The sequence below is a fragment of the Notamacropus eugenii genome, chromosome 3, assembly GCF_028372415.1.
Source record: "Notamacropus eugenii isolate mMacEug1 chromosome 3, mMacEug1.pri_v2, whole genome shotgun sequence".
NCBI lineage: Eukaryota > Metazoa > Chordata > Mammalia > Diprotodontia > Macropodidae > Notamacropus > Notamacropus eugenii.
Window position 1 is genome coordinate 264461442 of NC_092874.1, and position 144179 is coordinate 264605620.

General features: G+C 35.4%; 1 long non-coding RNA gene across 1 annotated transcript; it reads left to right on the top strand.

Annotated features, from left to right (window-relative positions):
- The first annotated feature begins 3461 nt into the window (after positions 1 to 3461).
- On the top strand, positions 3462 to 107489 carry LOC140534442 (uncharacterized). Its single transcript, XR_011977306.1, has 3 exons — positions 3462 to 3796; positions 3951 to 4059; positions 104879 to 107489. It is a non-coding gene; the product is annotated as an uncharacterized lncRNA (long non-coding RNA).
- Positions 107490 to 144179: the final 36690 nt, after the last annotated feature.

The window sequence follows — 144179 nt, forward strand, 5'->3', positions numbered from 1 at the left end:
AACATGATTATGGAATTGATTGGGGTGGTATAAAAGGGAAAAATTAAGGAGTATTGAGAAAGGATTCTTGAAGAAGGTTGAGAGATGAAGGAAACCAGAGAGTCTAGGAGATAGGGCAGAGTTCAAGACATGGAGTTAATGGAGTGCTCTTTGTAAGAAAACATGAGGTAAACAATGTGATTGGATCACATTGAGGGAAGCAGAGTGAAGGAAGACTAGAAAAGTGGGAAAAGATTATGAAGGAATTGAGATATGAGATGATTTTTTATTTGAATAGAAGGAATAGGTATCTGCTAATATTTATGGAATAGAAGGAGTGTCATAGGAAGGTCTGTACTTTCAGAAGATAAATTGACATTTGAGTAGAAGACCGATAGAAACAGTGAGAGAAATAAAACAAGGACACCAGCAAGTAGATTCTTAGAATAACCCGGAGTGAAATTGTGAGCTTCAATCAACCTTGTGGTCCAACACTAGTTGGACAAGAGAAGGCATAGATGAGGGATGCTATAAAGGTAGAAAAGATGGTACTTAACAAGTAACTGCCTATGGGAACTAAGAGAGTAACAAGTAAAGAATGACATCTTGGTTTCAATTCAGTGTGATTTAGAGAATGGTGGTACTCTCAATAATAATAGAAAATTTAGAAAGTTTGGAAGTTTTGTGGAAAAAGATAAGGGTTTCTTTTATGGACAATTGGAGTTTGCATCCAGTTCTAGATATCCAATAGGAAAATACATATGCTAAATTGGAGGTTAGAAAATAATTTGAAAGTGCAGAAGTAGATGTAAAAGTAGTCTGTGTAGGGATGGAAATTGAAACCATGAGAGCTGATCAGATAACCAAATTAAATAATATACAGAAGAGAAGGGGACTCAGGAAAGAATCCTGGAGATACACATTTTTATTGGTCATAAAATGTATGAAAATGTTACAGAAGATACAGAGAAACAGTGGTCAAAAAGGTAGAAAGAGAACCAGTGGAGAATATGATCATAAAAATTTAGAAAAGACTATGAAGGAACTTGTGGTGTTTGAAGGTGTCAAAGTGCTCAAATATGTAAAAAAAAAAATTAAAAAAATTAAGATTAAGAAAAGATCATTATACTGGTCAATTGAGATAACATAATTAATTTTGAAAAAAGTACTTTCACTTGAATTTGAATTATGATGGTGGAAGCCAGACTATAACGAGTAAAGAAGATTATGAGCAGAAACTAAGTAGAGGCGACCATTATAGAATGGCATTTTAAAGAATTTGGTTACAAAAGAGATCAAATGAGAGGTTGCTTTTTATTTTTTCCTTTTGAAGAAGACAATGTTCTAGAAGGCATCTGAGTAGTGAGATGGATACTGGCTGCTTCCATATTGCCCACAGTCATGCACCATACCCTTGCCTCCCCCATACTCAAAAAAAAAAAAAAAGTGTGCTGGGTGAAAGGTGGAGCTCTCTCAAATGGCTTAATTTTTTTTTTTTTTTGGAGGTGGGGATGTGAGGAATGATTCTTACCTAACAATATTAGAGAGAGAAGTTATGTTGAGAGGAGAAGACAAAGCAATGGAAATTTCTATATTGGGAGCTCGGAATAACCTAGAAAACCTGAAGACAGGTGATTATGGAGAGAATGATAGACAGAAAGACCGTTAAAACTCCAGAAACACCAGAGCTGCACCTTAGGGAAACTTCATTAGGACTTTATTTAGAGAAAAAAAATGATAACCATTGAACTTAAACTTGTTAGCTCTGGTTTTATTGCTTATGCTTTCTATGCTTGAGCTTGTTTCCCCTTGACCTTAACGTATATTTGTAGGAGAATTTATCCCAGATTCTTTTGGAGGGATACTTTTTAAAAAAATATAATTATTTCTGTTTGGTGATTTGAAAATCAATGAAGAGTATACTGGATGGAGACACTTGTGGGTACTATAAAACATTACTAATCTCTCAGGTTTATCCCTAGAACTCTACAGGATAAGTAATTTGCCGAGCTCTGACGACCCAATAGACCAGACACAAAGGAGTCAGGAGAGAAGGCTGAGAGATGCACAGAGAAATACCATGTATAATAGAGATGCATGAACACATCACTGCTACCAAAAGTTTTAGAAATATCATCCTCAAGAAGCTCAAATCTGTTAATCCATGCAGATTTTGTAAAGAAATGGTCCAAGTTATCCAGCAGAAATATATCAGATTATAAAAATGATAGTGTTTTCTACAAAGAAAGACAGGCAATTAGCCGGAATAATAAACCATAATATTTCTTTTTTCTGAAACTATCAGGTAAAAATTCCCATACTACAAATAAAAAACCTGAAAATACTCTTGATAAATCTTGTATTCTCACCTGAGGAAAAAAAAAGAAACTAAAAGAGGCACCACAGATAGAACTGCTGCTCACAATCACCTAGGGAAAATATTGATTTATAAAATTCAAGATTTTTATATTTTACTCAATCTTGCCATAGAGAATATGCATGGCTTCCAAGTTATGTGGAGGGAAAAGTTCTCAAAATGTAGAAACATTATGTAAGAAATTGTTAAAAACCACACACATATGAGAACACAATAAAGTATGTAATATTCTGCTTGTCCAGTCTGCTATTAGAACTGTTTTGATGACAATTTTAATGAGCATTTAGAAGGTGAAGTAATATCCCAACACTTATATTCAATCATTATAATGAATTATTTTATGCATCCATGAAACAGGTCATTAAATAGCAATCCCAAAATAATTATAATAGAATGACAATCTGTCCTAGGTTGTTTCCCTCCAAACTTCATCAAGTAGAAGGAGAAAACTATGACGCTAAAAATAATTGTAAAAATTAACTATAACTTGCGTTGTCATCTCGTTTTTCAATATTCAAGGACCTCCTAATAACATAATTCCATTTGTACCTCACAACATGATTGTGAGGTACAAAAGACAGTTATTGTCTTCATTTCTCATAAGGGGAATCTGAGACTCAGAGAGATTAAGTAGCACAGCTTGCTTGTTTTCTGTTTCTATGTATAGTGTTATTTCTCTGCCCCTTTATTGTGGATATTCTTTACACACACACACACACACACACACACACACATATCCTTCATATAATATATGCAGATTGTATCCTTAACGTGATGTATAATATTATACATATGCATACATACATAATTATTTTCATTTCTTTTAGATGCTGTTTTAGTTAATAGAAAATAAACAACTTAACTTACTTTATTTTCACATTTCTGTTTCCAGTTCAATCCATCACTTTATAACAGCTTTTCTATATGTCTTGGGATAATGTGTGACAGGTATGAGCTGTTGGAAAAAGTCTAAATTATAGATTTTATTTTTGTAGCCTCCTCAATTAGTTATATTTATTCAGTTTTCCAGCATTTTTCCTACCAAATTTACATTTTATCTGTTTAATTATCATCACATAATCATCCTCTTCTTCTTCCTCTTCTTTCTTCTTTTTGCCCTCTCAATTTTGACCATGCTTAAAGTTCAGTGCGATTTATGGGCTTGATGCCACTGATAACCACTAGAGGAGCTTTGACTAGATCTATTTCCAACCTGGGCTGTTTTCCAACCTGGGCTGTTTTCCACCTTCTTAGTTAGGTTGATGACCCCCTGCTCCTGGGAGGTGACAGCTTTGGTGCTATATTTAGTGCAAACACCCAATTGTTTTACTTGTGCTACACAGCTCAGAATTGCTACATACAAGAGATCCACCAGCCTCCATGTCCCTAGTAACTGGCATTGTGGTTTGGCTTGTCCTTTGTTTTCAACGAGGATTACAGGTATGTGCTAACACATCCAGGACACCTATTGTTGCTACTAGGTAATAGGGAAAGAAAACATAAATCCTTTTAAGCAATGATAAAAGAAAGTGGGTATTCTCTATATTGTTTTTTAATATTGAAATTTATTTTCTCTCTATTACCCTACCACCAGTCATAGGGTGAAGGAGATAAATAGTACAGCAAACAAAGTACAGGACCTGGAGGATGGAAGACCCAGGTTCAAATCCACTATCAGACACGTACCAGGAATTTGACCCTGGGTAAGGCACTTATCTTCTTTGAGCCTCAGTTTCTTTGTAAAATGCAGATAATAATTTCAACTATTGTTCAGTGTTATTGTGAGGATCAAATGAAGGTATATTTTTAAAATGCTTTGTAAACCATAAAACATTATATAAATGTTAGCTATTGTTTTTAAAACTAACTGTTCTTATATTTAAAAATTTGCACTGAGGCACTGTGAGGAAGGTATATTTAAATATAAAACTAGGTAATTACCTTCAAGCCTTTTAAAGGAGTGAATGCATTCTTCTGATGGAAGAGGGCAAAGGTAATTGAAAACTGAGTAATGTTCATTTTACACCATACCTGTGGACATAAAAAATCAAAAGTCCTACCAGAACAGGAAAAGAAAAGAATTATGGATGTAGAGGCCTTTAAGATAAGTGGTACTGTGTGACATTGGTTAAGTCCCCTGACCTCTCTATGTTGCTGTAAATTACAGATAACATAACTTTTACCCACCCACCTACCTCCTTAGAGTTTTATGATCAGCATGACAGAATTAAAAAAAAAAAACACTAAAGTTTTCAATTCCAAAGGGAAAAAAACACATTTTAAAAATAAATCTTTTTGACAAGTATTTTATTATAAATTAGCTTCATAAATCACCACTTTTGAAGTTAACAGTTTATTCTCTTTAAGCAAGCCAGTCAGTCAGTCACCTACACTTTGTTAAGCATTGAATGCCAGGCTCCACTCTAAGCAGGGAATGCCATTTCAGGTAACAAAAGGAAGGTCAATGAAGAAAAAATTCCCAAACATTAGTAGACATGAACATTTCAATATATACAAAATAAGAAAAATTTTAAATTTTATTTTACATTAAATACATTAGTTATACCACTCTACTTATATCTGTGCCCCTTTCTAAGCTTCCTTCTACTCTAATTTTGCATTTTAAAACATTTAGTTGGAATTTCTTCTTGTTTTTGTTTTGTTTTTGCTACTCGTCATTCTTCTTTCTCTCTTTGTTCATTTTCTTCTTCTTGTTCTTTCTTTTCTTATCATCCCTTTTCCTCATTTCTCTCAAAACCCACCCAAAATAAGTCATTCCTAGTTACAGTAAGTAAAATCAAGCAAAACTAATGAACACATCACCTATGACTTAGTAATATAATTCATTCTACACATGACAGTTCATTTCAGCAAAGATGCACACTTCATTAGCAGTCTTTTAAAGTCATGATTAGTAACCTCATTGAACAGAGTTCTGAAGTCCTTCAAAGATTTCTGTTGTGTTTTTTTTTTTTTATGTTGTGGTAGAAGAATAAATTATTCTCTTGGTTTTTCTCACTTCATGCTGAATTAGTTTATACAAGTCTTCCCTGGTTGGATGCTAAATTCAAGTCTTGTAAGAAGTATTATACTTATAAGAATTTTAATTCCCTGGAGTAAGTATTCTGAAAATATCATTGCTTTTGATTTATAGTGGAATTTTAGAGAAACTTTCCTTTTGGAGAAAGGGGTTTCATTCTGAATGTAACAACCACACCCTTATTTTGGGATGTATTCCCTAAATCTCTACACATATACACACACAAATATACACACTCACATATACACACACACACAGTTATAAAGATTATGTGTATGTATGTACATAAAGGGAGAGTGTTAATTTCCCAGTTTTCCATACAATTACTATTATGTGATGGAGAAAGGGAGGGAATAAGCATGTATATAAGCATCTACTAGGTGTGAGACATTGTGCTAAGCACTTTATAAATATTACATTTATAAATATTACATCCCATATGTAGTAGATAAAATTATTTTTCCAGTTACAGATAAAAAAAAAAAAACTGAGGTTAAATGACTTGGCCAGTTTCGCACAGATAATAACTGTGTGAGGCTAGATTTGAACTCATTTCTTCCTGTCTCCATGCCTCATTCTTCATCTACCATGTTACCTAGATGGTAAGGTCACTAACCTCCAATTGCCTGATCCTGTTGGTTTATGACTAGGCATTGTGCCACATATTTCATCTTCCTCCCCTGCACATACATTATGGCCAATATGGATGGCTAGCTCTTCCCTGAAGTCAGTTTCTCATTTCCTGCCTCTAAGCTCTTGTACATCCCTTTCCTCCAGCACCTAATTTTAGTAAATCTTACTTTTCTGAACTTCATATTTCCCTCAAGGTTTTGTTTCAGTCCTGCTTCTTCAGAGAATCCTTCCATGATCTACTGCAGATACTAGTATCAGCTCCTTAGATTGTCTTCTATTTACTTTTCATCATAGGATGCAAAAGCTAGATGAGACCTCGGAAACAATCTAGAGCTATTTTCTGCTTTTATAAATAAGGAAACTAAGTCTGGAGAGAGTGGTATGTGAACCTAGATGTTCTGATTCCAGAGTCTATCCATGGTTTCCTCCTATCACGTTACACTTTCCAAGTAACAAAGACATTACTTCAGAGACAGATTCTTCTTTTTTTCTTTTGCCTAGAACTTGGCACAGTTCTAAATCCTTTCACTTAGTTGGATACAGGTATGCACTCAGAGATGGATTTACTTGTTTTCTCATCCTGCTTGACTTTTAACCATATTCTTGGTAAATTTTCAGTAGAGAAATTTACATGGTGTTGGCATTTAATGAGTGTTGTTGAATCAATGAGCATAATTAGGCTTCTCCTGCCAGCCTACAACATAGTTGGGACATGATTGTTGTCATCTCCAAAGTATTGTAGAAAGCTGAGTTGTTGTTAGAATCCCCAAACATCTTTATATTGTTTCAAATGCTGGCCTCAATGATATGGGAGCCTTTCACATGTTCTAAGTATTTAAATCACATCACAGCAAATCCATAGGGGAAGGCATTCACGAATGGAAATACAAATGAGCCATTTAGGGGAGACAGTGCATGTACAACTAATATATTTTTTTAAAAAGATCAATAAAATGCAGCTGGAGGAATAAAAGAAACTCTTGAAATATATCTCTGGAAATTATTTTTCTCTGAGCCTAACTTTAATCCCTATTAAAATTATGTTATTAGTGTAAATTTGTATTGGAAGTAAGTTTTTTTTTTTAAAAGGGAAAGCAATATTAAAGCTGGATAGCTCTTTACTAACTATTGTTGTTTTTCTGTTTCGGCTCTGTCTGATTCTTTGTGAACTCATTTCAGGTTTTCTTGGCAAAAATACTGGAATGGTTTAGTCATTTATTTCTCTAGCTCATTATATAGAGGCTGACTGAGACAAACAGACATAAGTGACTTGCCCAGGATCGCACAGCTAGTAAGTGTCTGAGGTTGTATTTGAGCTCAAGCCTTCCTGACTCCAAGATCTGACACTCTAGTATTTTTTATGGACATCTTTCAAAAGGATGCTAATGAGAAAAACAAATAAAGAAACAAAACATGTTGACCATACCTAAATTCTTCTAGGATATCACTTAATAGCATGAGGATACAAGGGAGTAGGATCTCAGGCTGCAGTTAAGGAAAGCCTCAGGGTTATCTTATTGTAAACTCTCTACTACTTCTAAGGTCAAATCCATACCACATGCAAAAGAAGTTGTCACCTTCATGTCACAGATCCTCTATTTTCCTCTGCTAGTCTCCTTTCTTGAGTATGATAAAGACCCACAGATCAAATTATAATGTGAAATAAACAATTGATTGGACACTACAAATAAGCTATCCAGTACCTTAATTTTAAATACAGGGAACAAGACTGCTAAGAATATTAATATGGTTTTGCCTAGTGATTAAGAGCAACTAACTTATTATTCTTGAAATCAAGATGACATGAGTTCAAATCCCAATTAAAATTCCTAATAGGTTTGGATTCTCAGCAAGTTATATGACCTCCCAAATCTTAGTTTCTTCTTTTGAAAAATGAGGAAATCCTTAAAATTGGTTGTTTATCATTCGGCATATTTAGTACATAAAATTGGAGTTAAGATATGGGTTGCATTTTCACTGTCATTCTTCTGAAATCATGGTTCATGGTTGAGCTGAGCAGAGTTCTGACTATGTTTTACCTATGAATATTTATTACAACGGCAGCTATGTTGTACTGAAATGCTGAGCCTAGAATCAGAAAGACTCATTTTCTTAAGGTTAAATTTGACCTCAGAGACTAGCTGTGTGACCCTGGGCAAGTCACTTAACACTGACTACCTCAGTTCCTCACCTATAATAATGATCTGGAGAAGGAAATGTCAAACCACACTGGTATATTTGCGAAGAGGTTTCGAAGAAAAACTCAAATATGGTTAAAAAGACTCAGATATGTCTGAAAATGAATGAATAACAAAAATTGTTACAATAATTCTGTTTTAATTTTTTCTTTAGATAAATAAGCAAAGGGGGGAGAAAATAAATGATTATTAGTCATTTTAATTTAAAAGAAATGTTAAATGAATGAATAAAGGAATAAAAAAAAAAGAAGAAATATATAGAGCCATTACTCACCTCCAACTGTGGTCCAAGCATTGGCAGTATAACACAAGAGTTAAGTATCTATGCAATATAGACTTTTATGGAACACTTCCTATGTACATTTTCTTACGGTTTACTGTGATCACTTTAATAGTAAGCTTATGAGTTTCAAGGGTCAATTGCTCTGCAGCAGGCCAGGTTACTCTCCCTCTTTGGAGTAATTTGGCGTGATATAGGAGTTTCAAATCTCACTAAACTAAATCAAATGACTTCCTGAAGGAAACACAGACTTTGACCCATACTTTGAGAATATTATGTTAAAATAACAATATATAAGGTTAGCTCAAATTTGGGAACTTTTTGGCGATTTAGTGCGTTCTTTATTTTTTGCAGAAATATTACCACTAGAAAGATGAAAGTTTCAATGACCATATGCATTGTAGAGTGACTTTTTAGTACCTTTCATAACTTAAATGTATATTACATATATTTAAATAAATACGGAAGTGTACATAAATATACATCTCAACACATGCATATATAAAACATTTTTGTTATATCATTTGTGTCTAACAACAACCCTGTGAGTTAGGAAGAACAGGTATTTCAACCTTGATTAAAGAAATGGAAAATAAATTTCAGCTAAGGGAGTCAACTTCCTCAAAATCACAAGATATGAAGCTACAGGAACCTTTAATATTTTTATATTACAGTATATTTTCAAATAAAGAAAGTAAGGCCCAAAGAGAGGTTGTAAATGTTGGAGTTAAAATATACACCTATGTCTTTTGACTACTATTCTTGTGTTTCCTTTGCATCTTCACACTTTCCTTTCCCAGAGCTTTCCTCCATATTGCCATATGGGTCCTCTTTAAAGTTATATTCTTTTTACTGTAGCCTCTGTGGCAGTGGTTGCTATTTGTCTATCAATGACGCTTAACTTTATGAATTTTTGGATACCAGGCAACCTGTCACCAGCTCCTTCTCACATTAGAGGTAAGAAGCTGAAAAGGGTGGTATTCTGCCAAAATACTCTCTCTTTCTCCCTCTCCCTCTTCCTCCTCCTCCCTCCCTCCCTCTTTCCCTCCTTCTCTCTCTGTCTGTCTGTCTGTCTCTCTCCCTCTCTCTCTCTGTCTGTCTGTCTCTCTGTCTCCAAAATTTGAATAACTGGGAAATAACGTATTTGGAAGATCACAAGTTTTTGGTACAATTTTCATCTTAATCTAACAAGTAGGAATATTCACAAGGGGAAAAAGTGGATGTGGCAATCTATGATTTATCCCACTTTAACAACTTTACCTTTATGAAAAACAGCCTTGTAGATCTTCTGGATCATTTTTGAATCATATTTTCAATTTCTCTTCTGTAATATTTTTTCAAGCAGACTTTATTATCTTTTTCATGTTGCTGACTTTTGGTATATGCATGTAAAGTCATCCACAAACATACAGACACAAAATGCATAGTTTAAATTTATATACAGGCAGATATAGATAAAAATATAGACATGAATAAGATAGAGATTTAGATATTGAAGTAACATAGGCTGGTATGAATATATACTAAGATTTAAATGTAAATTTAGAGGCAAAACATGAGAGACAGGTGAAGTTATAGACATAGACATGTACAGACACAGATATATAGACGGAAGTAGAATAAGTCAGATAAGATACATAATATAAATACATAGATGTATAGAGAGAGATGGACATATAGACAGATAGCTACTGACAAAATTAAGTATAGGTATAAACATTTACATATTCCTTCACACATACAATTATATCACATGCTGTCAGTTTAAACTCATCTCCTTCTAACTCCAAAGACAGCCTTAATCCATGTCACACAGTCTCACTTTCTCGATTTATTATTAGAGTCTTTTAGAACGTCTTAGAACATCAGGACACTAGAGTTGGAGGAGACTTCAGAAAAGTCCAGATCCAACCCAGAAGTGGACAAGAAAATATTTTATATACCTGACAAGTCATCCATTGCTTTCTTGAAGACTCATGATTTTCCCAAGCTATCCCCTTCATTTCCAGATTACTCTAAAACCTTAAATCTAAATGTGCCTATTTCAGGCTTTTAATCATTTCTTCAATTCTGCCCCACTCAGTGGAGGAGCTAGGTGGCATACTGAATAGAGTACTGGCATTGCAGTCAGGGAGACCAGAATTCAAAACAAGACCCATGAACTTAACTTCTTTTTACCTCAGTTTCTTCAACTGTAGGGCAGCAATAATAATAACACCCAGCTCAATGAACTTTTGTGAGGATCAAATGAAATGATATTTGTAAAGCACTTAGCAGAATGGCTGGCACATAGTAGGTGCTGAATAAGTGCTTAATCCTTTCTGCATCTCTTCAACTGCCCATGTTAAATCTCTAGGTTTATTGTAATCAAATTATTTTTTTAAATACCCGCAACTTGTGGAAATAAAACTTATGCTAAGTACCATAAGGAAGGAATATTTGCCTTCCTACACAGTTACATGCTTCTGAAATCTAAATACAAGCCAAATGATGTCAACTTGGCAGTGGATGTCAACATTCTTTTCAACAATAATTTTTAGTGCAGATCTTATTCAGTGACACATAAGAAAATGAACAATTCAAAAGAAAGACAGGGAATTATGACTTATTTTGCAAGGGGGATATTTCAATTACAGTACAGTTACCTACACTCAGACAAGTTTCTTAGATGACCCCTAAAACAATGGCTAGGAAAAATCATCAACATGGAAGTCAAGAGATTAATGAGTTCTGACATATAGGACATCAGGTCTCATTTGGTATTCCCACTTGGTTATGAGCATCCTTCAAGATCACAGTGAAATTTACAAAATTGCCTTCAGTAGAGTAAGTGTGGAAATCATGTCATACTCCAAAATCGAAAAAAAGAAAGAAAATATTCTTTTCAGTTTTCCCCTTCTGGTTTAATATGCCAAATGTTTTGCAAAATTTGAATATTTCCCTACAGCTATGTATTTCTATTTTTTTTGAGAAATATTTTCTGAAATACTGGCTGGCTTTCAATTAGCCTCTGTTCCACAACATATGCCCTTTGTATGCACAGGAAATACTTTAAAAAATACATTTTTGGGAATGTCAATAAATATTCATTGGCAGTTAAAAGCATTGAGATTTAGTTAATTATTATTAGATTTAAGAAAGCATTGTGCTAACAAGGAAAGAACTGTGAAATCAAATACTCTTCTATTTATTGCAACTTTTCAAACTAATGCCTATAATAGAAGGGTTTTAATATAAGTTTAATGGTTTTTACATGAACTAAACTCCATAAGATACATAAAAGTCTAAAGATATAATGGAAATGTTTCCTCACTTTTTTTTATTTTTTTTATTTTTTAATGTTTAACAATCACTGCCATACAATTGTGATTTTATCCCCCCCACCTACCCCTCACTCCCCCCCTCCCTCCCCACGACTGCATACAATTCTGTATAGATTCTACATATACTTTCCTATTGAGTATATTTTCACTATAGTCATGCTATGTAGTCAGACTAAGATAAATGAAGGAAATCGTATAACAAATCAGAGCATGATACACAAACACATACACATACACAAACATGATCTGTTACATTATGTGAGTGACTTCCACATTTTTCTCTCTGAGTGTGGAAGGCATTTTGCCTTGAGATCCACCATTGGGATTTTTTTTTTTTTTGTAAGAAGTTCTTGTGTTATTACAAAAATCTAAGTCTACCAAAAAAAACTCTCACACACTGTGGTCGTTGCTGTGCATAAAGTTCTCCTGGTTCTGCTCCTTTCACTCAGCATCAGGTCATATAAGTCCTTCCAGGCCTCTCTGAAGTCTTCTTGTTCATCATTTCTTATGGCACAATAGTACTCCATTACATTCATATACCATAATTTATTCAGCCATTCCCCAATTGATGGACATCCCCTTGACTTCCAGTTTTTGGCAACTACATAGAGTGCTGCTATAAATATTTTTGTACATGTGGGACCCTTTCCCATTTTTATGATCTCTTGGGGATATAGTCCTAGTAGCGATATTGCTGGGTCAAAGGGTATGCACATTTTTGTAGCCCTTTGGGCATAGTTCCAAATTGCTCTCCAGAATGGTTGGATGCGCTCGTAGCTCCACCAACAATGAATTAGTGTTCCAACTCTCCGACATCCTCTCCAGCATTTATCATTTTCTTGTTCTGTCATGTTTGCCAATCTTATAGGTGTGATGTGGTACCTCAGAGTTGTTTTGATTTGCATCTCTCTAACCAATAGTGATTTAGAGCATTTTTTCATATGATTATAGATAGCTTTAATTTCTTCCTCTGAAAATTGCCTGTTCATATCCTTTGACCATTTATCAATTGGGGAATGACTTGTATGATTGTACATTTGGGTCAGTTCTCTATATATTCTAGAAATGAGGCCTTTATCCCCGAGCTTAGCTGTAAAAATTCTTTCCCAATATACTACATCCCTCCGGATTTTGGTTGCATTGGGTTTGGTTGTGCAAAAACTTCTCAGTTTAATGTAATCAAAGTTATCCATTTTGCATTTCATAATGCTTTCTATCTCTCCTTTAGTAAAGAATTCTTCCCTTCTCCATAGATCTGATAAATACACTATTCCTTGCTTCTCCAGTTTATTCATGGTATCAATCTTTATACCTAAATCATGTACCCATTTGGACTTTATTCTTGTGTACGGTGTCAGGTATGGGTCTATGCCTAATTTCCGCCACACTGTTATCCAGTTTTCCCAACAATTTTTGTCAAACAATGAGTTCTTATTCCAGAAGCTGGGGTCATTGGGTTTATCAAACAGAAGGTTGCTATATTCCTTGCCTACTGCATCTTGAGTGCCAAGTCTATTCCACTTGTGTACCTCTCTGTTTCTTAGCCAATACCAAGTGGTTTTGATAATTGCTGCTTTAAAGTACAGTTTGAGGTCTGGTAGCACTAGGCCACCTTCCCAAGCATTTCTTTTCATTAGTCCCTTTGATATTCTGGACCTTTTGTTTTTCCAAATGAATTTTGATATTATTTTGTCCAGCTCTAGAAAGTAATTGTCTGATAGTTTAATTGGTATGGCACTAAATAAGTATATTAATTTGGGTAGAATTGTCATTTTTATTATATTAGCCCGGCCTACCCAAGAGCAACTAATGTTTTTCCACTTACTTAAATCTGAGTTTATTTGTGCAAAAAGTGTCTTGTAATTGTGTTCATATGATCCCTGGGTTTGTTTTGGCAGGTAGACTCCTAAGTATTTTATACTGTCTACCCTAGCTTTAAATGGGATTTCTCTTTCTATCTCTTGCTGTTGGACTTGGTTGCTAATATATAGGAACGCAGAAGATTTGTGTGGGTTTATTTTGTAACCTGCAACTTTGCCAAAGTTGTTTATTAATTCAAGTAATTTTTTACTTGAATCTCTGGGATTCTATAGGTAAATCATCATATCATCTGCAAAGAGTGATAACCTAGTTTCTTCTTTGGCTATTCTTATTCCTTGAATATCTTTATCTTGTCTAATTGCTAGAGCTAATATTTCTAGTACCGTATTAAATAATAGTGGTGATAATGGACAACCTTGTTTCACCCCTGATCTTATTGGGAATGCATCTAGCTTATCCCCACTGCATATAATGCTTGCTGAAGGTTTTAGATAGATACTGCTTATTATTTTATGGAAAGTTTCCTTTATTCATACGTTCTCCAATGTTTTTAGTAGGAATGGATGTTGTATTTTGTCAAAAGCTTTTTCTGCATCTATTGAGATAATCATGTGGTTTTTGTTAGTTTTCTTGTTGATGTGATCGAAAACGCTAATAGTTTTCCTAATATTGAACCAGCCCTGTAGTCCTGGTATGAATCCTACGCGATCATAATGTATTAATCTTGTGATAAGATGCTGTATTTGTTTTGCTAAAATCTTATTTAAAATTTTTGCATCTATATTCATTAGGGAAATTGGTCTATAATTTTCTTTCTCTGTTTTGTCTCTTCCTGGTTTGGGTATCAAAACCATATTTCTATCATAGAAAGAATTTGGGAGGACTCCTTCTTCCCCGATTTTCAAAAATAGTGTATGTAGTATTGGAATTAACTGTTCTTTAAATGTTTGATAGAATACACTTGTGAATCCATCTGGCCCTGGAGATTTTTTCCTAGGGAGTTCATTGATGGCTTGTTCAATTTCTTTTTCTGAGATGGGGTTGTTTAAGTAATCAACTTCCTCTTCTGTTAATCTGGGCAATTTGTATATTTTAAAATATTCATCCATCTCATTTAGATTATCGAATTTGTGGGCATAAAGTTGGGCAAAGTAGTTTCTAATTAATATTTTAATTTCCTCCTCATTGGAGGTGAGTTCACCCCTTTCATTTTTAATATTAGTAATTTGGTTTTCTTCTTTCTTTTTTTTAATCAGATTGACCAAAAGTTTATCAACTTTATTAGTTTTTTCATAAAACCAACTATTGGTTTTATTTATTAATTCAATAGTTTTCTTAATTTCAATTTTATTAATCTCTCCTTTGGTTTTCAGTATTTCTAATTTGGTATTTACTTGGGGATTTTCAATTTGTTCTTTTTCTAGCCTTTTCAACTGCAAGCCCAAGTCATTGATCTCCTCTTTCTCTATTTTATTTATGTAAGCATTCAAAGATATAAAACTTCCCCTAATAACTGCTTTTGCAGTATCCCATAAGTTTTGGTATGTTGTCTCACTATTGTCATTCTCTTGAATGAAATTGTTGATTGTTTCTATGATTTCTTCTTTAACCCAACCCTTCTTTAGAATTAGATTATTTAGTTTCCAATTGATTTTTGGTTTCTCTTTCCATGGCCTTTCATTACATGTAATTTTTAATGCATAATGATCTGAAAAGGATGCATTGATTATCTCTACCTTTCTGCACTGGATTGTGAGATTTTTATGTTTTAGTACATGGTCAATTTTTGTAAGTGTTCCATGTACCGCTGAGAAAAAGGTCTATTCCTTTCTATTCCCATTTAATTTTCTCCAAAGATCTATCATATCTACCTTATCCAGAGTTTTATTTACCTCCTTAACCTCTTTCTTGTTTATTTTGAAGTTGGATTTATCGAGTTCAGAGAGGGGGAGGTTGAGGTCCCCCACTAGTATAGTTTTGCTATCAATTTCTTCCTTCAACTCCCCCAACCTCTCCTCTAAGAATCTGGATGCTATACCACTTGGAGCATACATGTTTAGTAATGATATTGCTTCATTGTCTATGGTGCCTTTTAGCAGGATATAGTTTCCATCCTTATCCCTTTTGATTAGATCTATTTCTGCTTTTGCTTTGTCTGAGATTAGGATTGCTACTCCTGCCTTTCTTACATGAGCTGAAGCACAATATATTCTGCTCCATCCTTTGACGTTTATCCTATGTGTATCCCCCCATTTCAAATGTGTTTCTTGTAAGCAGGATATTGTTCGATTATGGCTTTTAATCCATTCTGCTATCCGTCTCCGTTTTATGGGAGAGTTCATTCCATTCACATTCACAGTTATGATTACAATCTGTGTATTTCCCTCCATCCTCTTTCCCACCATTTTTGCTTTTAGCTCTTCCGTCTCCCTTCCCCTCCTCAATAGTATTCACTTTTCTCCCCCTCCTCCTGCAGCCTTCCCCTCCTTCTTTTAGCCCCCCTCCCTTTTACTCCCCTTTACTCTTATTGCTTCTTTCCTCCCTTTTAGTCACCCTCCCCTTTCTTCTCCCTTCCCCTCTTTCTACCTATAGAGCTAGTTAGGATTATCTACTTAAGATTATTGTTCCCTCCTTTGAACAAATCAGATGAGAGTACCTCTCAAACAATGCTCATCTCCCTCCCCTCCTTCCCTCTACTATAGTTTTGTACTTCTTTCTGTGATATAATTTGCCATTTTCTGCTTCCCCCTTTCCACACTTCCTATTACATTCCCTTCTCATACTTAAATCATATTTTTGACATGACATCATTTACTTTATGCCCGTTCCCTCTACATATATCCCTTTTATCATAATAGCTGCACAGTTCTCAAGATTAACAGGTATCATCTTCCCTTATAGGGAGGTAAACAGTTTGCCCTAATTGAGTAGCAAGTTTTTGTTTTTGTTTTTTCCCCTCTGTTTACCTTTTTATGATTCTCTGGAGACCTGCATTTGAAGATCAAATTGTCTATTGAGTTCTGGTGTTTTGGTCAGGAAGCTCTGGAAATCCCTTATTTCGTTGAATGACTTTCTCCTTGCCTGAAATGTTATGCTGAACTTTGCTGGGTAGTTGATCCTTGGTTGAAGTCCCAACTCCTTTGCCTTATGGAATATTGGGTTCCAGTTCTTTCGATCTTTTAATGCAGACGCTGCAAGGTCCTGTGTGATCCTGACTGTGTGTCCTTGATATTTGAATTGTTTCTTTCTGGCTGCTTGTAGTATTTTCTCCTTCACTTGACAGCTCTGGAATTTGGCAACGATATTTCTTCGGGTTTTGAGTTTGGGATCTCTTTTGGGAGGGGAACGGTGGATTCTTTCGATGACTATTTTGCCCTCTGAGTCTAGTACTTCTGGGCAGTTTTCCTTGATGATTTCCTGGAAGATGTTGTCCAGACTCTTTTCTTCACCATGGGTTTCTGGCAGGCCAATAATTCTTAAATTTTCTCTCCTGGATCTATTTTCCATTTCAGTTATTTTTCCAATTAAATATTTTACATTTTCTTCTATCTTTTCATTCTTTAGATTTTGTTTGACTGATTCTTGTTGCCTCATTGAGTCATTAGTTTCTACTTGCCCAATCCTAATCTTCATCGTATTGTTTTCTTCCGTTATCTTTTGCATTTCCTTTTCCATCTGACCAATTTTTCCCTTTAAAGAGCTATTTTCTCCATTTAATTTTTGTATTTCTTTTTCCATTCGACCAATTTTCCCTGTTAGGTTTTGGGTTTCCTTTTCCATCTGTTCAATTTTCCCAATTAGGTTTTGGGTTTCCTTTTCCGTTTGATTAACTCTTCCTTTTAGGGAGTTATTCTCTCTAGTTAGTTTTTGAACTTCCTTTTCTATTTCTTCAATTTTCCTTTTCAGAGTGATGTTCTCATCAGTGAATTCTTTTTTTATAATTTTAAAATCATTGGCCAGTTTTTCTTTTATATCCTTCTTCAGACGTTCCAGGTAATCTAGTTTTGCTTGCGAGAAATTCATAGTCCCATCTAAGGTTTCAAATGGAAGTACAGTCTCAGCTCTGACCTCTTTGGTGTTTGTGTTTTGGTCCTTATCCCCATAGAAAGATTCTATGGTTTTTTCACTTTTCATCTGCTTTTTCCAATTCATGATGTTGGCTGAGTGTTGTAGCTTTTGGTTCTTTCAGTCAGAAGATACAGATCTTTTAAGTTGGGCTGCTCTGTGTCTAGGCTGAAAGCAGGCTTTTGTTGTTGTTGTTGTTGTTGTTGTTTCCCAGATCAACCCTGGGGTTAGCTTGTTAGGTGTGTGGGAGGAGTGGTCTGGTCTCAGGAGATCTCCTCAGCTGACGAGGCAAAGGCAAGGTCAGGGGATGGTGATCTCAGCTTCCCTATTGTCTTCCCTTTTCCCCTGGAGGGCTGGGGTATGCCTAGAAGTTAATGCATGTTCCCGCCCCTCCTGGGGCTTGTCTCCCGGCTCTGAGGCTTGCCTGGGTCTCAGTGCTAATTTTCTCTGCCCTGGGTGGTCTGTCCCTCCAGATTGCCTCCACCACAGTAGGAAGAATCCCCCCTTGCCACTTTTCCAACCTCTTGTGTTGTGAGACCACCCGCCCCCTTCTCCTGTTCCCGCTGATCCAGGATTAATCTGGGGAAGAATTTTATGGTTCCCTCACGGTCATCAGGGGGGAGGAGAGAGCACTTACTGATCACTCCACCATCCCAACTCCTGGAAGTTCAAGTAGCTGACCCAGCGAAGTCCAGTCTTCAGGCTGAAGGTTTTAAGGGCTGCTGCGCTGATATCTGGCGCTCAGCGGCTCTCATTGGCTCGGCCTGGCTTATCTCCTGCTCCGCTGGTCTCGCCCGCCACTCTTGGGCCCCTCAGGTCCCCTCCGCCCTGTCGCGCCGACCGCGCTGCGCTGTGCGCCAGGGTCTTATCTCCGTGGAACAGATCCCTCCCGTGGACCCTCCAGTCCAACCTGGGCTCCGAATCCGTCAAAGTCCGTCACCCACTGGATTCTATACCTCCAAAGTCTGGTCAGACTCTCCCCCCAGAGATATCCAGAGGAGTTTTTCCAGGAGCTTGGGTGAGTCGTTGCTTTCACTTCGCCATCTTGGCTCCACCCCTGTCCTCACTCTTTTTTAAGGTGAAGTAGGATTGACTTCTTGTGCCAAGATGGCTGAGCGAAGAAGAAAACACTCTGAAACCCTCCCAAATTCTCCTCTAAACAACTAAGAAACAGCTTTAGAATTGATCTGAGAGCAGGGAAGCAGGTGACCAGTACTGCAGGAAATATCTGTGTCACTAATTTGATAGGGGGGAAAAGTACAGCAGCAACAGCCAACCTCACCACAGGGGGCCTGCAGCAAAGCTACAAATTTGGAGAAATCCACCAATGAGGCCCTAACCCTACAGCAAACCAGCAGATCCATAGGCCAGTGAGCAATTTGTGCCACACAGCGGGGCGCCACTCCAGCAACCTAAACCCAGCACAAGTACAAGCAATATGACCCCATTGCTTACTAGTAGTGAAGCTCAGTACTGAGTTTGCTAACAGTGAGACATCACCCTTAAGGCTAACCAGCAGAGGACCATGTTTCTATTGCAAATCAATAGCAGGACTCCACTCCTGGGACAAATGAGTAACAAGATCCCTCCTCTAGGACCAGTTACTATAACGACTTTTTTTTTTTTTTTTACCATAGACATCCAGCAGAAAGGCCACACTCCTAGGCAGCCTAGCAGCTATACCCCACACCCAGACAAGGAAAACAGAGAGGCACCACACCCCCATTCAAGCCGGAAGCCTACTATACAGAGAAAACAAGTAGCTGGGCATGAAACTCAGTGAAATCAAGGAGTAAGACTCAGAGTCCAAGTTAAAAAAAAAAAAGCTTAAGATAGTGCAGGAATGGAACCCAGCTTTCATATAAAACAAAACACTCAGTCACAAGAAAAGGCAAAAAAATGAATAAAGTTTTTAAGACAATGACTTGACTATAAAAAGTTACTATGGTGAAAGGGAAGATCAAAAGTATAAACTCAAGGACAATAGTGTCAAAATGGTTACACATGAGGCCTCAAAGAAAAATGTAACTTGATTTCAGACCCAAAAATAATTCCTGCCCCACAGCCCATAAAATACCTATAAAAATTACTCTAAACATATTCTAGAGCAGCAGAAGCCACAAAATGACAAAGTGAAAGAGATTTCCAGCCAAAGGTAGCCTGGAAGGCCAAGAGGGAAGGTCTATCACACTGGGAGGGACGCAGAGCACAGCACAGCCTTGGTCGTGCTGTGGCAGGGACAGGGCTGGAATGGGCTTCAAGGTGCCACTGTGAGGAGCTGCGATTCCCAGATTTCTCAACCCACAAATGCCAAAGGCAGCTTCAAAGGTCAGTGAGAAAGCTCTTTTAACTGTGTGAGAAGGGAGCAGCGTCCTCCTGCCCTAGCCTTGGCCTCAGGCATCAGCAGCTTCCATTGTTGGAGCACTGGCCTGAAGACCTTGGGGGAATTGTGCTGCTGATTTGGATCTCAGCCCTGAGTGGTGACCCTGGGGTGAGGAGGAGGAGAGCTGGCTAGCATGGTGGAGCTGATGGAGGCTCTGAAGAGGGAATTCTACTGTCAAATCCTGGGCAGAAAATAATGTTTATAGTTGCTCCCAGACCAGAGTGCAGGTCAGGAGAGGAAGAAACTTCTCTCCCTTGATTGTGCCACATTGGAGGAACTGAGAACTTACAGGTCCCCAAAGTATACCTTCTTCTGAGCAAAGAACTCCAAAGTCAAGGAGCTAGCTGGGAAAATGTCTCAAAAAAGGAAAAAGAATAAGACAATAGAAGGTTGTTTTTTTGAAGAGTAGGTATTTTCTTCCATCCTTTTGGGTGAGGAAGAACAATGCTTAACATCAGAGGAAGACTTAAAAGTCAAAATTTTTACATCAAAAACCTACAAAAAAAATTTGCAATGGTCTCAGGCCATGGAAGAGCTCAAAAAGGATTTTGAAAACCAAGTGAGAGAGGTAGAGGAAAAATTGGGAAGAGAAAAGGGAGAGATGCAAGAAAATCATGGAAAGTGAAGCAACAGCTTGCTCTAAGAGACATAAAAGAAAGGCTGAAGAAATAAATACTTTAAAAATATACTAACCCAAATGGCAAAAGAGACCCAAAAAACCAATGAAGAGAAGAATGATTTAAAGAGCAGAATTAGCCAAATGGAAAAGCATGTCCCAAAACTCACTGAAGAAAATAGTTCTTTAAAAATTAGAATGGAGCAGATCAAGCTAATGACTTTATGAGAAACTAAGAAATTGCCAAACAAAAGCAAAAGAATGAAAAAAATAGAAGATAATGTGAAGTATCTCATTGGAAAAACAACTGACCTGGAAAACAGATCCAGGAGAGAAAATGTAAAAATTATGGGACTACCTGAAAGCCATGATCAAAGAAAAAAGAGCCTAGACATCATCATTCATTAAATTATCCAGGAAAACTGCCCTGATATTCTGGAATCAGAGGGTAAAATAAATATTGAAAAAATTCATCAATAACCTCCTGAAAGAGATCTGAAAAGAAAAACTCCTAGGAATATATTGTAACCAAATTCCAGAGTTCCCAGGTCAAGGAGAAAATATTGCAAGCGGCCAGAAGAAACAATTCAAGTATTGTGGAAATACAATCAGGATAACACAGGATCTGGCAGCTTCTACATTAAGGGATTGAAGGACTTGGAGCATGATATTTCATAAGTCAAAGGAGTTAGGATTAAAACCAAGAATCACCTACCCAGCAAAACTGAGTATAATACTTCAAGGGAAAAAATGGTCATTTGATGATATAGAGGACTTTCAAGCATTCTTGATGAAAAGATCAGAGTTGAAAAGAAAATTTGACTTTCAAACACAAGAATCAAGAGAAACATGAAAAGTTAAATAGAAAAGAGAAATCATAAGGGATTTACGAAAGTTGAACTGTTTACATTCCTACATGGAAAGATAATAATTGTAACTCCTGAAACTGTTCTCAGTATTTGAGTAGCTGGAGGGATTACACAAATACACACACACACACATACACACAGAGGACACAGAGTGAATTGAATAGAAAGGGATGATATCTAAAATTAGAATTAAGGGGTGAGAGAGGAATATAGTGGAAGGAGAAAGGGAGAAATGGAATGCGGAAAATTATCTTTCATAAAAATGCAATGAAAAGCTTTTTCAATATAGGGGAAATGGAGGAGGTAAGAGGAAAAACGTGAAGCTTACTCTCATTATATTTGGTTTAAGGAGGGAATAACATGCACACTTAATTTGATATGAAAATCTATCTTACTCTACAGGAAAGTAGAGGAGAAGAGGATAAATGATGTGTGCAGGGGAGAGATAGAAGGGAGGACAAAAGAGAGCAGAGGAGCAACTAAAAGTAAACACTTTGGGGGAGGGATAAGTTCAAAGGAGAGAATAGAATAAATGGGGGGCAAGATAGGATGGAAGGAAATATAGTTAGTCTTTCACGACATGACTATTATGGAAGTCTTTAGCAAAACTACACATATACAGCTTCTATTGAATTGCTTGCCTTCTCACTGGGGATGAGAAGGGGAGGAAAGGAGAGAAGTTGGAACTCAAAGTTTTAGGAACAAATGTTGAGAATTGTTTTTTGCATGTAACTGGGAAATAAGAAATGCAGGTATTGGGTGTAGAAATCGATCTTGTCCTTCAAGAAAAGAGAGAAATTGGAGATAAGTGAAAGGGGGAATGTGATAGAAGGGAAGGTAGATTGGGGGAAGGAGTAATGAGAATGCATGGTGTTTTGGAGTGGGGGGAGGGGAGAGATGAGGAGAAAATTTGGAACGCAAAATTTTGTGGAAATGAATGTGAAAACTAAAAGTAAATAAATAAATTGAAAAAAATAAAAGTGGAACTGAAAATGTCAGAATCAATGAATCTATGGACATCATGATACAGTAAAGCAAAATAAAAAAACATAATAATAAAGAAAAAAATGAAATAGCTCATTGGTAATAACTGACATAGAAAATAGATCCAGAAGAAATAACTGCAGAACATTGGACTACCAGAAATACATGATAAAAAAAATCCTGGACAACATCTTTCGTGAAATTGTCAAAGAAAACTGCCCCAATATATAAGGAACCACAGGGAAAAATAGAAATTGAAAGAATTCATCCATGACTGCCTGAAAGAGATCCCCAAATAAAACCTCCGATTAACATCATGGCAAAATCCCAGAACTTCCAGATCAAGGAGAAATTATTGCAAACAGTCAAAAAGAAATAATTTAAGTATCAAGAGGCTATAGTTGGGATTATATAGGATTTGGCAGCTTCTACATTAAAGAAATAGAGGGCTTGAGATATGAAATATTTCAAGATGAAGGAGATTGGATCATGTATCAGTAAGCACCTCGACATACACAGGAGGGCCTGCTGTCATAGGTTCTTTGATCTACCTTTCTAAAAGGAAAGACAACTTTTAAGGGGTTAGCAAACACTATACTCAGCAATGAAAATACAAGTACAAAAGAAATGAAACATTCCCTACTGTCAAAAGCTTTCATTCTAATGGGAAACAGAAAATACATTTATGTATATATAAATGCATGCACACGTTTGTATACACACTTATGTTTATATGCATTTTGCATGCACATATACACACATATATAGTGTAAGTACATAGTGAATAAATACACAAAAAGCAAATAGGAAGATATCTGATACTTTAGATTAAAATAATAAAACATTTTAAAACAGTAGATCCTTAATCCACCCCATAAAATTTGTACTGTCTCTGAAATTGGTGGGTTTCTCTTTTATTAGAGGTCCTCCAACAAATATTGAATGAAAACGTGTTGTAGAAAGGTTTCTTTTTCAGGTGTGGATTGGAAAAAAAGATGGCCACCTAGATAATTTCCAACCAAGAAATTTTTGATTTTGTGAAATTTTCCTTACTACATTTCAACCACTCAGATCTGAAAATTCAATAATCAGAGAAATCAATTTATATTGATAATTTAAGAGGAGAACATCAAATGATATTTCCAAGTAACGTGTATCATTGTAATTTATGCCTTTTAGGAGATATTTCCTCATACTTGTTGTTTAATCTACTTGATACCTTCAATAATGTAGTTAGAAGGGTGAAAATCAAGACTCAGGCACTCTAGGTCCTAAACATCCTTTTAATAAAATCATATACATAATTGCTTATCTTCTCCACATGTGCATTTGGTTCTGCTACTGAGATCTTTTTGCAGAGATAGGGTAGTACCAGACTTCTGAGGAATGACTTGCAGGCTTAGAAGGGGTGTGTGTGTGTGTGTGTGTGTGTGTGTGTGTGTGTGTGTGTGTGTGTGTGTGTGTGTGTGTGTAGGGGTGTGATTCATATTCCTGAGATCTAAAACAAATTTAATAATAAACTGCACTATCAGGAATAATTATACACAAGTCAAAATCATAGAATATTTGCCCCAAAGTATTGTTTGGAATTTAAACTAGTCCTCAGGCAAGTTTAACTGGCTATGTGGACATTCGCAGGGAAGATCAATCATGAGTTTGTTAGCGCTGCCTCTACCTTGGGAGTAATATTTCTAAAGACAGTGCAAAGGATCACTTTTGAACTATTACTTCATTATGTTAAATACCAGCCATGTTTACTTTCAACATTATGTATTCATGTCACCTTTTCCTATCTTTTGTATTATATGTGTATGCTTCTTTTGACCTTGGCTTAAACATATTCCATTCTCCTTTAATCTTTTTAGTGTTTCCTGTAATTTTCAAGTGATCTAGGATTAAAAAGTGTTTTTAAGTTTATTAATCTCAGGCCTTATTCAATGAGTTTTGTATTATTAAAATTGCTAAGCCAAATCATCACATTTAACACTTAAAAAGATATATATTATTTTCAAATCTCTCATTTTCAGAGCAAATTATATTAATAGCATTTAATATCCTGAATATCTAAAGAGTTTGCTTCAATGGTTGCAATTTTGATCTTTCCTTTTTAATTCTCCTTTTAAAATTATGAATGTAATATTGAGCATTCAAGTGACTAATAAGCTTGATTTGTAATAAATTACATTGAAATAAATCAATTCAAAGCATTAGATATATCATTTTGAATGATTCTAAATCTCCAAAACCATTCTTTATCCCTTTCACTTATGTATATATTCCTCTGCTGTATTAATGTGTACTTTGATCTCTTGGATGTGCTTTTTAATTTCTTTATTGCTTCATAAAGTTACTTATTTCCAGATCCTTCATATTCCTCATTACTGAAGTCTTGGTGCAATTTTCATTATATGAATATATGTTAAGAAGAGAAAGCCGTATGATGTTTCATCAATGAAGGTGGCAGAGTAGAAAGATACACAAACGCAGTCTTTTCCCACATAGCTCATGAAATACTTGTAGAGAGGGATTCTAAACAAATTTTGGAGCAGCAGAAGTGGAGAACAACAGAGTGGAAGAGATTTCCAGCTCAAGGTGACCTGAAAGACCCACGGGAAACATCTGTTGCACTGGTTGCAGAATGTAACGTGGAGCCCAGCCCAGCCTTGGCCATGTGGCATGGCTAGCTCTGGGACGAGGACACCTCAGGAGGTAGAATCCCCAGTTGCAGCAGCAGCAGATTTGAAGATCCCTCAACCTACAGGCACCAAAGGTCAGTGACAGGGTTTTTTCAGCTGGCAGGGAAAGAAGAAGGGCCTTCCCATAGCTCTGGCCTCAGGCAGTGGCCACAGAGGCCACATTGGGCAGGCGGCAGCAGTTCCCACCTCAGCCCCTAGAGTAGCCCTTATCCGTTGTTGGATAGTAAAACTCCTGGGGGCACTGAGGAACTAATTATTACCTTGGCCTTATGTAGAGGCCCTGAGGGAGCTGGTCTTTGTCTCACACTGAATGGCAGCCCTGCCCCCATATTTTGACTGAATTCCAGCCCCCCCAGTGCTGACTTGCCAGAACTGGAGGCCAGGTGGCTGTGGAGAGGAAACTGCTAAGATTCTGAGCACAAAAATCTCTACCTACTCCCAGACCAGTATACACGCTTGATTGTGCCATTTTGGAGGAACTGAGATCTTACAGGTCCCCAGAGCATAAAATACCCTACTCTTGACAAAGGACCCAAAAGCCAAGTAACTGGTTGGGAAAATGCCCAAAAAAGGGACAAAAAATAAGACCATAGAAGGTTATTTTTTTGGTGAGCAGATATCTCCTCCCATCCTTTTGGATGAGGAAGAACAATGCTTACCATCAGAGAAAGATATAAAAGCCAAGGCTTCTGTATCCCATACATCCAAAATAAATATTCAACGGGCTCAGGCCATGGAAGAGCTCAAAAAGAATTCTGAAAATCAAGTTAGAGAGGTGGAGGAAATACTGGGAAGAGAAATGAGAGAGATGCAAGAAAAGCATGAAAAGCAGGTCAACACCTTGCTAAAGGAGACCCCAAAAAATGCTGAAGAAAATAATACCTTTAAAAATAGGCTAACTCAGTTGGCAGAAGAGGTTCAAAAAGCCAACAAGGAGAAGAATACTTTAAAAAACAGAATTAGCCAAATGGAAAAGGAGGTTCAAAAGCTCTCTGAAGAAAATAACTCTTTCAAAATTAGAATGGAACAGATGGAGGCTAATGACTTTATGAGAAACCAAGAAATCACAAAACAAAACCAAAAGAATGAAAAAATGGAAGATAATGTGAAGTATCTCATTGGAAAAACAACTGACCTGGAAAATAGATCCAGGAGAGACAATTTAAAAATTGTGGGACTACCTGAAAGCCATGATCAAAAACAGAGCCTACACATCATCTTTCATGAAATTCTCAAGGAAAACTGCCCTGGTATTCTAGAACCAGAGGGCAAAATAAGTATTGAAAGAATCCACTGATGATTTTTCATCAGTTCAGATTTTAGGTCAGCTCCTTACATGAGAATTTCCTCTAATTGATCAATCAATCAGTCAGTCAACAGTTATTGATTAAATGTCTCCAATATGCCTGGCACTTTGCAAGGCTCTGAGATTTCACAGAAAGAAAATAAAAGCTTTATCTCCATGCAGTTTATATTCTATCTTTTCCAACGCTCAGGAAAACCCTATGTCCAATGATTCATAGGCCCTCCTAGGATCTTGGCTGAGATGCAGAATGGTTGATTGCCCAGGGAATTTAAGTGCCAGATGCAGGACTCGTACCCACATCTTTCCATCTCCAAGCCCAGTGTTCCCTTTACCATACAATATCACCTCTCTTGATGTACCACAATTGAGTTAACTATTCCCTTATGTTATTTTACATCTCAGTTCTTTCCAGGTTTTTATGATTATAAGTAATGACGCATTGAAAAATTTTGAACAGGCACATCTTTAAAGAAATGTTTCACAATTATAGTGACTCCCTATTTTTAGAATATAGAACCTCAACAAAATAAGGATTCTTTATTAGAATGTTGTCCAGAGACATGAGGCCTTTCTGAAATAAGGAAGCATAGTTCTCAAAACAAAGCCAGCTTAGATGAGTGAGCAGAATACACCAATAAAACACCCCATTTTCTGTTTCACAGAAGATAATTTTTGACCTTCCACAGCCACTCATATGCACATGATGAAATGTACACTAAATTATCAGGGGAATTTTTGGCTCTGACCTTGTGCATATGTTTGAATTGTAAACTTGGCTTTATAGAATAGACCTGATGTGTACTGAATGGGCCTAATTAGTACAGAAGTTACAAATTTCAGATATACATTTCTGCAATGATTACTACTGGGGGAGTGATATTTCATGCCATAATTCTTTTTTCTTTCTTCATGTTTGGCGAGAAAAAAGTGTCAGCTTGATAAATGATAGTTACTTAATTGTATCATTGAATTGGTTTGTTTTCAAGGAATTCACTTACAGAAACTTTCCAGAGTCTTTCATCTCTGAGGGGCGTGAGCATGTGTATGTGTGGATGTGCATGTGTATCTCTGTGTGTGTGAGTGTGTATACATGTGTGCAGTCTGGGTAAGGAAAGAAATGGAGGGACTTGGCAATAAATCCATTTGCTCATAAATCTGTTAACAATTTTCTACATTTTCACTTGCATTTGTTTAAGAAGTTACTATGATGTTATCTTATGTTTTTCTAAGCTGTTCTGTGAGATACTGACATTGACAGCAGGTCAGTGGCTTAAGAGAATTCTATTGCTATTATGAAATCATATTTGATACTGAATTCCTAAATTCCACATGTCATGACTACACTGAGTGAATCATCTCCTTGCAAGGAGGCTTTAAGAAATTTTCCTATGCAAACTAATACCTACAAAGAGCTCCATTTCATTTATTAATTATAGTATTTTTTTACTATTTAGATCACTTTATATGAACAATTGATTTAGTCTAATTATATATCCTTTACTTGAGAATACATCAACTAAATATTTTTTTAAGTCATTGGTTGTCCCATATAAGAGAGACAGAATGATATGGTAGAAAGAGTTAAAACTGAGGTCAGAAAGACATGGCTTCAAGTCTTTTAAGTATCTTTTACCTTGGGTAAGTCTAGTCTCTTAGCCTTTCAGCACTTGAGATGATGCTTTAAAAAATTGTAGCAGTTAAAAGTTCAAACGCCTAAAGCCACATATTGGAAATCACCCACACAGGGAGCTGTAAAGTTCTATATAAAATGTGTTCTCTCATATTTACGATTGCAGGGGATAAGAAAGTCTACAGAGATCTTTAGAAGATTTAAGGTAGATTTTCTGTTTGTTTTTCTTTTATCAATACAAGCATTATAAAAATATTGTCAAATCATGGGTTTACAAGTAGGGTGTCAACCTTAATTTCCTGGTTACTGTTGTTTGATCTTCATTTTCAAAGAGGACCAATAACATCCTGGATGACATCTTCAGTTGTCTATGAATTGAATTACAGTGAGATAAAATTATAAAAAAAAAATCAGCCTTACTCTCTCTTCCTGAGTCATGAAAGTCCTGTAGAAGGACAAAAGATAAGACAATGCCAATGAGCCAGGATGCAGTGGATGACTTTAGGGTTTTCAATGCCTGACCAAGCTCTAAGCACTCCATAGCAACTGCTTCAGCTGCCTTCATAGCCATTGGACCAAATTGTTTCCATTCAACCCTTTTGCTCAATAAAGTCTTCATATTCTTGAAGTAGACATCCCCCTAACTCACCAATAGGTTTAAGTCCTTTCAGTTACTCTCACCCTGGTTTAACCCATCTGCTGAGAAGGTTTACCAGGCTGTGGTTGCTGCACATGTTATAGCTTCTTGGAGCCACAAGTAAGAGTTGGGTGAATCAGGTGGTCACCAAAGAAAGATCAGTCACCCTGAGAAAGGACTCAGCAAGCCCTTACAGCAGAGGTGCTAGTGCTCCTGAACACTCCATACCATCCTGTGTTGGGTATACCATGAACACAGTTTCCCAGATCGATGGCACATGGGCATAAGAACCAAGGGGAATGAGAAAAATCTTGTTAAATCTCCCAAATATACCTAATCTCTGTGTTTGAAAATAACTGACAAAAGGGTTAAATGAAGAAAAAAAATAAAGGTTGTTTACCTCTCCAGGAATTTTCCATCCATCTCATGATTGAACCACATCCATGAAACAGTCAAAATCATAATATTATTTAGAATATAATAAAGTGACTAGAGAGGTAAAACTGAAATATGGCTCTGAAGGAGAGTGGAATCATTTTACTTGCGGGAAAGTCTTCATGTCAATCAACAAACAATTATTAAAAATCAACTAAGTACCAAGTGCTATACAAAGCACTGAGAATATAAAGAACAATTTTAAAAAAAATAGTTCCTTATCTAAAGGAGCTTTCAATACAATGGAGGATGCAGCATTTAAAGACCTATGTACACATAAGTGATAATATTATAGTTCTGTAGGCAGATATCTATAGATTTTTATATAGCTATACACAGACACCTATTTCGACCATCGCTCACTATGTATAAATATATATCTACAAGTCAATCTTTATGTGTATTTGTCTATTGTGTACAAATGCACCCAATGCTGATGTGCACTCATGCATGAATGTGTATGCACATGTAAATATGCACATGTCTATGCACATATTAATGTGCATGTGTGTTATATATGTATTTATGCCTGTATGTGTAGATATGTATATACAGAAAACTGGAGATAAGAGAGGGGAGATATTCACAGTAAGGTGAACTAGGAAAAGATTCCTGTAGAAAGTAAGACTTTTTGTGGAACAAAAAGTAATCAAGTGACTACATATGGAAAGAAGGAAGAGAATTCTAATTATGGGGGGAAGAGAATATCAAATAAAAATTAACGGATTTGGGAAATAGAATTCTGTTCCTTGTGCAAAGACCAGAAAAGAGAACAGTGTTACTGGATGTTAGACACTAGAAGTGGTGGAGGGGAGGGTACAATGCAAGAAAACTCAAAAGAAAGGAGAGGTCCATGTGATGAAGAGACTTGAAAGTCAACTTTTTTTTTAATATTTGGAAATCAAGATGATAACAGGAGATAGAATTTGCCTTGTGCTGGCACAGATGGGAGTTCCATCCCCAGTGTCTTAAAAGTCTTCTCTTAGAGAACAGGTATAGCAGGAGAAGGGCTCAGAGAAAGGTTTCCCTTTTCTTTTTACCTAAGGCTTGAGATCAGGTAGTCAAAGTAGAATATTTTTAATGGTGTCATTTTTTTTTTTGCTTTATTATTTGAAAAATGCAACTGGAAACAGTACTGACATCTTGTTTAAAAAGTATTTTCCTAAGACGCTCCTTTTGTTCTTTGTAGATGCAAACACAATACTTTTTGCCAGTACCAAAGTGTGAGGATGCTTGGGTTGGGAGAGAAAAGCACCATATAAGAGAGTAGACAAATTTGTCTCCCAGTGTTCAGCCCCAACCTGTATCCAATAAACAACAAAGCAGAACTTCTGAATCAGACCTTAAATACAAACTGCAGGAAGTCCTGGCAGCCTGGCAGCCAGGGCCACAAGCTGCCCCACCCAAGGACTGAGGAAATCCTGGTCCTTCTTTGGTGAAAGTACAGTGAGCTAATGATATGAAGGGCATCTCTTTGAAAATATTCAATAAGGAGTAAACACAATACATATAGCAATGGGTCAACTCTTGGTTTTCACACTGATGGCAGGAGGAAGGGGTTTGCTTATTCTGTAAAAGGCTGGAGCAGAGAGAATATGAAAATAAATACCATTACTGAAATAATTTCTCATTCTGATTTTTAGAAAATGAAATTCACCCACCTTTAAAAGCAGATTATTTACCAAGTGATGCTGAAAATTATGTTAACATAGTAGCTCGACAAAGCTGCTGTTGATGCCAATACATTGGACCTTTTTAGGTGCTATGATTTATTAAAATCTAGTTTTACTTGTAAATTCTGAAATAAGCAATCTAATAGGGAAGAAAGACTCACTTTGGAAAATGTGTCAACGACTGGCTCCAGATTGTTCTTTTAAAACAGCTCACAAAAACCAAAGAAACTCATAAAATGTGGTCTGTCTGATGGGCAAGTTTAAGCATTTCTATCATATGCTTACATATATGTGTGCATATGCACATGTGTATGCAAGTGTGTGTATGCACATACATGTGTGCATATGCATGTGTACATGCACATCCATGTGCCCTTCCTGGTGCCTGAATGTAGGCTGCCCTCCTGCAGCATTATGGAGGGGAAAGATGATTCAGTTGATGGCAGTTCTACCAATGGCTTCTTGTAAGAGAAGAAATGTTTTTAGAATGAGAGATTTTGGAAAAAAGCATATCACATACCAACTGTCAAAACATTTCCAATAAGAGTGTGCTTAAAAAAACAAAAATAGACAAGACTTGAAAATAGAAGTATAGACACAGTAGATGCCACAAGTGTATTTTTTTGAGCATCTGAAAATTTTCAGTGAAAGAAAAGTCAGCCAATCAATTCACCAAGGGGAGAATAGTTGGACTTTAGATTGGAGCCGAACTCTAGCCTCTTTAGCAGAAGGTGCTGTGCTATCTATAGTCCACATTTGGTACAATAGATTCCACAAGGGGAGCTACAAACTAAAGTAATTTCTATGTGACAATGACACACACACACACACATAATACAAAATAACAACAACAAAAAAAAAAAAAAACAACCAAAACCAACAAATATATTTTTATTATTTCTCAGACTTACATATCATCTTGGTTAGTAAAAGAAAAGGAGATTAAGTCATCTTGAGACCACAAAAGTCACAGAGTTTCAATCTTTTCTCCAGCCTATTTCCAGCTCTAATCAGCTCCTGCTTAAAGGTGCATTACAGGCAGCTCAAGAGAATTTCCACTTCACTGGTGCAAATCTTGGGATCAGTTTCTTGTAGAAAAGAATAAACATATTCAATCCTTGTTCCAAATGGGTGCACATGAAGAAATGTTGATATTATACCGACTAAGAGTGCTTCTCAAGTCTGCTAATTGGAATGACTGGAGATGGCCCAGGATGCAATGGCCTTTTAGGCTAAAGCTTTTTCAGGTACTCACTTAACGTGAGGAAATCGCCATTCAGTGAAGAGATCTCTTCAAAAAGTAGTGAATGGGATGGCCCTTTTAAGAAAAAAGAAAAAAAAATTAGATAAATCATGCTGGGAGGGGAAGGAACATCAGGATTGTTGTTTGGAAGAGAAACTGTTACTATTGTCATTCACTCCAAACCAGGAAGGCACAATAACAGACATTGAGTGCACAGGGACCCATTGTTGTTGAACCCTTGTGTTTCAGAATGCACTGGATCAAAGGTTTTAGGGGAGATGGAAGGAAGAAGGAAGGCAGGAAGGAAGGAAGGAAGGAAGGAAAGAAGGAAGGAAGGAAGGAAGGAAGGAAGGAAGGAAGGAAGGAAGGAAGGAAGGAAGGAAGGAAGGAAGGAAGGAAGGAAGGAAGGAAAGAAGTCTTACCCTAACCATTCTCCTAGCCTTTTGAGCTAAGAGACTGTTTACCCCTTTGGTTGATCCCATTATTTCAGTAGTTTTCCTGGGGAAATATTCTCTGGGTTTTTCAAGGTAAACAGGGGAAGGGGGAGAGCACTTACAAATCACTCCACCATCTTGACTCCTAAAATTTTAAGTAGGTGACTTACAGATATTTAATTTTCAGGCTGTTAGTCTCTGGAGAGGCTACTTTCTCTCTCACTCACTTCCACAGGACTCCTGTCCTGGACTGATATTTTTAAGAATCCACATTGCTGTTTCTTCTTCAGTCCTTCCAGGCCTTTGGCTATGACATGGTCCACACTGGTACACCTTGTACTCTCTGCTCTCCCCAAACCCTGTATAACAGACCTTTCCTGTCGACATTCTGGACTGTCCTGGGCTGGAAATCTGCCACATTCTGTCTTCTAATGGATTCTGACCCTAGAAAATTTGTTCAGATACTCTTTTTTAAAGGTATCTGAAGGAATTTGTGGTATAACTTATATAAGTGTGTGCTCTCACTCTGCCATCTTGGCTCCACACTAGAATCATTTTTTATAGATATTTTGAGTGGTTTGGGAGGAAAGCTCAAGTAGACCCCTGCTTCTACTCTGCCATCTTGGCTCTGCCCCCAGACAGTGAAGATTTGTAACAGCTGTTTTTCAGTACATAACAAGGAGTTAATCAGAGAGGAATTAGCATAATTTCTATGCATTATGATTGACCCAATCAGCACAATTTCTTTACTTGTTCCAGAATAACAAATGGCTTTAAGTAGTGATAAAAAAAGGAGCTGAGGTGAAGTAGTTATCCAGGGTTGGGGTTTGGTAATATCAACTGGATGTCAAGGGGGTGAGTGAGATATTCCAAATTCAGGAGAATGTACTGTGGAATGGGTGATTATAGGAGTGAGTCTGTGAAGATATACAAAGAAAACAGAAGTCCTGACTGACAGGGAAAGAAAAGAAAAGAAAATGAAATCAAGGTCTGAAAAAAAGGGATCTTCTAGACTGAATGAAGAACATATTCAAAGAGATAAATGGTTTCAAAAAATGGATGGAGAGATGTTCTGAGTCAGACCTGACTCAGATCAGTCTGGTAGTTTAAGTTAGGAATTAGAATAAAATGAGTTACTTATGGACCATTTAACATTTATAAAATGGTGGTTTTCTTCAAAGTAGTCTAAAAAGTATGTTTGACAAGGAAAGAGCATTGACTCAAACGGACAACGTTTGTTTCTTTTTCCTTAGCATTTGCTATAGTGTTCAATGGTCAGAAGCTTATGTTATATCTGCAGAACTTCTGACTCCTGCAGGATTGGCATGGACTTAGGCAACCATGAAGTTATATTAACAAATTGAGCCTCAGAGTCCAAGACCAGTAAAGTCTCAAAAATGTTGCCTTTGTCATTTAAGGAAAAATTAAGTAATCTGATGTAATAAGGATGTTACCAAATGTTGCTCTTACATCAACATGGATTACTGTGTGTATTTGTCCATTGCTGAAGAAGACCATGCCATCAGAGAAATGATGACATGACTGGCACTTGACTTTGTTTTGAGTGAGGGAGAGCTGTGTAGGTCACCAGCCTCACTTCTCCTCCAGAGCCATCTGAATCCAGTGACCAGGAATTCATCAGGATGACTGGAGATGACCCAAGATGAGACAATTGGGGTTAAGTGACTTGCCCAAAGTCATCTCCAGTCATCCTGATGAATATCTGGTCCCTGGGTTCAGATGGCTCTGGAGGAGAAGTGAGGCTGGTGACCTGCACAGCCCTCCCTCACTCAAAACAGTCAAGTGCAAGTCATGTCATCATTTCTCTGATGACATGATAGTGGATTACACTCAAAGAAGGAAAGCCAGGAAGGAGGAGTGAAACAAATGATCATTGACTATTATCTATAAAAGAGAAAAAAAATGCAATTAAAATAGTTTTTATTCAGTGCAGTATTTTCTTTTGTTTACTGCCAAAATTTGCATTTAAATTTGTGCTTTTATTTTCCTAGAATGAGGATAACCATCTTCAAGAAGTATCCAATAGTGTGTTCCCTCTAGATTACTCCCTCAATATATATTCTCAAATTGAATCCTTAGGGGGCAAAGGTGAGTGTTATTCTCTCAGCTGGCAGAGTGTAGTATGTGGGCGTGCACTCTAATTTCTCTAATTCACAATCTCCTCACAATATATTTCCCATTAAGAAAGCTAATGTAAACAATTAGCTCAAAACAATAACATTTACTGAGATGATATAGTAAAATGAGCAGCTAGAAAACATCTCTCGCCCTTTCACTTCACCTCTCAGTTTTGTTTTGTTTTTTAAATCTTGGTTGTACTTTCTAAAAACTATGCACCACAATAATTGATGAAGTGAAGCAAATATAGAGGACAATTATAGCTAAGTATAAATATAGGTAACCCACCTATCCAGTAAAATCATGCTTCTTCTTGCTGAAGAACCTCAATGTCCTTTTGTTCCAAGGTTCTCTAGATTTTCTCCTGTCTATGGGTCAGACAATGATTGCTGTGGCTAGATGTGCCTGAATCCATGGTCAACTAACTTCTGTGCTTCCAGGACTCATATTCTTTGTAAGCACTTCCTTCCCTCCAGGTACCAACATTCCGTGTCAGTAACTGTCTGAAGATCTTGTGCCTCTGTTTTCTCAGTTTTGTCTTGTATATAATCAATCTGAAGAATTCTTGAATTACTAAACCCTTGGATGGGTGTCTCCGATTAAGTGGGCAAGGAGCTCTAATTCAAAGCATTGTAACCTCCTGATCAAGGAGTCGTGTTATTTTAACAATCCAGCCATCTCAATGTAGTGAAAAATTACCAGAAAACAAGAATTTATTCATTTGTGCAATTGACAAGACTTTCATGTGCTAATTGTTTGATCAATGTAAATTAGGAATCCTACCCAGTCTTAGTATGACAATATTTAAGTGTCAACAAATCTTGAATCCCTTTGGATATGCATTTAAAGTTTGGTGTTATAAAGTGGAAAAACAGCATCTACCTCAAAATGAAAAAAAAATTCAAATGATACATCAAAATTTAGATTATCTTTAGAGACAAACCAGAAAAATTAAAGTTCTGAAAAAATTAATTAATAAAACATGATCAAAATCATATTGGCACAATAAAATTGTGGCTATAGGAGAGATAAAAATTTTTCTACCAGCTTTGGAGGCCCCAAATATTTTGTGCCTAAATTTATTTCTTATATGACATCTATTAATTTAAAAAATTAAAGTTGAATTAGTTTTGCTAAAGATGGGTCTATTCACTATGTCACTAGAGAACCCACATCATAAACCCACATTTGCTGTGTTACAGTGTTGGAGTTTAGCATAAGTACTCTAGGAACTCAATGAGATACAGCATTTTAAACTACTTCTGAGGGAAGCATTATATTAAAAAAAAAACAAAAAAAAAAACTAAGAATAACGTAATCCTTAGACTTTACCAGAGGTTTACTAAAGAGGTATATTTATGTATGTAGGGGGCACGGCAGGGATTGGCACACCAATTGTTTGATTTCAATAGACTGTTAGTGAACCAAATGTACTCTTTTAGAATGTGCCCTGTTTTGTTTCCCATTTCTCATCTATTTAGGATAAGACGTAATAAATAAAGAAAGGAGAAAATGAAATTGTCCCTTTATCTTTCTATGGTTTGTTCAACATTTGTATATTTCAGTAATTCTATAGAGAAACTTACTAAAGCTAATCATTGAGTGATTTGTCTTAAAAAAATCTTAATATAGATACCTCAAGTGAAAAAAAAAAAGAGAACTGAGAGTTAAGGGGACTACAAAGAAAAGAATAATTCCTGTCCGATCAAAATTTTCTTCAATTCATAGAACCACAGAAATCTAGATATGGAGTGGATATTGAAGTTTTGGGCTAAACCATACCTGAATATTTTTTCTCCAAAATAAATCTGAGAAGTACTCAAGAAACTCTTGTCTCAAGATCTGCTGTCTCCCCACACTATCTGTAGCATGTTCGGAGTTATCATCCCTCTGTATTCCCTAATGGCTAGACTATATATGAGATTCTATAGCCGGTTCTTGATACCACATTTTAGAATGGATTGTGATAAATTTGAGAGCATTAAAAAGACATATGAAGAATCTTTAGACTATGCCACATGATTATGAGCAAAAAGATTTGGAGATGTTTTAGGCAGAAGAAGAGAAGGCAGAAGGAAGGATAAAGAGAAGTCCACTAACTTCAAATACTTGAAGGGTTTTGATATGGAGGAGAGATTACAATTATTTGACTCTTCTGGAAAGATTCTAAAATTAGAAGCAATATGTGGAAGGAGGAAAGAGAAAAAAGTGAATTGAAACCAAGAAAAACCTTGTAATCATTGGGTTATCCAGAATTGGAATGGGATACTTAACAAGGTGGTATGTTCCCTCTACCATAGCAGATCTTCATGATTACCTTACTCATTTTTGTACATAATGTTCAGTTATTTCAGTGATGTCTGTCTTTTCATGAAGTCATTGGGCACTTTTCTTTTTTTTTTAATTTTTATTTTATTCATTTTCAGTGTTCTACAATCACTTTCATATATCTTAGATATTTTCCCCCCCCTCCTCCTCCTTCCTCCCTACCTTCAAACTCTCTCCCTGAGATGGTTTACAATTTTTTACAGGTTCTACAAATGCATTTCTATTAAATACATTTTCATCTTTGTCAAGTTGCACAGAAAAATTAAAAGGAATGGAAGAAATCAAAAAACAAAATGAAACATAATACAAAAGAAAATGATCAGCTTCATTCAGCAATCAAATTTCACAGTTCATTCTCTGGATGTGGAAGGCATTTTGCCTTGAGAGACTACTGGGAATTGCATTGAAGTACTAAGTCTACCAGAAAAATTCCTTTGCACATTGTTGTTGTTGCTGTATATGGAGTTTTCTTGGTTCTGCTCCTTTCAATCAGCATCACTTCATATAAGTCTTTCCAGGCCTCTCTGAAATCTTCCTGTTCATCATTTCTTAGAGCAAAATAGTATTCCATTACATTCATATAACACAATTTATTTAGTCGTTCCCCAATTCATGGGCATTTCCTTGATTTCCAATTTTTGACCACCACAAACAGAGCTACTATAAATATTTTTATACATGTGGGACTCTTTCCCACGTTTATGATCTCTTGGAGATACAGTCCTAGAAGCAGTATGGATAGGTAAAAGAGTACGCACCTTTTGGTAGCCCTTTGGGCGTAGTTCTAAATTGCTCTCCAGAGCGGTTGGATCAGCTCACAGCTCTACCAACAATGAATTAGTGTTCCAGTTCTCTCACATCTTCTCCAACATTTATCATCTTCCTGTTTTGTCATGTTAACCAATCTGATAGATGTGATGTAGTATCTCAGAGTTGTTCTGATTTTCATCTCTCTAATCAGTAGTGATTTAGAGCATTTTTTTCTTTTGACTAAAGATAGCTTCAATTTCTTCCTCTGAAAACTACCTGTTCATATCCTTTGACCATGTATCAACTGGCAAATGACTTATTTTCTTGTACATTTAACTCAGTTCTCCACATATTTTAGAAACGAGGCCTTAGAAATGGGGCCTCACAGACAGTAGTTGCAAAATTTTTTTCCCAGTATTCTGCTTCCCTACTAATCTTGGTTGCATTGGGTTTGGTTGTGCAAAAATTTTTCAACTTAATGCAATCAAAATTATACATTTTGGACTTCATAATGCTTTCTATTTCTTGTTTAGTCAAAAATTCCTTTCATTCTCCATAAATCTGATAAATACACTACTCCTTGCTCCATTAATTTGTTTATAGTATCAATATTTATACCTATATCATGTACACATTTGGACTTTTATTATTGTGTATGATTTCAGGCATTGGTCTATGCCTAGTTTCCACCACCCTGCTATCCAGTTTTCCTGGCAATTTTTGTTGAACAGTGAGTTCTTATCTCAGAAGCTGGGCTCCTTGCATTTATCAAATAGATTGCTCTATTCATTGACTACTGTGTCTTGGGTACCTTACCTATTTCACTGGTTTACTTCTTCTCTATCTTACCCCATATCAAGTGGTTTTAATAATTGCTGCTTTACAATACAATTTGAGATCTAGTAGAGCTAGGCTACCTTCCTTAGCATTTCTTTTCATTATTTCCCTTACTGTTCTGGACCTTTTGTTCTTCCAGATGAATTTTAATATTAGTTTTTTCTAGCTCAAGAAAGTTATTATCTGATAGTTTAATTGGTATGGCACTGAATCAGTAAATTAATTTAGGCAGAATTGTCATTTTTATTATATTGGCTTGGCCACCCATGAGCAACTGATGTTTTTTCACTTACTTAGATATGACTTTATTTGTGCCAAGTGTTTTGTAATTGTGTTCATATAGTTCCTGGGATTGTTTTGGAAGGTAGACTCCCAAATATTTTATAGTGCCTATCCTAGCTTTAAATGGGATTTCTCTTTCTATCTCTTGCTGTTGGGCTTTGTTAGTAATATATAGAAATGAAGATTTTTCTGTGTTTATTTTGTAACCTGCAACGTTGCTAAAGTTGTTTATTATTTCAAGTAGTTATTTATTTGAATCTCTGGAATTCTCTAAGTATATCATCGTATCATCTGCAAAGAGTGATAACTTAGTTTCTTCTTTATCTATTGTAATTTCTTCAATTTCTTTTTTTTTCTTATTGCTACAGCTAACTGGGCACTTTCTTGTCAAAGATATTGGAGTGGTTTATTATTCTTTCTCCAGCTCATTTTAGAGATGAGGAAATTCAGGGAAACAAGGTTAATTAACTTTTCCAGTCACAAAGCTAGAAACTGTCTGAGGCTAAATTTGAACTCAAATCTTCTTCCCTTCTGGTCTTGCCCTCTTTCCACTGTGCCACCTAGCTACAGCCATGATACCCTCACCACGATTACTTTGTTAGCATGCTTTAAATGGGATTCTGATGTAAATATTGAAAGGAATAGAAGATTTTTCAGATCCCTGTCAATGGAGAATATCACTAATTCTGTGATTTTCCCCTCTATTATAACATGGATATTTAAGGTCAAAATGGACATTTTGTGATGAATTAAGCAGATATTGTCTTCTAACCATCAGATATTTTTAATTTCTAGCATTCAGAGACTTTTTATGTATAAACAATCATCATTAAGTAGTTATACTGGAGAATAGATATTGGAGAGATAATCCCTCATAGTAGAGAAATATACTTTATATAGTTATAACATCAAAACAAGGATTTTTGAATGAATATCCTCCAAAAAGATGGTTAGGTGCACTATATTCTCCTCTTATTTAGAATTTAGCAATTTTTAACATTCATTTACAAAAAAAAACAAAAAAAACAAAAACATCTCTCTTGACCTCCAACCCTTCCCTATCCATTAAGAAGGCAGGTAATGTGATATCAATTATAAATGTGAAATTATGAACAGTATATTTCCATGTTAGTATATTCCAAAAATAAATAAAATGGAGAAAGTGAAAAAAACTATATTTATTTTGCTCTGAATTCATCAATTCTCCCTTTGGAGTGGGATAGTATGTTTTAATCATGAGTCCTTTGGAATTTTTATGGATCAGAGTAGCCAAGTCTTTCACAGTTTATTGTCATCACAATATTGCTGGTTTTGTGTGCATTGATCTCCTGGTTCTTCTCACTTCACTTTGCATCAGTCCATATAGATCTTGCCATTCCCTCCTCCCCTGAAACTACTCTCCTTGTCATTTGTTATAACATAATAGTACTACATCAAAATTATATGCTACAACTTTCACAGATATTCCTCAGTGATGCACATTCCATCGATTTCCAATCTCTTCCACCAAAAAAATAGTTACTATGTATGTATGTATGTATGGATGGATGGATGTAAATATCTATATCTATATCTATATGCCATTTTTTCTTTGATATCTTTGGGGTACATAGCTAGTAGTGGTATTGCTGGTTCAAAGGGTAGGAATATATCTATAGGTCCTTAGGCATAGCTCCAAATTGTTATCCAGAAAGGTTGGAAAAGTTCAAAATTTCATCAATACAACATTCATATTTCTATTCTTTCAAATCCCCTCCCTCCAATATTTATGGCTTTTCAACGAGTTTGATTTAATTCTGTATATATTTGAGAACTGAAGTTTGGTTTCCTCAGAGAAACTTATTATATTGCCCCTGCCCCACCCCAGTTTCCTGCTTTTCCTCTAATCTTGGCTTTGGTTTTCTGTGTGCAAAATCCTTTTAAATTAATGCAACCAGTAGGTCAATTATTAATAATATCAACAGAGCACACAAAAAATAATCTAACAAATTTTCTCTGAAGAATTTATGATAATCAGTTTGTTCTGGTTGATTTAACATTTTTTCCTTTGTGAATAAAATCAGATTTAGACAATTATTTTGAAATCCACGAAGAAATCTGTGTTGCTGCCTATATTGCATTTTCACTCTCGTATCTACAGGTCCTTTCTGAATAATTAGCACTTAATACTATAGCTATAGAAGGATATTTTAAGCTATTTTCAAACTGGAATTTCAGGTGTAATAGAAAAACTCTTATTTGTGTTTACAATAAATGCCTTATATGTAGATATTCAAAATAATTATTAGAGGAAATGAAGCTGTGTCACAGGGAATTATGGTAAAAAAAAATGCATTCATTACATTTATTCAATTGCTTAGTTTTTGCATATAATGTCAGTTTCAAATTTTCCTTTGATTTCTATAGAATGGGGAGGTTGCAGATTGATGCGATTATTAAAAGGTGCTGAAAATGAATTATGAAGTTAAAGTACAGATGAACTCTAAAGAATTCATTTGAAATGAATTATCCACTATGTGGGCCAAAAAAGAAATGATCATAGGTTGAAATGAAATATTTTAAATATATTTTATAGATTCGATTTAAAAGTTCAAACTAATATGAGACTGTTTTTAAAGCTAATTACGATTTTTGTTTGTAAAGGCTGTAATGATATGAAAATAATGAGTTATAGTTTGTCAACCCAAAGGAATTCTTTGGCAAAAATTTTTGTTTTTCAAATCCCTTATAGAAATTTGTAAAAAAAAAAAAAAATGAACAATAATTTCCCATTGTTAAACGAGAAAAACAGAAAATTTCCCCCTATATTTTCTGTTGTTGAAACCAAAAACATATAGTTGTTCAGAAAAAGAAAAATTTTAAAGAATAAATATTGGGGGAATTTTAGGATCTTAAGTGGGTTAGCTCACTTATGCTAAAAGATGATTATTACTTATAAATAATCTCATTAGATAGTTACTAGGTTCAGTGAATGATCCTAATTGATTTAAATACTAATATTCTTTTTTCATGTTCTTTAATTTTTATTTATTTTTCCATTTCTATTCATAATTCCTTTCCTTCTTTCTTGTTATCACTGGGTTATGAAGTCTAGGGGTAGAACAAGCTCAGAACTGTATTGAGGGATGAGGAAAAGTAGTAGTTGTCAGAACAAACAAATATACTGAAAATTTATCCTGAGGGAAAGATAGTTCCAAAAAGATCTTCCTCCAGACTAAATACAAAGTTATAGTTAAAGGGCTGAGAAAATGGTGTCCAGTTGGTGTTAATATAATCAAATCTCTCTCCATTCCTTGATTCATGTCATCTCCAGTTATATGAATCGAACATGGCAACCATCTCTAATAAACTTACTTGTTCTATCTGATTCAGATATCATTTGACCATGGTAATTAGGAACTGCCATAATTCCTACCATCTTTAGCAGAGGAATATGTATCAAGAGACAATTAGTGATTTTATCCATGAGTCAGGAAGAAATTCAAGAGTATTACATCTGTAATTGGTCATAACATCTGGGTTCAAATTCTTCTTCTGCTATTAATCTACTTGCACAGCTTGGAAAGTTGTCTTAACTGCTTTTTTGCCCTAAGTTCTTCATCTGTAAAATGAGGAGCTGAAATTTATCTATCTCTAATATCTCTTCAAGCTCTAAATCTATGCTTCTATTAAAGAAAATATTCCTCACAAAAAATAATAACTTATGTATTATTAAGATGCTAAGATAAAGAAGATCTAGGAGGAATAGATGAGACAAATTGGCAAATTTTCCATTTTATTTCATATACTTTATAGGTGTAGGGATTCTTTCCTAAAATTAAGACTGAAAATCTTCCATTTTTTTATATTAACCTTACTTAACTGATTTGTTTTCTATCATGTGTATTGTGAAAAGTGGAGTCAATAAAATAAGTAGTTTGTGATTTTATTTTGACATTCTTTGGTTATAACTCACTCATCATATGCCTAGCCTATATTATTTTTCATGCCTATCTTTTGAATTATATTTTGAAATTGTGGAGGGTTTGAATAAATATTTATTGAACATCTATTCTGGGTAGTTAGATGATATAGCAGTAACTTACAACGTAAGTACCTATAGGATGTAATCAATCAATATTCATTCAGGCAATGAACAATTTCATGTCCTGTGTACCTTTTTATCCATAACTAAATATAAAGTGAAGTCACTATCAAAATATAGATATTAATAATGAAAATTGATCAGTAGGTTAAAATTATGGGAAAAAATATCCATGAAATTAGAACTTTGATGCATGGGAAGTAAATCCACAATATCAGTAGCATAACTTCAGAAAAAATCCATAAAATATGTTGTACCATCATTGATCACATCCTTAAAAGTTTAATACATTTTTCTTTTGTAAAATAATTAATTCTTGGAGAAATATCTTCATGTAAGACATTTTCTTATTAGCCATGTTGCAAAAAAGAAAGAAAAATAAAATGAAAAAACAATATGCTCCAATTTGCATTCAGGATTTATCCATTCTCTCTCTAGAAGAAGAAAGAATTTTGCCATGAAGCTCAGATTTTGGGATTTGTCATTAACACTATGTTGCTATGGTCACTAATGCACAAAGATTTTGTTCCTAACCTTACCTCTAAGGTTTAGATAGATCAGTTATAGTACACCCAAAGGGTCCAACAAACAATGTGACCTTGAAGAGTTTTGACTTTATTGCCTTAATTGGATGATTTTCAACAAGTCAGCATTAGTAGTATGCTATTAAGAATATTACCCAGAATGTGTGTATATTTTAGCAACCCATTTGTAACAGTCTTGTGTCTCCCAATGCAATTAAATATAATTCAAAAATCATTTATTAAGTCCATACTGCATTCTGTACACAGTCCTTGGTGGTGGGATTAAGAAACACAAAAATTCAAAAATCCCTTCACTCAAAGAATTTATATTTCAACCTCAAAATTTTGTCACATACATACCAGTGTTAAAGATTAATCATCATTGAAAAAATGTTGAAATGTCAGATTTTCAATAACTGCCCCATAACTACCAATAAACTTTTCATTATATTACTTATTTTAATATTATTTTAATTTTAAATTTTGAGTTCCAAATTTCTCTCTCCCTCCCATTCTTACCACATCCACTGAGAAGGTAAGCAATATGACAGCAATAGATATATGAAATCATGTAAACCATTTCCATGTTAGTCATATCAGAAAATATATTAAAGTGAGAACATTATACTTCAGTTAGTACTGAGTATTCCATCATAAGTCCTTTGGATTTTTTTTCCATCAGAATAGTCAAATATTTCACAGCTGATTATCATTGAAACATACCTGTTACTATGCACAAGATCTCCTGGTTATTCTCAATTCAATTTGCATCAGTTCGCATATATCTCAGATATACATTTTTTGTCCTAAAAGCCAACCTCCTTGTCATTTTTTATAACATAATAGTACTCCATCATAATCATATCCCACAGCTTGCTTATTCTCCAACTGATGAACATTTCTTTAATTTCCAATTCTTTCCTTCCCCTTTTATTTCCCTACTGAGCAAGATATATTTTTGTAGCCAACTATGTATACATATTCTTCCTTCTTTGAACCAATTCCAATGAGAGTGAAATTCAAGCATTGCTTGCACCAAGTATATTCCCCTCCACAATAAAAAAGGTTTTTCTTGTGTGTCTCTTTTATGTGGGAATAATCTCCCCCCTTCTATTTCTTTCCTCCTTATCCCAGTGCATCCCTCTACCTCTTCAATTGTTTTGGGTTTTTTTGAGATCCTTTCAACAAAATTGGCTCACATCCCTGCCTTTGACTATGTATACTCCTTCTAAATGCCCTAATGGTAAAGTTATTTGGGATTACCTTATAATCTTTCCATATACAAAAATAAACAGTTTGACTTTATTGAATCCCTTGTGATTACTCTTTCATGATTACCTTTTTATGCTTCTCTTGAATATCATGTTTGAAGGTCAAATTTCCTATTCAGTTCTGGTATTTTCATCAGAAATGCTTAGAAGTCCTCTATTTTATTAAACATCCATTTTTCCCCGGAAGGATTATACTCAGTTTTGCTGGGTAAGTTATTCTTGATTGTCATCCTACCTTCTGTGCTTTCTAGAATATTGTATTCTAAATTCTCTGTACTTTTATGTGAAAGCTGCCAAAACTTGTGTAATCCTGACTGTGACTCCACTATATTGGAGTTGTCTCTTTTTGGCTGTTAACAATGCTTTCTGCTTCATCTGGGAACTCTGCAATTTGCCTATAATATTCCTAGGGATTTTCATTTTGAGATTTCTTTCAAGAAGTGATCAATGGATCCTTTCAAATTCTATTCTATCTTGATTTCTAAGATATTGAGTCAGTTATATAATTTATTCAAATATTACATATAGACTCTTTTTTATCATAGGTTTTAGGTAGTCCAACAGTTTTAAATGATCTCTCCTCAATCTAGTTTCTGGTAACTTGTTTTCATGTTTTCTTCCTCTTTTTTCATTATATTCACTTTATTTCTTACTGTCTCATGGAGTCATTAGCTTTTATTTATCATTTCCGATTTTAAAGGAAGGGTTTTCTTTACTGAGATTTTGTACCTCTTTTTCCATTTCACCTATTCTGCCTTTTAAGTAATTCTATTCTTCAGTTAATTTTTCTGTCTCTTTAACATTAGTCCAATTCTGGTTTTTTTTTAAAGTTCTTATGTTCTCCAATGTTTTGGTGTCTCCTTTATCAAACTCTCATTCCCTTCCTGATTTTTTTTTACAACTCTATTCTCTTTAACTAATTCAAGAATTCTTGTTGGGCTTGGGTGCAAGTAGAATTTGTCTCTTTTTAAATAGCATTTTATTTATGTAAAGGTAATTTTCTAAATTCAATTTTTGTAAAATTTTGGGTTCCATAATTTTCTTCCTCTCTCCCTTCCCTTTCCCCTCTAACACAACAAGTAATCTGGTCAATGTTATATGTGTGCAGCCATGTACCAAGAGCTTCTGCTGCTGTTGCTGCAGTTACTGTCCTGTCCACTTCCAGAGTGCATATGATTGTAGCTGACTCCTAACATTGTGTCACAGAACTCTCCTGTTAGTTCTTGAGTAGTTTTATTTATATTTATATTTATTGCCTCTAAAACTACAAAGTTTAATTTGAAAAGTTATTTTAAAGTTGTTTGTAGGGGAATGTTGTTACCCTGCCATCTTGACCCTCCACCTATAAACTTTTTTTTTAATTTTATGTTTAAAAAATGAAAAGGAAGTATAAATCTATATACAGCTTATTAGAAGTAAAGAGGTTATATAACAATCTTCTCTTTATATGACTATTAATTGAAATTCTTCATGAGCAAAGCCTAGGTAAGGATGATAACAATAGGTAAAAAAAATAAGTATGCTATGTTGGTGTATAGATCATACAGTCTTTTTTCAATCTCTCCAAATTTTTTCTCCATTTCTTAAGATTTAACTTGATTATTGAAGCAAGCAGAATAATCAGGAAAAGGACTTTAAGTAACAGCAAAACAGTGAATGCATGTTGACTTGGAATTCAGAAAAATTAATCTGCTTTAGCAATAAAAGCAAGTGTTTAAATAAAATGAGGATATATTCATTTTAACAAGAATCTCTATTTCAGTTCTTACAGGGCAGGTACACATTCCCATTGCTCTAGCCATCATTGTATCATTACATCATTATTGGTGTACAGGGTATTCAGGGGGCCTATAATTTCTGGTGTGAGGGCTTGTCAAGCCCTTTTCGGGGTTGCTTATTCATCTTTGGTGCCCACCTGATCCTTTCACCTCTCACCTGTCCCTGCAAGAAGCAGTAGCATAAGCAGTGGTCACACCCTACAAAACTGTTTCAGTACAGGCTAAACCAGGTTTAGTATAACCAAAAGTCCTTAAACTTGTTGGTGAGTTAGGAAGATCTCTACTCTCCCAAATATGAAGACTCCTCTAGGTGGTATAGGTGGATGAGAACAAATTGTTCCAATGACCGTAAAGGAATCTGAAACTGGCACTGTGGAGTGCTTAAACCTTGGTCAGAAACTGAAGATGCCAAAGTCATCCACTATATCCTGGGTCATTGCCAGTCCTCTTGACTTCTCCTGTTAATGGCTTTTGATGACTGTGGAAGAAAAAGTGAGATTGATGACTTTATGCAACTCTGACTCTCTCAAATCCATTTCATGTACAAGTCATAATGTTTTGTATATTGTCATTGGTCCTCTTTGAACACAAAGGACAAACAACAAAAATCTCATTAAAATTGTATTTTAAGTATAACTTATTCTCTATTCACTCTGAAGTTTTTGATATTGGCTGTAGAATGTGACACAGCATTAGGGAAACTCCCTATCAAAAAAGCTGCAACTGGAATGGAACAAAATCTCAGTATTTATCATTAGAGTGTTCTTTATGTTGTCATTTGAACTAAAGTGAGCACTTCATACCAGTTCAAATTTATCTGTCTTGGGCATAAAGATTAAGCCAGTTATTTGGGGAAAGACAGCTTTAATGTCTATTTTCCTCCTTTTCCTTCTTCCGCTTGTTTTCATCAATCACCAAATTATTGGAACACGCTGAGAATATGTTTCAAATTATAAACTGAAAACAAGTTCATTTCTTTGAGATTCCAATAACATTATCAACAAATCCTAAATATATATCTGCTACATTAACCAGAAGACAAAGCAAAATAAAACTGTTATAATTTTTTTAAATAATGAAACTTTTATTTAAGTTTAAATGATAGTGAATGTTTCACATATATTAACCTCCTGGAGCATTTGAGATGACGTTGTATGTAAGAGATCTGATTTAAAAATGAATAGTTTATGTTGCAAGTATATCAGGTTATAAATCAACATATGAACACTACATTTATGTATGTATACATACACATATGTGCATGTGCATATAAAATATATATATAAATACATGATGTATGTATGCATGTGTGTATACACTCACTCATAATTTTTTGCATCCTTATCTTGTACAAAATCCTAGGCTGTTGCTTTTCTGACAGCAATCAATCTTATTTACGTTTGTATCTCCACAATGTCTTCCACCCAGGAATTATTTAATGCATGGTTGTCGAACAAATGTATTTGATCTTTTTTTGAAGTTTCTAAAAGATGAACATGTTTTACCGTTACACAAGTCATACCTTTAGTCAGGAACAGAAAGGAGATGTTTTATTTATGTTATGTATTTGAGAAGAAATCTGACAATTAAAATTTAGCTCATAAATTGGGTTAATTTTCTGAGAATCTTCTAAAAATTTACTTTCCAATTTGTATAATATAATGCATGAGCATGAGATCATATTTGCTTTTAATAAACATTTTATATAATATTTATATCTTTATGATATTCATAAATTAATAAATGCCATTTAATCTTACTTTTCCTTCCACAAATGTTATCTGAGTATTGATGTTCTGATAAAATGGTAAGGAGCATAAGAAGAAAACCATTTTACAATGCTCTCATGTATTCATTCAGGAGATAATTTACTTTTATACTATTTTAACTCTTTGGAATTGCAACAGAATTTAAGTGAAATTTAATGAAGCATTTTTTTTAAAATATAGTATGTGTTTTGTTAACTATTTAATAGTAATTGTTTACAAGAGGAAGTCAGGCAGTAAACACTACTAGCCAAAGAAGAAGGCCTTTTAAGGGGAATATTAATTGATTTCATACACATATGTTCGTATAGTTTTTCTCAATTTGGTTAGGAAAGGAGTTGATTTGTATTCTGACATATGTACACACATATACACACATATATATCCTTAGGTTTACATTAAATTAATTGCATCGATGTTTCATATCAATACTATTTAACAAACAGCTCCGTTTTGAAAATACTTTAAAAATAAATAGAGAAATGGACTTGAAATAAAGAGGACCTGATTTTCCTCATCTGTCAAATGACCTATTTTGACTTACTTTGACTTCCAAGGTGGTTTTCTAAGTACTATTCAGCTAAATAACTATGATACTGGTTTAAGGCCCCAAGTGGGAAAAGTTTTCAAACTCATCCCAATGAAAGATTGGATATCTGTTATCAAGGAAATATGCTTTATCCTTATCAAGTTTGGTGATTCTTATGACCAGTTGGAGCAGAAATGATTAGCGTTTTAGCCACAACAATTCGTAAAGATAATCTACTTTGCTATAAATTGGTTGCAGTTTATGCTCATTGATGGAACATTCAGAGGGATACAAATTTAAAACCTCTAAATACAAAGTATGTACAATAAGCTTTCTATAAGAGCGTTCATTTGTATCAACCTCTTGATCAAGGTCTGTTAGAGGACTGCAAATACTTATTTTGAAAGTCTTTTAAAATATAGATAACTTGAAGAAATCAAATGAGGTTGATTGTCTTAAACACCAGGATAATCATTATTTTATATTTAGAAAACATGCATAATATATAGTCAATAACTCAGAAAAAACTTAAAGGCAAGATTTGTATGCAATGAAACTTCTATTTCTTGTACCTGTGTGTTTTTCTTGTGGTTTTCAATACTGAAGGTAATATGGAACAAGGGTAATTAAAGTCAAAGATGCACTGAAATTGTGGATGTTATTCAGAGCCAGGACTAGAGCTAGAGCAGGGTAAGAAATCCTTTGTCCTGGAGGCATTGAAATTTAGAGGGTGCAAAGTATAGTTGCTATAGTAGCTAATTCCAATCTACTCAACTGAGTCTGCTTAATTGCTTCTTTTATTATGTTCATATCAAGAATGATGATGTTGAGTTAAGGATATCTTATTGCTAGTAGCCTCAGGCATCCAAAATTACTAGTTATGGCTCTGCCATTATCCAGTACATTAAAACTATACAAGCCATCTGATCCAAATAATTTAAGAATTTCAGTCAAAGAAATGGGAATAATTACTTTTAATTCATTTCCTTTTCAGGACACAATAACAAAAAAGGGGTTGATGGTGTTGTTTTATGATACAGCTTAGATGCAAATAGTGCACATCAATATGCTTATATAAACAATGTACTTTTTATAAGGAAAGGATTTCCTTCCCCCCCAGAAGAAACTAGGACAATAGAGACTTTGGTTGCATATAGCATTCTAAGAACACCATGAATTCTCTGGCTACTTTTGTTTGGTTTGGCATTAAACCCAAGAGTTCAGATGTTATCTGAACCTTCTCTGAGCTAAGTTATGTAAAATCTTTTTGGCTATGGTTCACACATATCTTGATCAACTGTGCTTATGGATTTGGCCTGTACCCCATGAGAATTTCTTAAAATTGTGGGTTTGTCCTAAACCTGAGATTCAAAGGGAATCTCAGAAAGCTTGACAGCTTCATGCAAAGTTGGTGACTTTGGAGACAGCAAAAATAAGCACATGAGGAAAGCATTTCTAAAGTATAGGAGGTATAAATAAGAACTGTATACATGTAACCTGGTAAAGAAAAACAAATCTGACTTTGAAAACTTACAGTGGCACTTTGAAACAACATTTAGAGAGAAAATATCTTGATATTCAAGTAAAAATGTGTGCTAAAGTTTCGTATTTTAAATAATTAAATTAGTTACTCATAAACATAATTTAATACTGTATTTGTTCATGTATCTTTAGAATTATGGCAGAACTGTAGGAATATCCCATGAAGAATTATTTCCTTTTGTGGTAACTTTGAATCCTAGTGAGAAAAAGATAATACTGAAATAATTCCTAAGAGATTAAATGATAAAATGTGACTTTTCCAAATATTAAAAGTTTGTCCTCATGAGATTTTACAGCAAGGAATTTCTCCCATGCTGCTTGCAACCTTTAGCTTTGAACTCTGTACTTTGCATCTCTATAAATTAATGTGTTGGAAAAACTTTGTGATTTGACTATTAGTTGTCCACGGAAAAACCACACACACACACAAACACACACTTATACGTACACATGCACACAAATATATACATATGTATATATAGATATATGTGCATTTAGGGTTGCATACATACATACATATATGTGTGTATATCCTCCTTTGCTCTTCAGAAGTAGAACTTTTTTCCTCCTTCCTTGTTTTCTATCCTTCATCCTTCATTTATTTTCTTCATTCCTTCCTCCCTCTCTTCTATCCTTCTTTCCAATCTATCTTTCCTTCTCTCTGGTCTGGATTTATGATTTCACTTACAATAAGAATTCCTTTTGAGGAAATTCCCTTTAATTATGCACATCTGTATAACCTCTTCAGCTTATAGTTTGGGATTTTCCTTTGAGAAATGGGAGTTTAAGTGACTTGTCCAGGATAACATAGCCATTATGTCTCACAGGTGGGAATTTATAAACACTAGACAATAGCAAAGCCACAGTCAGAAATTTTGGAAGCCTGAGGCAAACAATAATAAAGTGCCAAATGATATAAGAAGCAATCAATACCAACCCAGTTGAGTAGAAGAGGGATTAGTTACTATAGTAACTATACTTTGCACCCTCTAAATTTCAATTCCTTGGAGAAAAGCCCTGCTCACTCCATCCAGGCAGACATTAGACACTAGACAATATTTATGACTGTAGCATATGTTTGGCTTTAGTTATCTTTATTATCCAATGGAAACTTTTCTTCATACAGAGAAAAAAGACATACCCTTGTTAACCTGTTTCTCCCTTAACAGAAAAGAGACTGACTTGGTCTACATCTTAGGAAAGATAATTTAGATACCAATCAGAACTGAAGACTGAAGAAATCTACTTATGGTGTCCCAGATGGCTTAGGGGACAAAGTGCTGGGATCCAGAATACCTGAGGAGTAAAAGGGGGTGGAAAGGAAAGGAAAAGAAAGGGAAGGGAAGGTGGAAAGGAAAGGAGGGAAAGAAGGAAGAAAAGAAGGAAGGAAAAATTGTCTATTTTCATTGATGATTAGAAAATTTAGATTTGTGAGGGTGTTCTGCATACATCCTTTCCTACCTTCATTTTCTCTAAAATGGGGGCAACCCTAGCAGAGCAAAGCACAGCAATTCTCCTACCACTCCATTTGCACATATGTATGCACATATGTATGTGTATACATACATATATCATACATAAATATATATAATATGCGTTTTATCAGCATCTTTTATTTTTATATTACCTTATTTCTACATATATTCATTCTCTCCAGCACAGTGAGTTATCTTTTCATAGCCATGAGATTTTAACACACATCCTACTGTAAAAATTTTAGTGCATACTCAATTCAATTTGATAAAAACTTATCTGATGACTATTATGTGCAAGCAAGGTGCTAAGTGTTGAGGATACAGAGAAAAACAAAAGATAGTCCCTGACCCAAAGGAGTTTACGATCTAAAATGGGAGAAACCATGCTTGCAGATATTTACAAAGCAAGCTATATAAAAGATAAATAGACAATAATAAAAAGAGGGAAATATATTTGAGCTGGTATTCAAAGCTTCCTGTAGAAGGTAGGATTTCACTTGGGAAGCCAAAGAAGTCAGCCTAGAGAGGCAAGGACAGAAAGCATTCTAGGCATGGGAACAGCCAGAGAACAGGCATAGAGATGAAGTGTTTTGTTTTTTTTTTTTCATTGAACAGTCAGGAGGGCAGTGTCACTGAACTGTAGAGTACCTATTGGGGAGTAAACTGTAAGAAAACTAGAAAGGCTGGCATGGGAGTAGTTATGAAGGACTTTGAATACCAAACATGGAATTTTCTATTTTCTCTTGGAGGCAATAGAAAACACTAGAGTTTATTAAGCAGAGGTGCTAGTGTTATGATTTGACCTGTGTTTTAGGAAATCACTTTAGTGACTGAATGGAGGATAGATTGGAGCAGGTATAGACTTGAGACAGGCAGGCTCACAAGTAGAATATTACAGTCATCAAAATATGATGTGACTAGGGTCTGTACCAGAGTGGTGGTGATATCAGAGAATAAAAGGGACTGTAACTGAGAGATGCTGCAAAGACAAAATAAACAGGTCTTAGCAACAGCTTAGATTTTTTTGGAGGGAGGATGAGAGATACTGAGAAATTCAGGATAACTCCATAGATTGTCAGTCTGAGAGAATGGTAGGATGTTGCTGCATTGTACAGTAATAAGGGTAGCTAGGAAGGGTGTGAATTTAGGGCAAAAGTTAATGAACTCTGTTTTGGCCATATTGAATTTAAGCTGTCTACTGGCCAGGCAGTCTGAGATGTCTGAAAAGCAGTTGTAATGAGACTGAAGGTCATCATAGAGAATAAAGGTAGATTTGATAATCATAAACATAAAAATTATAATTAAATCTATGGAATCTGATGAGATCACCAAGTGAAGTAGTTTAGAAAGGAGAGGACCTAAGACTGAACCCTGAGTGACACCTACAGTTAGATGGGGTGATCTGGAGAATGGTACAGCAAAGGAAGCTGAGAAGTGGTCAGACAGGTAGGAAGAAAACTAAGAGAGAGTGGTATCCTGCAAACATAGAGAGAAGAGAAAAAGGCATGAGAGAGTAATGGTGTCAAAAGCTTTTAGAGAATCTGATAAGACTTTAGCCTAAAATGGCTAGGGTCTCACATTGAATCCTGGGTCATCTCCATTTGTCCTGATGAATATCTGGTCACTGGATTCAGATGGCTTTGGAGGGGAAAATGAGCCTGGTGACTTTGCATAGCTTTCCCTCACTCCAAGCAAAGTCAACTGCAAGTCATGTCATCATCTTGATGTCATGGTCCTCTTGGAGAAAAAAGGACAAACACAACTTTAAGAAGAAGAGTTTCAGTAGATGATAAAAGCAGAACCGACATTGTAAGAATCTAATTAAGAAGTGAATGAGGAGGACGAGCCAAGTAGGCGGAGTAGAAAGATACACATATGCTGGCTCCGAACCCATATCCCATAAAATTCTTGTAAGGAAGAACTCCCAACAAAATCTGGAGCAGTGGAAGCCACACAACAATGGAGCAGAGGAGGTTTTTGTTCCAGAGAGACCTGAAAAACTGACCCAAAACGTGCGTTGTGCACCAGACCCAGAGCACAGTCCAGCCCTGCATCCGAGCAGGCTTCAGGGACAGAATCTCCAGATGCCAAGCAGGTCTCTCCACCCCACAGGTGCCAAAGTTCCATGAGAGGGTCTTCCAGCATGCTGAGAGGGAAGAGGGGTATCCCCATAACTCAGGCGCCCTCAGGAGGCAGCAGCAGAGGTGGCAGCAGACAGGGACTCCCAAAGCAGGCAGGAGCCTGGATCCATTGGTGAAGGTCTCTGCATAAACCCTCTGAGGGAACTGAGCCCCATGAGGCGGCCCTGCCCCCACCCGAGCACCTGAACTTAATCTCACACTGAGGAGCAGAGCTACCCCTGCAAAAGCCCTGAGGCTGGGAAGCAGCATTTGAATCTCAGACCCCAAGCACTAACTGGGCAGAACTGGAGGCAAGGTGGGTGTGGAGAGGACACTCAGAAGTCAAGTCACTGGTTGGGAAAATGCCCAGAAAAGGGGGGAAAAAATAAGACCACAGAAGGTTACTTTCTTGGTGAACAGATATCTCCTCCCTTCCTTTCAGAGGAGGAAGAACAATGCTTACCATCAGGAAAGACATAGAAATCAAGGCTTCTGTATCCCAAACATCCAAAATAAATATTCAGTGGGTTCAGGCCATGGAAGAGCTCAAAAAGGATTTTGAAAATCAAGTTAGAGAGGTGGAGGAAAAACTGGGAAAAGAAATGGGAGAGATGCAAGAAAAGAATGAAAAGCAGGTCAATACCTTGCTAAAGGAGACCCAAAAAATGCTGAAGAAAATAACACTTTGAAAAATAGGCTCACTCAATTGGCAAAAGAGGTTCAAAAAGCCAATGAGGAGAAGAATGCTTTCAAAAGCAGAATTAGCCAAATAGAAAAGGAGATTCAAAAGCTTACTGAAGAAAATAGTTCTTTCAAAATTAGAATGGAACAGAAGGAGACTAATGACTTTATGAGAAACCAAGAAATCACAAAACAAAACCAAAAGAATGAAAAAATGGAAGATAATGTGAAATATCTCATTGGAAAAACAACTGACCTGGAAAATAGATCCAGGAGAGACAATTTAAAAATTATGGGACTACCTGAAAACCAAGATCAAGAAAAGAGCCTAGACATCATCTTTCATGAAATTATCAAGGAAAACTGCCCTGAGATTCTAGAACCAGAGGACAAAATAAGTATTCAAGGAATCCACAGATCTCCACCTGAAAGAGATCCAAAAATAGAAACTCCTAGGAACATTGTGGCCAAATTCCAGAGTTCCCAGGTCAAGGAGAAAATATTGCAAGCAGCTAGAAAGAAATAATTCAAGTATTGTGGAAATACAATCAGGATAACACAAGATCTAGCAGCTTCTACATTAAGGGATTGACGGGCATGGAATAGGATATTCCAGAAGTCAAAGGAACTAGGACTAAAACCAAGAATCACTCACCCAGCAAAACTGAGTATAATATTTCAGGGGGAAAAATGGTCTTTCAATGAAATAGAGGACTTCTAAGCATTCTTGATGAAAAGACCAGAGCTGAAAAGAAAATTTAACTTTCAAACACAAGAATGAAGAGAAGCATGCAAAAGTAAATGGCAAAGAGAAGTCATAAGGGAATTACTAAAGTTAAACTGTTTACATTCCTACATGGAAAGACAATATTTGTAACTCTTGAAACTTTTCAGTATCTGGGTAGTGGGTCAGATTACACACACACACACATACACACACACACACACGTACACACACACAGAGACAGAGAGCACAGAGTGAATTGAATAGGTTGGGATCATATCTTTAAAAAATGCAATTAAGCAGTGAGAGAAAAATATATTGGCAGGAGAAAGGGAGAAATGGAATGGGGCAAATTGTCTCTCATAAAAGAAGGAAGCAAAAAAGATTTTAGTGGAGGAAAAAAGAGAGGAGGTGAGAGAAAAACATGAAATTTACTCTTATCACATTCCTCTAAAGGAAGGAATAAAATGCACACTCATTTTGGTATGAAAACCTATCTTACAATACAGGAAAGTGGGGGAGAAGGGGATAAGCAGGGTGGGGAGGATGATGGAAGGGAGGGTCATGGGAGGAGGGAGCAATCTGAAGTCAACACTCTTGGGAAGGGACAGAGTCAAAAGAGAGAACAGAAACAATGGGGGGCAGGATAGGATGGAGGGAAATATAGTTAGTCTTACACAACACGACTATCATGGAAGTCATTTGCAAAACTACACAGATTTGGCCTACAGTGAATTGCTTGCCTTCGAAAGGGAATGGGTGGGGAGGGAGGGATGAAGAGATGTTGGAACTGAAAGTTTTAGGAACAACTGTCGAGTTCTCTTCTTGCTACTAGGAAATAAGAAATACAGGTAAAGGGGTATAGAAAGTTATCTGGCCCTACAGGTTAAAAGAGAAGATGGCGACAAGGGAAGGGAGGGATAATAGAAGAGAGGGCAGATTGGTGATAGGAGCAATTAGAATGCTCAGCGTTTTGGGGTGGAGGGAGGGGAGAAATAGGGAGAAAATTTGAAACCCAAAATTTTGTGAAAATGAATGTTAAAAGTTAAATAAATTAATTAAAAAGCAAAAAATAAAAAATAAAAAAATAAAAAATAAAAAAAAGAAGTGAATGAGAGGATAGAATGTGTAGGCACCTATTGTTGATGGTCTTTACTAGGAGTTTAGCTACAAAATATAGAAGAATAATAGGATGATAGCAGTGACATGTGCATTTTGCTTTGTTTCGTTTTTGGATAGGAGAAATATGGTACATTTTAGGCAATAGGAAATGAACAGTAAAGAGATAAAAAATAAGCGAAAGAGTAAGGATGACAGAGAGAGCAATCTATTGAAGGAGAGGGATTGAATATCAGGACATTTAAGGACTATGATATTTAATCTTTTTTGCTTCTTAGCCCATCTCCTCTGCACTAATCATTCTGTTGTCTTCACCCCTCTAAGCTACTTGCTGAACTAATTCAACTCTATACTTTCCCCTGCTCTTGAATCCTTAGCTCCCTTGGCATATTACTGATTTTGCCCAGACCTGCCTCAGTGTTGGTTCACTCCCAGCATCCATTGCCTTCACTCCTACATATGTGGTGTTGAATGAAGGAAGAGAGAATTATGAAACCATTCTGAATGTCATCAAAAATTTATGTCATATAAAGTCAAATGGGCCCTCACTGTTGCTAGGCAATTCTACTATACCTCCATGATAAGCTCACTATCCCATTCTCTGCGATGGATCTTTCAAACATTTTCACTCCTTCTCCCACCCTCTCATTAGAGAACTTTGTTTCATATTGTGTAGAAAATTTGAGGCCATTTACCATGTACTCCCTCTTCTCTCCTTTTCCTTCTCTCCTGTCACTCAAGAGTTTTCTGCCTCTTTCTCCTCTTTCGCCCCTGTTTCCCATGATAAAAAATATGTGTATATATACACATATGGGCATGTGTTTGTGTGTCTATAGACTACTGCTATCAGAATTTCAACTGTTGGTAAATGTGAAAAGCATGAACTTCAAAGAAAAAGAGAGGTTACTGAATGAGGGAAGAAGGGGGGGAACCTGGAAATGTCAATGGGACCATGAACTCAGTCAGTGGGGTACTGAAGTATAGGAGAATGAGTTAAGGTGCAGGCAGTATCAGAAAGAGAGGCCAGAGAGGCTGTGTCATCCCTGGAGAGATAGTTTTCAGTAAGATCTTTTAGATGGAAGGAAAGGGACAGGAAAATTAATTGGTCATAGTGAGGTACTAAGTGGGTTTCCATGATGATATATAATAAGGATATTTTAGTGATGATATACAGGAAGGAGTACAGAAGAGTGTGACCAGGTGAGAAAATGTTCATCTTCAAGTGGTGCATTGCACTGCTCTATCTTCAAATGAAAAGTGTTGTAGAACATGGGAGGCCTGAAATTGATGCAAGGGTTACTTTTCTTTGAATTGAAAGGTTCCATATCCCAGATTGTTCTGACTGCAGAAGGTGGAAGATGTCTTGTGCTGTTTCTGATAAAAGTCATTGCTTTGGGACAGATGGCCTTCATGAGTTTTGATCAAAGAGTATGCACATTTGATTAACTTTTTGAAAACAAAATTGTTTTCTAGAATGACTGGAGAAATCTACAGTACCACTCTCATTGCATCATGTTCCTGTCTTTCTAAGGCTCCGTCAGCATAATTCTTTTATCACCTTTGCCAACTTGAGGGGTATGAGGCAAAACCTCATAGTTCTTTTTACTTTTAATTTATGTTTTTTATTAAGAATTTGGAGTTATCTTTCATATAGCTGTTTGGAGTTTCAACTTCCTTTCAGAACCATTTTTATTTATCTTTTTATAACATACAAACTGGATAGTGATTCTTAGTGTTTTATATTTTATTAGTCGTCTCTATTTTTGATATCAGATATATTTGTTGCAAATATTTCCTGCAAAACACTTCCCTCATCCTATTTGCTTTAAATATATTCTAGCAAAAGGTTTTCATTTTTCATGTAACTGAAAGAAATTTTTCATCTTATCTTTTATGATCACCTATATCCCTTGTTGATTAGGACGGTCCTGCAGCCTCACCTTTGAATGGTATCTGTTTCTATTCATTTTTATCTTATAAATTTGATATTCAGGTCATATTCATTTGGTGCTCTTTTTGTTTATAGTATAAATTTTTGTTCAAATCAAAATTCTGCCTATTTTTTCCAACTTTTTTTTTTGTCAGATAAGTTCTTTTCCATGCAATACATGTTCTCACATTTATTAAACCTTGAGTTAATTAATTGAATTATCTCTTGAAATTATATATTTGTGATGCACTAATAGAACAGAACATGTCATAGAACATTTAAAACATTTTACTTTTTTGAATGAAATGTGTTTTAATTTCCATCTATTTAATATGCAATGAAGAACAGTGGAACCTCACATTATCTATATATTTCAACCAATTATCTTCACGCACTCATTAATCATGTGTTTTAAACCTACTGTGGGTCAAACAATAAGCTAAGAACTGGGAATACCAAGTGAAAAACCAAACAATCCATAGCCTCCATAACTTTATATTATATCGTCTTGTGTTTTCAAATAAATGACCTGCTGTGGAATATTCCTTTTTTAAAAGATTGGACTACATATTGATATACTTCTGGTAACAAGAGAAAGGAAAGGACAGCTCCATCATGCTTGCTGGAACATTTTTGGTGAACAAATGAGAAGACTTAGATAAGAACCATAAAGGATGACATCATCTATCCAACTGAGCATGTTGCTTAATTATTTGGAAGAGAGGTATAGGGTTTACACACATATCACGATGCAAATGCCACTATCACTTTAGTTGCAATGTATAATACTTGGTTCCATTTAAAAAAAAATTGATTAGTGGGTAATAAATATTATTCAATAATGAATTGCTTTTACTGTGATACAGCTTGGATTTCTATATTCTATAATTTCCAATCTGACAATTTTTGCACCAGAAAGCAATAGTTGGGAGCAGTGCAATAAATCGTTCCCCTCCATGAAATGAAGTTTTTCTTTTTTTTTTAAAAAAATACAACTTCACTAAACAAACTGTAAATAAAGATAATGAGGAAGGAAAAGTTAAAGAAAGAGAGATACAGACAAGTTTATGAAAGGAATCACTGGCCAAATCCCTGCAGTGTAAAATATATTTATCTCTCTTTGTCAATTAGTTAGAGGGACCTGGAAATTCAATCCCCACAGTGACACACCCTGGGTGGTACTTGGCTTCCTTAGCTGGTTAAGTATTTAACTTAAAGATTTGTGATAGTGGTTTGACGTGACCCAAAGTGAACCACCATTAACAGATTTCCTGGAGGGATAATTAAAAGGAAATGATTTGTTCTTCTGATCTTAAGCTACAGTTTGCATTAGGTCTTAGACGTGAGTTGAATAGAAGAAAATTGTAGAATTATTTTCCTAAAATAAGGTAAAGATTTTTCATTGGACATATTAAGAATGTGTATATATACACATACAGATATGCATACAAAAATATAGATATGATATGCATATATATATATATATAATATTCATTAACCTTTCAAAAGATGTCAATAGGTTATATTGGGGGGAAAATAGTAACAATGGAGTCAATAAAACTGAGTTTGAACACGACTTTTACCATTTTATTCCCTGTGTCACCTGAGGTAAGTCATTTAACTTCTCTTAACCATAGTTCCCTCAAATGAGGGGGTTGAATTAGATGGTATGTCAGAATTTTTTTTTCTAATTTTAAAATCACATGATGAATTCTAAGTGCTATGGGTAAACTTGCCCAAAGTTCAATTTCAAACTCTATCACCTTTCTATTCCTTCATCCACCCTCTAAACTGAACAGGGGGATAATGATCACTTACGAATATACCTCCAATGTAACTCTGATAAATTGTCCTTTTGCAATTACTTTAGCTCCATAGTTTTTTTGCATTTGACTCAAATAATTTGAGGTAGACCCTGAAGAAAAGACCCACCTTCTTCCCATTTCACTTTATACAGTGATTCTAGTTATTGAAGGAGGCTTTCAAATAGACTCGTTTTGTAACATTTCTTACTGAATTTTGATAAGTTGAAGAGTGAAATTCACTCGGAATTTATTATTTCAGTCCCTTTAGCAAGGAATTACATGAAATATTGACTTTAGGTATCTACTGAATATTTAGTGAATCAGAAGGTTTCATATATTAAGGGATATTTAATTAAATTTAAACCAACCTAACCAGCATTTATCCAATAACCAACTATGTGCAAAGAGAGTGGATATGTTGTATTGAATATATAAAGGATGGACTTGTAATCAGGAAAATCCCTGTCATGTAACCCATATAGGTTACAATAGTAAAGTACAAGAAGTTATTTTCCAGAGGAACTACTAATCGTATCCCTGAAGGAAGTTTACAAAGAAAGAGTTTTTGACATTGATGAAATAAGGAAGGTGAAACAACAAATAAATAAATAGATGAGATAAATTAATTAATAAAATATATAATAAAACAACACTCTGAAACTACATGTAAGGGATTATACTGCATCCTGAAAACATACACAGAGGGATAAATAGCCCCAATATCTTAGAGGAAGTCATAGTCCATAGACTCTTCATATTGTTTTTCAACTTTTCTCCCAATGTTTTCTTGATTTCAAGCTCATGAAGTTAATATTTACAACATTTATTAATGAAGAAATAATTAATAAATCAGCATTTATTAAGTACCTGCAGTATGCCAGACATAGGATATAAAAAGATGAAAATCAAATGATCCCTTCCCTCATGGAGATTACATTAATTCTATAGGAAAAATTATTTATAAAAATAAATAAAATCACACCAAATATGTGCCAAGTACTTTGAGGAGTAAATTAGCAGAATAGTTCTTATATGAGTTGGCATTTGAGTTAGTCATTTTTGGACATTTAGGTGAAGAGGAAGTATGTTGCAGTCAAGGGGAATATTTGTGCCATGAGACTGGATATTATGTGATAAGCCAGTAGGACTATTTTGCTTTTATGTAAATTACATGGAGATGATAAATATGTAATAAGCTTAAATGTTTAGTCTGAAGTCAAGATATGAATACCTCTGAAAGCAAAATAAGGTGTTTCTTTGGGTACTGATGGTGTGAGGCTTCATTTTAAATGCTAAAAGTAAGAGAAAGTCAATAGGAAATCTTGAGCATGTGAATGCCGCAGTCAGCTTTATTTTTGAAATATCACTAAGGAAAAACCATGGAATGGGACAGTGTGCATTGGATATAGTGTTGGGCCTGGAGTCATGGAGACTCACCTTCCTGAGATCAATTCTGACCTTACTTACTGGCTGTGTGACCCTGGGAAAGTCACTTGAATCTATTTCCCTAAGTTTCTTCACCTGTAAAGTGAGATGGAGAAGGAAATGACAATTTACTCTATGATCTCTGCCAAGAAAACTCCAAATGGGGTCATAAAGTGTTGGATTCCAATAAAAACAATTGAAAATCAACAGCAAAAATAGTCCATGAAATATCTCCAGTATGAAGGGCTGAAAACAGAAGCAGAAAACCCAATTTAGAATCTATTACAAATGGCCTTGACATAATGTAGTGGTCCTATAGATGTAGAGAAAAAGAAAGTTGCAAGAAGTATTATAGAGGTAGAATCAACTATTTATAAAGTTGGATTTCCACATCTTTTGGCAATAAAGAAACCAGTACCAGGGATGGTTCTGTGAATAAGTGTAGGTGAAACATGAAACTATTGTACATGTACACATAGATAGATAGATAGATAGATAGATAGATAGATAGAGAGAGAGAGAGATAGATAGAGAGATAGATAGAGAGATAGAGATGTAGATAGAGATAGATAAAGATACATAGATAGATTAGATAGATATAGATGTAGATAGAGATAGATATAGATAGATGTATCTATCTATCTATCTATCTATCTATCTATCTATCTATACATATGGGTACGAATTGATGAATACACTTATAGAGTTTATTATACTCAAAGAACAATTCTAAGTAAGCACTGATATAAAAATAAAAATAAAACAAAAACTCTTAATGATTCTGCATTAAAATAGAGTTAGACAATACATACAAGAAATTTCAGCTATGAATCATATGCAAAAAGTACAGTAGTCCTTAAGGAAAAACAGCAAGGTAGAATAGCAATTTCTTCTTCTTCTTCTTCTTCTTCTTCTTCTTCTTCTTCTTCTTCTTCTTCTTCTCCTCCTCTTCCTCCTCCTCCTCCTCCTCCTCCTCCTTTTCCTCTTTCTCCTCCTCCTCCTCCTCCTTGTCCTTCTTTTTCCATCCCCGTGGTTACATTGGTAGTGAGTGTCTGAGGCCAAATTGGAACTCAGGTCCTCTTGACTTTGGGCTTGTGCTCTATCTAGTGCTTCTTCTACCTACCCCCAAAATGTATCTTCTTTATAGTCATTTGTACTGTTAACATGATATTGATCATTTGACAACGCTAAGGATTTTGATGGCAAGAAATTGTTACACATTTTTAGTACAGGAATTTCCTCTTCTAAGAATTGCCTATAATAAGTACATCATTAGTTCCTCTATGTATAAATGCAGATTAATAAAATGCATTCATATCTGCATATGTATTTATTTGCATGCATATATATGTACATATATACAGGCACATGGGCACAAATATATAGGTATATGTATGCATAAATGCACACATGAGTATATTATGCATGAATATATATGTGTGAATTGGTAAAAACAAACCTCACCACTTGAGTGATTCATGATTTTTTTCTACCTTCAACAAACCTTCTAAACTTACGTGTAGCCATAATGATTTGCAATGATCAAAACATCACCATTCCATTATCAATCTGGTGAGGATGATCCTTTATAAACGAAGGCCAGATTATTCTTGAACAACAAGCTTTCAGTTCATCATTGTTATCACGCTTAAAAATACTCCGGCTCATTTTCTAGAGCTTGTGCTACGTTGGCAACTTTCAAGAATTTAGTGTTTTCTATGACACTTTGGTAGAAGATAGATACGTATATAAGGTTAAAATACAAAGATAAACTCATAGATGAGCATCTAATCCTCAGTGCCAAAATCCAGTTTTCCTCCTGTTGCCATTTTCCTTCCTTTCTGAATAATAACATTGAGTAAGGTGCGGATGAGGGGAGAAAGATTGTTGCCCAACTGACTCAGAGTCATATCTGCTCATCATGAGATATGGAGCTTCCAGTTTTAACATCTTGCAATATTGTTGACCAGCAGCCACAATGTGATTGGTTTTCACTGAGGGAAATAAAATGCACGTGTCATCTAGGATGTCATGCAGAAAACTCTTAGTATCTATTCTCGATAATGTTATTAGCTATAAGTTCTTATGGTCTCTTTATTTTATGTAAGAAATAACTAGGAGAAAAGCAACAGTCACTTGATGTAGAAAAAGGACCACTATACATTATATAAAAGTGCATACAGAACTTGTATTCTGAACATATGAGATCTCCTTCTTTCAGTCCATGAATACGGGCTTCATTCTATACTCCAGAGAGAAACTGTAGAAGCCATATCATCATTCAGGAAGCAGGAACTGGCTTTTGATAAAAGGCTTCCTTGTCTTCTCCACAATACATCTGGGACTTTCACAGTTGATTACTGTAATATTTATATAATATAGCACTGACATACAATTGAGAACTATAACACATTTAATTATTTAAAAATAAAGTTGGCTAGCAATGGAAATTTTAATGAGCTGGAACATAGCTTATTTTGGTTCATCTAAAATTTAAAAAAAAGACTACCAGCTTGGTCATGGTACTCTGGTGAGATTTTTTTAATATAAAAAGTGAATTTAGGGTTTTATTTTTTTTAAATAAGTCTAAAAACCTTCATTGTTACACAATAAAGCTGACAGGAAAAGTTCGCTGCTAAAAGAACTGTTAGCTGAGACATCAGACTGATGGTCTTGCTGTCAGGAATGTGAATTTAATTTCAGTCTAAACTTCTTGGGGGAGTTACTAAATTTTTTTGTGGGATTTTGTACATTTAAATGGGAGAGTCACATTCAAAGGGCCTATTTATGTTCTTCTCAGTTTATCAACTTATTTGATAGGTGAGTTTTTCTTCTACAACATCCTGAAGATTGATTTGTAGATAAAACCTCAGAAAATCATTAAATTCAGATTTTGATATTATCCAATTGTTTCAGTCATGTCCAATTCTTCATGATCCCATTTGGAGTTTTCTTGGGAATGATGCAAAGATTATTTGCTATTGCCTTCTCCATATCATTTTAGAGATGAGACCTGAGGCAAATAGGGTTACTTCATTTGCCCAGGGTCACATATCTAGTGAGTGTCTGGGGCCAAATTTGAACTCAGGAAAATGAATCTTCCTGACTTCAGGCACAGCACTCTATTCATTCCACCACTTCATTCCCCCTCCACTGTAATTTTTCTTTCCAAAATTACTAATTTTCTCTTAATTGCCAAAATGAATAACTTTTTCTCAATCTTGGTTCTCCTTGACCTTTCTTTGACAGAGTTTGATGACTCCTCCTTGATGTACTTCTCTGTAGATGTTCAGGAAATCACTCTTTACTGCTTTTCTTTCTACCTACTTGATCATTTCTTCTCTGTCTCTTTTGCTGCATCTTCCTCCAGATCACATCCTCTATATATGTAGATGTCTATACTCTTTGATTCATCTGTAGTACCACAAGGTATCCCAAATAGATCATGAAAAGGGGAAAAGGACCCACATGTACAAAAATATTTATATCAGCTTTTCTTTGTGTTGGAAAAAAAAAATGGAAATTGAGTGAATTCCCATCAATGGCTGAACAAGTTTTGCTATATTAATGTAACAGAATTCTCTTATTCTATGAGAAATGATAAGCAGGCAGATTTCAGAAAAAAACTGCAAAGATTTACATGAACTGATACTGAGTGAAATGAGAGAAGTAGGAGAACATTGTACGCAATAACAACATCCTTGGGCAATGACCAGTTTTGATAGACTTGACTCCTTCCAACAGTACAATAATCTAAGACAATTCCAAAAGACTCATGCTGTAAAATGCTACATACATCCAGAGAAAAAGCAATGGAATCTGAATGCAAATTGAAGCATGCTATTTTTAATTTTTTTTCCTTTCCAATGGTTTTTCCCTTTTGCTCTGATTCCTTTTTCAAAATATGGAAATGGTTTAATATGATTATACAAGTTTATCCTATATTAGATTGCATGCTGTCTTGGGGAGGAAGGAAGGAAGGGAGAGGGAAAATTTGGAACTCAAAACCTCATAAAAGCTGAAAACTCAAATACATAAATCTGTTTTGAAAAAGAAAAATAGTTGTACATGCCCCATGGCATTCTGTCTTAGATCCTCTTGCCTTTCTCCCTCTATACTACTTCACTTGGTGGTTTTATCAGCTCCTATCAATTTAATCATCTTTATGCCAATGGTTTTCCGATCTACCTATCCTACCCCAATCTCTCTGATGAACTAAATTCTCAGATTTCCAATCACCTTTAGGATTTCTCAAACCGAGTGTTCAGTAGATATATTTAAATTAATGTTTCCAAAATATAATTCATTATCTTTCCCCCTAAACCTTCTCACCCTTCTACTTTCCCTATTGATGTAATGGGCAAAACCATTCTCCCAGTGTCTGAGGCTTGCAACTATGACTCTTCCTTAATTCCTCAATATCTCTTACAATCCTTATACAATCTGTTGCCAGGGTCTGCTGATTTCACCTTTGCACATTTTCTGAATATATTCCTTTTTTTCCCTCTGATATTACTAACCCTCCAGGGCAGGTCCTTATCACCCTACATCTTGATCAATGTAATAAGCAGCTGGTGGTTCTGCCTGCCTCAAGTCTCTGCCACTATAATCCATTCTTTATTTAGTCACTAAAATGATTTTCCTAATCTTGTTACACACACACCTCCTACTTAATACATTTCAGTGTCTTCCTATTGCCTCCAAGAACAAATACAAAATGCTCTCTCTGACATTCAAGACTTTCATAATCTAGTCCCTTTCTACCTTTCAAGTCTTTGCACACTTTACTTTCCAACTTCTATCCAGTGCTCTTCTATCCAGTTACACCTTCCTACTGGCTAGACTATGAACTCATCTCTGGGCAGTTGCTCTGGCTGTCCCTCAATCCTGAAATATCTTCTGTTGTTGACTCCAACTATTGATCTCCCTGACTTCCTTTAAGCCCCAAGCAAAATCCGACCACTTACAGCACGTCTTTCCAACTTCTATTAAATCCAATGCCTTCTCTCTTTATTTCCTACTTCTTTAATCTTTATACTGTTTAGAAATTGCTTTGTATATGTTTTTTATACATGTTGTCTCCCGCATTAGATTGTAAACTCCATGGGGTCAGGGACTGGTTTTTGCCTCTATTTGTATTCTCAGTACTTAATGTTATTGAAATTATTGAATGCATGTTTACATATACACACATATATGTACATATATATGTGCATGTGTGTACACATATATAGTTTTATGCAGAATAAATAATTTAAGAATAATTACAGTAATTGTTTTACTTAGGCAAATAACAAGCAACAGTGTCTTACTGAAAGGTTATAAATAACTTTAAGAAACTATGTTATGGTAACAGAATCCTAGGTTTATGACAGTTAACATTGCTCAAAAAGTATTAACTATCTTAACCACTATGAGGGGGGAGTAATACTTCAGGAGATATGGAAAGGCTTTGTGTAGGTCTCCTTTGACTGTAGTAAAGAAAGTAAGGGATGCCCTAAGATAGAGGTGAAGAGATTCATGCCTGAATGGAGTGTAGACTCTCTAGTTTCTCCTTCCCTTGTTCATTCTTCTTGCCATCAAAAACAGTAATTTCTCCTAAAATGTAACCTTCTCTACATCCTGTTATCACTTTGATCTATAACCCAATATCTCCTTCCCTCCATCTTTTTTTTAATTTCTCAGAAAGGTTTTAGTCTCTTTTCACCAATCTTCAGTCATCTGCTCTCCTTACTTTGCTAATATTAACCTCTCACAGGCCACCAACAGACACAACAGATGAACAAGATGTGAATATATCAAAACACACACAGAGAACCTTGAAACAAGAAAGCTGGTAATCAAGCATTAATGAAGTGGATTTTCTTCATAGTTCAAATGAAATTTCATGTTAATTCTGATCATCTCTACATTTAGGTAGCTAGATGGCATGGTAGATAGAATGTTTGACTGGAATCTGGAAGATTTGATTTTAATCTTGTCTCATAAACTTACCCTTATGACCTTGAACAATTATCTTAACATCTTTTACTTTTATTTTCCTTTCAAAAATGGGAATAGTGTTAGCATCTACATCTCAGCATTACTGGGATGATCAAATAGGAAAATGTGTAAAAACTGCTTTACAAACTTTAATGTGATATATAAAACCCATTATTGTTTTATTTCTGCTGTTAGAAGGAACATACTAATATTGAAAAACTATAACATTCTTTAAAAATTATCTTCATTATGAGAACAGAACTCCAGTTTGTTTGAAAATGTTTACTATCTTAGCTACTATTGAGGAAACAAATTAATGATTGTTGTCAATTACCCAATAATACTGAACACTATTTGTACTATGTTTTTAGTACTAGATACTCTGACTGGGGGAAGATGGTTGGTTCATTGGTTAGAGCATTGGGCTTAGAATCAGGAAGACTCATCTTTCTGAGTTCAAATCTAGTTTCAGACACTTACTAGCTGTGTGATCCTAGGCAAGTCACTAATCAGTGTTTGCCTCAGTTCCTCACCTATAAAAAATAAACAAACAAATGAAAGCAACAGCAACCCAAAAAGTAAACCAACAAATGAGCTGGAGAAGGCAATGGCAATTATTTCCATTACCTTTGCCAAAAACAAAACAAAAACAAATAATGTCATAGAGAATTGGACACAACTGAAACAATTGAACAATAACAAAAATTTATGGTAGAATGATATTGTAGACAGATATAGTACCCACATATATACACGCATGCAAACATACATGTATATGTATATGTATATGTATGCATGTGTGAATATATGTATATTTATGTATGTATGTGTATGTGTAAGTACATATTTGTGTGTATATTTTCCAATAGAATATGAGCTTTTTCAGGGAAAGAACTTTCTTTTTCTTTATGTCTTGAGCACCTTGCATAGTTTCTGGCAGCTTAATAAGAGACCTTTATTAATTGATGAATAATATATGGAGTGAAGTCAAGAATGGAATGGAATCCACAACACATCTGGAGGATTTATTCTTGGGAAAGAAGGGAGCTGTCTTTTGAGAAATAAGCAAAGAAGATCAGGTTGTGTAAAGATGCAAAGCAAATTTGATGTAGAAAATAACAAAAGAGAGTAAGTCCTTTCATGTAAATCTCATATGTCTTCAATAATATAGGGAGTAGGATGATTTGTTGAGACTGAAGAACTTCTTGAGGACTCAAGGATAGAAAAAAAGTTTGCACATTTAATAGGGGTGTAACAAAGAATAAAGTTTAATACAATTACTGTTAGGAAGTGTTATAGATTGATATTGACAAGACCTGATGAATTGGAGTGACATTATTGTAATGGCAGGAAGAGTGATGGATTGAATGAGGAAATGTAGTCATGTCTCATAGGTCATCAATAAACTAGAAGATCATATCAGAACTCAAATTAAAAGCACCTAGCTGAAGAGAGACAGAGATTTCAGCATATGGGATAAGGAGAAAGCATCCTGGCTAAACACTTTGAAAAGGAATCCCTTAGCTTTGAAAAGGAGTCCTTTCCCCTGGCCTTGTCCTCTCCCCTCCTCATTTTCTACTCTACCTCCATTAACTGGAGAAGGAATCTGTGAACTTCAGAAATCCAATGGACTTTCAATTATCCCATCAGCATCCTAGCAGCATTCCTGTGACACTTAATGGCCATATTTAAAACAGAAGCAAATGACAAATGAGATAAGGATTCACTATTCTAAAAATAGTTGAGAAAAGAATCTAGCACATGCCTATAGGCAACCTTCTGAACACCCTTATGAAAGGGGAAAATAACTTTTAGGAATCTGTGATATCTCTGTGCCAGGTGGGATCAATAAACTTGAGCCTATATTCCAACTGATTCTGTGTGAACTTATGTACAAATATAACAGGCTTTTGGGAATAGTTTTGTACCAATTATTTTTATGGCAACAACTTAGTAAATATCCCTTTTTTGAAAGCTATCTAATTATGGCTGATCAGATGTTTTTCACCTGATAACCCTCCAAAGAAGCAAGCCATTAATGTCTTGTAAGTTATCATGAGATAATTTTTGAATTATTGGGAAAAAATAATTCTGAACTCCTTAGGACTACCCCTGGAGGTCACATTGGATGGAGGTCCCTTGCAGTGGATAGCTAAATAGGCAGTGGAATTGAAAGTTGAGATAAGGATTCAAATAATCTGTATTTGCTACAATTTCAATAAAAGAAAAACAAAATATTTTCTAAAAGTTATTGCTTTCTAAAAATTTACTAAGCCAGTCTAAAAGGTCAAAGATTCTCCATCCAATCAATTTTGAGAACCAGTTATTTAGCACCGAGTCTATTACATAGCAAGCACTTAGTCAATGTGTGGTCACTATTTGGAGCTATTTCAGAAGAAGCTGGATGACCACTGATCACTATTCATATATATTGTAAAGATAATTCCTGTTCTGGTGTAAGATGTAGTAAATAATCTCTGAGTAAAGCAGAAAGGTGGTACAGTACATAGAATTATGGACCTACAGTCAGGAAAACCTGAATTCAAATCAAGCCTCAGGTATTTATTAGTTCTGTGATCATGGACAAATAACTTAATCTTTTAGAGCTGAGCAAAATGAAGCACACACAAATTAACCTAACTTTCAGGGTAGTTGTGGGGATCAAATGAGATACTTGTAAAGCACCAAGCACAGTGCTTGAGATGCTGCAAGTGCTATACAAATGCTAGTTAAGGTAAACATGATGATGGTGATGATGATGATGATGAAGATAATGATGCTTGTGGTGGTGGTGAGGACGGTGATGATGACGATGATGAGGATGATAGTGGAAGTGGTGGTGGTGGTGGTGACGGTGATGACGGTGTCTCCTAATTTTAAGATCCTGTGTTTTTTATGATGTTACCAGATTTTAGCAAGAAAAGAAGAATGTTTGCACAGGATGGATGAATTGGTGTGGATGAATTATAATTAAAATTGTGACAATATACTAATCCAGAGATGCAGTTAAGTCTTGAATCATACTACTTTATCATGGTACACATTGAAGTATTGTTTCCAGAAATGAATTTGTTCTCAAACTGGGGACCAACTTTATTCCAATTTGGGTATGAATTGTCAAATGGAATTTCTATAATAATATGTTTTTCTTAGCTTATATTTAGATATTTTTACAGAGGAATTGGGATATTTATAGTCCCACTTTGAGGGTAAATGGTAGAGAGAGGTGTCATGAAAGTAACACTTACGTTTCTAGGTCTTTTAGTAAACTTAGAGAATTGTACTGAAAACTTGTTCTTGGTTGCCAAAGTAATTAGTTTTCTTTTTGGAATGAATTTTGAAGCACAAAGTAAGTGAACTATTATTGTTTTTCTGAGTGGTGAGAGATTCTTTGGAAAGGTTTAAGTGGCATTTTAAGTCCAAATTCTTCCCTCATTCCTGTCTTCTACCTCCTTCCCACCCCTCTCTCAGGGACCCTTCTATTAGCAAGTTAGACTATGCATAATATAAGTGCTCATATCACATTACTCATGCTATCCTGGATCAATCTCTTATAGAGTCCACAGAATAATTAAAGGTTTTGATTTATCCAGACTATTATTTTTGCTAAAATTCAATGATATTACAATATAAAAATAGTAATAAGGACATGGAAAAAGACATTTAATTTCACTCGTATAGGACACTCACAGATGAGGATGTTCTCTCTAATAGTGCAAATCAACACTTTCTCTGCAACTTGTTATCATAGATAGTTGGCTAGAAAACTGAGACATTAACTAATATTGTTCAGGATTACATTCCTAGAATGTGTCAGAGGACTAACTTGAACCCTAGCCTTTTTAAAATTTACTTTTAGTTTTCAAAGTTCACTTGCATAAGGTTTTGAGTTCCAAATTTTCTCCCCATCACTCTCCTCCCCCCACTCAAACAAAGCATGTGAGTTGATATAAATTCGACATATGCATTCACATTAAACCTATTTTCCCATTAGTCATATTGTAAAGAAGAATCAGAATCAATGGAAGAAACCACGAGAAAGAAGAAACAGAGAGAGAAATAGAGAGCAGATAAGATGCTTCCATCTGCCTTCAGACTCCATGGTTCTTTTTCGGGATGTGGACAGAATTTTCCATCATGAGTGTAGCAGAGTCATCTTACATCCTTGCATTGCTAAGAAAAGACAGAGCTATCCAAATTAGTCATCACATAATGTGGCTGTTACTGTGTACAATGTTAACCCAAGTTTTAACAGCTCTGAAGTGTGCTCTATCACCAATATGCCCTGGTGCTTGTGTTACAAAATTGAAATAAGTAATAAAATAAATTAAATTCAATAGCTTCCCCTCCTTCCCCCAGCCCCAATTGGACAAGAGAAATATAACCATATAATGAAAATCATTCCTTGTGAATGACAGGATATTAGAATTAGAAGTGACTTTCTAGAAAAACAATAAGAAAGAATTGGTGGTGTGAAGTAAAATGGGAAAGCCTTCAGGGACAAATGACAGTAGAATATACTGCAGTAGAGGTATTCAAGCACGTGTCAAATGCATCAAAAAGTATTCCAGGTTTCTTATCCTGTGAAAAATGGACATGAGACAATAATCTCCAAATATTCATTTCAGAAAGAAAACAGTTCCTATGAAGAGAAGTCAAATTAGTCTTAATAAAATTAGACTTCAATATCAAAAAATGAGTAAGCTGCAGAATTGGGATTCAAAACCGTTATCTACCAACTCCAAGCTCAGGGCTACTTCTACTAAATGGAATGAATGGAATTTGAAGTGCAATTTAATTTAGTATTAACTACTATACTACATATGCATAAGCTACCCAGGCTTTAAACTCCAGCAGAAAGAATCATTTCAAAAGACATCAGGAAAGATTTTATTAAAAATTCAAATTTAAAAAGCAGAAACAAAAGCAGAGCACACATGAAATACAGTCATATGAAAGCAAAAGTGCATATGTGCATAAGTATACATGCATATATATGGCTTTAAAATGGACTTTTGTTGCTTATTATTTTTGAAAAAAATTTTAACAAAAAATGGATTAATATTTTATCTAAAGCTTTTTATCCTCACATTCTGGTGATATAATATCATTTGAATGGTTTCTTTTAATATAATTAATCATATTGTCTTATGCTCAAACTTTTCTGCCCCAATGGTACAAATGCAATTTGGTCACAGTATATTATTTTCTGGATAGGTTATTCTAATATTTTTAAGGATTTTATTTATATTCATACAACTACTTATGCATGCATAACTTTGCATATATATTTACATTCTTACATTCACCTATACTGTTATTATTCATGCTTATTTTTATTTTTAATATGGCTTTTTTCTACACACAAAAATGTCAGCTCATGAATGAAACAGTATCTGAAATGGATAAAATTCTGAATCTTGAAATATGAGTTCCACCTATCTTATGCCCCCTCTTCTAATTATGATCACTCTATTTTCAGCAGACCAGATTATCTAAACTCTATTTATATGTCCACACAAAGATCTTGGTTATTGGCTATCCTTAGGTACCCATATACCTCATCTCCTGCTATAGAATGACATTCTGTGTAGAATAACACTTACTTAAAGAAAGTGGTCTCCTTTTGTGACCACTTCTATTTCTGGAATCCTTTAAAAGCTCCTATCTCTTAATAAAGATTTATACTCACCCATATCCCATAAAATATTATTTAGTGATATCATGTCCTCTCACCCTCAAGGTTGGCTTCTAACTTCCCCCATCATCTCTTTGACATCCAGTGATTTTAGTCTAATATCCAATACCCATGTCACCAAATTTTGTTAAGATATTAAAGTAAGCTTCTTTTCTTCACTCATCAGTGGGTTTTATGAGATACCACTTCTGACTTAAATCTATCTTTACTTCCTTTTCACCACTTATACAACTTCCCAGAGTAACCAATCACATTAAAAAAAATATTGATTCACTTACAGTGCAATCTACAATTTAGTCCAAATAATTATTAATTTAGATCCTTCTCTCTTCCTTCTTCCACTTCTCTGTAACCCACCTTGTCTTTAGTTGTTTAGATTTTTTTTAATATTCTTTGATGATCACTTTTCCCTCAGTTCATTATCTTTTTCTCTTCCTTTTCTGGAATTATTTATAAAAATTAGACATTTGGTTTCGTTATTTAGTTTTTTTCTGGATAGTTCTATTTATTTACATTTTTGTGTTACTCTTCCTTGAAACTTTGCAACTAAAATATTCTACTCATTCATACGTGTTCCTAATGTTGTTATTTTTGCTTGTTTGTTTTTCCCAAGAATGCCTCAGTTTTCCTTTTGGTTGAATTTTTCCTCTTTATTGATTATTACTTTTACTTTTGCAATATACTTTATTCTGTTTTAACTTCATCACTTTAATTTTGAGAACACACTATTGCATTTGTTTCTGGAATTCCTCACTTTTGTGTGATAATCTTAAATTTTATGAATCAATGTTGCCTCTTGCCTGTTTGTAAAATCTGGGGTTTTGTGCTAAAATTGTTGAAATTTATGATTAAATTCTTTGACACTTTAAGGATGAGCTTTTTCTGTCAACAATTTTTGATTCCATACGTCAGTACTATATGTAAATATTGTTGGCAGTTTTATTGTCTATTGCATTATTACTTTCGTTTATTGTAAATGGAATTTAAAAAAATAAAAAAAAAAACTTTAGGCTGACAAAAATCACACCAATTCATGATCAAGTCACTATAGAAAGCAAAATAAGGCCACAAAACTTAAGCAAGAGGATTAGAGTTGATAAACAATTGACTAACTTTTTTTTCTTTTACTTTCCCATCAGGTTCAGAGGTTATCTAGGGGACAATTAACAAGAAATTTGTGTTATTTTGCCTTAGGCAAAAAAAGGCCATATCTAGGACCATACTTTTCTTCCCTCTTATTTTCCCTTGGTAGGCCTGTACCCACTTGGTACTATTTCTCCCCACCCCTGCTTTCCAGCTCTTTTGAAAAAGGGTTGTCTCCTCTGTAATAATATAAATTACTTATGGGTAGAGGTTATATTTTATTGAATTTTTGTCCCCAAGGCTTAGCTCAATGACTTACATATAAAGATTCAATAAGCATTGTAGTTATATCCATGTCTATCTATGTCTATCTGTAACAACAGGAATCTCTACTAATACATAACTATCTATAATCTACATTTACTTACATCTGTATAAATATCTACATCTCTATCTCTATTATCTGTTATCTGTTTATCTATCTGTATCTATTTGTCTTACCTTTCATCCCACACTTACTGATAAGTTCAGGATGAGAAAACTGAAGTTATGCATCACATTCAACGATTCCTGGCAGAGAGCTCCCCACGCAAAGGATACATGGGTGGAGATGTAGGGAGAAGTATGAAAATATGAAACAGCAAAACATACTGAATTACATTTCAGAAAACTTTTTTAAAGCTTCCATATAGGCTGACACAGACCTTTTTTTCCCCACAGTGCTGTGGTAGGAATAAACATATCCATGAATCAATCAAAATAATTTAACTAAAGCTATCATGCATCACTGGAGAAGATGATTGTTTCATTATCATATTCATATTATTGTATATGTGTACATGTTAGACATTTTTATGCCTTAAACACTTTCCCCCTAAATCCCTTTGAGTCAAAAATGTGAATTTTTTGACTCATGTATTTATGAGCACACACTTTCAGATTATAGGGCAGGTCAAATAGCACATTTCCTGAAGTCATCAACATTTCTTTTCTTTCTGCAGAGTAGTTTTTAGGGATTTGGGGTAATAATGTTCATTCAGTGTATTTCCAAATACTTGTGGAATCAAAAGCCTTCCACAATTCACTTCCAAATTCATTGGAAAGCACTAGAATACATATGTTGCTATGACACACATTTGGTTTCCACTCATGACATAAAATGGGAATTTCCTAAATTTTAAGTAGGAAACAGTGTCTGGGTTACAGAAAATCCTGGAAATATAACTCTGTTTGCCCAGGGCGACTCCCGGGCCTTCGCCTTCTACTTACCTATCCCCGGTCTTCAGACGTCTCCGGTCCCTCTCCCAGTTGGGGGAGGGCAATAAACAGGCAGAGTACCCAAAAGGAGTTGCAGTCAGCAAGCTTTATTGCATTTCTTCTCCTCCAGCTCTCGTGGTCATCCCCTTTTATTATCCCCTGTCTCCTCCCCCGTACCTCCCATGGGCAGGTGAGCTCCTCCCAAGTGCCTCCCCGTGGGTGGAGCCAGCCTGTTACCAGGGCCATCCCAGTACCCCACAAGGGGGCAGGTTCGGACCCTCAGGCGTCTCACGGTCCTCACGGGGGACCCCGGTCCAGAGCTGTCCCCCAACATATGTTGGATAAATTTCAAATAAGACAATTTAATTTAACTTATGAGATATGGACTATACTTTCTGAGAAGCCTACCTTTGCATTCTGCCACTGTGTTTTAAGATGAAAAATTTCATTCTTCCAATTGACAATAATACCTGACAATTTCATACCTTCACCAGAAATATAGTTGACAAACTAAATAAGAAAGCAAGTATAGAGAATGGGATTTTCATAGTTTTTTATTGTTACTCAAAGTTTTCCCATAAATAACTACTTGTCTACTTGTTAATGAGTTTGTTTTTATTTGGATAGTTTATAGATGACTTGAATCAGTTTCATGCTTAAAATAAATAGTGATATCATGCCCTCTCACCCTCAAGGTTGGCTTCTAACTTCCCCCATCATCTCTTTGATATCCAGTGATTTTATTCTAATATCCAATACCCATGTCACCAAATTTTTAAGCAAAATTATTACAAGAAAACAAAACAAATAGTTTGCCACTTGATAGAAATAGATATTATATTTTGAAGTTCACATAATAGTATCAATAACAGAAATATTGACAATCATTTTATGTACATTAACTTGTTTTATACACCAGAACTCTATGAAGTAGGTTGAGGTTATATGACTTAAGTTAACTTTCTTCAGTTCAGGAAACTGAGGCTGAGAGTGATTGAGTGAGTTAATGAGGGTTCAAAATCTAGTAACTGTCTGATGCAAAATTTTAGGTGATATCTTCCCACCTCCGAATCGATCACTTGATTCATGCACACTCACTGAGACCCAGCCCTATATTGAAGAGACACAATCTCTTGTCATACTTACTAGCATTAGTTACACTTGTACACAAACCCATGGACTCACCATTATCATGGTAGAAGAATAAGAGAATGCCATACTCCTCTTTTTTATTTCCTCTACCATGATCATTGAGCAGCTTCTCCTATTGAGATTCGTTCTATCCAATTGTATTTATTTTAAATTTAAATTATTATTGTATTTTTTTAAAAAAAAACTACACATAAAACAAATTAAATTTTGAGTTCTAATTCCCCTTCTTCTCCTTGAGAGGATAAGTAATTTGATATGAAATTATAAATGCAGTCATGCAATACATATATATATATTTATTAGTCACATTCCAAAAGAAAACACTCACCAAAAACAACAGCAAGAAAAATAAAGGAAAAATATGCTCTGATTTGCTTCCAGATGCTATCAGTTCTTTGTCTGAAAGTAGATGTCATTTTTTCATAAGTCTTTTGGGAATTATTTTTGATTGGTGTATTGCCAAAAATAGTTGTCATTTAGAGATGACCATTGTACAATCCTGCTGTTACATGGTCTCTTGTTTCTGCTCACTTCACTTTGCACCAGTTCACATAAATTTTTACAGGTTTTTCTGAAAACCTCTTGCTCATCATATTTTATGGCATAATAGCATTCCTTCACAATATACCACATTCAAGACAAATGTTCAGCCATTTCCCAATTGAGTGGAATGCCTTTAATTTCCATTTCTTTGCACCACCTAAAAGAAGTTACATACATATGTTTTTGGGTTACGTGTAGATCCTTTTCCTTTGATATCTTTCAAATATGGCAGATTGATGTGTCAGAGTGTATCCAGTTTTTTGTCCTTTGTGAATAGTTTCAGATTGTTTCCCAGAATGGTTATATCGGTTCACAATTCAACCAACAGTGCATTAAAATACCAATTTTTACATATCTCTTGCAACATTTGTCATTTTCTGTTTCTGTTATATTAGCCAATCTGATAGGTGTGTGGTGATATCCTAGAGTTGTTTTAATTGAATTTCTCTATTCAATAGGGGTTAGAACATTTTTTTTTTGTTTTAAGAGTATAGATAGCTTTGATTTATTCTTCTGAAAACTACCTGTTCATATTGTTTGATCATTTTTCAAATGGAAGATGACTCATATTCTTATCAATTTGACACATTCTTCTATATATCTGCATAAAGAACTTTTATCCAAGAAACTTCTAACCCTTTTTTAAATTTGATGTAATCAAAATTCTCCAATATTGTAGCTTATAGAGTAAATGAACTTTGGCTTCTTTGGCATCAGTTGTAAACAATAGACTTGTATTACTGTGATGTTGAATGGTTTTCCTTGTGTGCAAATAAATATCATTAGGTCAACTTTCATTTTATGCCTCAGTACTGATATTAAAGTATTGTGCCCAGTTCTGCACCGTTCTTGTATAGTTTCATTTCTTTTTTTTTTATTTTGTAATGTTTAACAGTCACTGCCATACAATTGTGATTTTATCCCCCCCACCTACCCCCCACTCCCCTCCTCCCTCCCCACGACTGCATACAATTCTGTATAAATTCTACATATACTTTCCTATTGAGTATATTTTCACTATAGTCATGCTATGTAGTCAGACTAAGATAAATGAAAGAAATCATATAACAAATCAGAACATGATACACAAACACATACACATACACAAACATGATCTGCTACAATATGTGAGTGACTTCCATATTTCTCTCTCTGAGTGTGGCAGGCATTTTGCCTTGAGATCCTCCATTGGGATTTTTTTTTTTTTTTTTTAGTAAGAAGTTCTTGTGTTATTACATAAATCTAAGTCTACCAGAAAAAACTCTCACACACTGTGGTTGTTGCTGTGCATAAAGTTCTCCTGGTTCTGCTCCTTTCACTCAGCATCAGGTCATATAAGTCCTTCCAGGCCTCTCTGAAGTCTTCTTGTTCATCATTTCTTATGGCACAATAGTACTCCATTACATTCATATACCATAATTTATTCAGCCATTCCCCAATTGATGGACATCCCCTTGACTTCCAGTTTTTGGCAACTACATAGAGTGCTGCTATAAATATTTTTGTACATGTGGGACCCTTTCCCATTTTTATGATCTCTTGGGGATATAGTCCTAGTAGCGATATTGCTGGGAGAAAGGGTATGCACATTTTTGTAGTCCTTTGGGCATAGTTCCAAATTGATCTCCAGAATGGTTGGATGCGCTCGCAGCTCCACCAACAATGAATTAGTGTTCCAACTTTCCCACATCCTCTCCAGCATTTATCATTTTCTTGTTCTGTCATGTTTGCCAATCTTATAGGTGTGATGTGGTACCTCAGAGTTGTTTTGATTTGCATCTCTCTAACCAATAGTGATTTAGAGCATTTTTTCATATGATTATAGATAGCTTTAATTTCTTCCTCTGAAAATTGCCTGTTCATATCCTTTGACCATTTATCAATTGGGGAATGACTTGTATGATTGTACATTTGGATCAGTTCTCTATATATTCTAGAAATGAGGCCTTTATCCCCGAGCTTAGCTGTAAAAATTCTTTCCCAATTTACTACATCCCTCCGGATTTTGGTTGCATTGGGTTTGGTTGTGCAAAAACTTCTCAGTTTAATGTAATCAAAGTTATCCATTTTGCATTTCATAATGCATTCTATCTCTCCTTTAGTAAAGAATTCTTCCCTTCTCCATAGATCTGATAAATACACTATTCCTTGCTTCTCCAGTTTATTCATGGTATCAATCTTTATACCTAAATCATGTACCCATTTGGACTTTATTCTTGTGTACGGTGTCAGGTATGGGTCTATGCCTAATTTCCGCCACACTGTTATCCAGTTTTCCCAACAATTTTTGTCAAACAATGAGTTCTTATCCCAGAAGCTGGGGTCCTTGGGTTTATCAAACAGAAGGTTGCTATATTCCTTGCCTACTGCATCTTGAGTGCCAAGTCTATTCCACTTGTCTACCTCTCTGTTTCTTAGCCAATACCAAGTGGTTTTGATAATTGCTGCTTTATAGTACAGTTTGAGGTCTGGTAGCGCTAGGCCACCTTCCCAAGCATTTCTTTTCATTAGTCCCTTTGATATTCTGGACCTTTTGTTTTTCCAAATGAATTTTGATATTATTTTGTCCAGCTCTAGAAAGTAATTGTCTGATAGTTTAATTGGTATGGCACTAAATAAGTATATTAATTTGGGTAGAATTGTCATTTTTATTATATTAGCCCGGCCTACCCATGAGCCACTAATGTTTTTCCACTTACTTAAATCTGACTTTATTTGTGCAAAAAGTGTCTTGTAATTGTGTTCATATAATCCCTGGGTTTGTTTTGGCAGGTAGACTCCTAAGTATTTTATACTGTCTACCCTAACTTTAAATGGGATTTCTCTTTCTATCTCTTGCTGTTGGACTTTGTTGCTAATATATAGGAATGCAGAAGATTTGTGTGGGTTTATTTTGTACCCTGCAACTTTGCCAAAGTTGTTGATTAATTCAAGTAATTTTTTACTTGAATCTCTGGGATTCTCTAGGTAAATCATCATATCATCTGCAAAGAGTGATAACTTAGTTTCTTCTTTGGCTATTTTAATTCCTTGGATATCTTTATCTTGTCTAATTGCTACAGCTAACATTTCTAGTACCATATTAAATAATAGTGGTGATAATGGACAACCTTGTTTCACTCCTGATCTTATTGGGAATGCATCTAGCTTATCCCCATTGCATATAATGCTTGCTGAAGGTTTTAGATAGATACTGCTTATTATTTTATGGAAAGTTCCCTTTATTCCTACATTCTCCAATGTTTTTAGTAGGAATGGATGTTGTATTTTGTCAAAAGCTTTTTCTGCATCTATTGAGATAATCATGTGGTTTTTGTTAGCTTTGTTGTTGATTTGATCGATAATGCTAATAGTTTTCCTAATATTGAACCAGCCCTGTAGTCCTGGTATGAATCCTACCTGATCATAATGTATTAATCTCGTGATAAGATGCTGTATTCGTTTTGCTAGAATCTTATTTAAAATTTTTGCATCTATATTCATTAGGGAAATTGGTCTATAATTTTCTTTCTCTGTTTTGTCTCTTCCTGGTTTGGGTATCAAAACCATATTTCTATCATAGAAAGAATTTGGGAGGACTCCTTCTTCCCCAATTTTCAAGAATAGTGTATGTAGTATTGGAATTAACTGTTCTTTAAATGTTTGATAGAATTCACTTGTGAATCCATCTGGCCCTGGAGATTTTTTCCTAGGGAGTTCATTGATGGCTTGTTCAATTTCTTTTTCTGAGATGGGGTTGTTTAAGTAATCAACTTCCTCTTCTGTTAATCTGGGCAATTTGTATTTTTTAAAATATTCATCCATCTCATTTAGATTATCGAATTTGTGGGCATAAAGTTGGGCAAAGTAGTTTCTAATTATTGTTTTAATTTCCTCCTCATTGGAGGTGAGTTCACCCCTTTCATTTTTAATATTAGTAATTTGGTTTTCTTCTTTCTTTTTTTTAATCAGATTGATCAAAGGTTTATCAATTTTATTAGTTTTTTCATAAAACCAACTATTGGTTTTATTTATTAATTCAATAGTTTTCTTTATTTCAATTTTATTAATCTCTCCTTTGGTTTTCAGTATTTCTAATTTGGTATTTACTTGGGGATTTTCAATTTGTTCTTTTTCTAGCTTTTTCAACTGCAAGCCTAAGTCATTGATCTCCTCTTTCTCTATTTTATTTATGTAAGCATTCAGAGATATAAAACTTCCCCTAATAACTGCTTTTGCAGTATCCCATAAGTTTTGGTATGTTGTCTCACTATTGTCATTCTCTCGAATGAAATTGTTGATTGTTTCTATGATTTCTTCTTTAACCCAACCCTTCTTTAGAATTAGATTATTTAGTTTCCAATTGATTTTTGGTTTCTCTTTCCATGGCCTTTTATTACATGTAATTTTTAATGCATTATGATCTGAAAAGGATGCATTGATTATCTCTACCTTTCTGCACTGGATTGTGAGATTTTTATGTCCTAGCACATGGTCAATTTTTGTAAATGTTCCATGTACCGCTGAGAAAAAAGTATATTCCTTTCTATTCCCATTTAATTTTCTCCAAAGATCTATCATATCTGCCTTATCCAGAGTTTTATTTACCTCCTTAACCTCTTTCTTGTTTATTTTGAGGTTGGATTTATCGAGTTCAGAGAGGGGGAGGTTGAGGTCCCCCACTAGTATAGTTTTGCTATCAATTTCTTCCTTCAACTCCCCCAACCTCTCCTCTAAGAATCTGGATGCTATACCACTTGGAGCATACATGTTTAGTAATGATATTGCTTCATTGTCTATGGTGCCTTTTAGCAGGATATAGTTTCCATCCTTATCCCTTTTGATTAGATCTATTTCTGCTTTTGCTTTGTCTGAGATTAGGATTGCTACTCCTGCCTTTCTTACATGAGCTGAAGCACAATATATTCTGCTCCATCCTTTGACCTTTATCCTATGTGTATCCCCCCGTTTCAAATGTGTTTCTTGTAAGCAGCATATTGTTGGATTATGGCTTTTAATCCATTGTGCTATCCGTCTCCGTTTTATGGGAGAGTTCATTCCATTCACATTCACAGTTATGATTACAATCTGTGTATTTCCCTCCAACCTCTTTCCCACCATTTGTGCTTTTAGCTCTCCCGTCTCCCTTCCCCTCCTCAATAGTATTCACTTTTCTCCCCCTCCTCCTGCAGCCTTCCCCTCCTTCTTTTGACCCCCCTCCCTTTTAGTTCCCTTTACTCTTATTGCTTCTTTCCTCCCTTTTAGCCACCCTCCCCTTTTTTCCCCCTTCCCCTCCTACTACCTATAGAGCTAGTTAGACTTATCTACTTAAGATTATTGTTCCCTCCTTTGAACAAATCAGATGAGAGTACCTCTCAAACAATGCTCATCTCCCTCCCCTCCTTCCCTCTACTATAGTTTTGTACTTCTTCCTGTGATATAATTTGCCATTTTCTGCTTCCCCCTTTCCACACCTCCTATTACATTCCCTTCTCATACTTAAATCATATTTTTCACATGACATCATTTACTTTATGCCCGTTCCCTCTATATATATCCCTTTTATCATAATAGCTGCACAGTTCTCAAGATTAACAGGTATCATCTTCCCTTATAGGGAGGTAAACAGTTTGCCCTAATTGAGTAGCAAGTTTTTGTTTTTGTTTTTTCCCCTCTGTTTACCGTTTTATGATTCTCTGGAGACCTGCATTTGAAGATCAAATTGTCTATTGAGTTCTGGTGTTTTGGTCAGGAAGCTCTGGAAATCCCTTATTTCGTTGAATGACTTTCTCCTTGCCTGAAATGTTATGCTGAACTTTGCTGGGTAGTTGATCCTTGGTTGAAGTCCCAACTCCTTTGCCTTACGGAATATTGGGTTCCAATTCTTTCGATCTTTTAATGTAGAAGCTGCAAGGTCCTGTGTGATCCTGACTGTGTGTCCTTGATATTTGAATTGTTTCTTTCTGGCTGCTTGTAGTATTTTCTCCTTCACTTGATAGCTCTGGAATTTGGCAACTATATTTCTTGGGGTTTTGAGTTTGGGATCCCTTTTGGGAGGGGAACGGTGGATTCTTTCGATGACTATTTTGCCCTCTGAGTCTAGTACTTCTGGACAGTTTTCCTTGATGATTTTATGGAAGATATTGTCCAGACTCTTTTCTTCATCATGGGTTTCTGGCAGGCCAATAATTCTTAGATTTTCTCTCCTGGATCTGTTTTCCAGGTCAGTTGTTTTTCCAATTAAATATTTTACATTTTCTTCTATCTTTTCATTCTTTAGATTTTGTTTGACTGATTCTTGTTGCCTCATTGAGTCATTAGTTTCTACTTGCCCAATTCTAATCTTCATCGTAGTGTTTTCTTCAGTTAGCTTTTCCATCTCCTTTTCCATCTGACCAATTTTTCCCTTTAAGGAGCTATTTTCTCCATTTAATTTTTGTATTTCTTTTTCCAATCGACCAATTTTTCCAGTTAGGTTTTGGGTTTCCTTTTCCATCTGATCAATTTTCCCAATTAGGTTTTGGGTTTCCTTTTCCATTTGATTAGCTCTTCCTTTTAGGGAATTATTCTCTCCAGTTAATTTTTGAACTTCCTTTTCCATTTCTTCAATTTTCTTTTTCAGGGTGATGTTCTCATCAGTGAATTCTTTTTTTATAGTTTTAAAATCATTGGCCAGTTTTTCTTTTATATCTTTCTTCAGACGTTCCAGGTAATCTAGTTGTGCTTGCGAGAAATTCATAGTCCCATGTGAGGTTTCAGATGGAAGTACAGTCTCAGCTCTAACCTCTTTGGTGTTTGTGTTTTGGTCCTTATCCCCATAGAAAGATTCTATGGTTTTTTCACTTTTCGTCTGCTTTTTCTGATTCATGATGTTGGCTGAGTGTTGTAGCTTTTGGTTCTTTCAGTCAGAAGGTACAGATCTTTAAGTTGAGCTGATGTGTGTCTAGACTAAAAGCAGGCTTTTGTTTTTTGTTTCCCCGATCAACCCTGGAGTTAGCTTGTTAGGTGTGTGGGAGGTGTGGTCTGGTCTCAGGCTATCTCCTCAGCTGACTTGAGGCAAAGGCAAGGTCAGGGGATGGTAATCCCAGCTTCCCTATTGTCTTCCCTTTTCCCCTGGAGGCCTGGGGCACGCCTAGAAGCTATCGCGTGTTCCCGCCCCTCCTGGGGCTCGTCTCCCCTCTCTGAGGCTTGCCTGGGTCTCAGTGCGAATTTTCTCTGCCCTGGGTCGTCTGTCCCTCCAGATCGCCTCCACCACAGTAGGAAGAATCCCCCTTTGCCACTTTTCCAGCCTCTGGTGTTATGAGACCACCCGCCCCCTTCTGCTGTTCCCGCTGATCCAGGATTAATCTGGGGAAGAATTTTATGGTTCCCTCAGGGTCATCAGGGGGGAGGAGAGAGCACTTACTGATCACTCTGCCATCCCATTTCCTGGAAGTTCAAGTAGTGACCCACCGAAGTCCGTCTTCAGGCTGAAGATTTCAAGGACTGCTGCGCTGATGTCTGGCACTCAGCGGCTCTCACCGGCTCGGCCTGGCTTATCTCCTGCTCCGCTGGTCTCGCCCACCACTCTCGGGCTCCTCTGGTCCCCTCCACCCTGCCGCACCGACCGAGCTGCGCTGTGCGCCGGGGTCTTACCCCCGCGGAACAGATCCCTCCCGTGGACCCTCCGGTCCAGCCTGGGCTCCGAATCCGTCAAAGTCTGTCACCCACTGGATTTTACACCTCCAAAGTCTGGTCAGACTCTTCCCCCAGATATATCCAGAGGAGTTTTTCCAGGAGCTTAGGTGAGTAGTTGCTTTCACTCCGCCATCTTGGCTCCGCCCCATAGTTTCATCTCTTTAAGCTCTTCCCTGTTTAGATATAAGCTCCATATTTGTGTTGTTAAAGGAATCTGAAAGTGCTCCATCTTTGCCTATATACAGCTGTATTTGGTAGAATTCACTTTAGAATCCATCTGGTCCTGAAAATATTTTCCTTTACTTTTTTCCCCAAATTTTTAAATTTGTCTTCAACAATCATTTCAATAAAAGCAAAATTTCTCCCCCTCCTTCCCCAAAATGACATGCAATCTTAAATGGGCTCTACCTATACATTCTGATTAAAAACATTTTCACATTACTCATGTTGCATAGAAGAATTAAAACAAATGGAACAAAACCATGAGAAAAACAGTACGAAACAATGAAAGAGAAAATAGTCTGCTTCATTCTGTGTTCTGACTCCATATTTCTTTCCCTCTATGTGCATGGCATTTTGCATCATGAGTCCTTTGGAAATATTTTAGGTCCTTGAATTGCTGTGAAGGGCTAAGACTATCAAAAACAATCCTCACACATTGTGGCTGTAACTGTGTACAATGTTCTCCTGGCTCTGCTCACTTCTCTCAACATCAGTTCATATAAATATATCCAGGTTTTTCCAAAATGTGCATGTTCAATATTTCTTATAGCATAATAGTATTCCATTACATTCATATGCCATAATTTATTTGGCCATTCTCCAATTCATGGGCACCCCTTGATTTCCAGGTTTTACTACTACAGAGTTGCTAAAAATATTTTTGTATATGTGGGACCCTTTTCCATTTTTATGATCTCTTGGGGATACAGTCCTAGAAGCAGTATTGCTGGATCAAAGGGTATGCACATTTTTGTAGCCCTTTGGTCATAGTTCCAAATTGCTCTCCAGAATTGTTCGATCAGCTCATAGCTCCACCAACAAGGAATTAGTGTTTGAACTCTCCCACATCTCCAACATTTATCACCTTCCTGTTTTGTCATGTTAGCCAGTCTGATAGGTGTGATATGGTACCTCAGGGCTGTTTTAATTTCCAACTCTCTAATCAATAGTGATTTAGAGCATTTTTCATATGATTATAGATACCTTCAATTTCTTCCTCTGAAAACTGCCTGTTCATATCCTTTGACCAATTTTCATTTGGGGATTGACTTTTATTCTTGTAAATTTGACATTGTAAATTTAATTTTAACTTGGCTAAAGTTGTTTATTATTTCAAGTAGTTTTTTTACTTGATACTCTAGGATTCTCTAAGTGTATCATCATATCATCTGAAAAGACTGGTAACTTAGTTTCTGCTTTGTCTGTTCTAATTCCTTCTGTTTCTTTTTCTTCTCTTATTATTAAACTTAACATTTCTAGTCCCATATTGATAACAGTGAGGATAATGACCATCTTGTTTCATCCCAGATCTTATTGGAAATACATCTACCTTATCAAAATTACATACAAAGATTCCTGATGGTATGGAGCAGATGTTATTTTTCATTTTAAAGAAGGTTCCATTTATTCCTTTGCTCTCCAGTGTTTTCAATAGGAATGGGGGCTGTTTTTTGTCAAATGCTTTTTTCTGCATCTATTGAGATAATCATATGATTTGTTAGTTTTGTTGTTGATAGGATCATTCATGCTGATAGTTTTCCTAATATTGACCCAGCTGTGCATTCCTGATATAAATCCTACCTGACAAACTGTAATCTCTTTGCTAATCTTAAAAATTTTTGCATCTGTATTCATTAGGGACATTGGTAAATGAATTTCTTTCCCTGTTTCAACTCTTCCTGGTAATCTACATAGTATTGGAGATAACTGTTCCCTAAATATTTGCTAGAATTTGCTTGCAAATCCATCTGGTGCTGAAGATTTCTTCATAGGGAATTTACGGATGGCTTATTCAATTTCTTTTTCTGATAAGGCAAGATTTAAGTATTTATTTCCTCTTCTGTTAATCTGGAAAATTTATATTTTCATAAATATTCATCCATTTCATTACGATTGTCAAATTTATGAACATTCATTTGTACCAAATAATTTCTAATTATTGTTTTAATTACTTCTTCATTTGAGGTAAATCCACCCTTTTTATTTGTAATATGGTGATTTGCTTTTCTTCTTTCTTTTCTTAAAATCAAATTGACCAAAGGCTTATCACTTTTATTGTTTTTTTCCCCATAAAACCAGTTCTTAGTTTTGTATATTAATTCAATATTTTCTTAACTTTCATCTGGTTAATCTCTCCTTTGGTTTTCAGTTTTTTCTAACTTGATATTTAATTGAGGATTTTCAATTTGTTTTGTTTTTTTTTAGCTTTTTCAGTTGCATGCCCAATTTATTGATCACCTGTTTCTCTATTTTATTCATATAAGTAATCAGATATATAAAATTTCCCCCAACAACAATTTTGGTACTTTCCATAAGTTTTGGTAGGTTGTCTCATTTATGTCATTCTCTTCAATGAAATTGTTGATTGTTTCAATGATTTCTTGTTTGACCCACTCATTCTTCAGAATTAGATTATTTAGTTTCCAATTAATTTTTAATATATCTTTCCATGGCCCTTTATTGCATATATGTATTTACTATATCATGATCTGAAAATAATTCATTGACTATTTCCGCCATTCTGGACTGGATTGTGAGCTTTTTATGCCCTCATTCATGGTCAATTTTTGTGCATGTGTCATGTATCATTGAAAAAAGATATATTCCTTTCTTTCCCCATTCAGTTTTCTCCAGAGGTCTATAATATCTAACTTTCCCAGATTTCTCTTCACCTCCTTAATTTCTTTCTTTTTTATTTTGAGATTAAATTTATCAAGTTCAGAGAGGAGGAATGGGAGGTCTCCCACTAGTATAGTTTTGCTTTCTATTTCTTCCTGTAACTCCCTTAAATTCTCTTGAAGATGTTTTTTTTGTAAGAAGCTCATTTGTTACTTTCTCCACACACACACAAACACACACACACACACACACACACACACACACACACACATATACTGTATTGCCAAGGCAAATTCACAGCATCAAAGGTGACTATGAATATACCAAAGTAATTCTCAATTGTAAAGTATAGCAGACTGTCCCTACAGAAGGCAGAAGAAAAACATTCATTCTGCCACCAGAAAGCCAGTCCCAACACTGGAAAGCCAAATCCTACACAGTAACCAAAAAGTCAATACACATTATCACTGCAGGGAACAAAGCCGTTTCTAAACCTTTTCTTCCCTACCCTACCCCTAGCTGTGGCCTTCCCACAAAGAAACACTCATGACCCTAGGTTGTAAATGCCTGCGGCCTCTCTCCCCTGCCCTTTTGCCACTCTTGCCAACTTTATTTCAGTTCTTCTTTACTCGTGCTGTTCCAACTCTGCAGCAAGCTCCTCTAACAACATGTGACTTACGCTTTTATGTAATTTAAGTAGGTCACATGGGCCTATTAAGGAATGAGAAAAAAAAACAACAACAAACTTTCCATCTAAATTATCATTACATTCTGCCCCAAGATCTTTCATATTCATTATATTGGTCAGTGGGGCAACTGGTATTAATAAAACTGTAACAGGAATAACAGAAAATAAGCATATAAAACAAAATCTTAGGCAACTGGTGTCAACAGAACTTTATAATAATATAACAGGGATCACATAAAATAAGCACATAAAATGATATCTTATTATGGGACTTGAGCACAACATCACATCATTGCTCCCCACAAATGAATGAGACCTAAAATTTTGAGTAAGGAGTGAAAGTTTCTTCTTCTATAGCTACTTCCTGCTGAAATTGGATATAGAGCTGTCCCTGCCCCAAGAGGTTCCATTCAAGATGTCAGTTCTTTAACTGGCATCTGGAGCTTTGTTAGCACCCAGTTCAGGTATGACACATCACAGCTGTGGACAAGAGGTGACATCTAGCTTAAGTGGTCAGGCATCTATAGGCAGAGGGCACTAAGTCTATAAGAAATAAATCTAGCAAACAAGTTTAACATACAAAAGGCCAAAAAGAAACAAGGAGACAATAAGTAGAAGCAGGGTAGGTAGTGTCAGGCATACTTATGGAGTCCATGAACTCACTATCACAGACTCATTCATGGTAGAATATATGAGTTAAGGGTACAATCTGATAATCTTCTTCTCCTGAATAAACAACAATTACAGTATTATCTTTCCCATGTGCTATAATTTTTGAAACCTTTGGAACATTGTCTGACTTCCATTTTCTCCTACATTAGCTCCTAATTTTATTCTATCAGAAGAACCCAACCCTTCAGTTCCTCTGGTAGTTATTTCAGAAGGAGGGTTAGCTTTCACAAGGGTTATTGTTTCACCAGAAATAATAATCATTTGATTATTTTATCATTTTTACAAAACTATGTGTATTCTTCACTTAAATTTTGGAGCGTCACAATTATTTCTCCTTGATAATTAGAATCTATCATTTCAGTCAATACATGCATTCCTCCAGCTGCTAATCCTGATTTAAGTAATATTTATCTAAATTGATTTTTAGGCATTCTTTACATATTCCAGTAGATAATTTTTCATATTTCTTTTCTATTAAGGTAAAGGAATATGGAAGAGCAGCATAAAAGGGAGGAGTCACCTTAATCAATTGTCTATAATCCACTGTCATCTTCCATGCCTCATATGACTTTCATATTGGCCAGACAGTATTTTTCCATTGAGTGGTTGTAGGGACTGACACTACTTCTTCAGGATATTCCTTTGTAATATTGATAATTTCATCTTGCCCACCTGTCACATGATACTGCTTTAAAGTAATTACTTCTGAAGTTTCAGGTAAAGTGATTAGGTCCATTTTTATTTTACCCACTAAAACTGCATTAATTCCTGTCTTCCTTACTACAAGTTGGTATCTCCCTTCAGGTAAATTTAAACTCACAATTCTCAGTATATCTATTCCAATGATTCATTCTGGAATGCATATAATTGCCACAGTATATTCTTTCTTAAGGTAATTGTCCACCTTTCATCATTAATTTGACTTGTTTGGTTAATTTTACAGTCCCTCTTAGTCCTGTAATGGTGAAAGGAGTTCCATGTTTAAGCTTATTAGGGTTTCCACATATAAGGGAGATCTCTGTCTCAGTATCTATTAATGTCCTATTTACAATATTTGATCAATACTTTTCCAATATATGGTAAAATAGATATGGAGTCTGTAATCCTACTCATGTATTCCTTTAATCTGAACTGGGGCTCAGCCAATTTCCTATTCTCATTGATGGTGTGACAAACTTGGATACAATGGTTCAGAAGGATCTATAGGGGCAGCTCTTATTTCTCTATTCCATCTAATATCAAGCCAGTTTTCTTGGTACATTTTGTATATTTCATTAGTTGGAATACCTTCTATGATTCCATCATCTATCCCTGCTCTCCGAAGAGCAGTAAACAATTCTTTTCTTGGCAATCTATTCTGACTTTGAATCTGCTGGCTATTTATTCTCTCTTGAGAAAAGTTATCTTTTCCCCATTCCTCTAAGTCACTTAACTGTGAAATCTTGTCCAGCACCTCAGAAAGAGGGTGCCCTATTTCCCCAATTAGTAGAATCATAACTAGTGGCTTGTAAGCAGAAGGAGCCATCTACACTATTATATTCCTATGGGAAATTGCTTAAAGGAGAATCATAATACACATCTGTATTTCTACTCATTATGAAAGGCTTCATTACCTCCTCTTTTAATACAATCCGTAACTGAATACCACAGTCTATCTCCACTAGGCTGTATAGAGACAGTAGTCTACTGTGTATTGTATCCTTCTGTAGCCAAAGCTAAAAGATTAGTCAAATTGTTATATCCCATATTATAATCTCAAAAAGTTTGCTGTACTAAAGGATTCTGACTAATACCTATAAATTTTAAGCAATTCACACCATATATCAATGCTTCCCTGGTTCCTGCATCACTGACTCTTTCCATCCAATATATTAACAATTTTCCCATCCTTTGGGTGAACTGACTTAAAATATCTGTGACCTCCTGCTGAGTAAAATCCCCAATTATTTCCTTAAACACTGTGTTGCCCTCCTGTTTCTGCTTTAGTATTGCATGTCCTTCTGCCTGAGAAGCTTCTCCATCTAACATTGCTTCATTTTCCAACTCTGACTTTTTTATACTTTCTTCCCATGCACTCCCCTGGTAGTCATCACTATGGCAACTAGGATGAGTCTGTACAAAGTTTGTATGCAGGCTTTTTTTTTCCCAGTTTTTCTTTTCTTCTGAGCTACATGAACTGCTTTTCCTTCTACCACCTGAAATGAGCTTGCTCTTTTAAAGGAGAGCATAAATGCTGAGAATTGCCATACAATATAGCTAACTAGCTAACTCTTTTTGCATTTGACATTTTTTCTTTCAGCAAATTTTCTATGCTTTTACACAGAATATGTTAATCTGTTAATAAAATCCAGCCTCTCCTAGATACCCCTGCCAGTTATTTCCCTGGTTTTACTGGTATTCCTTGTAAACACCTTTCCAAATCTCTAGGTTCCCCCCTCCTGGAAACTCAGTTCCCAGTTTTCACAGGGTCCAGTGCTTTTAGCTCATTTCCTTGCTAAGGTGGGAGAAGGTAAATTCTCCAATAATGGGATATCCATTTCTTCCTTTGAAATCTTTCTGCCGAAAAGCAGAGATTTTGTTCACTCATGACACCAAATATATTTCTAGGTAATATTGATAACACTGAGAGCCACTGTGAATATGCTGGCATAGTTCTGAATCACAATGCATAACACACTATATCTATGGAAGTCATAAGACTTCTATATTATTCAGACACCAGAAAACCAAATCCAACCACCAAAAGGTCAAATAGGTCACAGTAACCAAGAAGTCAATACACATTATTACTGCATGGAACTAAGCCATTCCAAAATTCCCCTCTCCTTCAACTGGGGTCTTCACAGAAACATGCAAAAGACTAGCTGTTCATGCCTGTGTCCTCTCTCCTCTGTCCATAAATACTCTCACCAATGTTCTCCCAGTTATGATCCACCCTTTCTGTTCCACCTGTGCAGCAAGTTCCTCCCACAACATGTGACTTAGGCTTCCATGTGATTTAAGTAGATCACATGGACCAATTAATGAATCCAAAATATCTTCCTATTTAAATTATCATGACACACACACACATATATGCATAGGGTTAATTGAGTATTCTATTTCTTCTTTAGGTAATCTAGGTAATTTATATTTTTGTAAATATTCATTCATTTTACTTACATTGTTAGATTTATCACCATACAATAAAAGAAGAAAAAGAAATTGAAGGAATTAGAATAGCCAAAGAAGAAACTAAGTTATCACTCTTTGCAGAAGATATGATGATATACTTAGAGAATCTCAGAGAATCAACTGAAAACTACTTGAAATAACAAACAACTTTGGCAAAGTTGTAGGTTATGAAATAAACTCACACAAATCTTCTGTATTTCTCTATATTAGCACCAAAGCCCAAGAGCAAAAGATAGAAAGAGAAATCCCATTTAAATCTAGGGTAGACACTATAAAATATTTGGGAGTCTATCTGCCAAAACAAATTCAGGGACTATATAAACAAAATTACAAAACACTATTCACACAAATAAAGTCAGATCTAAGTAAGTAGAAAAATATCAGTTGCTCATGGATGGGTGAGCCAATATAATAAAAATGAGAATTCTACCTAAATTAATTTACTTATTCAGTGCCATACGAATCAAACTATCAGATAATTATTTTTCTAGAGCTAGAAAAACTAATATCAAAATTTATCTGGAAGAACAAAGGGTCCAGAATATCAAGGGAACTAATGAAAAAAAAAATGCTAAGGAAGGTGGCCTAGCCCTACCAGATCTCAAATTGTATTATAAAGCAACAATTATCAAAACCATTTCTTACTGGTTAAGAGACAGTGAGGTCTGTGATAAAGACCTCATTTCTAAAACATATAGAGAACTGAGTCAAATGTACAAGAACACAAGTCATTGCCAATTGATAAATGGTCAAAGGATATGAACAGGCAGTTTTCAGAGGGAGAAATTAAAGCTATCTATAGTCATGTGAAAAAAGTGCTCTACATCCCTATTGATTAGAGAGATGCAAACCAAAACAACTCTGAGATACCACATTACACCTATTAGACTGGCTAACATGACAAAACAGGAAGATGATAAATGTTGGAGAAGATATGGGAGAGTTGAAACACTAATACCTTGTTAGTGGACCTGTGAGCTGGTTCAACCATTCTGGAGAGCAATTTGAAACTATGCCCAAAGGGCTACAAAAATGTGCATAACCTTTGACCCAGCAATACCGTTTCTAGGACTGTATCCCCAAGAGATCATAAAAATGGAAAAAGGTCCCACATATACAAAAATATTTTTAGCAACTCTCTTTGTGATGACCAAAAACTGGAAATCAAGGGCATGCCTAACAATTGGGGAATGGCTGAATAAATTGTGGTATATGAATATAATGGAATACTATTGTGCTATAAGAAATGATGAACAGGAAGACTTCAGAGAGGCCTGGAAAGACTCATATGAACTGAAACTGAGTGAAAGGAGCAGAACCAGGAGAACTTTGTACACAGCAACAACCACAGTGTGGGAGGAATTTTTATGGTAGACTTAGTACTTCATTGCAATGAAAGGACTTAAAAAATTCCCAACAGTCTCTTAAGGCAAAACACCTTCCACATCCAGAGCAACAACCATGGAATACAATTACAGAATGAAGCAGACCATTTTCTTTTGTATTATGTTTTGTTTTGTGATTTCTCCCATTCATTTTAATTCTTCTATGCAACATGACCAAGGTGAAAATATATTTAATAGGAATGTCTATGTAGAACCTATATAAAATTCTATGGTGTCTCAGGAAGAGAGTAGGGAAGTAGGTGGGGGGGGGAATCTAAGATATGTGGAAGTGATTGTAGAACACTGAAAACAAATAAAATTAAAAAATCAAATTAACAAATGTTTTATCTATTTTACTTTTTTCATAAAACCAGTTTCTAGTTTTATTTATTAATTTGATGGTTTTCATAATTTCAGTTTTATAAACTTCTCCTTGGACTTGCAATTTTGTGTTTAATTGGGGACACTGAATTTGCTCTTTTCCCATTTTTTTACCTGTGTATCGAATTTATAATTTTATTCCTCTTCTATTTATTTGATGTACGTATTTAGAAAGGTAAATTTTATGCTACATGCTGCTTTGACTGCATGACACAAATTTTAGTATGTTGTCTCATTGTTGTCATTTTCTTTAATGAATTTATTCATTATTTCTATGATTTTTTCTTCTTTATATTTAGATCGGTTTTCAGTTAAGTTTTAATCTTTGTTTCAATTTCCCTTTATTGAATGTATTTCCCCTCTTCTATTCCCAGTATATCACTCTCACCTTTTAATTCAATTATTTTTTATCCATCCCATCACTATCAATTGTCTCCTGTGTCTTTTGTTTGTGTATACTCCTTCTAATTCCTTATAGTAATATGAACCTGTTTTACTTTATTGAATCCCTTTTGATTTCTCTTTCATATTTACTTTTTTACACTTCATTTGGGTCTTTATTTACAATTCAAATTTTCTATTCAGCTCTTTTTAAATCAGGAATGCTTGGAAATCCTATATTTCATTAAATATTCCCCTGAAGGATTATATATTTTTTTCCGAGGGGATAGGAAATTCTTAGTTATAATTCTCACTTCTTGGCCTTGTGAAATTTCGTTTTCCCAGCTCTATAATTCTTTAAAGCAGAAGCTGCTAGATCTTGTGAATCTTGACTATGGCTGCACAATATTTGAATCATTACTTTTTAGTGACTTGCAATAATTTCTTCATGACCTGGAAACTCTGAAAGTTGCCTGTAATATTTGTGGAAGTTTTCATTTTCACATCTCTTTTAGGAGGTGGTTGGTGGAGTTTTTCAATTTTTTTCTTTTTTTGCTACCACTTATAGGGTGCAGTGACAGTATTTCCTGATAACTTCCCCCCTCCCTCCATTTTTTTAATTTATTAATTAAATTTATTTATTTCACTTTTAACATTCATTTCCACAAAATTTTTGGGTTACAAATTTTCTCCCCTTTTATCCCCCTCCCCCCAAACACAAAGCATTCTAATTACCCTTTTACCAATCTGCTCTCTCTTCTATCATCCCTCTCTGCCTTTGTCTCCATCTTCTCTTTTGTCCTGTAGGGCCAGATAGCTTTCTTTACCCCTTTACCTGTATTTCTTATTTCCTAGCGGCAAGAACATTACTCAACAGTTGATCCTAACACTTTGAGTTCCAACTTCTTTACCTCCCTCCTCTCCACCCCTTCCCTTTGAAAAGCAAGCAATTCAATATAGGCTAAATCTGTGTAGTTTTTCAAATGACTTCCATAATAGTTGTGTTGTATAGGACTAACTATATTTCCCTCCATCCTATCCTGTCCCCCATTACTTCTGTTCTCTTTTGATCCTATCCCTCCCCATGAGTGTCAACCTCAAATTGCACTCTCCTCCCCATGCCCTCCCTTCTATCATCCCCCCCACCCTGCTTATCCCCATATCCCCCACTTTCCTGTATTGCAAGATAGGTTTTCATATCAAAATGAGTGTGCATTTTATTCTTTCCTTTAGTGGAATGTGATGAGAGTAGACTTCATGTTTTTCTCTCACCTCCCCTCTTTATCCCTCCACTAATGAGTCTTTTGCTTGCCTCTTTTATGAGAGATAATTTGCCCCATTCAATTTCTCCCTTTCTCCTGCCAATATCTTTCTCTCTCACTGCTTGATTTCATTTTTTTTTAAGATATGATCCCATCCTCTTCAATTCACTCTGTGCACTCTGTCTCTATGTGTGTGTGCATGTGCATGTACATGTGTGTGCGTGTAATCCCACCCAGTACCCAGATACTGAAATGTTTCAAGAGTTACAAATATTGTCTTTCCATGTAGGAATGTGAACAGTTCAACTTTAGTAAGTCCCTTATGACTTCTCTTTGCTGTTCACCTTTTCATGCTTCTCTTCATTCTTGTGTTTGAAAGTCAAATTTTCTTTTCAGCTCTGCTCTTTTCATCAAGAATGCTTGAAAATCCTCTACTTCATTGAAAGACCAATTTTTCCCCTGAAGTATTATACTCAGTTTTGCTGGGTAGGTGATTCTTGGTTTTAGTCCTAGTTCCTTTGACTTCTGGAATATCCTATTACATGCCCTTCGATCCCTTAATGTGGAGGCTGCTAGATCTTGTGTTATCCTGATTGTATTTCCACAATACTTGAATTGTTTCTTTCTAGCTGCTTGCAATATTTTCTCCTTGACCTGGGAACTCTGGAATTTGGCCACAATGTTCCTAGGAGTTTCTCTTTTTGGATCTCTTTCAGGCGGTGTTCTGTGGATTCCTTGAATATCTATTTTGCCCACTGGTTCTAGAATCTTAGGGCAGTTCTCCTTAATAATTTCATGAAAGATGATGTCTAGGCTCTTCTTTTGATCATGGCTTTCAGGTAGTCCCATAATTTTTAAATTGTCTCTCCTGGATCTATTTTCCAGGTCAGTTGTTTTTCCCATGAGATATTTCACATTATCTTCCATTTTTCCATTCTTCTGGGTTTGTTCTGTGATTTCTTGCTTTCTCATAAAGTCCTTAGCCTCCATCTGTGCCATTCTAATTTTGAAAGAACTATTTTCTTCAGTGAGCTTTTGAATCTCCTTTTCCATTTGGCTAATTCTGCTTTTGAAAGCATTCTTCTCCTCATTGGCTTTTTGAACCTCTTTTGCCAATTGAATTAGGCTAGTTTTCAAGGTGTTATTTTCTTCAACATTTTTTTGGGTCTCCTTTAGCAGGGAGCTGATCTGCTGTTCATGCTTTGACTTCATGTCTCTCATTTCTCTTCCCAGCTTTTCCTCCAGTTCTCTAACTTGATTTTCAAAATTCTTTTTGAGCTCTTCCATGGCCTGAGCCCATTGGGTGGGCTGAGACACAGAAGCCTTGATTTCTGTGTCTTTGCCTGATGGTAAGCATTGTTCTTCCTCATCAGAAAGGAAGGGAGGAAATGCCTGTTCTCCAAGAAAGTAACCTTCAATAGTCTTATTTCTTTTCCCTTTTCTGAGCATTTTCCCAGCCAGTGACTTGACCTCTGAATATTTTCCTCACACCCACCTCGCCTCCTGATCCTCCCAGCCAACGTTTGGGGTCTGAGATTCAAATGCTGCTTCCAGCCTCAGGGCTTTGGGCGGGGACAGGACTGCTATTCAGTGTGAGATTAAGTTCAAGTGCTGAGGTTGGGGCAGGGCCGCTTCTCAGGCTCAGTTCCCTCAGGGAGTTTATGCACAGACCTTCAATAATGGATGCAGGCTCCTGCCTGCTTGGAGAGCCCCGGTCTGCCGCCACCCCTCAGCTTCTGCCTCCCAAGGGGGCCCAAGCCATGGGGGCACCCCACTCCCCCCTCGACCTGACAAAGAGACTCTCTCACCGACCCCCATCACCTGTGGGTGGAGGGACTTGTGCGGCTGCTGGAGATCCCGTCCCTGAAGCCTGCTGGGATCTGTTTCTCTTGGCGCCACGGCCGTGGCCACGGCAGGTCTGGGCTGGGCTCCTCGTCTGCAGCGCAAGTCACCTTTCGCGAGAGGTTTGCAGGTCCCTCTGTGGGTGGAGGGACGTGTGCGGCCGCTGGAGATCCCATCCCTGAAGCCCGCTCGGATCTTTTCCTCTTGGTTTCCCTGGCCGCGGTAGGGCTGTACTCAGCTCTCAGTGTCAGCGCCCAGTCCACAGAGCGAAGGACCTTTTGCGAGAGGTTTGCAGGTCTCTCCAGAACAGAAATCTCCCTCGCTCCAATGTTCTGTGGCCTCTGGGTGCAGAATTTGCCATGAGTTACTTCTTTGTAGTTGTTCTATGGGTTGTGGTTTCGGAGCTATGTGTATGTGCGTCTTTCTACTCCGCCATCTTGGCTCCCCCCCCCCCTCCATTTTTGAAAGGAAAATTTATTTAATGTTTCCTTTGATGAAACATACCTAAAATACAATGAAAAAATTAAGTCAAGGTCTCAGAATTTAATAGAAATGACAAGACCAAAACTCTAAAATATCCATATTGTCTCTCGAAATTGTCACCATCAACTGAAAAAAAAAGCTTAAACATACGTGCCTTGCAGGATACTAAATGAAATAAACTAGAAGAAACATGTCAAATATTTCACTTTTGAATCGCAGACATAGCTCTTATATTTGTTTCACAATAAAAGCATCTCTCCCAACATACATCTCAAAGTATTCCATATAATGTATTTTAAGAACAGCATTTAACATAATTGAAACTGTTTTAACCTAAATACGTTTACTGCTTAAGTTTATTCCTACAGCATAACCACCTTGAGAAAAACTAAAATTGTTTTATCACAGTCTTTACTAAACATCGTTATTACCTATTGGATGTCTGTTTTTCTATGTCCAAAAAATACTGAACCTTTTTAAAAAGAATCATGGTTTCACTTACAGTGAGGGTAAATTCCAAGCTTTTAGTGCAAAACTATTAAAGTTCATTTTTTTTAAAAGCTGATCAAGACTCAATGATCAGGATTGCATTTCTCATCTATCACTCATACTGGACATGATGGACATCCCTCCCATTCCATTAACTCCCATAGATATAAGATCCTGCTACTGTAGTAACTACTGTAGTAACTATTGTTCATTTCTCCTTGGATCTCTACTACGATGTTTGATTGAAAAATCACTAAAGTTTTCACATCAAACTTGGTCATAAATGCTCATGCTGTTTTGACCACCATACCATTCTCCATAAACCCCACTCATCTCCCAGCTAACTGGACCACCATTCCTGGACTAGTTTGACAAATCCATGCCTCCTACCATTTGGCTCTCATAAGCACCACTATTTACTCCTGAAGAAAAATTCAAGGAGAGTTCTATATATTTGTGCTTCCTATTTGTTTTTCTTTTGACATAGCTACCACAGCATCTTCATGAATAACAACTTCAGCATTGACTTCTCTGGTCATTCTTCCATCAGATTCAATCTCAATGTGTGCTCCAATAGGCCTTAGAAATGTAGTTTGTGCCTCTGCACTCCTTCAGCCACAAGTTCTAGTCCTTCTTTGTGCCTTGAACCTGAGACTAGGACCCCTGTTCTTTTGTGAGTGATCACAAACACTCTTCTCTGTCCTGTAATTGTGATTAGAACCCCATCCCCCGTGCAGCTGCAAATGTTAATGTTCTCATGGTCTTCTTCCCAGAACCATGTGTGGGCAATATAACAAGGCCCTGCACTTAGTGCCAGCAGAGGGTCTTTGTAATATCCTTCTGAGCAGTTGTCCAATCCCCTTACCATCTGTAGAACGAGAACCCTAGAAGCTGCTACTGTTTCTGATGAGCCTTCAAGGTCTTCTGCTAACTTGCTGGGTGCCACCAGATCTGCACTGTACTCCAGGTCTGGACACTACCACAATGAGATACATCTTCCTTGTGCACTTCCTAATTTGTCTTGGGCTGGAAAATTGTGTCATATCCATGATTTAGTTGGTTCTGTTGCTACAGAATTCCATTTGAGCAATTATTTTAGAGTTGTTTGGAGGCTAATTTGGAGGAGTTCACATGAGTTCATACCTTTAATGCATTATCTTGACTCTGCCTCCTTCAGTCTAACTTTATGAGCTAATCAGGAATCTGATAGTTCTTATCTATGCTCCTTCAGGATACTCTCCTTGCCTCAGAGAGTTCAATCACTGTCTTGGAGGATTTGTCCACTAACTCTTGCTTTTATACTAAGGATTTTCTATATTCACCTACACATTTTCTATCTACATAACTGTCTATCTATCTATCTATCTATCTATCTATCTATCTATCTATCTATCTATCTATCTATCAAGATATACATATGGATATGTCCAAAAATGTCCTAACTTCCCAATTAATCTGTTTACTACTTTTCCATGACCTATTGCTCCTTTTATGTAAATGATTTCTGAAATTCATTTATTGGAGTATAATCTTCTACTATTCCACATTTTTCTTTTCCATTATGAATCCTAAAGTTTTTCTTCATCCACACTGTGACTTTAAATGTTTCCAACTCTTAGTACTATCACACATTAAGCTCTTTTTTTCATATAGAACCATTGGTAAACCATTTCAACTGTACATTATTTTCTTTACTGATATCCACCCTGCCCTGCAGAGTCTTACATTTGGATTGCTCCTAACATACATTCAAGAACCTGTTGGATGATAGCTCTGCCTCAAATCTCTGCCCATTTCAGTCAATCCCTTACTCAACTGTCAAATTGATTTTAAAGCATGTATGACCATACAAACCCTTAATAATAATAATAGATATTACAATAAACTGAATAAATAATAATTTAAATAATTGAACAAACTCCACATTTTCCCTATTACTTCTGGGATCAATTATAGCAGCCTGTGTTTGACTTTCAAAATCCTTAATAACCTATCCTCCTACCTCTCCAATCTTTTTAATATCTTACTCACCTCTATATCCTTTGCAACCCCATGACACTAGCTTTCTTGCTATTTCTCCAACAAGATACTCCATCTTTTACTATGTGTATCTTTCCTAGAATGTCTAGAATCCTTTTCCTTTTATTTCTGCCAATGGACACCTGGCTTCCCTCAAGTCTCAGGTAAAATTCCATGATCTGAAAGTAGCCTTCCAAATCTCCCTTAAAGATGATGACTTCCCTCTGAGGTTATCTCCAATTAACCCTGTAAATATCTTGTTTACATGTCATCTTCCCCATTAAAAGGTTATTGCCTTAAGAAGTGGGAGAGATCCTGATTTTTTTTCCAATGCTGCACTTATCATAATGCCTTGTTGCTAGTAAGAACTGAATAAATTCTCTTTTTGGGATTTCAGTCATTTTTCAGTCATGTACTACTCTTCCTGACATCATTTGAGGTTTTCTTGGCAAAGACACTGGAGTGATTTATATTTCCTTCTCCTGCTCATTTTACAGATGTGGAACTGAGGCAAATAGGGTTAAATGATTAGCCCAGGGTTATTCAGCTGGTAAGTTTTTGAGGTCAGATTTGCATTCATGAAGATGAGTCTTTCTGATTACAGGGCTGGCATTGTGGACACTATGCCTCCTAGCTGCCCTAAATACTTATTGACAAATTGAATAAACAAATTGTCTTTCTCCATATATAATGGAATAATACCTCCTATGAGAAATGAAGAATATAAAGAGTGTAGAAAAACATGGGAAAGCATATGAACTGACGCAAATTGAAGTAATTAGAATAAATAAAACATTAAAGCATGTAAATAGAAGGAACAATAGCAAAAACATTGTGGACTGAACTTTGTAGATATTGACCAAAATAAGCCCCCCAAAACAGAGAAAAAAATACTTCTTGTTGGATCTTTGAAGAGGTGGGGGAGACTATAGTTACAGATCACTACATGCAAAAGAGAAAGCCTTTCAATTTTTTGGTTACTTATTTTTTTAACTGTGCCATCTACTACTTTTGTGTGTTCTTCTGCTTTATAAAGGATAACCCCCTAGAAGATGATGGAAAAGGATGGTGGGGTAAACAGAAAAATGTATTTAATGCAAAAATGAAAGATAAAACAAATTTATTTTGAAGGTAATGTTTGTTGATTAAACTTTTTTTTAATAAAACTACATTAGCATGTGGACTGAAATATTTTGAAGCTAATGTTAAAGCTCCAGTTCATCTCATTTAATATTTAGGATATCTCATTTAGTTTCTGGTTCTTTTTCAAGGTATTAACTCAGCACATAGCGCGCATTTTGATTTTTTTCATCAAGAAACTTTATTTAAATAAATATGATAGAACAAATGAATCAAAGAGTCACTGAATCAGAATTAAAATTTGGCACCATTCTCTTTTTAATTAAATTTTTACAGCTCACATTATTTAGAGTTGCAAGTATAATTTATGATTAATTATGGAAATAACCTCATTGGATTTATGCCTATTTTGAGCAATATGTTGCCAAATCACTGAATGTGAAACTAGAGCAAGTTAAATCCATGAATACTAACAATTTGTGAGATGAAGAATGACAATTGTCTTAAACTAAGTTGACATGCATCACTTTGTCGAAATTAGCAACCACCCACTTCTTTCCTTTATGTTTTTTGACAAATGACAATGTAGTTAATGTTTTAGGAATTTAAATTTTATCTTTTTGTTAACATTAGCTTTCTGGAAAATTAATATATAAAGGACAAAGGGAGTGGAATGATGTTCAGGAAAACTATAACTGCCCAGTCAATTCCTCCTCTTGTATAAATTAAATAGGAGATGTCTTCTTTCTGTTAACTCTCTGATGACAAAATAGGTCACAGAACATCCAAATCCACTAAAAACAAAACAAATCTACTAAAAATCTACCAAAACCAAATCTCCTTCTTGTTGATGACCAACAGGACGAGAATGAATTGATACTAAATAGTCTTTAAATGAAGAAAAATGGTCCAGTGAAAGAAAAACTTGTGGGGAAAGAGTTTCTGTGAAGATAAGTGATTATTTGGAAACCTCGAACAACTACTGACAGGTGGAGAATGTGGCATTTGTGAATTGGCATCTGTTGCTTGTATTGGAACTAATATAATACTCTTCTAATTCTATAGAATAGAAATCTGGCCTTTAAAGCCAAAAAAAATTGGGTTCAAGTCTGCTCACTAAGAAATACTATGTGATCCATGGCCAGTCATTTAATCTCTCAGTCCTTAAGGCAAGACTCTAGGACGGAAACTTTTAGAGGAACACACATACATTAAGCTCCCACTAGAGGTCAGATAGTGTGGCGAGCACTGGGTATACAAATAACTTAAAAAAAGGACTTTCTCTTAAAGAATTCAGAGTCTAATGAGGAGGTCAGCATATTAAAAACTCTGTAAAGTTAAAATATAAATGTTATAAATTGGAGATAATGAATAGAGGCAAGATATTATTATCAAGGAAGGTCAGGAAATGTTTCATGGAGAGAGTATGATTTTAGCTGACACTTTAAGGAAGTGAGAAATCTAAGAGGGAGGTGGACGTAAGGAGAAAGAGAATTAAAGGCATGGAGGAAAGTGAAGGAAAATGCAGGAAGGCAAGGATGGAGTGTCTTATTCAAGGAAGGTGAAATAAAAGTGCTTGGCAACAGTTTAGATATGGGGCACTGAAGGTTAAGAGAGAAAAAAAATGACAGTTGCATTTCATCCTGGTTGATTAGGAGGACCTGGAGACCTCCAACAAGGTAGGAAAAAGATAGAATTTGAGGACAAGCTAATGATTTGAATTCTAGACATTTTGAGATTAAGATATCTTAAGTGACATCCAGTAAGATATATTCAATAGGCAATAGGACATATGACTTTGGAAGTTAAAAGAGCCAGATGAATATATCATTATAAAGATGACAATTAAAAGCACTGAAGATAATGAAATCACCCAATGAAATGCTATAGAGAAAGAAGGAGAGATAGCCCAGAAACTAGAGATATTCCTCATTATGGAGTATGATTTGAATGAAGATGCTAAAAAGAAAACTCAGAAGAAATAGTCAGAAGAACCAGGAGAGAGTAGTGCCACGGAATCCTACAGAAATTATGTAGATGAGGTGATGAAGAGTATTCAAAGACTTCAGAGAGAGCAAAAAGTATGAGAATTGAGAAAAACAGACTATTAGATTTTATTGTTAAGAGGTATTACAATTTTAGAAAAAGCAATTCCAATTGAATGATGAAATAAAAAGATAAGATCTAGAGAATTAAGACAAGAGTGAGAGGAAACGATGTGGAAAGAAAGCACCGATGACTTTATAAAGGTGTTTAGACACAATGGAAAGAGTGAGAGCTAACAGGTATGGAAGAATCAAGTGAGTTGTTTTATTTTTTTGTTAGCTTACTTAAGTTTTGCTTGTTTCTTTTTTATTTTTATTTTTTGAGAATGGAGGTGAGATAGGAATCCTTTTAAGCAGTAGGGAATAAGCCAATGGACAGGAAGAAGATGATGGTGAGACAGTGAGGATGATCATGATGGGAATCTTCTAGAAGAGATGGTATAGAATAGGAAAATTTGTGTTCATAGAGTAATTTGCCTTGGGAATTGAAGGATTTCTTCTTTATGTGAGTTGTTCTAAGATATTGGCAGAACATTTGTGGGTGATTTGAGATGGGCAAAGAAGGAACAGCTCTCAATAAATGACATCATTTAAAAAATAAAATATGAGTCAAATTTCTCTATTGAGAAGAGGGGTAATTATGGGAGGTTAGAATACTAGCTAAGTCATTCACATTTTTTTTTTGTGGTTATACAATATTACCATTACTGAATACAATGATTTTCTGGTTCTTCTCATTTCATCAGTTCATGTGAGTCTTTACAGTTTTTTTTTTCTGAGAAGAACCTGCTCATCATTTTTTATTTTGCATTTTTATTTAAAGTTTTGGGTTCCAAATTCTATTCTTCCTTTCTCCCCTCACCCCTCCCTGAGATAGTAATCAGTCAGAAATAAGTTGTACATATGCAATTATGTGTAACAATTTTATATTATTCATTTTGTCCAAGAACTTTAGAATAAAAAAAAGAAAGAAAGAAAATGAAAAGTAACACATTTCATTCTGTATTCAAACAATATCAATTCTTTCTCTCTAGGTATGCTTCATCATCAGTCCTATTGCTGAGAATAGCTAAGTCATTCACAGTTCGTCAAAGAAAAATATTCCTGTTACTACAAGCAACATTCTCTTGGCTCTGTTCACTTTACTATATATCAGTTCATACAAGTCTCTCCAGGTTTTTATGAATAACACAGTTTGTTTAGCCATTACCCAATTAATGGACATCCATTACCCATTAATGGATTTCCAAATCTTAGCCACCACAAAAGAGCTGCTATAAATATTTTTGGTACAAATTGGTCCTTTTCACTTTCATGGATGTCTTTAGGATATAGACCCAGCAGTGGTACTGCTGGATCAAAGGGTATGCACAGTTTTATTGCCTTTGGGGCATAGTTCCAAATTGTACTCCAGAATGGTTGGATTAGTTCACAATTTCACCAACAGTGCATCAGTGACCCAGGTTTCCCACATCCTCTCCAACATGCAGCATTTTCCTTTTAGTCATATTAGTCAACCTGATAAGTGTAAGGTGGTACCTCAGAGTTGTTTTTATTGGAATTTCTCTAATAAATAGTGGTTTAAAGCATTTTTATATGATTATGGAGAGCTTTGAATTGTCTGACAACAGCCTGTTCATATCATTTGACCATTTATCAATTAAAGAATGACTTGGATTTTTGTAAATTTGACTGTTCTCAATATATTTGAGAAATGAGAACTTTAACAGAGACACTGGTGGTAAAAATTATTTCCCAGTTTTCTCTTTCTGTCCTAGTGTTGGTTGTGTTGCTTTTGTTTATCGAATCCTTATTTATTCATTCATTTATTTATTTATTTTATATGATCAAAATTATCTATTTTGTGTTTTGTAGTGTATTTTATTTGGTTGTTAATTCTACACTTAGCCCTAAATCTGTCAGAAAAACTACTCCATATTCTCTTAATTTGCTTATAGCATCACACTTTTATATGTAAATCATATACACATTTTGGCCATATCTTGATATATAGTATGGAATGTTGGTCGATATCTGTAGAACAGAACTATATCTGTTTTCTAGTTTTCCCACAGTTTTTTGTAATAATGAGTTTGTGTTCCAAAACCTTTGATCTTTGCATTTATCATATGCTAGATTACTTTAGTAATTTACTATAATGTAATGTGTACCTAATCTGTTCCAGTAATCTACCACTTTAATTCTTAGCCAGTACTAGATTGCTTTGATAAATATCCCTTTGTAATAATGTTTGAGATCTGGTCCAGCTAGGCCATTTTCATATTTTTTTTTCATTGATTCCCTTCATATCTATGAGTTTTTGGTCTTTCAGATGTATTTTGCTATTATTTTTTCTATAAAACAATCTTTGATAGTTTGATTGGCATGGCACTAAATAAATAAATAAATTCATAGATTAATTTAGGTTCAATTGTCACTTTTAATATATTGGTTCAGCTTACTCATGAGCAAATAATACCTTTCCAGTGATGTAGATCTGACTTTAATAATGTAAAATGTGTTTTTAAAGTTGTGGCTATATAGTTCCTGCATTTCTTGAAGCAAATAGACTCCCAAGTATCTTGAACTGCCTACATTTGTGTTAAATGAAATTTCTCTTTCTCTTGCTGCTGGAATTTATTAGTATATGATGATTTATGTGGATTCATTTTTTTATCCCTCAAGTTTGCTAAAGTTGGTAATAATTTCAATGAGTTTTTTAGTTGATTTTCAATGATTTTCTAAGTATAACATTAAATCATATACAGAGAGTGAGAGTTTTATTTCCTTGTTGCCTATTCTAATATTTTCATTTATTTTTTCTTCTCACATTTTTATACCTTAATTTCCAGTGCAATATTAAATCATAGAGGTGATAATGGAGATCTTTGCTCCACCCTGACCTTGTTTGGAAGGCTTCCAGCTTGTCCCCATGACAGATAATGCTTGCTCATGGTTTTACATAAATACTGCTTAATTTAAAGTAAGTTCCATTCATTCTTATGCTCTCTAGTGTTAGAAATGGGTGCTATACTTTGTCAAAGGTGTTTCTTTGCTTCTGTTGAAATAATGATATGATTTCTGTTTTGTTAACAATATGGTCAATTATGCTGATAGTTTTTTTCCTAATATTGAACAGGCCCTGCATTCCTGTCATAAATCCCTCCTCTTTGTAGTGTATGACCCTTGTGATACACAAATATAATCTTTTGGCTAGTTTATAATTTTCTTTCTTTGTTTTGAGTCTTGCTAGTTTTGGTATCAGGACCGTATCTGAGTCATAAAAGGAATTTTATAGAAATCCTTTGCCTTTTTAACAAATAGTTTAAATACTATTGGGATTGATTGTTCCTTAAAAGTTTGGTAGAATTCACTTGTTAATCTATCTCACCCTGGGAAATTTTTCTTACAAAGTTCATTAATGACTTCTTCAATTCTTTTTTTCTAAGATTGGGTCTTTTAAATATTTTATTTTTTCTTCTGTTAATCTCAATAATTTACTCTTTTGTAAATATTTATTTATTTCATTTAGATTGTCAAATTTTTTAACATGTAACTGGGCAAAAATTGTTCTTAACACTTTTCTTAATTTCCTCTTCATCTATGGAAAATTCACCCCTTTGGTTTTTGATACTAGCAATTAGTTTGTCCTTTTATTTAATCAAACTAACCAATGTTTTTTGACTTTTTTATAAAACCATCTTCTAGTTTTATTTATTAATTCAATAATTTTCTTATTTTTAATTTTATTAATTTTTCCTGTGATTTTCAGAATTTCCAACTTGGTATTTAGTGAGCATTTTTAGTTTTCTCCTTAGGTATTTTATTTTAGTTTCATGCCTGATTCATTGATCTGATTTTTCTCTATTTTCTTTGTGTAAGCAATTAAGGATTTTAATTTTCCCCTAAGTATCACTTTAGTGACTTCCTTTAAATTTTGGTATATTGCCTCATTGTTGTCATTTTATTTAATGAAATTATCAATTATTTCTACATTTTCTTTTTTGATACATTTATGTTTTTAGGATTAGATTAATTTCCAAATGATTTTTCATCACTCTTTCCATTGTCCATTTGACCACTGAATATTTTTCTTGCATTATGATCTGAAAAGAATATGTTTTGTATTTCTGCTTTTCTGCATTTAGTTGTAAGGATTTTATGTCCCAATAAATAATCAATTTGGGTTAGGTGTCATAAGCTTCTGAGAAAGGTTATTTTCCATTCTGTTTCCATTCAATTTCCTCCAGACTTCTACCCTATCTAACTTTTCCAGAATTTTGTGTAATCCTAACTGTAACAACCGAATATTTGAATTATTACTTTTTAGTTTCTTGCAGTACTTTCTACTTGATCTATGAACTCTGCAATTTGCATATGATGTTCCTGGGAGCTTTTATTTTGGGATCTATTTCAAGTGGATTCTTTCAATTTCTACTTTGCCATCTCATTTGAATATAGAAGTGCAATTTTCGTTTATATTTTCTTCAAAGATTATATCTTGGCTCTTTTTTATCATGACTTTAAGGTAATCCAATAATTCTTAAATTATTTACCCTTGATATAATTTCAAGGTCAATTGTTTTCCAATGAGATATTTCATATTTTTCTTCCACTTTTTCATTTTGTTTTTTTTTTCTTGATGCCTCATGGGGTCATTAGCTTTCACTTGCCCAATTCTGTTTTTTTTAAGGAATCGTTTTCCTCAAATAGCTTCTTTGTCATTTTTTATTTAAATTGGTCAATTCTATTTTTTAAAGAATTATTTTCTTCATTGAATTTTTGTAACTCTTTTTCTATTCAGCAAATTTTTAAGGAGTTCTTTATATTAATGGATTTTCATGGGTTTTTCCTTTTTTTAATCATTTGATCTATCTTGTTGTTAAAATATTATTTTCTTCATTTTTTTCCTCATCATCAAGCTGTTGATGTGTTTTTCATGATTTTCTTACATCACTCATTTCTTTTCCCAATTTTTCTTCTATCTCTCTTATTTTATTTTTAAAGTCCTTTTAAAGTTCTTTCACTAATTCTTTTTGGACCTCAGACCAATTCACATTTTTTTTGAGGCTTTGGGTGTTGTAATTTTGTCTTTGTCATCTTCTTCAGAGTTTGTGTTTTGATCTTCCCTGTCACCATAGTAATTTTCCATTTTTTTGTTTTTTCCTCATTTTCCAACTTTTTTCTTTACTTTTAACTTTACATAAAAGTGGCACTATGGACCCTGGTTGACTGGACACTGTCCCAGTGAATTAGGTCTTTCTTACTGATGCTTTCAGAGAAAGTTCTGAAATTCTCCAAGTTTTCACTTCTTCAAGGTACAATGCCCTCCAGAGAGGTGTGTTTACTGTTCTGAACTGTGTTCTTGTCTGTTAGCAAACACAAACACTCTTTTCTACCTTGGCATGTGACTAGGGTCTTTGCTTCCCTGTAGACACAAGTTATGGTGGGCTAGCTCTCCTCTCATCCTAGAGCTTTGATGTAAAACTGTGACCACAATCTACATATGGACAATGCACTACAGTCCTATGCTGTACAGAGTCCTAAGAGCATAAAAGGGACACTTCTAATCTCTTTCTGATCAGTTGTTTAATCCCCTTAAAATCTGCGGGCTAAGAACTCTGGAAACAGATGCTGTCACCACTGATTCAATGTCCTCCAGGCCTGCTGTTAAGTTGTTGAGACCTGGTCTGCACTGATGTGGCCTACATTGGACAGAGGTCTACTCTGATTCTGATATAAAAGCCTTTTCTGCTGACTGTCTAACTTATCTTGGCTTAGAAAACTGTTTCACATCATTCTTTTGTTTGTCATGTTACTCCAGAATTTTTTTAGGGGGAATTTGGAAAAGCTTAGTAGAATCCCGGATTTTCCCCTCAACATCTTATTTCCATCCATTGCATCCTAAAGTTCTGACCTTCACCATCAAACTTCGCTGCTACCATATCAAGTTCTTCTTTTTTAATTCCCATAACCAAACATTGCTACTTTTCACACAAGACTGAGGGGAAGCTAAGGAACAGGAAGGTGTTCTGTGTTATTACTTTGTTTGTTGTTTTTGCCAAGTGGATCATTTTAATGGACCATGCAATGTGTATCCTCTTCAATTCTCCTTCAAATAGAATTAATGGACAATTTCACAAATATCTGGATCATTATTCAAGAGAAATCTAATAAATAAGTAAAGTATTCTGATCCCAAAAGGAATTCAGTCTTATATTTTGTTGGAATCATTATTAATAAATACTCTTCAAAAATTGAAAAGATGGAAGAAATAAGAGAACAGCAACTTGAATTATTGACATTAATTTCATCTTTAAAAGAGGATGAATCTTCATTTAAATTCCAGGGGAAAAGTCTGTAATTTTCATAAGTGTTTATAGACTTTGAGACAAAGAAACGTTCCTGACATCACAACTTTCAAAATTTATCCACAAATTGGCTGATTTTCAAAGGAAACAAAGTGAAATTGGTTAAAAAAAAAAAAAACCTGTAGTTCCAGAAATATGCTTCCCTCCAAAAGGATATCATATACCAAGGGCAATAAGAGGAGAAGATTTTTAAATTCTTCAAGACCTTTTAGCATTTTTATACTGATAATCATTTTAAGGCTAATCATGTCAATATTTCTTTTTCTTTAACAATAATTTGCTCTCTATTGTTAATTGCCTCAGCTTAGTAAATTTCTCAGACATTCCTTATACTCTGTTTTTATACTTTGCATGGTAACATATATGCAGCAAACAAAACAATATTTCATGGTTTTCATATGCTGTATACTGAAAGAATTAATAAAATTTACATTTCTTGTTTATTTGTTTTTCCCTGAGAATTGATATCTGAATAAATTGTGTTTACCTCTCTAGTCAATTTTTAGTTGAATATATAAACCGGGTGTTGGAATAGATATAATAAAAACTTAACCTTTTACTAGACCTGAAAAATAAAAATAATTCATCTTTTATTTTTTACTTTGTCATCTGTATTTTGTAGAGGTAATGAAAGAAAAGATAAGGAATGGGGGAAAGCAGAATGCTTAGATAATCAACACTTCAATTTATTAAATTCCGCTTCAGCTTTCTAACATTTATTTTGAACTGAGATTATTCAGTTTTCTTGTTTGCTCTTTTGGGTGATACATTATTATTAAAATTTATTATTGTTATTATTAAATATTAGTATTATTATTAAATTATAATTGAATCATGGAAGGAATTTTGTTGTTTTTCTATTTTAACAATTTAAAATAACATTAATACTAATTATTCTTTGAATAATTTACAGAAATATTTGTAAATCCATTTCATACTATTTCCTGACTCCTTAAAGAGCTCATTTATATTTTGTTTTAATGTTTTTTTTTCACATTGGGACATTTATATTATTTATTTCTTCTTCTAATAATCTCAGATTTTTGTAGTTGCATATTTTCGTCTAGTTCACTGAAGTTATTGAAGTTATCATATAATAGGGAATTAATTTCTAAAAAATTTCCATTATTTTATTTTATTGTGTATGAATTTCCCATTCTCATTTTTGGAACTGATCATTTCATTTTCTCTTTTACTTTAAAAATTAAATTAGCCAATTGTTTATATTTTTACATAGCACCTACTTTTTTTGTGTTTTTCACTTTAGTATGTAGTTGTTCAAACAATTCATGCATATGTGCAAGTTAAGTATTGATATCAATACATTATGGTATATTATAAAGTGATGTTGTTTTCTGCTTTTAAAGAAGTATAATTTTGCTGTTCCTTTGTCTCTTGAGCAATGATTATTTACTTATTCAATTATTTGTATATCTATTTATCTATCTATCTACCTACTTATCTATCTATCTATCTATCTATCTATCTATCTAGGTACCTATCTATGTCTCTCTCTCTCTCTCTCTCTCTCTCTCTCTCTCTCTCTCTCTCTCTCTCTCTCTCTCTCTCTCTCTCTCTCTCTCTATTTGTTTATTTGTACTGCAGGTGACCATAATAGATTTTTGGTCTTGACCTTTATTTTGACTCTTTAATAATCATTATAAACAGTACATTCTCATAAACTGTATATTATTGGATGTTATTTTCTAGACCCTTCTGTTTTCCCCTTCCTTTTTACTGGCAAACTCATTCACATTTAGCTATTACGACAGTATATATGTATATATATATATATATATATATACATGTACACATATACATACACATGCATACACACACACATATATATACACACACATATATATGTCTATATATTGCCCATTTCACGTTTCCTTATACTTCATTCTCTTTTTCTTCTCAGTCCCCTCTTTACAAAGAAGAAAAGCCTTGTGAAAAATGTATATCCAACACCATGCTCAATGTTTCTTTTATAAATTCAATTTTGTTTTATTTTTAGCACCTAATTCTCTTTTCTCCTTCCCCCTCCCCCACCTGTTATCAAGTAAAGAAAATTAAACAAAATTGCAAATATGTATAGAAATGCAAAGCAAATTTCCACATTCGTCATGTTCTAAAAAAAAGAAAACATGCTTTAATCTGCTCTTGCATTTCTTTTCAAGTTCTTTCATTAAGCACACAAATTCCATTAATACAGTCATTTTTTATACTTTTGCTTTATTTCTTTCATGAATTTTAGCTAACTCTGTGTCAAAATTGTGCTTTATCTTTGAAGTTTTACTTTTATATGTTTTTGTAATATTTCTCTTCTTGATTTGTATCTCAGGTGTCCTTATGTCCATAATATTTCTTTATCATGAGATTCTTGCTTGTTTGTTTCTTCATCCTTCAAGCCTTACTGTTGAAATTGGCTCTTTGGGTTAAGGTCAGTAACTATACACTTGAACAAGGAAATTTTGTGCCCTTATTTGGTATTTCTATTGTCAGACTTTTATTTTCTCCAGATATTAAGTGCTATTTTCTTCAGTTATTGTATAGGAAGACTTAGGTTGTGGATTGGCAAATTTTTAGTGAGCCCATAGTGCTCCTATCAATGAGTAAGTATGATTAATACCATTCTACTATAAGCTTTGGAAGGTCCTCACTTTGGTTTGGGAGTGAATGATACAAATATAGACGTGTCCGTGGGCCAAGTTGCAAGATACTGCTTCTGTCCCCAGACCTCCTTAGCTACCCATAGGTCAGAGTGACAACAATGGAAGTTCCTTGTTGGTCTGAACTCTTGACTTGTTACTTGTCTTCAGGCCTCAAATGGGTTTGAGGGTTGAATCTAAGGCATCAGATAGTGCAGAACAAGAAACAGCAGAAAATTGCTGTTTGTTTCCATTTTTTCTCCTTGACTAGTATACAGCCTCTAATCAGTGACTACTCCCACCCATAGACACAAAACCCCTGCTCAGTCCACATTGCATTTTAGTTCCACCTCTGTGGTATGAGTGTCAGAAACTAAGCTGACTCTTCTTTTTGTCATCTGTACAAAGTCAAGACCATCCCTACTAAATCTTGACATTTTCTTCCCTTAGTAAGAAAAGCAGCAGGCCACAGGTAAGTAACATTCTGGAAGAGTCCAACAGAGTGCCGTTCTGGCTACACCCTCTGCACAGGTCTGTCTTTTCTCCTATACAGTACAGGAATAGATGAATAACACACTTTGTTTTTTCTTTCTTTCTTTCTTGGATCCCCCACTCATAAATGGGTCTAGAAGTCCTTCTAGGTCTCTTTTGATGTTGCTGGCACTGTGATGGGGGATAAACAACTGGAATATAATGCTTTCTTGAATTCTTCAATACCTTGTGTCAAACTCCAATGGTCCTTTAAGTAATAGGATAGCATATCTATGTTAAGTTCATAGAAGTACATATGCCATTTATCTTAGAGGTTAAGACTATTTTATTACTTCCTCTTAGCTAAAAAATAAATGAACTGAACATACAAAGTTTTATGGAGAATCTCTGACCACAGACTAGGTGGCAATAGGATTCTTCCCTGAATTAGTTCAGGTGACTGGAGGGCAGATATTTTACAGTCTTTGAAGAGATTGGTGTAGATATGTCGTGGACCCCGTATGTGTATATATATATATGTGTGTATGTATATATATATGCATACATACACACATATATATATATTTATATATAGTTATATACTGCCTATATATATAGGCAGTATACTTTTGTAGAAAGTTAGCTAGGTTTAGTTTCAGATGGCCTTGGTTCAAATCTGGCATTGTTATTAACTGCGTGACTTGGGATATTTCAATTAAACTTTCTGTGCCTCCCTTTCTTCATCTCTAAAAAGGGAGGCAGATGTGTATTCACAGGTTTAAAAATTCATTTCCACCTCTAAATTTATGATATTATAGTCACAAAATAATGACTAAATTTTTATGAGATGTACCAGACAGGAAACTCTCAGATTCTTTTTTGTCATCAGGCCAGAAAAGAACAGAGAAGTCTGGTGACCAAGAGACCAATGAGCATCAAAGGAGTTGTGTGAGTGTGTGTGTGTGTGTGTGTGTGTGTGTGTGTGAGAGAGAGAGAGAGAGAGAGAGAGAGAGACAGAGAGAGAGAGAAAGAGAGAGAGGGAGAGAGAGATAGAGAAATAGGTCACTATGTTTCTGAATCCTTTCTGAGGAGTTGTGTGACCTCTATAACTGAAATACACTAGAAACAAACAAAAGACTCTCAGAAGGCAGTCTCATGGACATAGCTGCTGCTATTGACCTTGTGATGCCTCTGTAAAAATCAAAACCTTTACTGCTCTTTGTTCTTAAGAGCACAGAGGAAATTGGCTGGGTGCCTTAGCAAGTCTTTTCCCAGGGAAATGTACACAGCCAGCAAGAGTGCATCCACACAGATAAAGGAGAATATATGCAGGAACTCTTGACCTCCAGGCAATACTGCTTCACTCAAAAAAGGAGGCCCAGTCTTATTAGGAGAGCATCATGCTGGGTAAAGAGGGCAAAGAGCACAGTTTTTGAAGTTAGGGATCTAGTGCCTGCCTAACCCTAATATTACAATCCACTCTCTGTGCAGCTCATCTCTCTAGACATCATAGTATCATAACATCATAAACATAAATCTGGGAGTGATTTTAGAGGTCTTCTGGTCCAACCTCCTCATTTTTCAGGTGAGAAAATGAAGAGCCAGAGTGGAAAAGTGAATTGTTCAGGGTTACACAGGTAGGAAGTATCAGAGCTACCAATGAACTGCTTCCTGAACCTGAGCTCTTCCCCTCAATTTTGCTTGTCATCTATAAAATGAAATTGACTCAAATATGTACTACTAGCCATTCTTTTTTTATGATCCTATGATCCATTGTCTCCTTTGCTCTAAAATTGCATGGTCCTACACAATTGGTATCACAGGGTTATGTCTTAGAGGCATCACAAACCCAACATATTCAAAATAGAACTGGTGGAAGCTAGGTCATAACAATAGAAAGAGTTTTGTGCTTGAACTGAGGAAGATCTCATTTCAAATCCTACCTCAGGCATTTAGTCAACAAGAATTTAGTAAGTACTAGCATGCGAAAAACTGTGGTAAGCCCTGTGAAAACAAAGATACCAGAAAATCCTGGTTTTCTAGATTACAGTAGCATTGCTAGATCTCTTTCTTTCTCCCTCTCTCTCTTTCTCTCAGTTTGCTTGGCTGTAAAATAGCATAGGGGATTTGTCTTTAAACTACTTCTCAGTCTAATTATGATTGCTTAATCTTTCCACTTAAATCAACATACTTATGAATTTCCTTATTACTATCAAGGTTACATTTTCATTACAGACTTCTTTGGAAGTCTAGTGAAGCCTATGATTCCTTTTTTGGAATCTTGTGGTTTTGGTTTTGTTTTGTTTTGTTTTGTTTTTTGGTGGAGGGAAGGCAAGACGGTTGGGGTTAAGTGACTTGCCCAAGTTCACACAGCTAGTAAGTGGGTCAAGTGTCTGAGACTGGATTTGAAGTCAGGTCCTCCTGAATCCATGGCTGGTGCTCTACTCACTTCTTCACCTAGCAGCCGCACGGAATCATGTTTTTAAACAGATAAAACAAAACATAAAAGATTGCCAAGGATATGAACTATATTTAAAATAGTTATCAATGTAGATATCAATTGATTAAATTAAATCTAGATATCTATATTTCATTAATTACTAGAAATATCTATAATGTGTATACATGGAATGATAGATATGTATAGATAAACATATGTCTATATACATATACATGTACATATAGAGATAGAATTATCTATCTGTACATTTATGTAGAAACATGAATCTATACATCTATCCTTCTATATAGATATATCTATAGACAAAATGTGTAGATTTGTATCTTTATCTAGATATCTATATGTATGCATGTTATATGTATGCATACATGTATGTTAGATATAGATATAAATGTTTATAGAGATATGATAACTTTACAGATTCCAAGTTAAAATGTCATTATTTAACTGGAAAATCTTTAGTTGTTTGGAGAATTCAAGTATGTGGAATGACCTCTTTCCCTAAGGGGTTAGATAAATGAGGTGATACTGCAAAGCAAAAACCTCATTTGAATGTATATCATTAATTTAGTCTCTGTGATCATTTGACACACATGGACTGCAGTTTATCCCATTGCATATCTATCAAAAATAAAATATGCTAAGCAAATATAGAGTATTGCAAGAGTTTGATTTAACTTACTAAAGGGGGAAAAACTTTTTAGGAACTTTTAAAACTTCTTTTAGCAGCACTTATTTGAGACATATAGCAAATTCCAAGTCACATATATCATCACAAATATCTTGTTTATATATCAAAATCAGCACGACTTCTTTTTTGACAGTCCATAGTCCTTAATTTGCACTATTGATTTTATGGTAAGGATAGAGATTGGTTAGGTAGGCGCCAGAGTTTGGACTTGTAATTTCATCAGTATGGGGAGTTTTTCATGTGGAAGCATCCTATATGTATGAAGATTTACATCTGAGCTACAATCCATAATTTTAAGGATTTTGCTGAGTGCACTGAGATGTTAGGTGACTTATCAGAGATAGTATGGGTTCAGGAAACTAATCATTCAAAGGACAGCTTTCTATCCAATAAATAATATTCTCTAATTAATGAATGCACTTAATAGAAATTAAACTGCAAATTTTTATCTTCAGTTTATTCACTCTTAGTTTTCAATATTTACTTCCATAAGTTTTAAATTTTCTCACACACCCTCTCCTCTCCCTCCCCAAGATGGCAAGCAATCTGATAAGTGCTCTATATGCACATTCCTATTAAACACATTTGCACATTAGTCATGTTGCATAGAAGAATTATAATCAATGGAAGAAACCATGAGAAAGAAAAAAAATAAAAGAAAAAGGGAAATAATCTGCTTCACTCTGCATTCTGACTCCATAGTCCTTTCTCTGGATGTGAAAGGCATTTTCCATCGTGAGTCCTTTGGAATTGTTTTAGATGCTTGCATTGCTGAGAAGGGCTAAGTCTATCAAAATCAGTCATTGCATCCTGTGTCTCTTTCTGTGAACAATGTTCTGCTACTTCTTCTCACTTCACTCAACATCAGTTCAGATAAATATTTCCAGTATTTTCTGAAGTGCACTCATTCATCATTTCATATAGCATAATAGTACTCCATTACATTCATATACCACAACTTGTTCAGCCATTCCACAAATGATGGGCATGTCCTCAATTTCCAATACTTGGGCACATCAACACAAAACTACTATAAATATTTTTATACACATGGGTCCTTCTCCCATTTTTATGATCTCTTTGAGATATAGCCCTAGAAGCAGTATTGCTAGGTCAAAGAATATGCACATTTTGATAGCCCTTTAGGCATAGTTTGAAATTACTCTTCAGAATGATTTGGGATCAGTTCATAGATCCATAAACAATGAATGTGTCCCAACTTTCACACTTTTTTTCTAACCTTCATCAATTTCCTGTTTTTTTGTGTTAACCAATATGATAGGTGTGATGTGGTACCTCACAGTTATTTTGATTTACATGTCTCTATCAACAGTGATTTAGAGCTTTTTTATCTTTAAAATTATTTATTTTCAGTTTTCAGCATTCACTTCCACAAGATTCTAAATTTAATTTTTTTGCTGATCTCTCCCTCCTCCCACACACAGGACAGCTTGCATTTTGTTTACGCCTTCCTCCAATTTGCCCTCCCTTCTATCACTCCCCTCATTCTCTTGTTCCTTTCCCTTCTATTTTGCTATAGGTCAAGACAGATTTCTATATCCCATCATATATATTTAGGTATCTAAATCTATCTATCTATCTATCTATCTATCTATCTATCTATCTATCTACCTATGAAATTCCTAGTTGCATGTAAGAAGAATTATTTTTTAAACTTTGAGTTCCACATGCTCTCCCATCCTACCATCCCACTCACCCTCACTGAAAAGGCAAGCATTTAGATACAGGTTATCCATGAGCAGCCAAGTAAAACACATCTCTAACAGTCATGTTGTAAAAGACCAACTATATTTCTATTTATGCTGTCCTAACTTCCATTTATTCCATTCTTTCCTTTGACCTGTCCCTCCACAAAAAGTGTTTGCTTCTGATTAAGCCTTCCACCAAACTGCCATCCCTTATATTACCCCCCTCTCTTATCCCCTTTCCCCCCTGCTTTCCTGTAGGGCAAAATACATTTCTGGACCCAATTCAGTCTACATGTTATTCCCTCCTTAAGGCAAATCTGGTGAGAGTAAGGTTCATTTATTCCCTCTTACCTTTCCCTTCTTTCCCTCCGTTGTAAAAGTTCTTTGTTCCTCTTTTATGTGAAATGATTTACTACTATCTACCTCTCCATTTCTCTTTCTCCCAGTACATTCCTCTGAACACAATGTTATTTTTTGATAACATCTCACAGTCAGATCATCCTGTGCCAAGTGTGTATGTGTGTGTGTGTGTATGTGTATACATACACATACCCATGTACACGTGTATATGTATGCAAGTATATATATATGTATGTATATATATATATATATATATATATATACATACATACACATATGTATATGTATACAAACAACACAGATACACTTTCCAACTGCCTTAACACTGGGAAAGGTCTCATGAGTTATCAATACTGTCTTTCCATGTAGGAACGAAACAATTCAATTTTAATAAGCCCCTAATAGTTTCTCTTTCCTGTTTACCTTTTCATGCTTCTCTTGATTCTTCTATTTAAAAGTCAAATTTTCTATTCAGCTCTGGTCTTTTCAACAATGCTTAGAAGTCCTTTATTTCACTGAAATTCCATTTTTCCTCAGCAGTATTATACTCAATTTTTCTGAGTAGGTGATTTATTGTTTTAATCCTACTGTCTTTGACCTCTGGAATATCATATTCCAAGCCCTCTGAACCCTTAATGTAGAATCATGTTTTATCCTTATTGTGTTTCCACAATACTTGAATTGTTTCCTTCTAGATGCTTGTAATATTTTATCCTTGACCTAAGAACTCTAGAATTTGTCTACAATGATTCTAGGAGTTGTCCTTTTAGGATTTCTTTCATAAGTGATTGGGGTATTCTTTCCACTTCTATTTTATACTGTCTTGTTCTAAAATACCTGGGCAGTTTTCCTTGATAATTTCTTGAAAGATGATATCTAGACTCTTGATTTTTTTTCAGGGCTCTCAGTTAGTCCACTACTTTTCTTTTAAATTATCTCTCCAAAAGTAATGAGGGGGACAGAGACAAGATGGCAGAGTAGAAAGATGCACATATGCTACCTCTGAACCCACTGCCCATAAAATATCCGTAAAAAAAGAACCACTGGCGAATTCTGGAGCACCAGAAGCCACAGAACAATGGAGCAGATGAGATTTCTGCTCCAAAGAGCCTGAAAACCTCTCGCAAAAGGTCTCTCACACCCCCGACCCAGAGCAGAGCCCAATCCTGCCTTGGCAGTGCAGCATGGAAAGGAGAGGATCCGAGCAGGCTTCAGGGATAGAATCTTCAGGGGCCGCGCGGGTCCCCCACCCACAGGTGACAAGGGTCAGTGAGAGGGTCTCTTTGGCAGGTCGAGAGGGGTATGGGGCACCCCCATAACTCAGGCCCCCTCGGGAGGCAGCAGCGGAGGCGGGAGCAGACCAGGACTCCCCAAACAGGCAGGAGCCTGGATCCATTGTTGAAGGTCTCTGCATAAACCCCCTGAGGGAACTGAGCCTGTCAGGCAGCCCTGCCCCCACCTGAGCACCTGAACTTAATCTCACACTGAAGAGCAGCCCTGCCCCCGCCCAAAGCCCTGAGGCTGGGAAGCAGCATTTGAATCTCAGACCCCAAGTGCTGGCTGGGCGGATCTGGAGGCAAGGTGGGGGTGGAGAGGACACTCAGAAGTCAAGTCACTGGCTGGGAAAATGCCCAGAAAAGGGAAAAAAAATAAGACTTTAGAAGGTTACTGTTTTGGGGAACAGGCATTTCCTCCCTTTCTTTCTGATGAGGAAGAACAATGCTTACCATCAGGGAAAGACACAGAAGTCAAGGTTTCTGTATCCCAGCCCACTCAATGGGCTCAGGCCATGGAAGAGCTCAAAAAGGATTTTGAAAATCAAGTTAGAGAGGTGAAAGAAAAACTGGGAAGACAAATGAGTGACATGTAAGTAAAGCATGAAAAACAAGTAAACACCCTGCTAAAGGAGACCCAAAAAAGTGCTGAAGAAAATAACACCTTGAAAAATAGTCTAACTCAATTGGCAAAAGAGGTTCAAAAAGCCAATGAGGAGAAGAATGCTTTCAAAAGCAGAATTAGCCAAATGGAAAAAGAGATTCAAAAGCTCAATGAAGAAAATAGTTCTTTCAAAATTAGAATGGAACAGATGGAGGCTAATGACTTTGTGAGAAACCAGGAAATCACCAAACAAAACCAAAAGAATGAAAAAATGGAAGATAATGTGAAATATCGCATTGGAAAAAAAACTGACCTGGAGAATAGATCCAGAAGAGACAATTTAAAAATTATGGGACTACCTGAAAGCCATGATCAAAAAAAGAGCCTAGACATCATCTTTCATGAAATTATCAAGGAAAACTGCCCTGAGATTCTAGAACGAGAGGGCAAAATAAGTATTCAAGGAATCCACGGATCACCGCCTGAAAGAGATCCAAAAAGAGAAACTCCTAGGAACATTGTGGCCAAATTCCAGAGTTCCCAGGTAAAGGAGAGAATATTGCAAGCAGCTAGAAAGAAACAATTCAAGTATTGTGGAAATACAATCAGGATAACACAAGATCTAGCAGCTTCTACATTGAAGGATCGAAGGACATGGAATAGGATATTCCAGAAGTCAAAGGAACTAAGACTAAAACCAAGAATCACCTACCCAGCAAAACTGAGTAGAATACTTCAGGGGAAAAATTGGTCTTTCAATGAAATTGGGGACTTTCAAGCATTCTTGATGAAAAGACCACAGCTGAAAAGAAAATTTGACTTTCAAACACAAGAATGAAGAGAAGCATGAAAAAGTAAATAGCAAAGAGAAGTCATAAGGGACTTTACAAAAGTTGAACTGTTTACATTACTACATGGAAAGACAATATTTGTAACTCTTGAAACTATTCAGTATCTGGGTACTGGGTGGAATTACACACACACACACACATGCACACACACACACACACACACACACACATAGAGACAGAGTGCACAGAGTGAATTGAAGAGGATGGGATCATATCTTAAAAAAAATGAAATCAAGCAGTGAGAGAGAAATATATTGGGAGGAGAAAGGGAGAAATGGAATGGGGCAAATTATCTCTCATAAAAGAGGCAAGCAAAAGACTTATTAGTGGAGGGATAAAGAGGGGAGAGGAGAGTCACATTCCACTAAAGGAAGGAATAAAATGTACACTCCTTTTGGTATGAAAACCTATCTTACAATACAGTAAAGTGGGGGATAAGGGGACAAGCAGGGTGGGGGGATGATGGAAGGGAGGGCATGGGGAGGAGAGAGCAATTTGAGGTCAACACTCATGAGGAGGGACAGAATCAAAAGAGAGATCAGAAGTAATGGAGGACAGGATAGGATGGAGGGAAATATAATTAGTTCTTATGCAACACTACTATTATGGAAGTCATTTTCAAAACTACACAGATGTGGCCTATATTGAATTGCTTGCCTTCCAAAGGGAAGGGGTGGGGAGGGAGGGAGGAAGAGAAGTTGCAACTCAAAGTTTTAGGAACAACTGTCTAGTACTGTTCTTGCCACTAGGAAATAAGAAATACAGGTAAAGGTGTATAGGATGGAGACAAGGGCAGAGAGGGTTGATAGAAGAGACGGCAGATTGGCAGACAGGGGCAATTAAAACACTTGGTGTTTTGGGGTAGGGGTAGGGGACAAAAGGGGAGAAAATTTGGAACCCAAAATTTTGTGGAAATGAATGTCAAAAGTTAAATAAAGAAAGAAAGAAAGAAGAAAAAAAAAGTAATGAGCAATTTTCCAAGTGCGCAAAAAAAAAAAAAAAAATTATCTCTCCAGGGTCTATTTTCCAGGTCAGTTTTTTTTTTTTTTTTTTTTTTTACTGAGATATTTCACAGTGTCTTTGCTTTTTTCATTCTTTTGGTTTGCTTTTATAATTTCTTGATTTTTCATGGTCATTAGTTTCCATTTGTTCCATTTTAAATTTTAAGGAATTATTTTCTTCATTGAACTTTAGGAACTCCTTTTCCATTTGGCTCATATTTCTTTTTATGGCTTTCTTCTTGTCATTGGCTTTTTGCACCATTTTTTAACATTTGGGTTAGTCTAATTTTGATGGTGTTATTTTCTTTAGTATTTTTGGCATCTCCTTTAGCAAGTTGTTGCCTCATTTTTTATAATTTTCTTGCATCACTCTCATTTTCCTTCCCACTTTTTCTCTAGTTCTCTTACTTTATTTTCAAAATCCTTTCTGAGCTCTTCCATGAACTGAGTCCAGTTCATTTTTTTTCTTGGAAGCTTTGGATGTTGGAACTTTGACTTTGCTCTCTTCTTCTGGTTGCATGCTTTGATCTTCCTTGTCACCAAGGACTTAAGAAAGTACCTTTTCACCGAGAAAGTAACATTACATAGTCTGATTTTTTCCCTTTTGTTCATTTTCCCAGCCAATTACTTGACTTTTTAGCTCTTTATTAGGTGGAAGGTGTACTGTCCCAAGCTTCAGGGGTTTTATGCTGCTGTTTGCAGAAATATTTCCAAGAACCTGTAAATTTTAAATACTTATAAAATGGTATAATCAAAGGAAATGCATGTACTCCTCTCATGGACTGTGCTCTGATCAGTGAGCAACCATGACCAGATCTTTTGTACCTTGGAACTGTGATGAGGATTCCTTCTACACTGCCAATACAAGTTTTGCCATGGAAATGCTCCTCCTTTTCCCAGAACTGCCACTCTGGAATGGGACACAGATTAGCTGCTTTATTCACCCACTGTCTATAGACCAAGAGTTGCGACAGCAGTCACTACTGCTACAGTGGCTACCACTAACCTGGGTCTGGAATTGGGTCCAGACCACTCTCCTCTCTGATACACATAAGGCTTCTTCAATGATTTTGAAGTTTGTGGGTGTTGGTGGGTTGAGAAGTCTGGAAAGTCCCAAAGATGACAGTGATTCAGCCCCCTAATGTCTGCTTCAGCCCTGTCTGTGCCAGTGCAGCCCACACTGGACTGTGCACTGCTCTCAGTCTGGTGTGATAGACCTTCCCTGTTGAACTTTCAAGATTACCTTGGGCAGGTAGTTTGCTTCAGTGTAACATTTTCTGGCTTCTGCTGCTCTAGAATTTACTTAGAGTCATTTTAGAGGTATTTTGAGGGGTTTAGGGGAGATCTGAGGTAGACCTCTGCTTCTACTCTGCCATCTTGGCTGCCCACCTCAATTTAGAGCATTTTTTTTCATATTACTACACATTACTTTAATTTCCTCCTCTGAAAACTGTGCTTTCATATCTTTTGACCAGTTATCAATTGAGGAATGGCTTGTATTCTTTTAAATTTAACCCAGTTCTACATATATTTTAGAAATAAGGCCTCTATCACAGACACTATTTGTAAAAATTCTTTCCCACTTTTCTGCTTCCCTCCTAATTTTGCTTTCATTGGTATTGTTTGAGCAAAAATGCTACTTATCATTTTAAGGAAGGCTCCATTTAGTTCAGTGCTCTTCAGTGTTTTCAATAAGAATGGATATTGTATTTTTTCAAAAGTTTTTCTGCATCAGTTGAGGTAATCATATGGTTTCTGTTAGGTTTGTTGTTGATATGATCAATTATGCAGATAGTGTCCCTAATATTGAACCAGCTCTGCATTACTGGTATAAATCCTATCTGAATAAATTGTATTATTATTGTGATGAGTTGATGCGATATTTTTGCTAACATTTTATTTAAAATTTTTGCATCTATATGAATTAAAGAAATTGGTTTATAATATTCTTTCTCTGTTTTGGCTCTTCTCAGGTTAGGTATCTGCACCATATTTGTATCTTAAAAAGATTTGGTAAGACTCCTTCTTCAGCAATTATCCCAAATGTTCTATTAAGTACTAGAATTAATTTTTCTTTAAATGTTTGATAGAATTGATTTCTAAATTCATCTGCCCCTAGAGAGTGTTTTTCCCCCTAGGGAGTTCATTGATAGCTTCTTCAGTCCATTTTTATTTAATACTTGTGTTAATATTCATCCATTTCACTGAGATTGTTAAATTTATGGGCAGATAGTTGGGCAAAATAATTCCCAATTATTGTTTTAATTTCCACTTTATTGGTGTTGAATACACCATTTTCATTTTTGATACTGATAATTTGATTTTCTTCTTTCGTTTTTCATCAAATTTAACAAGATATTGTATGTTTTCTTTTATTAAGATTCTTTAAATTTTGTTTGACTGATTCTTGATGTCTCATAGAGTCATTAGCTTGTACTTGCCCAATTTTAATTTTTTAAGAAATTGTTTTCTTCAGTTAGTTTTTTTGCCTTCTTTTTCATTTGAACAATTTTAAGGAGTTATTTTCTCCTGTTAGGTTTTGTATCTCCTTTTTCACTTGATCAATCATACTTTTAAAGGAGTTACTTTCTTCAGTGATTTTTTTTTCCATTTTATCAATTGTGTTTTTAAAACAATTGATCATTTTTCTTCTACCTCTTTAATTTAGCTTTTAAAATCTTTCTTGAGCTCTTGAAAGAATGCCTTCTGGTCTTGAGACTAGTCCATATTTCCTTTTGCGGTTTCAAATGTGGGTATAATGTGAATGCTGTCCTCTTATGAATTTGTATTTTGATTTTCCCTATTGCCATAGTAAGAATCTATGGTCTTTGTTTTTCTACTTTTTCTTTTGAGGTGAAAATATTTGTTGTTTTACTTCTTTATAATTCCAATTCATTTATTTGTTTTTAGTTTTCAACATTCATTTCCACAAGACTTTGAGTTCCAAATTTTCTCTCCATCTCTCCCCTCTGCCCACCCTAAGACACTGTGCATTCTGATTAACCCTTCCTCTAATCTGCTCTCCTTTCCATTATCCCCATCTTCTCTATTTTCTCATATGACAGGACAAATTTCTATACCACATTACCTGTATTTCTTATTTCTCAGTTTCATGCAAAAACAATTTTTAACATTTGTTGTTTAAAATTTGAGTTCCAACTTCTCTCCTTTTGTCATTCTCAACCCATCTCCACTGAGAAGGGAAGCAATTCAATATAGGCTATACATATGTAGCTATGCAAAAGGATTTCATAAAAGTCATGTTGTGAAAGACTAACTATATTTTTCTCCATCCTATCCTGCCCCCATTTATTCTATTCTCTCTTTTGACCTTGTCCCTCCCCAAAAGTGTTGACTTATAATTACCCCCTCCTCCCATTTGCCCTCTCTTTTATCACTCCCTCACACTCCACTTTTCCCCTTCTCCCCTACTTTCTTCAATTTTAATACCAAATTGAGTGTGTATGTTATTCCCTCCTTAAGCCAAATGTAATGAGAGTAAGCTTCACTTTTTCCCTCTCACCTCCCCCATTTCCCCCTCCATTGAATAAGCTTTTTCTTGCTTCTTTTATGAGAGATAATTTGCCCCATTCCATTTCTCCCTTTCTCTTCCCAATATATTCCTCTCTCACCCCTTAATTTTATTTTTTAGATATCATCCCTTCTTATTCAACTAACCCTGTGCTCTCTGCCTATACGTATATAAACCCTTCTTCTTCCCAAATACTGAGAAAAGTCGCAAGAGTTACCAATACTATCATTCCATGTAGGAAAGTAAAACAGGTCAACTTTAGTAAGTCTCTTATGAATTCTCTTTCCTGTTTACCTTTTCATGCTTCGCTTGATTCTTGTGTTTGAAAGTCAGATTTTCTATTAAGCTCTGTCTTTTCATCAAGAATGCTTGAAAGTCTTCTATTTCATTGAATGACCATTTTCCCCCCTGAAGTGTTATACTCAGTTTTTCTGGCTAGGTGATTCTTCATTATAATCCTAGCTCCTTTGACTTCTGGAATATCATATTCCAAGTTCTCCAGTCCCTTAATGTAGAAGCTGCTTGTCTTATCCTGATTGTATTTCCACAATACTCACATTGTTTCTTTCTGGCTGCTTGCAATATTTTCTCCTTGAACTGGGAACTCTGGAATTTGGCTACAATATTCCTCAAAGTTTCATTTTTTGTATCTCTTTCAGAGGGTGACAGATGAATTCTTTCAAAATTTATTTTACCCTCTGGTTCTAGAACATCAGAGCAGTTTACCTTGATAATTTCATGAAAGATGATATCTAGGCTCTTTTTTTGATCATAACTTTCAGGTAGTCCCCATAATTTTTACATTGTCTCTTTGGATCTATTTTGCTGGTCACTTGTTTTTTCAGTGACATATTTCACATTGTCTGTTATTTTTTTCATTCCTTTTGTTTTGTTTTGTAATTTCCTGATTTTTCATAAAATCATTAGCTTCCATCTGTTCCATTCTAATCTTTAAGGTATTATTTTCTTCATTGAACTTTTGGATCTCTTTTTCCATCTGGGCAATTCTGCTTTTTAGGGCATTCCTCTCTTCATTGACTTTTTGGATCTCTTTTGCCATTTGGATTAGTCTACTTTTTAAAATGCTATTTTCTTCAGCATTTTTGAGGGTCTCCTTTAGCAAGCAGTTGACTCATTTTGTATGACTTTTTTTGGATCTCTCTCATTTCTCTTCCCAATTTTTGCTCTACTTCTCTTACTTGATTTTCAAAATCCTCTTTGAGCTTTTCCATGGCCTGAGACTATAGTTTTCTTGAAGACATTGAATGGTGGAGATTTGACTTTGTTTTCCTCTGTTTGTTTGTCCTCCTTGTCACCAAAGTAATATTCTATAGTCTGATTCTTTTTCCAGTTTTTGTTCATTTGCCCAGCCATTTACATGACTTTTGAGCTCTTTGTCAAAATAGTTCTCTGCTTCCAGTGGGGGTGAAGGGTGTACTCTCACGCTTGATCCCCTACAATCTGTGGGCCTAGAACTCCAGAAACAGTGACTGCAGCTGCCTCTGCTGCTGCTGTAGCTGCAGCAGGTTCCACTGCCCTCTTCCCCCTAGCCTGCTGTGGGGCCAGGACAGGACCATTCCACTCTCCCACAGTGGTCCCACACCCTTTTTCCTTTGATTTTCCAATATATCCTCAGCATTTTTGGAGTCCTGAAGTCCGGAAAATGCCACAGGCACAAGAGATTCAGTCTCTCCAAGGCTTTCTCAGGTCCTGTCTCTGTTTGCTTGACTCAAGCTGGACTGGGCTTTGCTTCCAGAGTAATGTGATAGACACTTTCCTGCCACCTTCCAGGATGTTTTGGGTTGGATATTTCCTTCACTCCCTCATTCTGTGGGCTCTACAGCTACAGAATTTATTTACAGTCATTTTTTACAGGTATTTGGCTAGGTTTGGCATGAATGCTCTACAAAGTCCATGCTGTTACTCTGCCATCTTGACTCTGTCCCCCTTTATTCTATTGCCTCCTCTTATTTTCTTCTTATTCATTGTGGTTGTCTTTTTCCTGACTTTTAAAGTGGATCTCTGCTTCTGAGGCACAGGGAGTTCTGTCCCATACTTCTGGTGGGGTGAAGGGTTGTGGTTACTGATTTTGCATGATATGACTCTGGTTCTGGAAACTGTATAACACTGTAGCTTGCCTGGTGCTGAGCTGGAGCTGGTTGTTGTATTCTGAGGCCAGGTGAGGTCTTTGCATTGCTCAAGGGTTACATTGAAGCTCTTAGTGAGGTGTGGCTGAGGGGTGGTCTGGTTGCTGAAGATCTCCTCCTCCACAAGGGCTGTGCTAGAACACAGGTAGACTCAGCTGCTGATGGATTCCTGTCTGTGCTGATGTCTGCTGATTCCCCTGACTGTGCGAAGTCGTGTTTGAGGTCCAGGTGTAGGAGCTTGCCAGGAAAACCACCCTGGGACTCAGGATCTCCGACTGTTTCACAGAGGTAGGGGTTGCTGCTGGATTACTGGAATGCCTCCCATTCTGTACTGGTTCCCTTTAATGACTGCAAGAGGGACATTTCCCATTAATCCCCCTAACCTCCCAAACTAAAAAAACTTCTATGAGATTTCTGCTTCCTAATCTGTTCCAGGAATTTTCTGAGGTCAGTGTTCTCTGGGTTTTTCAATCTCAACAGGGGAGCTTGCAGTTTACTAGATTGTCTTGGCTCCTAGCAGTTTAAATACTTGATTTTTAAACATCCAGTCTGTGGAATAATAGACCTAGCCTTAGCAGGCCCTGTGCAGCGCTGTGCTTCTCTCTCACTCAGTTCCAATGGACCCCTTTCTGGCAATGAGAAATCTGGCAAATACCATTGCTACCAGTGATTCAGTCCACTGGGGTCTGCTCCCTCTTTGATATGGTCAAGTTTGTGTTGGTGCAGCACATGTGCTCTGTGTTGCTCTCCCATCCCAGTGCAATAGATCCTTCCTGACAACCTCTCAGGTTTTCTTGGGCTGAAAATCTGCCACAGTGTCTCTTTGTGGATTCTGCCACTCTAAAATTTGTTCAGATTCACTTTTTTCCCAAATTTATTCATTTGCTTATTTTCAGTTTCAATAATCACTTCCTTAAGTTCCAAATTTTTTCCCTCTCTTCTCTCCCTCCGCAATATGGCATGCAATCTTATATGGTTCTATACATGCATTCCTATTAAACACTGTTTCACATTAGTCATATTGTATAGGAGAATTAAAAGAAATGAGAGAAATCATGAGAAAAACAAAACACAACAAATGACAAAACAGCATACGTTCTGAACCCATAATTCTTTCTCTGGATGTGGATGGCAGTCCTTTGGAAATATTTTAGGTTTTTGCATTGCTGTGAAGGGCTAAATCTAGCAAAAACAGTCCTCATGCACTGTGACTGTTACTGTGTACAATGTTCTCCTGTCTCTGCTCACTTCACTGAACATCAGTCCATATAACTATTCCCAGGTTTTTGTGAAGTCTGCCTGTTCATTATTTCCTAAAGCATAATACTATTCCTTTATGTTCATATACTACAACTTGTTCAGTCATTCCTGTTTTGATGGGCATCACCTCTATTTCTAGCTCTTGGCCACCACAAAAGGAGGTGCTACAAGTGTTTCTGTACATGTGTTTCCTTTTCCCATTTTTATCCCTAGAAGTGGTATTGCTGAGTCAAAGGGCATGGATGTTTTTATCTCCCTTTGGACATTGCTTCAAATTGCTCTCCAGAATGGTTTGGATCAATTCACAGCTCAACCAACAATAAATTAGTGTTTCAACTCTTCCACATCTTCTCTAACCTTTATGCTTTTCCTGCTTTGTCCTGTTATTTAATCTTATAGGCATAATATGGTACCTCAGAGTTGCATCTCTCTAATCAATAGTGATTTAGAACATTTTTTCATATGTCTATAGATAGCTTTAATTTATATCTCTGAAAACTGCATGTTCACATACTTTGACCATTTATCAATTGGGGAATGACTTGTACTCTTGTAAATTTGACACAATTCTCTATATATTTTAGAAATGAGGCCTTTATCATAGAAACTAGCTGTAAAAATTCTTTCTCAGTTTTCTGCTTCCCTCTGGATCTTGGTTGCATTGATTTTGTGCAAAACTTTTCAATTTAATGTAATCAAAGTTGTCCATTTTGCATTTTATAATGTTCTCTATCTGTTGTTTGGTCATCAATTCCCCCATTCTTCATAAATCTGACAGACAAACTATTCCTTGCTCAGCTAGTTTGTTTATATTATTAGCCTTTATAACTCGATGGTGTAACCATTTCAACTTTATTCTGGTATATGATGTCTGACATTTGTCTATGTCCAATTTCCATCAAATTGTTTTTCAGTTTTCCCAGCAGTTTTCTTCAAACAATGAGTTCTTATCCCAGAAGTTGGGGACATTGGGTTTATCAAACAGTAGACTGCTATAGTCATTGACTACCGTGTCTTGTGTACCTAACCTATTCCACTGATGTACACTGATCTACTTCTTAGCCAGTACCAAGTGTTTTTGATGATTATTGCTTTATAATACAATTTAAGATCTGGTATGCCTAGGCCAACTTCCCTAGCTTTTCTTTTCATTAATTCTCTTAAAATTCTGAACCTTTTGTTCTTCCAGATCAATTCTGGCTTTTTCCTAGCTCTATAAATAATTTTAGTAGATTGAATGGTATGCTACTGAATAAGTAAGTTAATTTAGGTAGAATTGTCATTTTTTATTTATGTTAGCTCAGCCTACTCATGAGCAGCAGATGATTTTTCCAATTATTTAAGTCTGACTTCAGTTGCATAAAAGAGTGTTTTGTAATTGTGTTCATATAGTCCCTGGGTTTCTTTAAGAGGCAGATTCCCAAATATTTCATAGTGTCTATAGTAATTCTGAATGTGATTTATCTTTCTATTTCTTGTTCTAGGGTTTGTTCGTAATATACAGAAATGCTGATGATTTATGTGGGTTTATTCTACATTCTGTAACTTTGCTAAAGTTGTGGATTATTTCAAGTAGTTTTTTACATGATTCTCGATGATTCTCTAAGTATATCATCATATTGCCTGCCAAGCATGATAGCTTAGTTTCCTCTGTGCCTATTCTAAATTCCTTCTATTTATTTTTCTTCTTTTATTGCTAAAGCTAGTATTTCGAGTACTGTATTGAATCACAGTGGTGAAAATTTACATCCTTGTTTTACCTCTGATCTTATTGAAAATGAATCTAGCTTATGCCCATTATATATAATGCTTTCTGATTGCTTTAAGTAGATACTACTAATTATTTAAAATAAGGTTCAATTTATTTCTATACTCTCCAGACTTTTCAATATTAATTAATGTTGTATGTTTTTTTCAAAAGTTTTTTCTGCATCTATTGAAATAATCATATTCAAAGATATTGGGATATCATCTCTTTCAGAATCATTTTTAGAGTTATCTGAAAGGATTTGTGGCAGAGCTTAGTTGAGTCCTCGCTCCTACTCTGTTGTCTTGGCTCCACCCCTAAACTGCAACTTTTAAATGGTTATTTCTAATGCAGATATTTTCCTTAAATAAATTCAACTTTTTTAATGAATTTAAATACTCTCAACTTACCCAATAATTTGCATTAATTATGACATCATTTCCTCTGAAATCCATAATCCAAGTCCCTGGTCTTTCCTATCATTTTGAAATAATATACAACCTTTACTTGAACTATACTATTACTACTATTACTTTTACTACTACTACTACCACCACCACCGCTACCAATAATAGTACTTATCTAACACTTTAAGGTTGGCAAAGTACTTTATAATAATATTTCATTTTATCCCCACAACAACACTTGGAGAGAGGTACTATTTTCCTCCTCCTTTTGTAAATGTGGTTACTGAAGTTGAGAGAGATTAGGGGATGTGATTAAGATCACACATTTAGGAAATATCTGAGGCTATATTTAAACTCACATTTTCCAGACTGTTAGTTTGATCCCCTACACAACTTTGTTAGCTATATTCTTGATAGTTGATAGATACTTGAGGCAAACTTAGTTACTACGTAACTGTATTTAACTATACTCTGATGGGCAAAGTGGTAGACATTTAAGTGATTTACTTAAGAAAGGCAGAATTCATTATAGTTTGGCAGTTTATCTAGTTAATTACCCAGCTATCACTTATTCCCCCAACTAGAAAAAGATAAAATGAGAGATAAGGGGGAAAAAGTGACACATTTTACTTACTTTCCTTTGACAAACAATTGCTTTCCTTTTCCTCACAATTCATACCATTTAAGCAACTTGCTGGTAAGAACACATGATCCATTTTTTCAATAATCTCCAAATCTAATACATATTTATCAAGCACCTACTATTGTTGGGCACTTTATTATGTACTGGGGATACAATTAATATAAAAATAATAGTCCCTGTTTCCCAGGAGCTTATAGCCCAAGGTATAGTTGAAGACAACACACATAAGGAAGCAGAAAAGGGAGAGGACAACAGGGGGTACTTCAGAGGAACCTCATGTTCCATGAAGTTGAAATCGAGTAGAGCAGCACGTGCAATTTGCTTGGTTGTTACCTTCATTCTCAAAGAAGATCAAGACGACATCACTGTGCTAATACCAAATTACATTGTGTCCGACTGTGACTGATCAGTCCAATATGAGCTCTGAATGATCTTCTACAGATCAGGCACATATAATTCATATGAACATTTGAGGTGGTTTCTCTAAATGTGTGCATCTCACATTTCTTTTGAGATATATCAATTCCATCTTTGCTCATATAGCATAGCACCTTTTCTGATGTGGCCATACCATGCTGTGTAGTCCTGTGCCAATTTCTCATATGTCACATTATCAATTCCAAAGTTCTTAAGAGAGACCTTGTATCACTTTTTCTGACCACCAAGTCCTTGTCCTCTGTGAGTTCTCCATAAAATGGTTTTTCTGGTAAGTGTATGTTTTGTATTCCAACAATGTTGTCAGTCCATCACAGTTGTGCTCCCTGCTGTAGGGTCTGAATGCTTGGTATTTTAGTTAAAGAAAGGACCTCAGTGTCTGGTATCTTAGCCTTCCAGCTCATCTTCAGACATCATAACAAGAAACAAAACACTTTAAAAACCTGATCTTAGAAAAAGAAATTTAAAAAGTCATCAATGAACTTCCTTAAAAAATATGCAGAAAAATCCTCCAGTGGATGAAGACTCATTGCTTTCTTCCAGTCAAATAAAAGTGATATAGAAATAGGGGCTGTTAAATCACATATAAGGATCCCTAAGGGCCACATATTGACTTGTAAATCTACACATTAATATTATCTAATTTTGCTTTATTTTTATTTATTTTGTTAAATGTTTCTCAATACATTTTAATCTGGTTAGGTTTCACTTGGGAGTGTCCACATGATGTCCATATGATGTCCACATGATGTCCATCATCTGTTCACATTTAACACCTCTGCCCTTCTACATCATACTACAGTACCTCTGGTTCTCCCTAGGTATCAGAGGAGAAATTTCTAATCAAATGACTTGTTGGTATATAATTGAATCCTTATATTACATACATTAATGAATTCTATTTATTAGTTTCTAAGACATGGCAATTGTTTTTAATAAACATCTCCAAAGTTTCTTTCTTAGCTTCTTTTCTTGTTGATATACATTTTAGCTTACAAATTCTATCTTTGAATAAGGATATTCTGCCAGAACCTATCTAAATAAAAACTCATTTCAATTTCAAATTTGGATTGCTTTTTAAGACACATTAACTTAAATATTGAACTGATTAATCAAAATGTGTTACTAGATATGGTAACTACTTTTAAAAGTTAAATTAAAAAGGAATTAATTTGAATTTTATGCTACTGCTATTAAAAAAAACTTTGGAAAAAAATAATATAATACTGTGATGAGATGCCTAATAGAGTTAAATCACAATCACTACGGGATGTAAAGCTGGAAAAGACCTTGCAGAAGGTAGTACAGTTACATTTCTATCACTTAGAGATTTACAATGTGTTTTACATACATTACCTCAGGTGACACTCATATCAACATTCTTAAGCTGTATACTGTAGGTAGCATTGTCTCCATTATACATATTGTCAAAGTGAAGCACAGAAAAGGGGTGACACAGAACTCTTAAATGCTAGAAGTGAGATTTGAATACTGATTATTCTTGACAGTACAATCATCACTCTTTCCATTATACTATACCAAACATCTATTTTAATTTTCTAATTTTATACAAGAATTAGGACAACTGACAGATTAACATCAGTTAGTGGAAAAGCTAAATTTTGAACTCAAGTCTTTGAATTCAACTCAAGGGAAAGGCAGTTTTGTTTTTCTAGTATTCCCAGGCAGGTAGGTGGCACAGGAGGATAGAGTAGGCTGCACTGGGTCTGGAGTCAAACTCCAAAAACTGATACAAGGATGAAACGCAATAACATTGATGTTCTTAACAAAGTTCCTGTTGTTGAGTAATTTCACTTGGGTCTGATCCTTCATGATCCCATTGGGAGCTTTTCTGACAAAGTTACTGGAGTACTTTGTTATTTTCTTCTCCATCTGGTATATAATAGGCACTATATAAATACATGCAATTCTTATTATAATCATTGGTACTACTATTGTTATCATTGTTATTATAATCATGTATGAGTTTCACGAATATATTTCACAAATTAAATGACTCTGTGAGGGCATGGGATAATATCTATGCCCAAAAAAAGAAAAATCTCTCTGGGCTCCAAGTAGAGCGGCTTAATTGCTTCTTTTGTTGCAGGGATTTTGTTCAACTCTGAGGATACCAAAAACAAACAAAACCAAAGGAAGCCCCTAACTCTTAAAAGTCTGCATTCTAAAGGGCAAGATAACAATTATCCCCTTACTTTATATTTGGACTATTACAAAACCCTGCTGGTTGCTCTTCCTGCCTCATATCTCCTTTCATTTTAGACTTTTATCCACTGACCTCTCAAATTGATCTTTTCTTCTATTTTCCAAAGAAAAACTGTGTTTCCTTGTCTTTTGAAGTCTCATGAAATCATTGGCATCCGAATGACCAATTTTTTTTTTTATAATTTATTTATGTTCAGATTTTAACATTCACTTCCACAGAATTTTGAACTTCAAATTTTCTCTGTCTCCCACCTCTCCTACCCTCCAGGCAGCATGTATTCTGATTATCATTTCCACCAACCTGACCTCCCTTCTATCACACCCTCCAACCCCCTCTTATCACCTTCCCTTCTATTTTCCTGTAGGGTAAGATAGAGTTCTATACTCCATTGCCTATGTATCTTATCTCCTATTTGCATGTAAAAACAATTTTTAACATTCATTTTTAAAGCTTTGAGTTCCATATTCTCTCCATTCCCCCCACCCCATCCACCCTCATTGGGAAGACAAGCAATTCAATAAGAGTTATGTATGTGTAGTCATGCAAATCTCTTCCATAACAGTCATGTTGTGAAAAACTAACTATATTTTCCTCTATCCTGTCCCACCCACTATTTATTCTATTCACTCCTTTGACCTCTTCCTCTACCAAAGTGTTGCTTCCAATTACCCCTTCCCCTAATCTGCTGTTCATTCCATTATCTCCCTTCTCTTATTCCCTTCCCCCCACCCCCAATCCTTTCCTGCAGGGTAAGATAAACTTTCATACATAATTGAGTGTGTATGCTATTCCCTCCTGAAACCAAATTCAATGAAAGGAAGGGTCATTTGTTCCCTATTGTCTTCGCCTTCTTCCCCTCCATTGTAAAAGCTTTTTATTGTCTCTTTTATATGAGATGATTGAAACATTATAACTATCCCTTTATCTTTCTCCTAGCATATTCCTCTTAACATTTAATTTACTTTTTAGATATCTTCCCTCCTTATTCAGTTTACCCTGTGTTCTCTCTCTCTCTCTCTCTCTCTCTCTCTCTCTCTCTCTCTCTCTCTCTCTCTCTCTCCCTACACATATACATATACATATATATATATATACACACATACATGTATATAGGTGTGTGTGCATATATATATATGTGTGTGTGTGTGTGTGTGTGTGTTCGTGTGTATTTCTTTCAACTATCCTAATACTGAGAAAGATTTCATGAACTACAAATATCATCTTTCCATGTAGAAATGTAAACAGTTCAATTTTAATAGTTCTATTATGGTTTCTCTTTTCTGTTTATCTTTTCTTGCTTCTATTGATCCTTGTATTTGGAAGTAAAATTTTCTATTTAGCTTAGGTGTTTTCAACAAGAATGTTTGGAAGTTCTCTGTTTCATTGAAGTTCCATTTTTCCCGTGAAGTATGATACTCAGTTTTGCTAGGTTGGTGATTCTTGGTTTTAATTCTAGCCTCTTTGATCCCTGGAATATCATATCCTAAACCCATTGATCCCTTAGCATAGAAGCTGTTAAATCTTATGTTATTCTGATTGTGTTTCCACAATACTTGAATTGTTTCTTTCTGGCTACTTGTAATATTTTCTCCTTGACCTGGGAACTCTGGAATTTTGCTACAATCTTCCTATTAGTTTTTATTTTGGAGGTGTTTGGTGGATTCTTTCCACTTCTATGTTACCCTCTGATTCTAGAATACCTGGACAGTTTTCCTTGATAATTTCTTGAAAGATGATGTCTAGACTCTTTTTTTGATCATATCTTTCGGGTAGTCTTATATATACATATTTTTAATTATCTCTTTTGGTTCTGTTTTCCACGTCAGATTTGTTCCAATTAGATATTTCAAAATGTGTTATTTTTATTCTTTTGGTTTTGTTTTATAATTTCTTTATTTTTCATAAAATCATTCACTTTCATTGACTTCCTTATAATTTTAAAGAAATTATTTTATTCAGTGAGCTTTTGGACCTCTTTTACCATTTCGCCCATTCTTTTTTTTTAAGGCATTCTTCTCATTGACTTTTTGGACTTCTTTTGCCATTTGGATTAGTCGAATTATAAAGATGTTATTTTCTTCATCATTTTTGTGGACTTCCCTTAGCAAATTGTAGAACCATTTCCATTTCTCTTCCTGATTGTTGCTTTATTTCTCTTACTTGATTTTCAGTATTCTTTTTGAGCTCTTTCATGGCCAGAGACCAATTCATATTCTTTTTTGGACTCTCTGGATACAGGAGTTTTGGTTTTGTTGTCTTGTGAGTGTATGTTTTGATCTTCCTCATAAGCAATGATGTAAGAAAATATGTCTTCACTGAGGAAGTAAGAATTTGTAATGTGTTTCTTTTCCCCTGTTTGTTCATTTTTCCTTTTGAGCTCTTTGTTACATGTAGGGCTCTAGTAGCAGCTTTTCCTTCATCAGTGACTGCTGTTGCCCTATGGTCAAGGCTGAGGCCAGGGCTCAGTCAGGGGCTGGGATAAGACCATACTTCTCTGAGCTAGGTGAGAGACATTTTCCACTGAACTTTGAAGCTGTCTCTGGCTTCTGAAGGTTGAGAAGTATGGAAACTGCAGCAACTTCCAGCAGTTCAGTCCCCCTAGACCTCCTCCAGCTCCCTCCCTCCCATAGCCCATGCTGAACTGTGCTCCACTCTCAGCTCAGTGTGACAGACCTTTCTTTTTGACCTGTCTTGGGCTGAAAAATCTTGGGCTGAAAAGTCTGTTATGCTGTGACTTCTTCTGCTTCAGAATTTTTTTAGAATCATTTTTTACAGGCTTTTTGAAGGGTTTGTGGGGAGAGCTCTAGCAGGTCCCTGCTTCTACTGCATCATCTTGTCTCTACCCCCCATTAGAATTTATTGACTAAACACACATATAAATTAGTGCATAGAAAATTAGTAAAAACTAGATATAATGTAGTTTTGGAGGGTAGTCACTCATAGCTACAAGGTTTGCAACAGGCTTATGCTCGATATAAGTTTTAATGGAAGCCAGGAATTTGAAATGAAAGAGACAGAGTGTACAAGAATGGAGGATTGCCAATACAAAACCAAAGAGATGGATGCTAGAATGTTACATAGTGGAGTGGAAAGAATGGTAATAAGCATCAGTAAATTGTCTTCCATGTGCCAGACACTTGGAAAATGCTTCCCAAATATCATATCATTCTTTTCTCACAACAACTTCCATGAGACTGGTGCAATATTATCCCCATTGTAAAGGTGAGGAAACTGGAATAGTCAGAGATTAAGTGAATTGCCAAGAATTGCACAGTTAGTTAAGTGTCTGGTGCTCAATTTTCATTCAGGTCTTCCTGATTCCATGCCCAGAGTTTTATACAGTGAACCACCTAGCAACCTATACATGGAACGTTGAGTATTCCACTATTCCTGGGAAAGAGAGTACATGGAAGTGAATGTTGTATGAAAGATCAAAAAGATAAGAAGGACTTGGTTTATAAAGAGATGATTAGTAAACACTATTGTTTAATTTAGAATAAGCTATATTGAGCTCAAATTTTATAGAGTATTAGTGAGTTTATATAACTAATGCTAAAAGAGGTAAAATGTACACTATCTTCTTATAAGAGCTTAAAATAAAATGAGAGAGATAAGGCAAATAAAAAATTCAATGACCATTGACAGATAATTCATTTTTATTAATGTATCACTTAATGAAAATAAGACATAATAACAAATTTGAAAATTGAGAATGTATTTTCTCTAATAACCAGATGGCACCATATTCCTCATACCTGTCACAGTTATATTCCTGTTAAATTGAATATCCCCAAGTAAATACCAAATTAGAAATACTGCAAACCAAAGGAGAGATCAATAAAATTGAAATTAAGAAAAATACTGAACTTTAATAATAAAGTTGATAATAAATAAATAAATAATAATTAAATATAATAAATAAAATTAATAGTTGGTTTTATGAAAAAAACTAATAAAATTGATAAAGTTTTGGTCAATTTGATTAAAAAAAGAAAGAAGAAAACCAAATTACCAATATCAAAAATGAAAGAAGTGAACTCACCTCCAATGAGAAAGAAATTAAAACAATAATTAGAAATTACTTTACCCAACTTTATGCCTATAAATTTGACAATCTAAATGAGATGGATGAGCATTTAAAAAAACATAAATTGCCCAGATTAACAGAAGAGGAAATTGAGTACTTAAATACCCCATCTCACAAAAAGAAATTGAATAAACTATCAATGAACTTCCTAGGAAACAATCTCCTGGGACAGATGGATTCACAAGGAATTCTATCAAACATTTAAAGAACAGTTAATTCCATTACTATATACAATATTTGGGAAAACTGAAGAAGAAAGAGTTCTCCCAAATTCTTTTTATGATACAAGTATGTTTTTTATACCTAAACCAGAAAGAGCCAAAACAGAGAAAGAAAATTATAGACCAATTGCTCCAATGAACATAGATGCAAAAACTTTTTCCACTGACCTTCCAATTTGTCCTGGTCATTTTGGGGTTTTGAAGTCTGCAAACCACCACAAGTGACAGAGATTCCATCCACCTGAGGCCTGCTCAGGTCCTGGCTATGTGGGCATGACCTATGTTGAACTCTCTGCTCTCAGTGCAGCATAGTAGATGCTTCCTGTTAACCTTCCAGGCTGTCTTGGGCTAGAGATTTGCTTTGCTCTTCATTCTGTGGGTTCTGCAGCTCCATAATTTGTTTAAAGTAATTTTTTTGCAGTTATTTGACTAATTTTCTGAGGAGAGCTATAGAACATTCATGCTTTTACTCTGCCATCTTGGCTCTATTCTCTGGAATATTTTTAATATAAAAGTTGGTAATTTAGATTTCTTTTTCACAAAATGCCTCTCTGTATGATAATTTTAATTATTCTTAGTAGCTATCATTAATATAGCATTTGAAGGATTACAAAAGATTTTACAAATATCAACTCATTTGATCCTCCCCTCAATTCTGGCAAGTAGGCAATGTGATTGTCACCATGTTACAGATGAGGAAGCTAAGGAAGACAGAGGTTAAGTAGTTTGTTGAAGGTTATATACTGGTAACCTGGTCAGGTCATCGTGACTCCACATCCGATGTTCTATTCACTCCACCATCTAGCTACTGAATTGTATCTGTCCATTGAAATGTCTTTGAAATCTCTGATAGTATATTCCTATTTTTTCCAGATACATAGGATCACATTATAGCTAGAAAAGATCTCAGCAATCATGTAGTCCAACTTTTATACTTTACAGATGGAGTAACTAGGGTTGAATTACTGTTCCAAAGTGAGCAGTGATAACTTATAGATTTGAACACATTTATTCCAAATACATTCTTTTTCATGAAAACATTTTGTCACCTCTAGTCCTTTTATTAAAATCACTGTAAATATTTTTTTGGCCTGGTTAAAACCAAAACTTAATAGACATTAGTTCGTTATTCCTTGTTTAGAAGAACAATGTCTTTTGAAAGCATGTTTCCTTGTGATTTCAAAGAGTGTATTTTCAAAATTTTCTAAAACTAATAAACAACCAAACATTAAAAATCTCCCCTCTTCCTTCAAACAAAGCCAGATCTGTCATTATATGACACCAAAACAATGCACTTGTCTAGAGGAAAGGGAAGAGAGGGTAACAGGTCATAACAAAGTAAATTCAGTTCAATTCAGACTCCTTAGGAGACTTGAGTGTCATAGAGATTTATGCAAATTTACTTACTGGGGACAAACCCAAAGGACAGTGATCTAGTAAATACATAGCATGATGTACTGTATCACACATCTCTACCAGTTTTCTAAGAGCTATCTCTGTTTTAACTATTACACATTGAATAGAAACATCTGGAATTGTGAAGTTCAAGGGTCATTTGACTCATAAAACTATGCCAGTACGAATCATAGCAACCTGAACCTGACCTTCAACTTAGTAAATTATTCTGCTTATACTGTTATAGAAAGAAAATAATATAGAAAGAAAAGAAAGAGGGAAAGAAAGAGAAATGTAAGTAGGGACAGAATTTTAAAAAAAGACAAATTGGTATTAACAACTTACAATGTGGCAGATATCATATTAATTGTTTTACATATATTATTTTACTCATGGATATTAGCTCATTTGAATCTCACAACAATCCTGAGAGGTATCTTTCAATATTAGCTCTATTTCAAATTTCAGGAAATTTAAGGACACAAAGGATAAATGACTTACCCAGAGCCACACAGCCAGTAAATGTGCAAGACTAGAATTTAACTTAGGTTTTCTTGATATCAGGTCTAGATATCTATTCCCTGATATAATTCTTTGAGTAGAAGGACTTCATACAACATTGACTCAGATGCAAATATCTAAATAGGATTGAACAAATGGAACTTTGAGAAAAGGCTGTAATACTTGAGGGAACATACTTTCTCTTCAGCTCACAGAAACCCTCATCATCGCTTCACAAAGGCACTCATTTTCTTTTTTTTTTTTTTGAAACTTTAATTAATTTTTAGTTTTCAACATTCATTTCCACAAGATTTTGTGTTCAAATTTTCTTCCCATCTCTCCTCTCCCCCACCTCAAGACGCCATGCTTTCTGATTACCCCTTTCCCCAATCTGCCTTCCTTCTATCACACCACTCCCTTCCCTTGTCCCCATCTTTTCTCTTTTCTTGTAGGGCAAGATAGATTTCTATACCCCATTATCTGTACTTCTTATTTCCCAGTTGCATGAAAAAAACAATTTTCAACATTCGTTCCTAAAACAATGAGTTCCAATTTTTCTCCCTTCCCCTCTCCTATCCCTAGTGAGAAGGTAAGCATTTCAATATAGGTCATACGTTTCTAATCATGCAAAAGACTTCTATAGTAGTCATGTTGTGAAAGACTAGCTATATTTCCCAACATCCTATCCTACCAGCAATTTATTTTATTCTCTCTTTTGACTTTGTCCCTCAGCAAAAGTGTTTATTTCTAAGTACTCCCTTATCCCATTTGCCCTCCCTTCTATCATCTGCCCACACTTCACTTATTCCTTTCTCCCCTACTTTTCTGTAGTGTAAGATAGATTTTCATAACAAATTGAGTGTACATATTATTCTCTTCGTAAGCCAAATGTGATGAGAGTAAGCTTCACTTTTCCCCTCTCACCTACCCATTTCCCCTCCATAGAAAAACACTTTTTCTTACCTCTTTTGTGAGAGATAAATTGTCCCATTCCATTTCTCTCTTTTTCCTCGCAAAATATTCCTCTCTCCCCCTTGATTTTATTTTTTTAGATATCATCCCTTCCTATTCAACTCATCCTGTGCCCTCTGTCTATCTATATGTATGTAACCTCTCCAGCTATCGAACTATTAAGAAAAGTTTCAAGAGTTACAAATATCATCTTTCCCTGTAGGAATGTAAGCAGTTCAACTTTAGTAAGTCCTTTATGATTTCTCTTTCCACTTTCATGCTTCTCTTGATTCTTGTGTTTGAAATTCAGATTTTCTGTTCAGCTCTGGTCTTTTCATCAAGAATGCTTGAAAGTTCTCTATTTCATTGCATGACCAGTTTTTTTTTTTGCATGAAGTATTATACTCAGTTTTGCTGGGTAGGTGATTCTTGTCTTCAATCCTAGTTCCTTTAACTTCTGGAATATCATATTCCAAGTACTTTAGTCCCTTGGTGTAGAAGCTGCTAGATCTTGTCTTATCCTGACTGTATTTCCACAAGATTTGAATTGTTTCTTTCTGGTTGCTTGCAATATTTTCTTCTTGACCTGGAAATTCTGGAATCTGACTGCAATATTCCTAGAGGTTTTCCTTTTCGGATCTCTTTTAGGAGGTAATAGGTGGAATTTTCAATATTTATTTTGCCCTCTGATTCTAGAGCATCAGGGCAGTTTTCCTTGATAATTTCATGAAAGATGATGTCTAGGCTTTTTCTTGATCATGGCTTTCAGGTAGTCCCATAATTTTTAAATTGTCTCTCCTGAATCTGTTTAGCAGGTCAGTTGTTTTACCAATGAGATATTTCACACTGTCTTCTATTTTTTCATCCTTTTGGTTTTGTTTTGTAATTTCTTGATTTCTCATAAAGTCATTAGCTTCCATCTGCTCCATTCTAATTTTTAAAGAACTATTTTCTTCAGTGACCTTTGGAACCTGCTTTTCCATTTGGCTAATTCTACTCTTTAAAGCATTCTTCTCCTCATTGGTTTTTTGGGTCTCTTTTGCTGTTTGGGTTAGTCTACTTTTAAAGATATTAATTTCTTCAGCATTTCTTTTGTGTCTCCTACAGCAAGCTATTGCCTCGCTTTCCATGATTTTCTTGCATCGTTCTTGTTTCTCTTCTCTTTCATCCACCTTTCTTATTTGATTTTCAAAATCCTCTTTGAGCTCTTCCATGTCCTAAGAACACTGTGTATTTTTTGGAGGTTTTGAATGCAGAATCCTTGACTTTTAGGTCTTCCTCTACTGGTATGCTTTGTTCTTCCTCATCTGAAAGGATGGAAGAAAATAACTGTTCACCAAGAAAGTAATCTTCTACAGTCTTATTTTTCCCTTTTTGGGGGCATTTTCTCATGCTGTTACTTGACTTTTGGATCCTTTATTAAGTTAAGCCTGTACTCTGGGGGTCTATAAATTCTCACTTCCTCGAAGGTGGCATAATCAAGTTACAGGAGTTTACTCCTCTCCTGACCTGGGCTCTGCTCTGGGAGCAAACACAAATTTTTCTGTCCAAGATCTGTGATTAAGATACCCTGTCCAGACCCTCTACCAGTGCCACCAGCCAGTACTCCTCTTGACCCCAGGCCTGCCACTCAGGACTGAGATCCCAATCAGTGGTTCAATTTCCACAGAGTCATTAGGCTGAAGGCTCCAAAAATAGATGCTGCTGCTACCTGGGGTCAGGGCTAAGGCAGAACCCTATTCCCTTCTCACCCAGATGACAGTTTTCTCACTGACCTTTTAAGCTGTCTTTGGCATATGTGGGTTGAGAAATCTGGGAACTGCAGCTACTGCTTGTGATTCCATGCCTTAAAGCCTGCTTCAGTCCTGTCTGTACTGAGTTGCCAATGATGGGCTGTGCTCAGCTTCGAGATCAGTATGATAGACCCTTTCCATGGGCCTTCCAGGCTGCCTTTATCTGGAAATCTATTTCACCCTGTATTTTTGGATTCTAGTACTCTAGAATTTCTTTAGAGTCATTTTTACAGGTATTTTATTGGCTCTGGGAGGAGAACTACAGCAGGTCCATCTTTCTACTCTGCCATCACAGCTCTGCCCCTGAAAGGCATCCATTTTCCAGGACACTTATTTTCTCCCTAACCCTTGTAGGAGTAAGGACCAAATTCTCAGAAGGTTTTTCATCCCCTTTGACAGCAAACAACTGATCTCATTGTTAACATGTCCTTGATCTTCTCTCCTGTTATTTCCTCCAATCCTAGTGTGTGTGAAATGCTTTAAATTGGTTGCAGATATATTTAGATAGGTGTCAGTGGAGTGGCAAAGTGGTTGCTTACTTAATA